Here is a 144,179-nt window from a genome sequence, read left to right as displayed (position 1 = left end):
AGTCATAACGGCACAGAAGGAGGCCATTCAGCCCATCGAGTCCCTGCCGGCTCTCTGTATACAATCCAGTCAGTCCCATTCCCCCGCTCTATCCCCGTAGCCCTGCAAGTTTATTTCCCTCAAGTGCCTATCCAGTCTCCCCTTGAAAACATTGAGTGTCTCCGCTTCCACCATTTCCGTCGGCAGCGAGTTCCAGGTCCTCACCACTCGCTGCGTAAAAAAGTTTTTCCTCACATCCAACCTGTATCTCTTGCCCAAAACCTTAAATCTGTGTCCCCTAGTCCTTGTACCATCAACTAGTGGGAACAGCCTTTCCCCGTCTAGCCTATCCACACCCGTCATAATCTTGTACACCTCTATCAAATCAGCCCTCAACCTCCTTTGCTCTAATAAAAACAAATCCAGCTTCTCCAACCTGTCCTTGTAGCTAAGATCCCCCATCCCCAGAACCATTCTGGTAAATCTCCTCTGCACCCTCTCAAGGGCCTTCACATCCTTCCTAAAGTGTGGTGACCAGAACTGGACGCAATACTCCAGTTGTGGCCGAACCAGCGCTTTATAAAGGTTCAGCATAACTTCTCTACTTTTGTACTCAATACCTCTATTTATGAAGCCCAAGATCCCATATGCTTTGTTAACCACTCTCTCAATATGTCCCGCCACCTTCAGGGACCTACGCACATTAACTCCCAGGAACTCCCTGGAGCACTGTGTACAGTTCTGGGCACCGCACCTCAGAAAGGATATACTGACCTTGGAAGGAGTGCAGCACAGATTCACCAGAATGTTACCTGGGCTCCAAGGGTTAGATTATGAGGAGAGATTACATAAACTAGGCTTGTGTTCCCTGGAATCTAGAAGGTTAAGGAGTGATTGAGGATTTTAGGATTTTGAAAGGAATTGGTAGAGTAGATAGAGAGAAACTTTTTCCGCCGGTGGGGCAGTCGAGGACAAGGGGACATCACCTTAAAATCAGAGCCAGGCCATTCAGGAGAGAAGTTGGGAAACACTTCTTCACACAAAGGGTGGTAGAAGTGTGGAACCCTCTCCCACAGAAAGCAGTCGATGCCAGCTCAATTAATCATTTTAAATCCCAGAGCGATAGATTTTTGCTAGACAAGGGAGCAAAGGGATATGGAGCCAAGGCAGGTGGGTGGAGTTAAGACACAGATCGGCCATGATCTCATTGAATGGTGGAACAGGCTGGAGGGGCTGAATGGCCTCCTCCTGTTCCCATGCTCCTATTTACTCTATCAAAACCCTTCCTGTTTTGAACACCTCTATTAAATCTCCGCTGCACCTTCTCTGCTCCAAGGAGAACAATCCCAGCTTCTCCAGTCTCTCCACGTAACTGAAATCCTCTGTGTATTTGTCATGGTGCAGCAGGCTATAACAAACAGCTTTATTAAGAACATAAGAAATAGGAGCAGCAGCAGGCCATTCGGCCCTTCGAGCCTGCTCCGCCATTCAATAACATCATGGCTGTTCTTCTACCTCATCCCCACCTTCCCACCCGATCCCCATATCCCTTGATTCCCCATGAGTCCAAAAATCTATCGATCTCAGCCTTGATTATACTCAATGACTGAGCCTCCACAGCCCTCTGGGGCAGAGAATTCCAAAGATTCACCACCCTCTGAGTGAAGAAATTTCTCCTCATCTCAGTCCTAAATGGCCGACCCCTTATTCTGAGACTGTGACCCCTGGTTCTAGACTCCCCAGCCAGGGGAAACAGTCTCCCAGCATCTACCCTGTCGAGCCCTGTAAGAATTGTAGATGTTTCAGTGAGATCACCTCTCATTCTTCAAAATTCATGGGAATATAGGCCCAGTCTACTCAATCTCTCCTCATAGGACAATCCCCCCATCCCAGGAATCAGTCTGGTGAACCTTTGTTGCACTTCCTCTAAGGCAAGTATATCCTTCCTTAGGTAAGGAGACCAAAACTGTACACAATACTCCAGGTGTGGTCTCACCAAGGCCCTATATAGTTGCGGTAAGACTTTACTCTTATACTCCAATTCATTTGTAATAAAGACTAACGTACCATTTGCTTTCCTAATTGCTTGCTGCACCTGCATGTTAAGATGAGAAATGATAAAGGCAAGAAGTCACTTGTGGGAGTGGTGTACAGGCCCCCTGACAGTAACCACACGGTAGGATGGAGTATAAAGGAAGAAATAATGGGAGCTTGTCAGAAAGGTATGGCTATAATCATGGGGGATTTTAATCTACATATAGACTGGAAAAATCAGATGGGCAAAGGTAACCTAGATGAGGAGTTCATAGAATGTTTTCGGGATAGTTTCTTAGAACAGCACGTTCTGGAACCAACCAGAGAGCAGGCTATACTAGACCTGGTATTGTGCAATGAGATAGGATTAATTAATGACTTCATAGTGAAGGCGCCCCTAGGTAGCAGCGATCATAATATGATTGAATTTTACCTTCAGTTTGAGGGAGAGAAGAATGGGTCCAAGACTAGTATTTTAAACTTAAATAAGGGCAATTAAGAGGGCATGAAAGCAGAGCTAGCTAAAGTGAACAGGCAAATTAGGTTAAGGGATAGGTCAATGGAGTCGCAGTGGCAGACATTTAAGGGGATATTTCAGAATACACAGAATAGATACATTCCAACGAGAAAGAAAATTTCCAAGGGGAGGACCCACCATCCGTGGTTAACTAAAAAAGTTAAAGATAGTATCAAACTTAGCATATAATTGTGCAAAGATGGCTGGCAGGTCAGAAGATTGGACAGAATATAAAAAACAGCAAAGAATGACTAAAAGATTAATAAGGAGAGAAAAATGAGAGTACCAGAGAAAGCTAGCTAGAAATATAAACACAGATAGTAAGAGTTTCTATAGATATTTAAAAAAGAAAAGAGTTAACAAAGTGAGCACTGGTCCTATAGAAAGTGAGACTGGGGAATTAATAATGGAAAATAATAATAATAATTCAACTTTATTGTCATTGTACAATGCACAAGTACATGAACAACGAAATGTGATCTTGCAAGCTCCCATGAGTCCAGTACAAATAACATTAACATTAAACGTAAATAGCACCGTCCTGGGAGAAGCAAAGCCGCTGCGTCTGTGCGCGCCGCCATTCCATTTCCACCATTCCTCCTGTCCGACAATCTTCAGCCCAACGCCCGGGCCTGCTCACCAGCCGCCCCTCCCGGGGCTCCTTCCGTGACCTTCTCACCAACCGCCCCTCCTCAGGGCTCCTTCCGTGACCTTCTGCACCTGGTCTTCCCTGATGGTCACCCCTCCAGGTACTAACCAGGCCTGGCTCTGCTTAGCTTCCAAGCCTTGCCAGTGACCCTGTCCCAAGGCCCAGGAATAAGGAGATGGCAGTTGAATTGAACAGGTATTTTGCATCGGTCTTCACTATAGAGGATTCAAGTAACATCCCAGAAATAGCTGTAAATCAGGAAATGGAAGGGAGGGAGGAACTCAAGAAAATTACAATCACCAGGGAAGTGGTACTGAGCAAATTGTTGGAGCTGTGGGCTGACAAGTCCCCGGGTCCTGATGGACTTCATCCTAGGGTCTTAAAAGAAGTGGCTAGTGAGATAGTTGATGCATTGGTTTTAATTTTCCAAAATTCCCTAGATTTGGGGAAGGTTCCATTAGATTGGAAAATAGCGAATGTAACTCCTTTATTCAAAAAGGGAGGGAGACAGAAAGCAGGAAACTACAGGCCAGTTAGCTTAACATCTGTCATAGGGAAGATGTTAGCAGCTATTATTAAAGACGTTATAGCAGGGCACTTGGAAAAGTTCAAGGTAATCAGGCAGAGTCAACATGGTTTTGTGAAAAGGAGATCATGTTTAACCAATTTATTGGCGTTCTTTGAGGAAGTAACATGTGCTGTGGATAAAGGGGAACCGGTGGATGTACTGTACTTAGATTTCCAGAAGGCATTTGATGAAGTGCCACATCAAAGGTTATTGCGGAAAATAAAAGCTCATGGTTTAGAGAGTAACATATTGGCATGGCTAGAAGGTTGGCTAGCTAATAGGAAACAGTGAGTAGGCATAAATCGGTCATTTTCTGGTTGGCAAGATGTAACGAGTGGTGTGCCACAGGGATCAGTGCTGGGACCTCAACTTTTTACAATTTATATAAATGACTTGGATGAAGGGACCGAAGGCATGGTTGCTAAATTTGCTGATGACACAAAGATAGGTAGGAAAGTAAATTGTGAAGAGGACATAAGGAGGCTACAAAGGGAGATAGGTTAAGTGAGTGGGCAAAGATCTGGCAAATGGAGTATAATGTGTGAAAATGTGAAGTTGTCCATTTTGGCAGGAAGAATAAAAAAGAAGCATATTATCTAAATGGTGAAAGATTGCAGAGCTCTGAGATGCAGAGGGATCTGGGTGTCCTAATGCATGAATCGCAAAAGGTTAGTATTCAGGTACAACAAGTAATCAGGAAAGCTAATAGAATGTTATTGTTTATTGCGAGGGAAACTGAATACAAAAGTAGGGAGGTTATGCTTCAGTTATACAGGGCATTGGTGCGACCACATCTGGAGCACTGTGTACAGTATTGGTCTCCTTATTTAAGGAAGGATGTAAATGCGTTGGAAGCAGTTCAGAGAAGGTTTACTAGACTAATACCTGGAATGGGCGGGTTGTCTTATGAGGAAAGGTTGGACAGGCTAGGCTTGTATCTGCTGGAGTTTAGAAGAGTAAGAGGTGACTTGATTGAAACATATAAGATCCTGAGGGGTCTGGACAGGGTGGATGTGGAGAGGATGTTTCCTCTTGTGGGAGAATCTAGAACTAGGGGTCACTGTTTAAAAATAAGGGGTCGCCCATTTAAGACAGAGATGAGGAGAATTTTTTTCTCAGAGGGTCGTGAGACTTTGGAACTCTCTTCCTCAGAGGGCGGTGGAAGCAGAGTCTTTGAATATTTTTAAGGCAGAGGTAGATAGATTCTTGATAAGCAAGGGGGTGAAAGGTTATCGGGGGTAGGTGGGAATGTGGAGTAATCAGATCAGCCATGATCTTATTGAATGGCGGAGCAGGCTCGAGGGGCCGAGTGGCCTACTCCTGCTCCTAATTCGTATGTTCATATGTAACCTGTGCAGCAGCTGGGGCCTGAAAATCAGCTTCACTGCCCCTGGGCTGGGAAAGAGGGACATGAGGCAACATTCTCCCTCTTACCCCTTTCTACACTCCTTTTACAGGGTTTTAGAAGTGGAGCATTTACAGCCAGGAAGCTCAGACCGAACATCACGTCAAGAACAGACAGAGTCGCTCGATTCATCAGGACCTGATTCAATTGCTCCTCCAATCTGCTGACACACCAGCGAGTTCACACTGATGAGAGACCTTTTAAATGTTCTGAGTGTGGGAAGAACTTCAAAATCTACAAGTACCTGAAGCAACAGCAGTGGCTACACACTGAGGAGAGCCCGTTCACCGGCCCCGTGTTCCAGAAGGGATTCACTCAGTCATCCGCTCCGATGATACACCAGCAATATCACATGAGGGAGAGACCTTTAACCCGCTCCGTGTGTGGGAAGGGATTAATTGCACCCTCCGTGCTGCTGAGACATCAGCTTGTCCACACCAATGAGAGACCGTTGACCTGCTCTGTGTTTTTGAAGCGATTCTCTCATTCTGCCACCCTCCTGAGACACCAGCTTGTTCACATTAAATGTTCTGACTGTGGGAAGAGATTTAAAAGGTCCCAGGATCTGAAGAGACACCAGCTGGAGAGAGCAGGAGAGATTCTGTTCACCTGCTCCATGTGTGGGAAGAGATTCACTCGGTCATCCCACCTACTGACACACCAGCGAGTTCACACTGATGAGAGACTATTTAAATGTTCTGCCTGTGGGAAGAGCTTTAAAACCTCTGGGGATCTGAAGCGACACCAGCGAGTTCACACTGGGAAGAGGCCATTCACCTGCTCCGTGTGTGGGAAGGGATTCACTCAGTCATCCAACCTGTTGAAACACCAGCAAGTTCACACTGATGAGAGACCGTTCACCTGCTCCGTGTGTGGGAAGGGATTCACTCAGTCATCAAACCTGTTGAGACACCAGCAATATCACACTGATGAGAGACTATTTAAATGTTCTGACTGTGGGAAGAGCTTTAAAACCTCTGGGGATCTGAAGCAACACCAGTTGGTTCACACCGATGCGAGACCATTTAAATGCTCTGACTGTGGGAAGAGCTTTAAAAGCTCTGGGGATCTGAAGAAACACCAGCACGTTCACACTGGTGAGAGGGAGTTCACCTGCTCCATGTGTGGGAAGGGATTCACTGATTCATCTACCTTGCTGAGACACCAGCTTGTTCACACTGATGAGAGACCATTTAAATGCTCTGATTGTGCTAAGAGCTTTAAAAGCTCCGGGGAGCTGAAGAGACACCAGTGTGTTCACACTGATGAGAGACCATTTAAATGCTCTGACTGTGCTAAGAGCTTTAAAAGCTCCGGGGAGCTGAAGAGACACCAGCTTGTTCACACTGATGAGAGACCATTTAAATGCTCTGATTGTGCTAAGAGCTTTAAAAGCTCCAGGAATCTGAATGGACACCAGCGTGTTCACACTGATGAGAGACCATTTAAATGCTCTGACTGTGCTAAGAGCTTTAAAAGCTCCGGGGAGCTGAAGAGACACCAGCGAGTTCACACTGATCTGTAGCACAGGGCCCTGGAGACAGCTGGGGTGACATGAACATGGAATGGATGAATGTTTTATAAATTCTTGGACTGCTGTTTAATCTTTCAATCTGTTGTGCTGATGATTCCCTTCGATTGATTGTTGATGGTGTTACATAGAATGTACAGCACAGAAACAGGCCATTCAGCCCAACTGGTCCATGCCGGTGTTTATGCCCCACACCCACCCTACTTCAATTAACCCGATCAACATCTCCTCCCATTCCTTTCTCCCTTGTGTGGCTTCCCCACAACTACTCCCTGTGGTAGCGAGTTCCCCATTCTCACCATTCTCTGGGTAAAGACATTTCTCCTGAATTCATTACTGGATTTATTAGTGACTATTTTAAGTTTGTGGCCTCATAAATATGATGAGATTCTGTTAAGCTGACCAGTATGTTGTTGTACTTCGTCTTTTTCTGATGAATTAAACATTACTGAGCCCTTGTACGCGTGTTATGGGATGAAGTTTTTTAAAATTCGTTCATGGGATGTGGGCGTTGCTGGCAAGGCCAGCATTTATTGCCCATCCCTAATTGCCCTTGAGAAGGTGGTGGGGAGCCGCCTTCTTGAACCGCTGCTGTCCGTGTGGTGAAGGTACTCCCACAGTGCTGTTAGGGAGGGAGTTCCAGGACTTTGACCCAGCGCCGATGAAGGAATGGCAATATACTTCCAAGTCAGAATGGTGTTTGACTTGGAGTTGGTGGTCATAGAGTCATAGAGTTATACAGCACAGAAAGAGGCCCTTTGGCCCATCGTGTCTACACCGGCCATCAATCCCTGTCTATTCTAATCCCATTTTCCAGCACTGGGTCCGTAGCCTTGTATGCTATGGCGGTTCAAGTGCTCATCTAAATGCTTCTTGAATGTTGTGAGAGTTCCTGCCTCTACCACCCTTTCAGGCAGTGAGTTCCAGATTCCAACCACCCTCTGGGAAAAAAGTTTTTCCTCAAATCCCCTCTAAACCTCCTGCCCCTTACCTTGAAACTAATGGTTATTGACCCCTCTACTAAGGGGAAAAGTTCCTTTCTATCTACCCTATCTATGCCCCTCAAAATTTTGTGCACCTCAATCAGGTTCCCCCTCAGCCTTCTCTGCTCTAAGGAAAACAACCCCAGTCTGTCCAGTCTCTCTTCATAGCTGAAGCGCTCCAGCCCAGGTAACATCCTGGTGAATCTCCTCTGCACCCTCTCCAATGCAATCACATCCTTCCTATAGTGTGGCGAGCAGAACTGCACACAGTATTCCAGCTGTGGCCTAACTAACGTTTTGTACAGCTCCATCATAACCTCCCTGCTCTTATATTCTATGCCTCGGCTGATGAAGGCAAGTATCCCATAAGCCTTTTTAACCACCTTTTCTGCCTGTCCTGCTGCCTTCAGGGATCTGTGTATTCTATCAGGTGTTCCCATGCACCTGCTGTCCTTGTTCTTCCAGGTAGACGAGGTTGTCGGTTTGGGAGGTGCTGCCGAAGAAGCCTTGGCGAGTTGCTGCTGTACATCTTGTAGATGGTACACACTGCAGCCACGGTACACCAGTGGTGGAGGGAGTGAATGTTTAAGGTGGTGGATGGGATGCCAATCAAGCAGGCTGCTTTGTCTTGGGTGGTGTTGAGCTTCTTGAGTGTTGTTGGAGCTGCACTCATCCAGACAAGTGGAGAGTATTCCATCGCACTCCTGACGTGTGCCTTGTAGATGGTGGAAAGGCTTTGGGGAGTCAGGAGGTGAGACACTCGCCACAGAATACCTAGCCTGTGACCTGCTCTTGTAACCACAGTATTTATGTGGCTGGTCCAGTTAAGTTTCTGGTCAATGGTGACCCCCAGGATGTTGATGGTGGGGAATCTGGTGATGGTAATGTCATTGAATGTCAAGGGGAGGTGGTTAGATGCTCGCTTGTTGGAGATAGTCATTGCCTGGCACTTGTGTAGTGCGAATGTTACCTGCCACTTATCAGCCCACGCCTGAATGTCGTCCAGGTCTTGTTGCATGCGGGCATGGACTGCTTCATTATCTGAGGAGTTGTGAATGGCACTGAACACTGTGCAGTCATCAGTGAACATTCCTACTTCTGACCTTATGTTGGAGGGAAGGTCATTGATGAAGCAGTTGAAGATGGTTGGGCCGAGGACACTGCCCTGAGGAACTCCTGCAGCGATGTCCTGGGGCGGTGATGATTGACCTCCAACCACCAAGATCATCTTCCTTTATGCTCGGTCTGACTCCAGCCAGTGGAGAGTTTCCCCCTGATTCATTAGCATTGAGGTAATAGTGAGAGTAATAGAAATATAGAAACATAGAAGATAGGAGCAGGAGTAGGTCATTCGGCCCCTCGAGCCTGCTCTGACATTTAATGAGATCATGGCTGATCATCCAAATTCAGTACCCCGTCCCTGCCTTCTCCCCATATCCCTTGATCACTTTAGCCTTAAGAAATATATCTAACTCCTTCTTGAATATATTTAATGAATTGGCCTCCACTGCCTTCTGTAGTAGAGAATTCCACAGGTTCACCACTCTCTGGGTGAAGAAATTCCTCCTCATCTCTGTCCTAAATGGCTTACCCCTAATCCTTAGACTGTGACCCCTGGTTCTGGACTCCCCGGCCATCGGGAACATCCTTCCTGCATCTAGTCTGTCTAGTCCTATTAGAATTTTATAAGTTTCAATGAGATCCCCTCTCATTCTTCTAAACTCCAGCGAGTACAAGTCCAATCGACCCAATCTCTCCCCATACTTCATTCCTGCCATCCCAGGTATCAGTCTGGTGAATCTTCGCTGCACTCCCTCCATGGCAAGAACATCCTTCCTCAGATAAGGTGACCAAAACTGCACACAATACTCAAGATGTGGTCTCACCAAGGCCTGTACAACTGCAGCAAGACATCCTTGTTCCTGTACTCGAACCCTCTCGCTACGAAGGCCAACATACCATTTGCCTTCTTAATCGCCTGCTGCACCTGCATGCTTACTTTCAGCGACTGGTGCACAAGGACGCCCATGTCTCATTGCACTTCCCCTTCTCCCAATCTATTGCCATTCAGATAATCTGCCTTCCTGTTTTTGCCACCAAAGTGGATAACCTCGCATTTATCCACATTATACTGCATCTGCCATGCATCTGCCCAATCACCCAACCTGTCCAAATCATGCTGGAGTTTCTCGGCATCCTCCTCACAGCACACACACCCACCCAGCTTTGTGTTGTCTGCAAACTTGGAGATATTACATCTAGTTCCCTCATCTAGATCATTAATATATATTGTGAATAGCTGGGGTTCAAGGACCGATCCCTGCGGTACCCCACTAGTCACTGCCTGCCACTCGGAAAAAGATCCATTTATTCCAACTCTCCCCATATCCCTTGATCCCTTTAATCCCATGGTAGTTTTCGAAGGGCCAATGAATTTTGTCCCGGATTATTGTCTCTAAAAATTTCCCCACCACCGACGTTAGGCTGACTGGCCTGTAGTTGCCGGGTTTATCCCTCTCCCCTATTTTAAACAGGGGTGTAACATTTGCAATCCTCCTGTCCTCTGGCACCACCCCCATGTCCAAGGAGGATTGGAAGATTGTGGCCGGAGCCTCCGCAATTTTCACCCCTACTTCCCTCAGTAACCGAGGACAAATCCCATCTGGACCGGGCGACTTTTCTACTTTGAGGTTTGCCAACCTTTGAAGTCCCTCCTCTTTATCTATTTGTATCCTATCCAGTATCGCTCCGGCCTCCTCCTTTACTGCTACATTGGCAGCATCCTCTTCTCCAGTGAAGACAGATGCAACGTTCTCATTTAGTCCCTCAGCCCAGCCCTCTGCCTCCACAAGACAATCTCCCTTTAGGTCCCCAATCAGCCCCTCCCTTCCTTTGACTGCTCTTTTACTATTTAAGTGTTTATAAAAGACTTTTGGGTTCCCTTTTATGTTAGCTGCTAATCTGTTCTCATACTCTCTCTTTGCCCCTCTTATTCCATTGTTTAGATCTCCTCTGTACTTTCTATATTCAGCATGATTCCCCACTGTATTATCAACCTTACATTTGTCATAAACCTTCTCTTTCTCTCTCACTTTAACCTCTATCTTTAGTCATCCAGGGAGCTCTAGCTTTGGATGCCCTTCCTTTCCCCCTCATAGGAATGTGTCTGCTCTGTACCCGAACCAGCTCCTCTTTGAAGGCCTCCCATTGGTCATTTACTGTTTTGCCTCCCAATTTTTGACTCCAATCCACCTGGGCCAGATCCCTTTTCCTCTCACTGCAGTTAGCCCTCCTCCAGTTAAGTATTTTCACGCTTGATTGTTCTTTGTCCTTTTCCCCAACTATTCTAAACCTGATGATATTATGATCACTGATCCCCTAAATACTCTCCCACTGAAACACGCTCCACGCACCCCACTTCATTCCCCAGAACTAGATCCAGCTCTGCTTCCTTCCTCATTGGGCTGGAAACACACTGATCCAGAAAGTTCTCTTGTACACATTTCAAGGATTCCTCCCCAATTTGCCCTTTACACTGTTACTATCTATATTCCCATAATTGAAGTCCCCCATTATCACTACTCTGTAATTCTTGCATCTTTCTGTAATTTGCCTGCACATTTGCTCCTCTATCTCCTCACCACTATTTGGTGGCCTGTAGTAAACACCCAGCAGTGTAATCGCTCCTCTATTGTTCCTGAATTCAAACCTGCCTTTGCTCCCCCGACTACATCACCCTCTCCAGTGCTGTAACATAGAAACATAGAAGATAGGAGCAGGAGTAGGCCATTCGGCCCCTCGAGCCTGCTCCGCCATTCAATGAGCTCATGGCTGATCATCCAAACTCAGTACCCTGTCCCTGCCTTCTCCCCATATCCCTTGATCCCTTTAGCCTCAAGAAATATATCCAACTCTTTCTTGAATATATTTAATGAACTGGCCTCCACCGCCCTCTGTGGCAGAGAATTCCACAGGTTCACCACTCTCTGGGTGAAGAAATTCCTCCTAATTTCAGTCCTAAATGGCCTACCCCTTATCCTTAGACTATGACCCCTGGTTCTGGACTCCCCCGCCATCAGAAACATCCTTCCTGCATCTAGTCTGTCCAGGCCTGACAGAATTTTATAGGTTTCGATGAGAGCCCCTCTCAATCTTCTAAACTCCAGTGAGTATAAGCCCAATTGACACAATCTCTCCTCGTACGTCATTCCTGCCATCCCAGGTATCAGCCTGGTGAATCTTCGCTGCACTCCCTCCATGGCAAGAACGTCCTTCCTCAGGTAAGGTGACCAAAACTGCACACAATACTCAAGGTGCAGTCTCACCAAGGCCCTGTACAACTGCAGCAAGACATCCTTGTTCCTGTACTCAAACCCTCTCGCTACGAAGGCCAACATACCATTTGCCTTCTTAACCGCCTGCTGCACCTGCATGCTTACCTTCAGCGACTGGTGTACAATAACACCCAGGTCTCTTTGCACTTCCCCTTCTCCCAATCTATTGCCATTCAAATAATAATCTGCCTTCCTGTTTTTGCCACCAAAGTGGATAACCTCACATTTATCCACATTATAGTGCATTTGCCATGTTTCTGCCCAATCACCCAACCTGTCCAAATCGTACTGGAGTTTCACAACATCCTCCTCACAGCATACCCTCCCACCCAGCTTTGTGTCGTCTGCAAATTTGGAGATATTACATCCAATTCCCTCGTCCAGCTAATTAATATATATTGTGAACAGCTGGGGTCCTAGGACCGATCCTTGCGGTACCCCACTAGTCACTGCCTGCCACTCGGAAAACGACCTGTTTATTCCAACTCTTTGCTTTCTGTCCGCCAACCAGTTCTCTATCCAAGTTAATACCTTGCCCCCAATCCCATGTGCCTTAATTTTGCACGCTAACCTCTTATGCGGGACCTTATCGAAAGCCTTCTGAAAGTCCAAATACACCACATCCACCGGTTCTCCCTTATCTATTTTACCAGTTACATCCTCAAAAAATTCCAGTAGATTAGTCAAGCATGATTTACCTTTTGTAAATCCATGGTGACTTTGTCCGATCCTGTCACTGCTTTCCAAGTGCTCTGCTATTACATCTTTTATAATGGACTCTAGCATTTTCCCCACTACCGATGTCAGGAATACCGGTCTATAATTCCCCGCTTTTTCTCTGCACCTTTTTTGAATAGTGGGGTAACATTAGCTACCCTCCAATCGATGGGTACTGTTCCAGAGTCTATTGAGTTCTGGAAGATGACCAGCAATGCATCTACTATTTCCAGGGCCACTTCCTTAAGTACCCTGGGATGTAGATTATCAGGCCCTGGGGATTTATCGGCCTTCAGTCCCATCAATTTTCCTAACGCCATTTCCCTACAAATACTGATTTCTTTCAGTTCCACCCTTTCATCAGACCCTGTGCTCCGCGGTATCTCTGGGAAGTTATTTGTGTCCTCCTTTGTGAAGACAGAACCAAAATATGTATTTAGTTGGTCTGCCATTTCTTTGTTCCCCATTATAAATTCCCCCGATTCTGACTGCAAGGGACCTACGCTTCACCAATCTTTTTCTCTTCACATATCTATAAAAGCTTTTACAGTCAGTTTTTATGTTCCCTGAAAGCTTACTCTCATATTCTATTTTCCCTTTCTTAATTAATCCCTTTGTCCTCCTTTGTTGAATCCTAAACTGCTCCCAATCCTCAGGATTATTGCTTTTTCTGGCCAATTTGTATGTGCTCTCCTTGGATCTTATGCTATCCCTAATTTCCCTTGTTAGCCACGGTTGAGTCACCTTTTTTGTTTCATTTTTATGCCAAACTGGGATGAACAACTTCTGTAGTTCATCCATTCAGTCTTTGAATGTTTGCCATTGCCTCTCCACCGTCAACCCTTTGAGTGCAATTCCCCAATCAATCCTACCCAACTCGCTCCTCAGACCATCGTAGTTTCCTTTATTTAAATTGAGGACCCTAGTTTCTGAATCAACTACTTCATTCTCCATCTTAATGAAGAATTCAATCATATTATGATCGCTCCGACCCAAGGGGCCTCATACAACAAGATTGCTAATTAATCCTTTCTCGTTACATAATACCCAGTCTAAGATGGCCTGATCTCTGGTTGGTTACTCGACATATTGGTCCAGGAAACCATCCCGTAAACACTCCAGGAATTCCTCCTCCACAGTATTGTTACTAATTTGGTTAGCCCAATCTATATGTAGATTAAAGTCACCCATGATGACTGCTGTGCCCTTATTGCACGCTTCTTTAATTTCCCTTTTAATGCCATCCCCAACCTCCGCCTTACTGTTTGGAGGTCTATATACCACTCCCACTAATGTTTTTTTCCCCTTAGTATTTCTCAATTCTACCCATACAGATTCCACCTCATCAGAGCTAATATCCTTCATTACAATTGTGTTAATCCCTTCTTTAACCAGTAATGCTACCCCACCTCCCTTTCCTTTTTGCCTATCTTTCCTGAATATCGAATACCCCTGGATGTTGAGTTCCCAGTCTTGGCCGTCCTTGAGCCACGTTTCTGTTTATTTGATCAATACTGCCACCCCTTCTCTTTTTCGTTCTCTATCTTTCCTGAATACCTTGTAGCCAGGAATATTAAGATCTCAATCCTCCCCTTCTTTGAGTCAGGTCTCTGTTATTGCCCCTATATCATAGTCCCATGTGGCAACTTGTGCCTGCAATAAACCCAGGGGTCGGTTCTAGGACCACTACTTTTCTTGATATATATTAAAGACTTGGATGTGGGTGTACAAGGCACAATTTCAAAATTTGCAGATGACAAAGAACTTGGAAGTATAGTGAACAATGAGGAAGATAGTGATAGACTTCAAGAGGACATAGACAGGCTGGTGGAATGGGCGGATACGTGACAGATTAAATTTAATGCAGAAAAATGTGAAGTGATACATTTTGGTAGAAAGAATGAGGAGAGGAAATCTAAAGGGTACAATCCTAAAGGGGGTGCATGAACAGAGAGACCTGGGGGTATATGTGCACAAATCATTGAAGGTGGCAGGGCAGGTTGAGAAAGCAGTTAAAAAAGCTGATGGAAACCTGGGCTTCATGAATAGAGGTATAGAGTACAAAAATGTTGAAATTATGATGAAACTGTATAAAACACTGGTTCGGCCTCAACTGGAGTATTGTGTCCAATTCTGGGCACTGCACTTTAGGAAGGATGTGAAGGCCTTAGAGAGGGTGCAGAAAAGATTTACGAGAATGATTCCAGGGATGAGGGACTTCAGTTACATGGATAGACTGCAGCAGCTGGTGTTGTTCTCCTTGGAGCAGAGAGGATTGAGAGGAGATTTGATAGAGGTGTTCAAAATCAAGAGGGGTCTGGACAGAGTAGATAGAGAGAAACTCTTCCAATTGGCAGAGGGGTCGAGAACCAGAGGACACAGATTTAAGGTGATTGACAAAAGAACCAAAGGCGACATGAGGAAAAACTTTTTGACGCAGCGAGTGGTTAGGATCTGGAATGCACTGCCTGAAAGGGTGGTGGAGGCAGATTCAATCACCGCTTTCCAAAGGGAATTGGATAAGTACCTGAAAGAGAAATATTGCAGGACTTCAGATTCCTGGGGCAGGAGGGACCAGTTCTGGGGCAGGAGGGACCTGTCCAAGGTGGACGGGTTGCACCTCAACAGAGCTGGGACCAATGTCCTCATGGGATGGTTAACTAGTGCTGTGGGGGAGGGTGTAAATTAATTTGACAGGGGGATGGGCACCAGGATGAAACATTAGAGAGGAGAAACAAGGTGAAGAGAGGACTGGGAGAGACAAGTAGCACTAGATGGACAGAATTGCTGGTCATCTTCCAAAATTCGATAGACTCTGGAATAGTTCCCATGGGTTGGAGGGTAGCTAATGTTACCCCACTATTCAAAAAAGGTGGTAGGGCGAAAATGGGAAATTATAGACCGGTAGTGCCTGACATCGGTAGTGGGGAAAATGCTAGAGTCCATTATAAAAGATGTAATAGCAGAGCACTTGGAAAACAGTGACAGGATCGGACAAAGTCAACATGGATTTACAAAAGGTAAATCATGCTTGACTAATCTACTGGAATTTTTTGAGGATGTAACTGGCAGAATAGATAAGGGAGAACCAGTGGATGTGGTGTATTTGGACTTTCAGAGGGCTTTCGATAAGGTCCCACATAAGAGATTAGCGTGTAAAGTTAAGGCACATGGGATTGGGGGCAAGGTACTGACTTGGATAAAGAACTGGTTGGCAGACAGGAAGCAAAGAGTTGGAATAAATAGCTCTTTTTCTGAGTGGCAGGCAGTGACTAGTGGGGTACCGCAGGGATCGGTCCTAGGACCCCAGCTATTCACAATATATATAAATAATCTAGACGAGGGAACTAGATGTAATCTCTCCAAGTTTGCAGATGACACAAAGCTGGGTGGGCGTGTGTGCTGTGAGGAGGATGCCAAGAAACTCCAGTATGATTTGGACAGGTTGGGTGATTGGGCAGAAGCATGGCAGATGCAGTATAATGTGGATAAATGCGAGGTTATCCACTTTGGTGGCGAAAACAGGAAGGCCGATTATTATCTGAACGGCTATAGATTGGGAGAAGGGGAAGTGCAACGAGACCTGGGTGTCCTTGTGCACCAGTCGCTGAAGGTAAGCATGCAGGTGCAGGAGGCGGTTAAGAAGGCAAATGGTATGTTGGCCTTCATAGTGAGAGGGTTCGAGTACAAGAACAAGGATGTCTTGCTGCAGTTGTACAGGGCCTTGGTGAGACCACACCTTGAGTATTGTGTGCAGTTTTGGTCGCCTTATCTGAGGAAGGATGTTCTTGCCATGGAGTGCAGCGAATATTCACCAGGCTGATACCTGGGATGGCAGGAATGACGTATGAGGAGAGGTTGGGTCGATTGGGTTTATACTCGCTGGAGTTTAGAAGAATGAGAGGGCATCTCAAGAAGCTCGACACCACCCAAGACAAAGAAGCCCGCTTAATTGGCACCCCATCCACCACCTTAAACATTCACTCCCTCCACCACCGGTGCACCGTGGCTGTAGTGTGTACCATCTACAAGATGCACTGCAACAACTCGCCAAGGCTTCTTCGGCAGCACCTCCCAAACCCACGACCTCTTCCACCTAGAAGGACAAGGGCAGCAGGTGCCTGGGAACACCTGATAGAATACATAGATCCCTGAAGGCAGCAGGGCAGGTAGATAAGGTGGTTAAAAAGGTATATGGGATACTTGCCTTCATTAGCTGAGGCATAGAATATAAGAACAGGGAGGTTATGATGGAACTGCACAAAACGCTAGTTCGGCCACAGCTGGAATACTGTGTGCAGTTCTGGTCGTCACACTATAGGAGGGATGTGATTGCATTGGAGAGGGTGCAGAGGAGATTCACCAGGATGTTACCTGGGCTGGAGCGCTTCAGCTATGAAGAGAGACTGGACAGGCTGGGGTTGTTTTCCTTAGAGCAGAGAAGGCTGAGCGGGGACCTGATTGAGGTGTACAAAATTATGAGGGGCATAGATAGGGTAGATAGAAAGGAACTTTTCCCCTTAGTAGAGGGGTCAATAACCATGGGGCAAAGTTTCAAGGTAAGGGGCAGGAGGTTTAGAGGGGATTTGAGGAAAAAAAATTTCACCCAGAGGGTGGTTGGAATCTGGAACTCACTGCCTGAAAGGGTGGTAGAGGCAGGAACCCTCACAACATTCAAGAAGCATTTAGATGAGCACTTGAAACGCCATAGCATACAAGGCTACGGACCAAGTGCTGGAAAATGGGATTAGAATAGACAGGGCTTGATGGCCGGTGTAGACACGATGGGCCGAAGGGCCTCTTTCTGTGCTGTATAACTCTATGACTCTATGACCACCAACTCCAAGTCAAACACCATTCTAACTTGGAAGTATATTGCCATTCCTTCATCGGCGCTGGGTCAAAGTCCTGGAACTCCCTCCCTGACAGCACTGTGGGAGTACCTTCACCACACGGACTGCAGCGGTTCAAGAAGGTGGCTCACCACCACCTTCTCAAGGGCAATTAGGGATGGGCAATAAATGCTGGCCTTGCCAGTGACGCCCACATCCCATGAATGAATAAAAAAAAACTTCATCCCATAACACGCGTACAAGGGCTCAGTAATGTTTAATTCATCAGAAAAAGACAAAGTACAACAACATACTGGTCAGCTTAACAGAATCTCATCATATTTATGAGGCCACAAACTTAAAATAGTCACTAATAAATCCAGTAATGAATTCAGGAGAAATGTCTTTACCCAGAGAATGGTGAGAATGGGGAACTCGCTACCACAGGGAGTGGTTGAGGTGAACAGCACAGATACATTTATGGGGAAGCCACACAAGGGAGAAAGGAATGGGAGGAAATGTTGATCGGGTTAATTGAAGTAGGGTGGGTGTGGGGCATAAACACCGGCATGGACCAGTTGGGCCAAATGGCCTGTTTCTGTGCTGTACATTCTATGTAACACCATCAACAATCAATCGAAGGGAATCATCAGCACAACAGATTGAAAGATTAAACAGCAGTCCAAGAATTTATAAAACATTCATCCATTCCATGTTCATGTCACCCCAGCTGTCTCCAGGGCCCTGTGCTGCAGAACAATGTGAACTCGCTGGTGTCTCTTCAGCTCCCCGGAGCTTTTAAAGCTCTTACCACAGTCAGAGCATTTAAATGGTCTCTCATCAGTGTGAACTCGCTGATGTGCCAGCAGGCTGGGATGACCGAGTGAATCCCTTCCCACACACGGAGCAGGTGAACGGCCTCTCCCCGGTGTGAGTACGCTGGTGTCCCTTCAGATTCCTGGAGCTTTTAAAGCTCATTCCACAGACAGAACATGTAAATGGTCTCTCATCGGTGTGAACCAACTGGTGTTCCTTCAGATCCCCAGAGGTTTTAAAGCTCTTCCCACAGTCAGAACATTTAAATGGTCTCTCATCAGTGTGATATTTCTGGTGTCTCAACAGGTTTGATGGCTGAGTGAATCCCTTCCCACACACGGAACAGGTGAACGGTCTCTTTCCTGTTGTCTCCAGCTGGTGTCTCTTTAGCTCCTGGGACATTTGAAAGCTTTTCCCACAGTCGGAATGTTTCACCGGCCTCTCCCCAGTGTGAACTTGCTGGTGTGCCAGCAGATTTGAGGACCGAGTGAATCTCTTCCCACACACGGAGCAGGTGAACAGAATCTCTCCTGCTCTCTCCAGCTGGTGTCTCTTCAGATCCTGGGACCTTTTAAATCTCTTCCCACAGTCAGAACATTTAATCGGTCTCTCATCACTGTGAACAAACTGGTGTCTCAGGAGGGTGGCAGAATGAGAGAATCGCTTCAAAAGCACAGAGCAGGTCAACGGTCTCTCATCGGTGTGGACAAGCTGGTGTCTCAGCAGCACGGAGGGTGCAATTAATCCCTTCCCACACACGGAGTGGGTTAAAAGGTCTCTCCCTAGTGTGATCTTGCTGGTGTATCATTGGAGTGGATAACTGAGTTAATCACTTCTGGAACACGGGGCCGGTGAACGGGCTCTCCCCAGTGTGTAGCCACTGGTGTTGCTTCACGTACTTGTAGATTTTGAAGCTCTTCCCACACTCAGAACATTTAAAATGTCTCTCATTAGTGTGAACTCGCTGGTGTGCCAGCAGATTGGAGGACCGACTGAATCAGGTCCTGATGAATCGAGCGACTCTGTCTGTTCTTGACGTGATGTTCGGTCTGAGCTTCCTGTCTGTAAATGCTCCACTTCTAAAACCCTGTAAAAGGAGTGTAGAAAGGGGTAAGAGGGAGAATGTTGCCTCATGTCCCCCTTTCCGAGCCCAGGGGCAGTGAAGCTGATTTTCAGGCCCCAGCTGCTGCACAGGTTACATACGAACATACGAATTAGGAGCAGGAGTAGGCCACTCGGCCCCTCGAGCCTGCTCCACCATTCAATAAGATCATGGCTGATCTGATTACTCCACATTCCCACCTACCCCCGATAACCTTTCACCCCCTTGCTTATCAAGAATCTATCTACCTCTGCCTTAAAAATATTCAAAGACTCTGCTTCCACCGCCCTCTGAGGAAGAGAGTTCCAAAGACTCACGACCCTCTGAGAAAAAAATTCTCCTCATCTCTGTCTTAAATGGGCGACCCCTTATTTTTAAACAGTGACCCCTAGTTCTAGATTCTCCCACAAGAGGAAACATCCTCTCCACATCCACCCTGTCCAGACCCCTCAGGATCTTATATGTTTCAATCAAGTCACCTCTTACTCTTCTAAACTCCAGCGGATACAAGCCTAGCCTGTCCAACCTTTCCTCATAAGACAACCCGCCCATTCCAGGTATTAGTCTAGTAAACCTTCTCTGAACTGCTTCCAATGCATTTACATCCTTCCTTAAATAAGGAGACCAATACTGTACACAGTGCTCCAGATGTGGTCTCACCAATGCCCTGTATAACTGAAGCATAACCTCCCTACTTTTGTATTCAGTTTCCCTCGCAATAAACAATAACATTCTATTAGCTTTCCTGATTACTTGTTGTACCTGAATACTAACCTTTTGTGATTCATGCATTAGGACACCCAGATCCCTCTGCATCTCAGAGCTCTGCAATCTCTCACCATTTAGATAATATGCTTCTTTTTTATTCTTCCTGCCAAAATGGACAACTTCACATTTTCACACATTATACTCCATTTGCCAGATCTTTGCCCACTCACTTAACCTATCTCCCTTTGTAGCCTCCTTATGTCCTCTTCACAATTTACTTTCCTACCTATCTTTGTGTCATCAGCAAATTTAGCAACCATGCCTTCGGTCCCTTCATCCAAGTCATTTATATAAATTGTAAAAAGTTGAGGTCCCAGCACTGATCCCTGTGGCACACCACTCGTTACATCTTGCCAACCAGAAAATGACCGATTTATGCCTACTCTCTGTTTCCTATTAGCTAGCCAACCTTCTAGCCATGCCAATATGTTACTCTCTAAACCATGAGCTTTTATTTTCCGCAATAACCTTTGATGTGGCACTTCATCAAATGCCTTCTGGAAATCTAAGTACAGTACATCCACCGGTTCCCCTTTATCCACAGCACATGTTACTTCCTCAAAGAACGCCAATAAATTGGTTAAACATGATCTCCCTTTCACAAAACCATGTTGACTCTGCCTGATTACCTTGAACTTTTCCAAGTGCCCTGCTATAACGTCTTTAATAATAGCTTCTAACATCTTCCCTATGACAGATGTTAAGCTAACTGGCCTGTAGTTTCCTGCTTTCTGTCTCCCTCCCTTTTTGAATAAAGGAGTTACATTCGCTATTTTCCAATCTAATGGAACCTTCCCCAAATCTAGGGAATTTTGGAAAATTAAAACCAATGCATCAACTATCTCACTAGCCACTTCTTTTAAGACCCTAGGATGAAGTCCATCAGGACCCGGGGACTTGTCAGCCCACAGCTCCAACAATTTGCTCAGTACCACTTCCCTGGTGATTGTAATTTTCTTGAGTTCCTCCCTCCCTTCCATTTCCTGATTTACAGCTATTTCTGGGATGTTACTTGAATCCTCTATAGTGAAGACCGATGCAAAATACCTGTTCAATTCAACTGCCATCTCCTTATTCCTGGGCCTTGGGACAGGGTCACTGGCAAGGCTTGGAAGCTAAGCAGAGCCAGGCCTGGTTAGTACCTGGAGGGGTGACCATCAGGGAAGACCAGGTGCAGAAGGTCACGGAAGGAGCCCTGAGGAGGGGCGGTTGGTGAGAAGGTCACGGAAGGAGCCCCGGGAGGGGCGGCTGGTGAGCAGGCCCGGGCGTTGGGCTGAAGATTGTCGGACAGGAGGAATGGTGGAAATGGAATGGTGGCGCGCACAGACGCAGCGGCTTTGCTTCTCCCAGGACGGTGCTATTTACGTTTAATGTTAATGTTATTTGTACTGGACTCATGGGAGCTTGCAAGATCACATTTCGTTGTTCATGTACTTGTGCATTGTACAATGACAAAGTTGAATTATTATTATTATTTTCCATTATTAATTCCCCAGTCTCACTTTCTATAGGACCAGTGCTCACTTTGTTAACTCTTTTCTTTTTTAAATATCTATAGAAACTCTTACTATCTGTGTTTATATTTCTAGCTAGCTTTCTCTGGTACTCTCATTTTTCTCTCCTTATTAATCTTTTAGTCATTCTTTGCTGTTTTTTATATTCTGTCCAATCTTCTGACCTGCCAGCCATCTTTGCACAATTATATGCTTTTTCTTTAAGTTTGATACTATCTTTAACTTTTTTAGTTAACCACGGATGGTGGGTCCTCCCCTTGGAAATTTTCTTTCTCGTTGGAATGTATCTATTCTGTGTATTCTGAAATATCCCCTTAAATGTCTGCCACTGCGACTCTATTGACCTATCCCTTAACCTAATTTGCCTGTTCACTTTAGCTAGCTCTGCTTTCATGCCCTCTTAATTGCCCTTATTTAAGTTTAAAATACTAGTCTTGGACCCATTCTTCTCTCCCTCAAACTGAAGGTAAAATTCAATCATATTATGATCGCTGCTACCTAGGGGTGCCTTCACTATGAAGTCATTAATTAATCCTATCTCATTGCACAATACCAGGTCTAGTATAGCCTGCTCTCTGGTTGGTTCCAGAACGTGCTGTTCTAAGAAACTATCCCGAAAACATTCCATGAACTCCTCATCTAGGTTACCTTTGCCCATCTGATTTTTCCAGTCTATATGCAGATTAAAATCCCCCATGATTATAGCCATACCTTTCTGACAAGCTCCCATTATTTCTTCCTTTATACTCCATCCTACCGTGTGGTTACTGTCAGGGGGCCTGTACACCACTCCCACAAGTGACTTCTTGCCTTTATCATTTCTCATCTTAACACGCAGGTGCAGCAAGCAATTAGGAAAGCAAATGGTACGTTAGTCTTTATTACAAATGAATTGGAGTATAAGAGTAAAGTCTTACCGCAATTATATAGGGCCTTTGTGAGACCACACCTAGAGTATTGTGTACAGTTTTGGTCTCCTTACCTAAGGAAGGATAAGAACATAAGAACATAAGAAATAGGAGCAGGAGTAGGCCAATCGGCCCCTCGAGCCTGCTCCACCATTCAATAAGATCATGGCTGATCTGATCCTAACCTCAAATCTTCTATCACTCTGCATCCACCCGAACCCATGTGATCTCCCGGGAGAGGCGAAAAACCAGATAAAGACCCAATGGCCAATTTGGGAGAAAAAAATCTGGGAAATTCCTCTCCGACCCATCTAGGCGATCGAAATTCTTCCAGGAGATCACTCTGTCCCTATATTTTCTACAGTACTTACCTTCTGTAAAGGCGATCTCCACCCCAGTCAGGAACAGGAATAAAACCATCTCCTGAAATCTAACAGAATTAGAACACAGTAGGAGCAGAACAAGGCTACACGGCCCCTGGGCCCGCTCTGCTACCCAGAGGGCCATGACCGATCCGAACCTAGACTCATGTCCAAATTCCTCCCCGCTCCCCGTAACCCTTAATTCCCTTTACTTCTAGGAAACTGTCTATTTCTGTTTTAAATTTATGTAATGATGTAGCTTCCACAGCTTTTTGGGGCAGCATATTCCATGGACCTACCACCCTCTGAGTGAAGTAGTTCCTCCTCATCTCAGTTTTGAAAGAGCAGCCCCTTATTCTAAGACTATGCCCCCTAGTTCTAGTTTCACCCATCATCGGGAACATCTTCCCCGCATCCACCCGATCCAACCCCTTCACAATCTTATATGTTTCAATAAGATCGCCTCTCATTCTTCTGAACTCCAATGAGTAGAGTCCCAATCTACTCAACCTCTCCTCATATGTCCATCCCCTCATCCCCGGGATTAACCGAGTGAACCTTCTTTGTACTGACTCGAGAGCAAGTATGTCCTTTCTTAAGTATGGACACCAAAACTGTACGCAGTATTCCAGTTGCGGTCTCACCAATACCTTGTACAATTGAAGCAATACCTCCCTATTTTTATATTCTATCCCCCTAGCAATGAAAGCCAACATTCCATAGGCCTTCTTAATCATTTGCTGCACCTGCATACTAACCTTTTGAGTTTCGTGCACCAGGACCCCCAGATCCCTTTGTACTTCAGTACTTTCCAGTTTCTTGCCATTAAGATAATAACTTGCTCTACGATTTTTCCTGCCAAAGTGCATAACCTCACACTTTCCAGTACTGTATTCCATCTGCCAAATCTCTGCCCACTTACTTAGCCTGTCTATGTCCCCTTGCAGGTTTTTGATGTCCTCCTCACTCACTACTTTCCCTCCCATCTTAGTATCATCTGCAAACTTTGATATGTTACACTCGGTCCCCTCCTCCAAATCGTTAATATAGATTGTAAAGAGTTGGGGACCCAGCACTGACCCCTGCGGAACACTACTAGTTACTGATTGCCAGTCTGAGAATGAACCATTTATCCCAACTCTCTGCCTTCTGTTAGATAGCCAATCCTCTATCCATGCCAGAATATTACCCCCAATCCCGTGATTTTTTATCTTAAGCAATAATCTTTTGTGTGGCACCTTGTCAAATGCCTTTTGGAAGTCTAAATACACTACGTCCACTGGTTCCCCTTTATCCACCCTATATGTTACTTCCTCAAAGAACTCCAGCAAATTTGTCAAACATGACTTCCCCTTCATAAAACCATGCTGACTTTGTCCTATTAAATTATGATTATCCAAATGTCCTGTTACTGTCTCCTTAATAATGGACTCCAAAATTTTACCTACCACAGCTGTTAGGCTAACCGGTCTATAGTTTCCAGCCTTCTGTCTACTGCCCTTTTTAAATAAGGGTGTTACATTAGCAGTTTTCCAGTCTGCCGGGACCTTTGCCGAGTCCAGGGAGTTTTGGAAAATTATTACCAATGCATCCACAATCCCTACCGCCACTTCTCTCAAGACCCTAGGGTGTAAGCCATCAGGTTCAGGTGATTTATCCGCCTTGAGTCCCATTATTTTACCGAGTACCACTTCCTTAGTGATTTTGATCGTGTTTACCTCCTCCGCCCCCCCCTTTAGCCCCCTGTTTGTCCAGTGTTGGGATATTCTTAGTGTCTTCTACTGTAAAGACTGATATATAATATTCATTCAGTGTTTTTGCCATCTCCATATTTCCCACCATTAATTTCCCGGTCTCATCCTCTAAGGGACCAACTTTTACTTAAGCCACCCTTTTTCTTTTTATATATCTATAAAAACTCTTACTATCTGTTTTTATATTTTTTGCTAATTTAGTTTCATAATCTATCTTCCCTTTCTTAATCAATCTTTTTGTTATTTTTTGCTGTCTTTTAAAGTTTTCCCAATCCTCTATCCTCCTACTAGATTTGGCTACCTTATATGCCCTTGTTTTTAGTCGAATACTATCCTTAATTTCTTTACTTAGCCACGGATGGCTGTCTTTTCTTTTACACCCTTTTCTTCTCAGTGGAATATATATTTTTTGGAAGTTGTAAAATAACTCCTTAAATGTACACCACTGATCATGTATCGTCTTACCCTTTAATCTATTTTCCCAATCCACTCTACTCAATTCCGCTCTCATACCTTCATAGTCTCCTTTATTCAAGCTTAGCACGCTTGTTTGAGATGCAACCTTCTCACCCTCTAATTGAATATGGAATTCAACCATGTTATGGTCACTCATTCCAAGGGGATCCTTTACTGGGACATTTTTAATTAATCCTGTCTCGTTACACAGGACCAGATCTAAGGTTGCTTGCCCCCTGGTCGGTTCAGTTACATCCTGCTCAAGAAACCCATCCCTAATACACTCAATGAACTCATCCTCAAGGCAGCCCTGCCCAATTTGATTTGTCCAATTAATATGATAGTTGAAATCCCCCATAATTATAGATGTTCCCTTATTACAAGCCTCAACTATTTCCTGATTGATACTCCGTCCAACAGAGTTGCCACTGTTCGGAGGCCTATAGACTACGCCCACTAGTGTTTTTTTCCCCTTATTATTCCTTACTTCCACCCAACCTGTTTCATTATCCTGATCTTTTGACCCAATATCATTTCTCTGTATTACAGTGATTCCTTCCTTTATTAACATAGCCACCCCACCTCCCCTTCCTTCCTGCCTGTCCTTCCTGATCATTAAATAACCTGGTATGTTTAATTCCCAGGCATTGTCACCCTACAGCCATGTTTCTGTAATGGCCACAAGATCATACCCATATGTAGTTATTTGTGCCATTAACTCGTCTATTTTGTTACGAATGCTACGTGCATTCAGATAGAGAACTTTCAAATATGTTTTGTGACACTCAGTTCCTGCTTTTGCCCTTTTTATTACTTTACCTTTTACTCCATACCTTCTGCCCCTTCCTGACACGCTCTGGTTTTTCATTTCCCCACTGCTACCTAAGTCTATGACCTTCTCTATTGTCATTTTTATTATTTGCTCTCTAGGAACCTCCCCCCCCACTAGTTAGTTTAAAGCCCTCTCTACAGCCCTAGTTATATGATCCGCCAGGACTCTAGACCCAGCACTGGCCAAGTGAAGCCCGTCCCAACGGAACAGCTCCCTCCTGCCGCAGTACTGGTGCCAGTGTCCCAGGAAGCAAAATCCATTTCTCCCACACCAGTCTTTGAGCCACGCATTTAACTCTCTAATTTTATTTGTCCTAGCCAAATTCGCTCGTGGCTCAGGTAATAATCCAGAGATTATTGCCCTTGAGGTTCTGTTTTTTAATTTGACCCCTAGCTGCTCATACTCCTTTAACAGAACCGGCTTCCTAGTCCTATCTACGTTGTTTGTACCAACATGGACCACGACAACTGGATCCACCCCCTCCCACTGCAAGTTTCTTTCCAGCCCAGAGGAGATGTCCTTAACCCTGGCACCGGGTAGGCAACACAGCCTTCAGGACTCTCGCTCTCGGCTGCAGAGAACTCTATCTATCCCCCTAATAATACTATCCCCTACCACTACAACATTTCTATTTACTCCCCCCTCTTGAATGGCCCCCTGTTCCACGGTGCTGTGGCCAGGTTGCTCATTCTCCCTGCAGTCCCTGCTCCTGTCCCCACAGGGAGTAAGAACCTTGAACCTGTTGGACAAGAGCAAGGGCTGCGGCTCCTCCAACACTACCTCCTGGATCCCCGTACCTGCCTCACTCGTAGTCACACCGTCCTGTCTCTGACCATGGGCTACATCTGAATTAATTAACTTCATAGGTGTGACCACCTCCTGAAACACAGAGTCCAGGTACTTCTCCCCCTCCCTGATGTGTCACAGTGTCTGAAGCTCAGACTCCAGCTCACCAACACGGAGCTGGAGTTCCTGTAGCAGCAGACACTTGTCACAGACGTAATCACCATGAGCCTCAATGGGGTCCACCAGCTCCCACATCTCGCAACAGTAACACATCACCTGCTCCATTCTATGTAATTAATTACATTTTTTATTGTTAGTTATGGACACCCTCTGCCCGATTTTAGATGCTAGTATCCCCTTTAATTAATTGGATTTAAATTAAATCAATCCCTCTAATTACACCAGTTAATTGGTTTACCAACAGTCACTCTGCACCAGAAAGGCCTTATTAACTACAACCCACAGAGTTAAAGTTTGAAAAGAGCACCTAACACCCCACTTACCCTAACTCACACCCAAACTCGCAGCACTCTCTGCTGACTCACACTCAGTGCTTGCACTGGTCTTTTTATACCGTTTGTTTACAGCCAAGTGAGTCACCCCTGCTGATTGGTTAGAAAACTGGTTTCCACTGCCTGCTGTGCCAATTTACTCCTACTGCAGTGTAACCTTGTTTTACTCTTCTTAAACCAACAGAATCCCAGTGGGACCGGCACTGCCCTGTTTGTTCTTTGAGGCAAAATAAGCCAAAAAAGTTCCTGCTCCCCCCTTACCCTTTCTACACTCCTCTGACAGGGTTATAGAAGTGGAGCATTTACAGACAGGAAGCTCAAACCAAACATCACCTCAAGATCTGAGAGTTACGTGATTCCTCAGGACCTGATTCAGTCGCTCCTCCAATCTGCTGGCACACCCGTGAGTTCACACTGGGGAGAAAACTCTTAAATGTTCTGAAAGAGCTTCAAAATCTACAAATACCTGAAGCAACATCAGTGGCGACACACTGGGGGGAACCCGGGACCTGTGTGTGGGAAAGGATTCACTCAGCCATCCGCTCCGATGATACACTAGCAAGTTCACACTAGAGAGAGATCTTTAACCCGCTCCGTGTGTGGGCAGGGATTAATTGCACCCTCCGTGCTGCTGAGACACCAGCTTGTCCACACCGATGAGAGACCGTTGACCTGCTCCGTGTTTTTGAAGTGATTCTCTCATTCTGCCACCCTCCTGAGACACCAGCTTGTTCATAGTGATGAGAGACCGATTAAATGTTCTGACTGTGGGAAGAGATTTAAAAGGTCCCAGGATCTGAAGAGACACCAGCTGGAGAGAGCAGGAGAGATTCTGTTCACCTGCTCCGTGTGTGGGAAGAGATTCACTCGGTCCTCGAATCTGCTGGCGCACCAGCGAGTTCACACTGGGGAGAGGCCGGTGAAACATTCCGACTGTGGGAAAAGCTTTCAAATGTCCCAGGAGCTGAAGGGAAACCAGCTGGAGAGAGCAGGAAAGAGGCCATTCATCTGCTCTGTGTGTGGGAAGGGATTCACTCGGCCATCCCACCTACTGACACACCAGCGAGTTCACACTGGGGAGAGACCGTTCACCTGCTCTGTGTGTGGGAAGAGATTCACTCAGTCATCCCACCTACTGACACACCAGCGAGTTCACACTGAGGAGAGACCGTTCACCTGCTCCGTGTGTGGGAAGGAATTCACTCAGTTATCCCACCTGTTGCGACACCACAGATATCACACTGATGAGAGACCATTTAACTGTTCTGCCTGTGGGAAGAGCTTTAAAACCTCTGGGGAACTGAAGGTACACCAGCAAGTTCACACCGATCGGAGACCATTTACATGTTCTGTCTGTGGGATGAGCTTTAAAAGCTCCAGGAATCTGAACGGACACCAGCAAGTTCACACTGGGGAGCGGCCATTCACTTGCTCCGTGTGTGGGAAGGGATTCACTCGGTCATCCCACCTGTTGACACACCAGCGAGTTCACACTGATGAGAGACCATTTAAATGTTCTGACTGTGGGAAGAGCTTTAAAACCTCTGGGGATCTGAAGCAACACCAGCAAGTTCACACCGATGAGAGACCGTTTGCATGTTCTGTCTGTGGGAAGAGCTTTAAAAGCGCTGGGATTTTGAATGGACACCAGCGAGTTCACACTGGGGAGAGGCCGTTCACCTGCTCCGTGTGTGGGAAGGGATTCACTCAGTCATCCCACCTGCTGACACACCAGCAAGTTCACACCGATGAGAAACCATTTAAAAATTCTGACTGGTAAGACATTTATATGTTCAAAGGGCCTGAAGAGACACCAGCTGGAGAGAGAAGGAAAGAGACTGTTCACCTGCTCTGTGTGTGGCAAAGGATCCACTCGGTCATCGCACCTACTGAGACACCAGCGAGTTCACATTGTTCTGTAGCGCAGAGCCCCGCAGACTCTAGCTGGGGTGACATGAACATGGAATGGATGAATGTTTTATAAATTCTTGTACTGCTGTTTAATCTTTCAATCTGTTGTGCTGATGATTCCCTTCTTTTGACTGTTGATGGTATTACACAGAATGTACAGCACAGAAACAGGCCATTCGGCCCAACTGGTCCATGCCAGTGTTTATGCCCCACACCCACCCTACTTCAATTAACTCGATCAACATCTCCTCCCATTCCTTTCTCCCTTGTGTGGCTTCCTCATAAATCCATCTGTGCTGTTCACCTCAACTACTCCCCGTGGTAGCGAGTTCCCCATTCTCACCATTCTCTGGGTAAAAAAGTTCCTCCTGAATTCTCTCCTGGATTTATTAGTGACTTTTATATTTATAGCCACATAAATATGATTAGATTCTGTTAAGCTGACCAGTATGTTGTTGTACTTTGTCTTTTTCTGATGAATGAAACATTACTGAGCTCCTGTACCCATGTTATGGGATGAAGTGCCAGACAACTAAAGGCACAACGTCTGGGTGTGAATCTGATAACCTCACGGACCGTATAGGTGTGATAACCAGACGGGCTTGTGGTTATCGTCTGGTCACAGATGGACTAAATTCCCTGAATTAGCAGGAGTTCAGGAGGCGGTCAACAGATGGGTCCAAACAATCCCATTTCCTGAGCGGTAACCAAGCTTGTGTATAAGAACAGGCCACTTAAGCCATTGTCAGTTGTAACAGGCTCAAGAAGATCGCGTGCGAATCCACTGTACTTCTATTCTCCAGATTCCGATCTGCGTTATACAGCGCTCTTAATAAAGCCTGAAGAGACAATCTGTGTTCTTGTGAGCTTGATTATCTGGTATCCGAAACCCTGGGACTCCCGATCATTAGAGTCAACCTCAGTGTGTGGAAAGGGATTCCCTGGTGTATCCCACTCGCTGACACACCAGAGTGTCCACAGTGTGACTGCGGTGGGTCGATTCCACTGCTTCCAATGCCTTTAATCACATCCAGGACTGAACCATGTTAATTCAGGCAACTGGGGCTTGTTAATGTTAAGAGCCCCCAATAACTGGGCTGGATTTAAAGATTATTCCCTGTTTTCTCAGTACTAGTGAGCAGAGAGAAGCTGATGTTATAGAATCATAGAACACAATAGGATGCCTTTCGGCCCATCGTGCTGGTGCCGGCTCTCTGAAAGAGCGATGCAATTAGTCCCACTGCCCTGCTCTTTCCCCACAGCCCTGCAAATTTCTGCTTTTAGTATATATCCAATTCCCTTTTGAAAGTTACTATTGAATCTGCTTCCACCTCCCATTCAGGCAGTGCATTCCAGATCATCACAATTCGCTGTGTAAAAAAAGTCTCCTCATTTCCTCTCTCGATTCTTTTGCCAATGATCTGAAATCTGTGTCCTCTCGTTACCGACCCTCCTGCCAGTGACAACAGCTTCTCCTTGTTTGCGCGATCAAAACCTCTCATAATTTTGAGCACCTCGATCACATCTCCACTTAACCGTCTCTGCTCCAAGTTATATTGCCAGTGTTTTGTGAATTGTTGCTGTGATCGAGGTGCTGGATGTCCGTGCCTGGGGAATGGGACATTCTATCCTCATGAGCACCGAGTGTCAGCATCCAGCAATCTCTGGTCAGGGACTGTCTTTTTAAACTGCCTCACCTGAGCTTTTTGACTCCCTGATTTCATTATTAAACATTTCAGAGTTTTTGCAGACTGACCAAGGCTGAACAGATAAATGTGAGGTATTACATTTTGGTAGGAAGAATGGGGAGGTCACTTATCACTTGGAGGGTTCGAGTCGAGGTGGGGTAGAGGAGCAAAGGGATCTCGGAGTACAAATACACAAATCACTAAAAGTTGCGACACAGGTTAGCAAGGCCATAAAAAAAGCAAACCAAGCACTAGGGTTTATTTCTCGAGGGATAGAATTGAAAAGTAGTGAAGTTATGCTAAACCTGTATCGAACCTTGGTTAGACCACACTTAGAGTACTGCGTACAGTTCTGGTCGCCATATTATAAAAAGGATATAGAGGCACTGGAGAGGGTGCAGAGAAGATTTACAAGGATGATACTAGAAATGCGAGGGTATACATATCAGGAAAGGATGAAGAGGCTGGGTCTCTTTTCTCTTGAAAACAGAAGGCTGAGGGGTGACCTAATAGAGGTCTTTAGAATTATGGAAAATGTTGATAGAGTGGATACAGAGAGAATGTTTCCACTTGTGGGGAAGAGCATAACTAGAGGCCATCAATATAAGATAGTCACCAAGAAATCCAATAGGGAATTCAGAAGAAACTTCTTTACCCAGAGAGTGGTGAGAATGTGGAACTCGCTGCCACAGGGAGTGGTTGAAGCGAATAGTATCGATGCATTTAAGGGGAGGCTAGACAAGCATATGAGGGAGAAGGGAATCGAGGGTTATGCTGATAGATTTAGATGAGGAAAGACGGGAGGAGGCTCGAGTGGAGCATAAACACCGGCATGGACTGGTTGGGCCGAATGGCCTGTTTCTGTGCCGTATATCCGATGTAATCCTATGTCAAGTATCCCAGCTGGCTTAGCTCCAGGCACTTTAGCTCAGTGGGCAGCACTCTCACCTCTGAGTCAGAAGGTCGTGGGTTCAAGTCCCAGTCCAGAGACTTGAGCATAAAAATCTCGGTTGACACTCCAGTACTGAGGGAGTGCTGCGCTGTCAGAGGTGCCGTCTTTCGGATGAGATGTTAAACCGAGGCCCCCGTCTGCTCTTTCAGGTGGATGTAAAAGATCCCATGGCACTACATTGAAGAAGAGCAGGGGAGTTCTCCCCGGTGTCCTGGGGCCAGTATTTATCCCTCAATCAACATCACTGAAATAGATTATCTGGTCATTGTCACGTTGCTGTTTGTGGGAGCTTGCTGTGCGCCAATTAGCTGCTGCGTTTCCTACATTACAGCAGTGACTGCACTTCAGAAGTACTTCATTGACTGTAAAGCACTCTGGGACATCCTGAGGTTGAGGCGCTATATAAATGCAAGTCTTTCTTTCTCAGCAAGAGGGCGAGTGTCAGTGGTTGGAGGGAGGAGCTCAGTGTTGTCACTGGATGGACACAGACAGATTGAAGCTAAAAGACAGAGAATGCTGAAGTGTGGAATGATAACCCCCAAAGTCAGGAGATGAGCCCTTTGCCTAGATAAGGGAGGTGGTTGCTAAGAGACCCACAGACCTAATAACACAGCAAACTGCTCAGGCAGCAGACTTGTTGCAACTTGTGAGGTCACGAGTGAGTTGGTGCCCAGACAACAGAGCCTTAAGCATTCCTGAGAGAGACAAACTGGTTCTGTAACCGGGAGAACAGGTTGAGGGAGTCACTCTACGTGGGACGGCTCGTCTGAGGTGTTAACACAGAGGCAGCTTGGGAATGGGATGATCAATGAATCATAGAATCATAGAAATTTACAGCACAGAAGGAGGCCATTCGCCCATCTTGTCCGTGCCGGCCGACAAAGAGCTATCCTCCCTAATCCCACTTTCCAGCACTTGGTCCGTAGCCTTGTAAGTTACGGCACTTCAAGTACATATCCAAGTACTTTTTAAATGTGATGAGGGTCTCTGCCTCTACCACCCTGTCAGGCAGTGAGTTCCAGACCCCCACCACCCTCTGGGTGAAAACATTTCTCCTCAAATCCCCTCTAAACTTCCGACCAATTACTTTAAATCTGTGCCCCCTGGTTATTGACCCTTCTGCTAAGGGAAATAGGTCCTTCCTATCCACTCTATCTAGGCCCCTCATAATTTTATACACCTCAGTTAAGTCTCCCCTCAGCCTCCTCTGTTCCAAAGAAAACAACCCCAGCCTCTCCAATCTTTCCTCATAGCTAAAATTCCCCAGCCCAGGCAACATCCTCGTAAATCTCCTCTGCACCCCCTCTAGTGCAATCACATCCTTCCTGTAATGTGGTGACCAGAACTGCACGCAGTGTTCCAGCTGTGGCCTAACTAGTGTTTTATACAGTTCAAGCATAACCTCCCTGCTCTTATATTCTATGCCTCGGCTAATAAAGGCAAGTATCCCGTGTGCTGTCTTAATCTCCTTATCTACCTGTCCTGCTACCTTCAGGGATCTGTGGACATGCACTCCAAGGTCCCTCTGATCCTCTGCACTTCTCAATGTCCTACCATTTACAGTGTATTCCCTTGCCTTGTTAGCCCTCCCCAAATGCATTACCTCACACTTCTCCAGATTGAATTCCATTTGCCACTGTTCTGCCCACCGGACCAGTCCATTGATATCTTCCTGCAGTCTGCAGCTTTCTTCTTCATTACTAACCACAATCAATGACTTGTGGATAAGAACAGAGAGGCCTCGGTACAGCCCCAGGCAGCTGAATAGTGTCAAGTGGAGCCTGTTCCCTGCAATAGTTGGAATTCTCGGGACGGCCGGAAGTCCACAGCCGAGCAGGCAGCCTCGAGAGTGGGAACTGCTGGCTTTGGGGTCGACAAACCAGGTTGTGCTACTTGTGTGTCATTCAGTGTAATCTGAAGACAGTTGTATTGTGAGACTGTAGTGAGTCAATATCTAGTGAAGTATTACACGGTATTTACAGCACAGAAACAGGCCATTGAGCCCAGCAGATCCCTGCCGGTGTTCATGCTCCACACGAGCCTCCTCCCAGCCTTCTTCATCTCACCCCATCAACATATCCCTCAGGTGCTTATCCAGCTTCCCCTTGAATGCATCGAAACTATTCGTCTCAACCACTCCCTGTGGCAGCGAGTTCCACATTCTCACCACTCCCTGGGGAAAGAAGTTTCTCCTGAATTCCCTGTTGGATTTATTAGTGAGTATCTTATATTTATGGCCCCTAGTTCTGGTCTGGCCACAAGTGGAAACATCTTCTCTGTATCTACTCTATCACAGCCTTTGATAAAGTTAAAGGCCTTCATCGGGTCACCCCTCGGTCTTCTCCTTTCTAGAGAAAAGATCCCCAGCCAGTTCAATCTTTTCAATCGGTATAATCTCTCAGTTCTGGGATCATCTTTCTGCACCTTCTCCAGTGCCTCTATATCCTTTGGATAATATGGACACCAGAACTGTGTCCAGTGCTCCAACTGTGGTCTAACCAAGGTTCAATACAAGGTGCACCGAACCTCTCTGCTTTTCAATTCTGTCCCTCTAGTGCTACTTGTCTCTCCCAGTCCTCTCCTCACCTTGTTTCTCCGCTCTAATTTTTCATCCTGGTGCCCATCCCCCCATCTAATTAATTTAAACCCTCCCCCACAGCACATCTGGGGAACGGTAGCGTAGTAACATAGAAATATAGAAGATAGGAGCAGGAGTCGGCCATTCGGCCCCTCAAGCCTGCTCCGCCATTCAATGCGATCATGGCTGATCATCCAAATTCAGTACCCTGTCCCTGCTTTCTCCCCATACCCCTTGATCCCTTTAGCCTTAAGAAATATATCCAACTCCTTCTTGAATATATTTAATGAATTGGCCTCCACTGCCTTCTGTGGTGGAGAATTCCACAGGTTCACCACTCTCTGGGTGGAGAAATTCCTCCTCATCTCTGTCCTAAATGGCTTACCCCTTATCCTTAGACTGTGACCCCTGGTTCTGGACTCCCCGACCATCGGGAACATCCTTCCTGCATCTAGTCTGTCTAGTCCTGTTAGAATTTTATAAGTTTCAATGAGATCCCCTCTCATTCTTCTAAACTCCAGCGAGTACAAGCCCAATCGATCCAATCTCTCCTCATACATCATTCCTGCCATCCCAGGTATCAGTCTGGTGAATCTTCGCTGCACTCCCTCCATGGCAAGAACATCCTTCCTCAGATAAGGCGACCAAAACTGCACACAATACTCAAGATGTGGTCTCACCAAGGCCCTGCACAACTGCAGCAAGACATCCTTGTTCCTGTACTCAAACCCTCTCACTACGAAGGCCAACATACCATTTGCCTTTTTAACCGCCTGCTGCACCTGCATGCTTACCTTCAGTGACTGATGCACAAGGCCAGGTCTCGTTGCACTTCCCCTTCTCCCAATCTATTGCCGTTCAGATAATCTGCCTTCCTAATTGAGTGAGTTCAGGCTTGCTGTCAGTCCTGGCCCTGGTCCCGCCCCTTCTTGCACCTCATTGGCTGACGCCGCTGTCAATCGACACCACGAGGGGGAAGGGAGGGTGATTGACAGGTGACGATTGATAGAAGCGCCTGCCCGCGCTGCGATTGGTGCAGGGGAAGGCAAGTGGGCGTGTCCGGCCCCCGGGCCCACGTGGGGGAGTCAAAGGCTGGTTGGAGCGCATGCGCAGCCCGCCTCGCACCGTTGGGAAACTTTTCAAAAATTTTTTATTTCCGAAACAAATTGAAAACACTCATTAATTCTCCCAACCTCCTCCTCTCTAAAGTGCGATTATTATAATTCTTGTTTTTCCTCATTTGTGTGGGGTGTCTATTTTTTACCTTGCGGTGGCGTGCGCCGATCGAACCGACCGCTGGGCGTTGCGTGCTGGCGTCAGCGCGTAAGCGGAGGGGGGTGATTGACGCGAGGCACCCGCCAATCAGGAGCGCAGAAAACGCTGGGAGGACTGGGCGGGCTGACGGTCCTCCAACCAATGGCGGCGCGGGAGGGAGGGGGCGGGACCTCGGTTGGCTGCGTGCGCCGATCCAAACGACCCCCCTGGGCGTTGCGTGCCTGCGTCAGCGCGTAAGAGGAGGGGGGTTGATTGACGCGACGCACCCGCCAATCAGGAGCGCGGAAAACGCTGGGAGGACCGGGCGGGCTGACGGTCCTCCAACCAATGGCGGCGCGGGAGGGAGGGGGGCGGGACCTCGGTGGGCTGCAGGCCGCTTTCCTGCTTTCATTGTCTGCAGGAGCTGTTAAATGGAAGGGGAGGAGGGGATGGAAAAAAACCCCAGCTTGTGAGTGTTTATTCCTTTGCATTACCTTTATTGCAAGGCTGTTCATCAACTGCATTCATTTAAAAATAAGTGAACCTTTTCTCTTTTCGACTTTTATCCAGAACAAAGAGCCCTGGTGCTGTGCACATTTTGGTGTGCAGCCACTTTTAAAGGGACAAAGACCAGCATTCTTCCTCCTCTCTCTCTTGTGAGTATTTGTGGGGAGGGAGGGGGGGGGTGAGTCAAAGGGGACTGCGGCCCCTTTTCAACAAAAGAAATGGCTTGGCCATTTAAAGGGGAATGGGTGCCCCCCAGGTATTTAAAGGGGCAGTGCCTCTTTCTGTATCATGTAAGAGCAGGGAGGTTCTGCTTGAACTGTACAAAACACCAGTTAGGCCACCGGCTAGAGTGCTGCGTGCAGTTCTGCTCGCCCCATTGCAGGAAAGATGTGACTGCTCGAGACAGACGATTTACGAGGTTGTTGCCAGGGCTAGAGAATTTCAGCTACAAGGAAAGATTGAATACATAGAAACAAAGAAGATAATCTACATCCTAGGGTACTTAAGGAAGTGGCCCTAGAAATAGTAGATGCATTGCTGGTCATCTTCCAAAATTCGATAGACTCTGGAACAGTACCCATGGATTGGCGGGTAGCTAATGTTACCCCACTGTTCAAAAAAGCTGGTAGAGAGAAAACGGGGAATTACAGACCGGTAAGCCTGACATCGGTAGTGAGGAAAATGCTAGAGTCCATTGTAAAGGATGTAATAGCAGAGCACTTGGAAAACAGTGACAGGATCGGACAAAGTCAAAATGGATTTACAAAAGGTAAATCGTGCTTGACTAATCTACTGGATTGTTTTGAGGATGTAACTGGTAAAATAGATAAGGGAGAACCAGTGGATGTGGCGTATTTGGACTTTCAAAAGGCTTTCGATAAGGTCCCGCATAAGAGATAGAAACATAGAAGATAGGAGCAGGAGTAGGCCATTCGGCCCCTCGAGCCTGCTCCGCCATTCAATGCGATCATGGCTGATCATCCAAGTTCAGTACCCGGTCCCTGCTTTCTCCCCATACCCCTTGATCCCTTTAGCCTTAAGAAATATATCCAACTCCTTCTTGAATATATTTAATGAATTGGCCTCCACTGCCATCTGTGGTAGAGAATTCCACAGGTTCACCACTCTCTGGGTGAAGAAATTCCTCCTCATTTCTGTCCTAAAAGGCCTACCCCTTATCCTTACCCTGGTTCTGGACTCCCCGACCATTGGGAACATCCTCCCTGCATCTAGTGTGTCCAGTCCTGCCAGAATTTTATAAGTTTCAATGAGATCCCCTCTCATTCTTCTAAACTCCAGCGAGTACAAGACCAATCGACCCAATCTCTCCTCATAAATCATTCCTGCCATCTCAGGTATCAGCCTGGTGAATCTTGGCTGGACTCCTTCCATGGCAAAAATATCCTTCCTCAGATAAGACGACCAAAACTGCACACAATACTCAAGATGTGGTCTCACCAAACCCTCTCGCTACGAAGGCCAACACACCATTTGCCTTCTTAACCGCCTGCTGTACCTGCATGCTTACCTTCAGCGACTGGTGCACAAGTACACCCAGGTCTCGTTGCACTTCCCCTTCTCCCAATCGATTGCCATTCAGATAATAATCTGCCTTCCTGCTTTTGACACCAAAGTGGATAACCTCACATTTATCCACATTATATTGCATCTGCTATGCTTCTGCCCAATCACCCAACCTGTCCAAATCATCCTGTAGTTTCTCAGCATCTTCCTCACAGCACACACGCCCACCCAGCTTTGTGTCATCTGCAAATTTGGAGATATTACATCTAGTTCCCTTGTCTAGATCATTAATATATATTGTGAATAGTTGGGGTCCTAGCACCGATCCCTGCAGTACCCCACTAGTCACTGCCTGCCACTCGGAAAAAGACCCGTTTATTCCAACTCTTTGCTTTCTATCTGCCAACCAGTTCTCTATCCGAGTCAGTACCTTGCCCCCAATCCCATGTGCCTTAACTTTACACGCTAATCTCTTATGTGGGACCTTATCGAAAGCCTTCTGAAAGTCCAAATACACCACATCCACTGGTTCTCCCTTATCTATTTTACTAGTTACATCCTCAAAAAATTCCAGTAGATTAGTCAAGCACGATTTACCTTTTGTAAATCCATGTTGACTTTGTCCGATCCTGTCACTGTTTTCCAAGTGCTCTGCTATTACATCTTTTACAATGGACTCTAGTATTTTCCCCACTACCGATGTCAGGCTTACCGGTCTATAATTCCCCGTTTTCTGTCTACCACCTTTTTTGAATAGTGGGGTAACATTAGCTACCCTCCAATCCATGGGTACTGTTGCAGATTCCATCGAAAACCCAGCAGCTTCTCCTCCATCTTCACTCGAGCTCAAACTGCTGCAACAAAAAGACCTACACAGGCGGCCAGGGACCGACTTCCGTCAGCCTGCAATAAAACTCTTCCCGACAGCCGCTGACTAATGGCGGCCGCAGCACCCACAATTCCCCGCGCCCCAGAAACCGCTCTATCCAACCCACTGATTTCCCCACTGAGAGTGCACATGCTCCCCGGGGCCGGTGGCCATTCTGGGAGCCTGGCTCCTGTCCTTTGTCCCGAGTCGGACTCGGTGGAACAGGCTGAAGAAGCCGGGAAGCGGCGGCTTGGATGGGGGAGGCGCTGCACCCTGGGTTTCCTGGTGCCGGGGCTCTGGCCACAGGTCCGCCGGGCCCGGCCGCTCGGATTCTGATTGAGGTTTTTGATGAGGTAACAGAGAGGGTTGATGAGGGCAATGCGGTTAACGTGGAGTACGTGGATTTCCAAATGGTGTTCGACAGCATGTAAAGTTAAGGCACATGGGATTGGCGGCAAGGTATTGACTTGGATAGAGAACTGGTTGGCAGACAGAAAACCAAGAGTTGGAAGAAACGGGTCTTTTTCCAAGTGGCAGGCAGTGACTAGTGGGGCACCGCAGGGATCGGTCCTTGGACCACAGCTATTCACAATATATATATTGAATTGGACGAGGGAACTAGATGTAATATCTCCCAGTTTGCAGACGACACAAAGCTGGGTGAGCATGTGTGCTGTGAGGAGGATGCCGAGAAACTCCAGTATGATTTGGACAGGTTGGGTGATTGGGCAGAAGCATGGCAGATGCAATATAATGTGGATAAATGTGAGGTTATCCACTTTGGTGTCAAAAACAGGAAGGCAGATTATTATCTGAATGGCAATAGATTGGGAGAAGGGGAAGTGCAACGAGACCTGGGTGTCCTTGTGCACACGTCGCTGAAGGTAAGTATGCAGGTGCAGCAGGTGGTTCAGAAGGCAAATGGTATGTTGACCTTCGTAGTGAGAGGGTTTGAGTGCAGGAACAAGGATGTCTTGCTGCAGTTGTACAGGGCCTTGGTGAGACCACATCTTGAGTATTGTGTGCAGTTTTGGTCGCCTTATCTGAGGAAGGATGTTCTTGCCATGGAAGGAGTGCAGCGAAGATTCACCAGGCTGATACCTGGGATGGCAGGAATGACGTATGAGGAGAGATTGGGACGATTGGGCTTGTACTTGCTGGAGTTTAGAAGAATGAGTGGGGATCTCATTGAAACTTATAAAATTCTAACAGGACTACACAGACTAGATGCAGGAAGGATGTTCCCGATGGCCGGGGAGTCCAGAACCAGGTGTCACAGTCTAAGGATAAGGGGTAAGCCATTTAGGACAGAGATGAGGAGGAATTTCTTCACCCAGAGAGTGGTGAACCTGTGGAATTCTCTGCCACTGAAGGCAGTAGAGGCCAATTCATTAAATATATTCAAGAAGGAGTTAGATATATTTCTTAAGGCTCAAGGGATATGGGGAGAAGGCAGGGACAGGGTACTGAATTTGGATGATCAGCCATGATCTCACTGAATGGCAGAGCAGGCTCGAGGGGCCGAATGGCCTACTCCTGCTCCTATCTTCTATGTTTCTATGTTTAATGGAATGGGCGGACACATGTGGTAGATGAAATTTAACTCAGAAAAGTGCAAAGTGATACATTTTGGTATGAAGAATGAGGAGAGGCAATATAAACTAAAGGGTCCAATCCTAAAGTGGGTGCATGAACAGAGAGACCTGGGGGTATGTGTGCACAAATCGGTGAAGGTGGCAGGGCAGGTTGAGAAAGTGGTTAAAAAAGCATACGGGATCCTGGGCTTCATAAATAGAGGCAGAGTCCAAAAGCAAGGAGGTTATGATGAGCCTTTATAAAACACTGGTTCGGCCTCAACTGGAGTATTGTGTCCAATTCTGGGCACCGCACTTTAGGAAGGATGTGAAGGCTTTAGAGAGGGTGCAGAAAAGATTGACCAGAATGGTTCCAGGGATGAGGGACTTCAGTTACGTGGAGAGACTGGAGAAGCTGGGGTGGTTCTCCTTAGAGCAGAGAAGGTTGAGAGGAGATTTGATAGAGGTGTTCAAAATCATGAGGGGTCTGGACAGAGTAGATAGAGAGAAACTGTTCCCATTGGTGGAAGGGTCGAGAACCAGAGGACACAGATTTAAGGGGATTGGCAGAAGAACCAAAGGCGACGTAAGAACATACGAAATAGGAGCAGGAGTAGGCCAATCGGCCCCTCGAGCCTGCTCTGCCATTCAATAAGATCATGGCTGATCTGATCCTAACCGCCAATCTACAATCACAGAACCATCTCCTGAATCTAACAGAATTAGACACACGAAATAGGAGCAGGATCAGGCTACACGGCCCCTGGGCCCGCTCCGCTACCCACAGGGCCATGTCCGATCCGAACCTAGACTCGTGTCCAAATTCCTGCCCGCTCCCCGTAACCCTTAATTCCCTTTACTTCTCGGAAACTGTCTATTTCTGTTTTAAATTTATGTAATGATGTAGCTTCTACAGCTTTTTGGGGCAGCATATTCCATGGACCTACCACCCTCTGAGTGAAGTAGTTCCTCCTCATCTCAGTTTTGAAAGAGCAGCCCCTTATTCTAAGACTATGCCCCCTAGTTCTAGTTTCACCCATCATCGGGAACATCTTCCCCGCATCCACCCGATCCGACCCCTTCACAATCTTATATGTTTCAATAAGATCGCCTCTCATTCTTCTGAACTCCAATGAGTAGAGTCCCAATCTACTCAACCTCTCCTCACATGTCCATCCCCTCATCCCCGGGATTAACCGAGTGAACCTTCTTTGTACTGACTCGAGAGCAAGTATGTCTTTTCTTAAGTATGGACACCAAAACTGTATGCAGTATTCCAGGTGCGGTCTCACCAATACCTTGTACAACTGAAGCAATACCTCCCTATTGTTATATTCTATCCGCCTAGCAATGAAAGCCAACATTCCATTGGCCTTCTTAATCACTTGCTGCACCTGCATACTAACCTTTTGAGTTTCGTGCACCAGGACCCCCAGATCCCTTTGTACTTCAGTACTTTCCAGTTTCTTGCCATTAAGATAATAACTTGCTCTACGATGTTTCCTGCCAAAGTGCATAACCTCACTCTTTCCAGTATTGTATTCCATCTGTCAAATCTCTGCCCACTTACTTAGCCTGTCGATGTCCCCTTGCAGGTTTTTATGTCCTCCTCACTCACTACTTTCCCTCCCATCGTAGTATCATCTGCAAACTTTGATATGTTACACTCGGTCCCCTCCTCCAAATTGTTAATATAGATTGTAAAGAGTTGGGGACCCAGCACTGACCCCTGCGGAACACCACTAGTTACTGATTGCCAGTGTGAGAATGAACCATTTATCCCAACTCTCTGCCTTCTGTTAGATAGCCAATCCTCTATCCATGCCAGAATATTACCCCCAATCCCGTGATTTTTTATCTTAAGCAATAATCTTTTGTGTGGCACCTTGTCAAATGCCTTTTGGAAGTCTAAATACACTACGTCCACTGGTTCCCCTTTATCCACCCTATATGTTACTTCCTCAAAGAACTCCAGCAAATTTGTCAAACATGACTTCCCCTTCATAAAACCATGCTGACTTTGTCCTATTAAATTATGATTATCCAAATGTCCTGTTACTGTCTCCTTAATAATGGACTCCAAAATTTTACCTACCACAGATGTTAGGCTAACCAGTCTATAGTTTCCAGCCTTCTGTCTACTGCCCTTTTTAAATAAGGGTGTTACATTAGCAGTTTTCCAGTCTGCCGGGACCTTTGCTGAGTCCAGGGAGTTTTGGAAAATTATTACTAATGCATCCACAATCGCTACCGCCACTTCCCTCAAGACCCTAGTGATGCGCTATCAATTACTCATAAAAGACTGAGAGTTAAGAGAGTAACTAAAGGCTTTTATTAGCAAAGAACAGAGCATGCCTCTCGTGGTTGACTGGGTTCCAAGAAGGCAGGGGGCTGCAGGTCAATCACCTTTATACCTGGGCCTGTGTGGGTGGAGCCAGCCGAGACATGTTGAGGCATGCATAGGTACAACAGTGTGTAATAACAACAACAACAACAACAAGTGGTTTACCACACCTAGGATGTAAGCCATCAGGTCCAGGTGATTTATCCGCCTTGAGTCCCATTATTTTACCGAGTACCACTTCCTTAGTGATTTTGATCGTGTTTAGCTCCTCCCCCCCCCTATCGCCCCCTGTTTGTCCAGTGTTGGGATATTCTTAGTGTCCTCTACTGTAAAGACTGATACAAAATATTCATTCAGTGTTTTTGCCATCTGCATATTTCCCACCATTAATTTCCCGATCTCATCCTCTAAGGGACCAACATTTACTTTAGCCACCCTTTTTCTTTTTATATAACTATAAAAACTCTTACTATCTGTTTTTATATTTTTTGCTAATTTACTTTCATAATCTATCTTCCCTTTCTTAATCAATCTTTTTGTTATTTTTTGCTTTCTATTAAAGTTTTCCCCATCCTCTATCCTCCCACTAGATTTGCCTACCTTACATGCCCTTGTTTTTAGTCGAATACTATCCTTAATTTCTTTATTTAGCCACGGATGGCTGTCTTTTCTTTTACACCCTTTTCTTCTCAGTGGAATATATATTTTTTGGAAGTTGTAAAATAACTCCTTAAATGTACACCTCTGATCATGTATCGTCTTACCCTTTAATCTATTTTCCCAATCCACTTTACTCAATTCCACTCTCATACCTTCATAGTCTCCTTTATTCAAGCTTAGCACGCTTGTTTGAGATCCAACCTTCTCACCCTCTAATTGAATATGGAATTCAACCATGCCAAGGGGATCCGTTACTAGGACATTTTTAATTAATTCTGTCTCGTTACACAGGACCAGATCTAATTGCTTGCCCCCTGGTCGGTTCAGTTACATACTGCTCAAGAAACCCATCCCTAATACACAATGAACTCATCCTCAAGGCAGCCCTGCCCAATTTGATTTGTCCAATTAATATGATAGTTAAAATCCCCCATAATTATAGATGTTCCCTTATTACAAGTCCCAACTATTTTCTGATTGATACTCCGTCCAACAGAGTTGCAACTGTTCGGAGGCCTATAGACTACGCCCACTAGTGTTTTTTTCCCCTTATTATTCCTTACCTCCACCCAAACTGATCTTTTGACCCAATATCATTTCTCTGTATTACAGTGATTCCTTCCTTTATTAACATAGCCACCCCACCTCCCCTTCCTTCCTTCCTGTCCTTCCTGATCATTAAATAACCTGGTATGTTTAATTCCCAGGCATTGTCACCCTGCAGCCATGTTTCTGTAATGGCCACAAGATCATACCCATATGTAGTTATTTGTGCCATTAACTCGTCTATTTTGTTACGAATGCTACGTGCATTTAGATAGAGAACTTTCAAATATGTTTTGTGACACTTAGTTCCTGCTTTTGCCCTTTTTATTACTTTACCTTTTACTCCATACCTTCTGCCCCTTCCTGACACTCTCTGGTTTTTAATTTCCCCACTGCTACCTAAGTCTATGACCTTCTCTGTTGTCATTTTTATTATTTGCTCTCTAGGAACCTCCCCCCCGCTAGTTAGTTTAAAGCCCTCTCTACAGCCCTCGTTATATGATCCGCCAGGTCTCTAGTCCCAGCACTGGCCAAGTGAAGCCCGTCCCAACGGAACAGCTCCCTCCTGCCCCAGTACTGGTGCCAGTGTCCCAGGAAGCAAAACCCATTTCTCCCACACCAGTCTTTGAGCCACGCATTTAACTCTCTAATTTTATTTGTTCTAGCCAAATTCGCTCGTGGCTCAGAGATTATTACCCTTGAGGTTCTGTTTTTTAATTTGACCCCTAGCTGCTCATACTCCTTTAACAGAACCGGCTTCCTAGTCCTATCTACGTCGTTTGTACCAACATGGACAACGACAACTGGATCCACCCCCTCCCACTGCAAGTTTCTTTCCAGCCCAGAGGAGATGTCCTTAACCCTGGCACCGGGTAGGCAACACAGCCTTCAGGACTCTCGCTCTCGGCTGCAGAGAACTCTATCTATCCCCCTAATAATACTATCCCCTACCACTACAACATTTCTATTTACTTCCCCCTCTTGAATGGCCCCCCGTTCTACGGTGCTGTGGCCAGGTTGCTCATCCTCCCTGCAGTCCCTCCTCCTGTCCCCACAGGGAGTAAGAACCTTGAACCTGTTGGACAAGAACAAGGGCTGCGGCTCCTCCAGCTCTACCTCCTGGATCCCCGTACCTGCCTCACTCGTAGTCACACCGTCCTGTCCCTGACCATGGGCTACATCTGAATTAATTAACTTCATAGGTGTGACCACCTCCTGATACACAGAGTCCAGGTACTTCTCCCCCTCCCTGATGTGTCGCAGTGTCTGAAGCTCAGACTCCAGCTCATCAACATGGAGCTGGAGTTCCTGTAGCAGCAGACACTTGTCACAGACATAATCACCGTGAGCCTCAATGGGGTCCACCGGCTCCCACATCTCGCAACAGTAACACATCACCTGCTCCATTCTATGTAATTCATTAAAATTTTTATTGTTAGTTATGGACACCCTCTGCCCGATTTTAGATGCTAGTATCCCCTTTAATTAATTGGATTTAAATTAAATCAATCCCTCTAGTTACACCAGTTAAATGGTTTACCAACAGTCACTCTGCACCAGAAAGGCCTTATTAACTACAACCCACAGAGTTAAAGTTTGAAAAGAGCACCTAACACCCGACTTACCCAAACTCAGAGCACTCTTTGATGACTCGCACTCAGTGCTTGCTCACACTAGGACTGGTCTTTTTATACTGTTTGTTTGTTTACAGCCAAATGAGTCACCCCTGCTGATTGGTTAGAAAACTGGTTTCCACTGCCTGCTGTGCCAATTTACTCCTACTGCAGTGTAACCTTGTTTTACTCTTCTTAAACCAACAGAATCCCAAATATTTAACTTTTCCCCTTTACCTAAACTGCTTAAGTAATCTTATCAAGAAAAACTTTTTTACGCAGCGAGTGGTTAGGATCTGGAATGCACTGCCTGAAAGGGTGGTGGAGGCAGATTCAATCACCGCTTTCAAAAGGGAATTGGATAAGTACCCGAAAGAAAAAAATTTGCAGGACTACGGGGAAAGGGCGGGGGAGCGGGACTAGCTGAGAATCGGCACGGGCTTGACAGGCCAAATGGCCTCCTTCTGTGCTGTAACCACTCTGATTCTATAGGAGCAGGAGTCGGCCATTCAGCCCCTCGAGCCTGCACCGCCATTCAATAAGATCATGGCTGATGTGCGACTTCATCTCCACTTTCCCGCCCGATCCCCATATCCCTCGATTCCCCGAGAGCCCAAACACCTTTCGATCTCAGCCTTGATTATACTCAATGACTGAGCCTCCACAGCCCTCTGGGGCAGAGAATTCCAAAGATTCACCGCCCTCTGAGTGAAGAAATTCCTCCTCACCTCAGTCTTAAATGGCCGACCCCTTATCCTGAGACTGTGCCCCCTGGTTCTGGACACTCCAGAACTTCAGCCAGGCAAAGCCGCCATCGGTCACTGCAAGAACGGTTAAATCTTTAAAAATGAAACAACAACAACTTGTATTTCTATAGCGCCTTTAATGTAGTAAAACGTCCCAAGGTGCTGCACAGGAATATTATAAGACAAAAAAAATTTGACACCGAGCCACATAAGGAGAAATTAGGGCAGGTGACCAAAAGCTTGGTCAAAGAGGCAGGTTTTAAGGAACGTCTTAAAAGAGGAAAGAGAGGTAGCGAGGCGGAGAGGATTAGGGAGGGAATTCCAGAGCTTAGGGCCCAGGCGGCTGAAGGCACGGCCGCCAATGGTTGAGCGATTATAATCAGGGATGTTCAGGAGGGCAGAATTAGAGGAGCGCAGATATCTCGGGGGGGTTGTGGGGCTGGAGGAGATTACAGAGATAGGAAGGGGTGAGACCATGGAGGGATTTAAAAACAAGGATGAGAATTTTGAAATCGAGGCATTGCTTAACCAGGAGCCAATGTAGGTCAGCGAGCACAGGGTAGATGGGCGAACGGGACTTGGTGCGAGTTTTGGATGACCTCAAGTTTACGTAGGCTGGAATGTGGGAGGCCAGCCAGGAGTGCGTTGGAATAGTTCAGTCTCGAGGTAACAAAGGCCCAGGTGAGGGTTCCAGCAGCGGATGAGCTGAGGCAGGGGTGGAGACGGGCGATGTTACGGAGGTGGAAGTAGGCAGTCTTTGTTGTGCTGCGGATATGCGGTCGGAAGCTCATTTCAGGGTCAAATATGACACCAAGGCTGCGAACAGTGTGGTTCAGCCTCAGACAGATGTTAGGGAGAGGGATGGAGTCAGTGGCTCGGGAACAGAGTTTGTGGGGTGTCTGTCCCTTTAACTACAATTCATAGAATCATAGATATTTACAGCACAGAAGGAGGCCATTCGGCCCATCATGTCTGTGTCGGCCGACAAAGAGCTATCCACATTAATCCCACTTTCCAGCACTTGGTCCGCAGCGTTGTAGGTTACGGCACTTCAAGTGCATATCCAAGTACTTTTTAAATGTGATGAGGGTCTCTGCCTCTACCACCCTTTCAGGCAGTGAGTTCCAGACCCCCACCACCCTCTGGGTGAAGAAAGATCCCCTCTAAACCTCCGACCAATTACTTTAAATCTATGCCCCCTGGTTATTGATCTGTCTGCTAAGGGAAATAGGTCCTTCCTATCCACTCTCTCTCTCTGCCCTTCATAATGTTATACACCTCAATTAAGTCTCCCCTCAGCCTCCTCTGTTCCAAAGAAAACAACCCCAGCCTATTCGATAAGGTCCCGCATAAGAGATTAGCGTGTAAAGTTAAGGCACATGGGATTGGGGGCAAGGTACTGACTTGGATAGAGAACTGGTTGGCAGACAGGAAGCAAAGAGTTGGAATAAACGGGTCTTTATCCGAGTGGCAGGCAGTGACTAGTGGGGTACCGCAGGAATCGGTCTTTGGACCCCAGCTATTCACAATATATATTAATGATCTAGATGAGGGAACTAGATGTAATATCTCCAAATTTGCAGACGACACAAAGCTGGGTGGGCGTGTGTGCTGTGAGGAGGATGCCGAGAAACTCCAGTATGATTTGGACAGGTTGCGTGATTGGGCAGGTGCAGTATAATGTGGATAAATGCGAGGTTATCCACTTTGATGGCAAAAACAGGAAGGCAGATTATTATCTGAACAGCAATAGATTGGGAGAAGGGTAAGTGCAACGAGACCTGGGTGTCCTTGTGCACCAGTCGCTGAAGATAAGCATGCAGGTGCAGCAGGTGGTTCAGAAGGCAAATGGTATGTTGGCCTTCATGGCAAGAGGGTTTAAGTACAGGAACAAGGATGTCTTGCTGCAGTTGTACAGGGCCTTGGTGAGACCACATCTTGAGTATTGTGTGCAGTTTTGGTCATCTTATCTGAGGAAGGAGGTTCTTGCCATGGAAGGAGTGCGGCGAAGATTCACCAGGCTGATACCTGGGATGGCAGGAATGACGTATGAGGAGAGATTGGGTCGATTAGGCTTATATTCGCTAGAGTTTAGAAGAATGAGAGGGAATCTCATTGAAACTTATAAAATTCTAACAGGACTAGACAGTGGAGGCCTATTCATTAAATTCATAGAAGGAGTTAGATATATTTCTGAAGGCTAAAGGGATCAAGGGATTATGGGGAGAAGGCAGGGACAGGGTACTGAGTTTGGATGATCAGCCATGATCTCATTGAATGGCGGAGCAGGCTCGAGGGGCCGAATGTCCTACTCCTGCTCCTATCTTCTATGTTTCTATGTATTGAATCTTTCCTTGCAGCTGAAATTCTCTAGTCCTGGCAACATCCTCGTAAATCTCCCGTCTCGAGCAGTCACATCTTTCCTGCAATGGGGACGACCAGAGCTGCATGCGGTGGCCTAACTGGTGTTTTTGTACAGATCAAGCAGAACCTGCCTGCTCTTACATGATACAGAAAGAGAGAGGCACTGCCCCTTTATATACCTGGGGACACATAGAAACATAGAAGATAGGAGCAGGAGTGGGCCATTCGGCCCCTCGAGCCTGCTCCGCCATTCAATGTGATCATGGCTGATCATCCAAACTCAGTACCCTGTCCCTGCCTTCTCCCCATATCCCTTGATCCCTTTAGCCTTAAGAAATATATCTAACTCCTTCTTGAATATATTTAATGAATTGGCCTCTACTGCCTTCTGTGGCAGAGAATTCCACAGGTTCACCACTCTCTGGGTGAAGAAATTCCTCCTCATCTCTGTCCTAAATGGCTTACCCCTTATTCTTAGACTGTGACCCCTGGTTCTGGACTCCCCGACCATCGGGAACATCCTTCCTGCATCTAGTCTGTGTAGTCCTGTTAGAATTTTATAAGTTTCAATGAGATCCCCTCTCATTCTTCTAAACTCCAGCAAGTACAAGCCCAATCGACCCAATCTCTCCTCGTACGTCAATCCTGCCATCCCACGTATCAGCCTGGTGAATCTTCGCTGCACTCCTTCCATGGCAAGAACATCCTTCCTGAGATAAGGCGACCAAAACTGCACACAATACTCAAGATATTGTGAATAGCTGGGGTCCTAGGACCGATCCCTGCGGTACCCCACTAGTCACTGTCTGCCACTCGGAAAAAGACCCATTTATTTCAACTCTTGGCTTTCTGTCTGCCAACCAGTTCTCTATCCAAGTCAATACCTTGCCCCCAATCCCATGTGCCTTAACTTTACCCGCTGTCGAACGCCTTTTGGAAATCCATGTACACCACGTTAACCGCATTGCCCTCATCAACCCTCTGTTACCTCATCAAAAACCTCAATCAGAATCAGAGCGGCCGGGCCCGGCAGACGTGCGGCCAGGGCCCCGGCACCAGGAAACCCAGGGTGCAGCGCCTCCCCCATCCGAGCCGCCGCTTCCCGGTTTCTTCAGCCAGTTCCACCGAATCTGACTCGGGCCAAAGGACAGGAGCCAGGCTCCCAGAATGGCCCGCGGCCCCGGGGAGCATGCGCACTCTCAGCGGGGAAGTCAGCGCGTTGGATAGAGCAGTTTCTGGGGCGCGGGGAACTGTGGGTGCTGCGGCCGCCATTAGTCAGCGGCTGTCGGGAAGAGTTTTATTGCAGGTGACGGAAGTCGGTCCCTGGCTGCCTGTGTAGGTCTTTTTGTTGCAGCAGTTTGAGCTGGAGTGGAGATGGAGGAGAAGCTGCTGGGTTTTCGATGGAATCTGGAACAATACCCATGGATTGGAGGGTAGCTAATGTTACCCCACAATTCAAAAAAGGTGGTAGAGAGAAAACGGGGAATTACAGACCGGTAAGCCTGACATCGGCAGTGGGGAAAATGCTAGAGTCCATTATAAAAAATTAGAGAGTTAAATGCATGGCTCAAAGACTGGTGTGGGAGAAATGGGTTTTGCTTCCTGGGACACTGGCACCAGTACTGGGGCAGGAGGGAGCTGTTCCGTTGGGACGGGCTTCACTTGGCCAGTGCTGGGACTAGAGTCCTGGCGGATCATATAACTAGGGCTGTAGAGAGGGCTTTAAACTAACTAGTGGGGGGGGGGGGAGGTTCCTAGGGAGCAAACAATAAAAATGACAACAGAGAAGGTCATAAACTTAGGTAGCAGTGGGGAAATTAAAAACCAGAGCATGTCAGGAAGGGGCAGAAGGTATGGAGTAAAAGGTAAAGTAATAAAAAGGGCAAAAGCAGGAACTAAGTGTCACAAAACATATTTGAAAGTTCTCTATCTGAATGCACGTAGCATTTGTAACAAAATAGACGAGTTAATGGCACAAATAACTACATATGGGTATGATCTTGTGGCCATTACAGAAACATGGCTGCAGGGTGACCATGACTGGGAATTAAACATACCAGGTTATTTAACGATCAGGAAGGACAGGCAGGAAGGAAGGGGAGGTGGGGTGGCTATGTTAATAAAGGAAGGAATCACTGTAATACAGAGAAATGATATTGGGTCAAAAGATCAGGATAATGAAACAGTTTGGGTGGAGGTAAGGAATAATAAGGGGAAAAAAACACTAGTGGGCGTAGTCTATCGGCCTCCGAACAGTTGCAACTATGTTGGACGGAGTATCAATCAGGAAATAGTTGAGGCTTGTAATAAGGGAACATCTATAATTATGGGGGATTTTAACTATCATATTAACTGGACAAATCAAATTGGGCAGGGCTGCCTTGAGGATGAGTTCATTGAGTGTATTAGGGATGGGTTTCTTGAGCAGTATGTAACTGAACCGACCGGGGGCAAGCAACCTTAGATCTGGTCCTGTGTAACGAGACAGGATTAATTAAAAATGTCCTTGTAAAGGATCCCCTTGGAATGAGTGACCATAACATGGTTGAATTCCATATTCAATTAGAGGGTGAGAAGGTTGGATCTCAAACAAGCGTGCTAAGCTTGAATAAAGGAGACGATGAAGGTATGAGAGCGGAATTGAGTCGAGTGGATTGGGAAAATAGATTAAAGGGTAAGACGATACGTGATCAGTGGTGTACATTTCAGGAGTTATTTTACAACTTCCAAAAAATATATATTCCACTGAGAAGAAAAGGGTGTAAAAGAAAAGACAGCCATCCTTGGCTAAGTAAAGAAATTAAGGATAGTATTCCACTAAAAACAAGGGCATATAAGGTAGCCAAATCTCGTGGGAGGATAGAGGATTGGGAAAACTTTAAAAGACAGCAAAAAATAACAAAAAGATTGATTAAGAAAGGGAAGATAGATTATGAAAGTAAATTAGCAAAAAATATAAAAACAGATACAGGTAGACTATCCTTTATCCGAAAACCTCGGGACCAGCCGTGTTTCGGTTTTCGGAAAATTTTGGATTTCAGAAGGTATTTTATAAGACTGGGATGGGGGTCGGGGTCGTGCGCACGACTTACGCTGAACGAAACCTTTCAGTTTTCAGAGGATTTCGGTTTTCGGAAGTGTGGATAAAGGATACACTATCCCTTATCTGAAAGGGTGGGGGGTCGGCAGTGGGGGTCGGCAGGGGTCGGGGTCGTGCGCACGACTTACGCTGAACGAAAAAACCTTCAGTTTTTAGAGGGTTTCGGTTTTCGGAAGTTCGGATAAAGGGTAGTCTACCTGTAGTAAGAGTTTTTATAGTTATATAAAAAGAAAAAGGGTGGCTAAAGTAAATGTTGGTCCCTTAGAGGATGAGACCGGGAAATTAATGGTGGGAAATATGGAGATGGCAAAAACACTGAATGAATATTTTGTATCAGTCTTTACAGTAGAGGACACTAAGAATATCCCAACACTGGACAAACAGGGGGCTATAGGGGGGGAGGAGCTAAACACGATCAAAATCATTAAGGAAGTGGTACTCAGTAAAATAAATGGGACTCAAGGCGGATAAATCACCTGGACCTGATGGCTTACATCCTAGGGTCTTGAGGGAAGTGGCGGTAGGGATTGTGGTTGCATTGGTAATAATTTTCCAAAACTCCCTGGACTCGGCAAAGGTCCCGGCAGACTGGAAAACTGCTAATGTAACACGCTTAGCCTAACATCTGTGGTAGGTAAAATTTTGAAGTCCATTATTAAGGAGACAGTAACAGGACATTTGGATAATCATAATTTAATAGGACAAAGTCAGCATGGTTTTATGAAGGGGAAGTCATGTTTGACAAATTTGCTGGAGTTCTTTGAGGAAGTAACATATAGGGTGGATAAAGGGGAACCAGTGGACGTAGTGTATTTAGACTTCCAAAAGGCATTTGACAAGGTGCCACACAAAAGATTATTGCTTAAGATAAAAAATCACGGGATTGGGGGTAATATTCTGGCATGGATAGAGGATTGGCTATCTAACAGAAGGCAGAGAGTTGGGATAAATGGATCATTCTCAGACTGGCAATCAGTAACTAGTGGTGTTCCGCAGGGGTCAGTGCTGGGTCCCCAACTCTTCACAATCTATATTAACGATTTGGAGGAGGGGACCGAGTGTAACATATCAAAGTTTGCAGATGATACTACGATGGGAGGGAAAGTAGTGAGTGAGGAGGACATAAAAAAACCTGCAAGGGGACATAGACAGGCTAAGTAAGTTGGCAGAGATTTGGCAGATGTAATACAATACTGGAAAGTGTGAGGTTATGCACTTTGGCAGGAAAAATCATAGAGCAAGTTATTATCTTAATGGCAAGAAACTGGAAAGTACTGAAGTACAAAGGGATCTGGGGGTCCTGGTGCATGAAACTCAAAAGGTTAGTATGCAGGTGCAGCAAGTGATTAAGAAGGCCATTGGAATGTTGGCTTTCATTTCTAGGGGGACAGAATATAAAAATAGGGAGGTATTGCTTCAGTTGTACAAGGTATTGGTGAGACCGCACCTGGAATACTGCGTACAGTTTTGGTGTCCATACTTAAGAAAAGACATACTTGCTCTCGAGTCAGTACAAAGAAGGTTCACTCGGTTAATCCCGGGGATAAGGGGATGGACATATGAGGAGAGGTTGAGTAGATTGGGACTCTACTCATTGGAGTTCAGAAGAATGAGAGGCGATCTTATTGAAACATATAAGATTGTGAAGGGGTTGGATTGGGTGGATGCGGGGAGGATGTTCCCGATGATGGGTGAAACTAGAACTAGGGGGCATAGTCTTAGAATAAGGGGCTGCTCTTTCAAAACTGAGATGAGGAGGAACTACTTCACTCAGGGTGGTAGGTCCATGGAATATGCTGCCCCAAAAAGCTGTAGAAGCTACATCATTACATAAATTTAAAACAGAAAGACAGTTTCCTAGAATTAAAGGGAATTAAGGGTTACGGGGAGTGGGCAGGAATTTGGACATGAGTCTAGGTTCGGATCGGTCATGGCCCTGTGGGTAGCGGAGCGGGCCCAGGGGCCGTGTAGTCTGATCCTGCTCCTATTTCGTGTGTCTAATTCTGTTAGATTCAGGAGATGGTTCTGTGATAGTGGATTGGCGGTTAGGATCAGATCAGCCATGATCTTATTGAATGGCGGAGCAGGCTCGAGAGGCCGATTGGCCTACTCCTGCTCCTATTTCTTATGTGCTTATGTTCTTATGTAATAGCAGAGCACTTGGAAAACAGTGACAGGATCGGACAAAGTCAACATGGATTTACAAAAGGTAAATCGTACTTGACTAATCTACCGGAATTTTTTGAGGATGTAACTGGTAAAATAGATAAGGGCGAACCAGTGGATGTGGTGTATTTGGACTTTCAGAAGGCTTTCGATAAGGTCCCACATAAGAGATTAGCGTGTAAAGTTAAGGCACATGGGATTGGGGGGCAAGGTATTGACTTGGATAGAGAACTGGTTGGCAGATAGAAAGCAAAGAGTTGGAATAAATGGGTCTTTTTCCGAGTGGCAGGCAGTGACTAGTGGGGTACCGCAGGGATCGGTCCTTGGACCCCAGCTATTCACAATATATATTAATGATCTGGACGAGGGAACTAGATGTAATATCTCCAAATTTGCAGACGACACAAAGCTGGATGGGCGTGTGTGCTGTGAGGAGGATGCCGAGAAACTACAGGATGATTTGGACAGGTTGGGTGATTGGGCAGAAGCATGGCAGATGCAATATATTGTGGATAAATGCGAGGTTATTCACTTTGGTGTCAAAAACAGGAAGGCAGATTATTATCTGAATGGCAATAGATTGGGAGAAGGGGAAGTGCAACGAGACCTGGGTGTCCTTGTGCACCAGTCGCTGAAGGTAAGCATGCAGGTGCAGCAGGCGGTTAAGAAGGCAAATGGTATGTTGGTCTTCGTAGTGAGAGGGTTTGAGTACAGGAACAAGGATGTCTTGCTGCAGTTGTACAGGGCCTTGGTGAGACCGCACCTTGAGTATTGTGTGCAGTTTTGGTCGCCTTATCTGAGGAAGGATATTCTTGCCATGGAAGGAGTCCAGCCAAGATTCACCAGACTGATACCTGGGATGACAGGAATGATGTATGAGGAGAGATTGGGTCGCTGGAGTTTAGAAGAATGAGAGGGGATCTCATTGAAACTTATAAAATTCTGGCAGGACTGGACACACTAGATGCAGGGAGGATGTTCCCAATGGTCGGGGAATCCAGAACCAGGGATCACAGTCTAAGGATAAGTGGTAGGCCTTTTAGGACAGAGATGAGGAGAAATTTCTTCACCCAGAGAGTGGTGAACCTGTGGAATTCTCTACCACAGAAGGCAGTAGAGGCCAATTCATTAAATATATTCAAGAAGGAGTTAGATATATTTCTTAAGGCTAAAGGGATCAAGGGATATGGGGAGAAAGCAGGGACCGGGTACTGAATTTGGATGATCAGCCATGATCACATTGAATGGCGGAGCAGGCTCGAGGGGCCGAATGGCCTACTCCTGCTCCTATCTTCTATGTTTCTATCTCTTGCGGGACCTTATCGAAAGCCTTTTGAAAGTCCAAATACACCACATCCACTGGTTCTCCCTTATCTATTTTACCATTTACATCCTCAAAAAATTCCAGTAGATTAGTCAAGTACGATTTACCTTTTGTAAATCCATGTTGACTTTGTCCGATCCGGTCACTGTTTTCCAAGTGCTCTGCTATTAAGTCTTTTATAATGGACTCTAGCATTTCCCCCACTACCGATGTCAGGCTTACCAGTCTGTAATTCCCCGTTTTCTCTCTACCACCTTTTTTGAACAGTGGGGTAACATTAGCTACCCTCCAATCCATGGGTACTGTTCCAGAGTCTATCGAATTTTGGAAGATGACCAGCAAAGCATCTACTATTTCTAGGGCCACTTCCTTAAGTACCCTAGGATGTAGATTATCTTCTATGTTTCTATGTATTCAATCTTTCCTTGTAGCTGAAATTCTCTAGTCCTGGCAACATCCTCGTAAATCTCCCGTCTCGAGCAGTCACATCTTTCCTGCAATGGGGCGAGCAGAACTGCACGCAGCACTCTAGCCGGTGGCCTAACTGGTGTTTTGTGCAGTTCAAGCAGAACCTCCCTGCTCTTACATGATACAGAGAGAGGCACTGCCCCTTTAAGTACCTGGGGGACACCAATTCCCCTTTAAATGGCCAAGCAAATTTTTTTTGTTGAAAAGGGGCCGCAGTCCACCACCCCCCCTCCCCCCTCTCTCACCCACCACAAATACTCACGAGAGAGAGAGGAGGAAGAATGCTGGTCTTTGTCCCTTTAAAAGTGGCTGCCCACCAAAATGTTCACAGCACCAGGGCTCTTTGTTCTGGATCAAAGTCAAAAAGAGAAAAGGTTCACTTATTTTTAAATGAATGCAGTTGATGAACAGCCTTGCAATAAAGGTAATGTAAAGGAATAAACACTCACAAGCTGGGGTTTTTTCCACCCCCTCCTCCTCTTCCCTTTAACAGCTCCTGCAGCCCACCGAGGTCCCTCCCGCGCCGCCATTGGTTGGAGGACCGTCAGCCCGCCCGGTCCTCCCAGCGTTTTCCGCGCTCCTGATTGGCGGGCGCCTCGCGTCAATCACACCCCCCTCCGATTACGCGCTGACGCCAGCACGCAACGCCCAGGGGTCGGTTGGATCGGCGCATGCCACCGCAAGGTAAAAAAAAGACACCCCACACAAATGAGGAAAAACAAGAATAATAATAATCGCACTTTAGAGGGGAGGAGGTTGGGGGAATTAATGAGTGTTTTCAATTTGTTTCGCAAAAAACATATTTGAAAAGCTTCCCAACGGTGCGAGGCGAGCTGCGCATGCGCTCCAGCCAGCCTTTGACTCCCCCACGTGGGCCTGGGGCCTGCGCCTGCGCAGGGTCTCCGGGAAACAAACGGAAGGCCGGGCCCGGGGAAGAGGCGGAATCAGCGGCCGGGTTAAAGTCAACTGTTGGGGAATCGATTTAAATCGGGGGGAGCGGAGAGCGAGATTATAAAGTAAAATACGAGGAAAACCAAACCTGAGAGTCGGTCGGGCGGGACCTCCGCGGACGCCGAACTGAGCGGGTTAAGTCGCGCGGGGTGGCGGAGTGAGCCGGAGCAATGTGATTCTGACTGACGGGAGCGCTGACCAATAGGAAGAGGGCTGAGCTGGGAGGACTGAACTGGGCGGCCTGGTCCTCCAACCAATGGCGGCGCGGCAAGGGGGTGGGACCTTCCTCCCCGGCGCTGAGGCTGGGGCCCGATTGTGACGTCATCAGAGGAAGTGGCCATTCAGGGATGGAGGCCGGCCCAGTCTGTGACTGACGGCAGCTCTGACCAATAGGACGACGGCGGGCCGGTTCCGCCAACCAATGGCGGCGCGGCAAGGGGGCGGGGCCCTGGGTCTCCAGCTCAGGTGCGCTGGGGCCGATTGTGACGCGCTGTGCCCAGGTGAGAGCAGCTCAGTCAGCACAGAGCTGGGGCTGGAATCTGGGAGAGGGGCCGCAGGCAGCGGGCCTGGCAAAGGGGCACAAGCTTCACTATACAAACTTCTTTCAAATGCACAATTGTTTCCTACACACAGCCTTGGTCACTCTGCAAAAAAAACTGTTTAACAATTCATCATAACTGCTCTGCTTTAGGAGAGGCGTAGAGTGCAAAAAGCAAGGAAGTTATGATGAAACTGTGTAAAAGACTGGAGTCAGCTGTGGCTCAGTGGATAGCAGAGTCAGAAGGTTGAGATTTCAAATCCCGCTCCAGGGACTTGAGCATATAAAGCGAGGCTGACACTCCAGTGCGATGCTGAGGGAGTGCCGCACTGTCGGAGGGGCAGTACTGAGGGAGCACCGCACTGTCGGAGGGGCAGTACTGAGGGAGCGCTGCACTGTCGGAGGGGCAGTACTGAGGGAGCGCTGCACTGTCGGAGGGGCAGTACTGAGGGAGCTCCGCACTGTCGGAGGGGCAGTACTGAGGGAGTGCCGCACTGTCGGAGGGGCAGTACTGAGGGAGCTCTGCACTGTTGGAGGGGCAGTACTGAGGGAGCGCCGCACTGTTGGAGGGCCAGTACTGAGGGAGCGCCGCACTGTCGGAGGGGCAGTGGATGTGGTGTATTTGGATTTTCAAAAGGCTTTCGATTAGGTCCCGCATAAGAGATTAGCGTGTAAAGTTAAGGCAAATGGGATTGGGAGCAAGTTATTGGCTTGGATAGAGAACTGGTTGGCAGACAGGAAGCAAAGAGTTGGAATAAACGGCTCTTTTTCCGAGTGGCAGGCAGTGACGAGTGGGGTACCGCAGAGATCGGTCCTTGGACCCCAGCTATCACAATATATATTAATGATCTGGATGAGGGAACTAGATGTAATATCTCCAAGTTTGCAGACGACACAAAGATGGGTGGGCGTGTGTGTTGTGAGGAGGATGTTGAGAAACTCCAGTATGATTTGGACAGGTTGGGTGATTGGGCAGAAGCATGGCAGATGCAATATAACGTGGATAAATGCGAGGTTATCCACTTTGGTGGCAAAAACAGGAAGGCAGATTATTATCTGAATGGCAATAGATTGGGAGAAGGGGAAGTGCAACGTGACCTGGGTGTCCTTGTGCACCAGTCACTGAAGGTAAGCATGCAGGTGCAGCAGGCGGTTAAGAAGGCAAATGGTATGTTGGCCTTCATAGCGAGAGGATTCGAGTACAGGAACAAAGATGTCTTGTTGCAGTTGTACAGGGCCTTGGTGAGACCACATCTTGAGTATTGTGTACAGTTTTGGTTGCCTTATCTGAGGAAGGATGTTCTTGCCATGGAAGGAGTTCAGCGAAGATTCACCAGGCTGATACCTGGGATGGCAGGAATGATGTATGAGGAGAGATTGGATCGATTGGGCTTATACTCGCTGGAGTTTAGAAGAATGAGAGGGGATCTCATTGAAACTTATAACATTCTGACAGGACTGGACAGACTAGATGTGGGAAGGATGTTCCCGATGGTCTGAGAGTCCAGAACCAGGGGTCACAGTCTAAGGATAAGGGGTAAGCCATTTAGGACAGAGATGAGGAGGAATTTCTTCACCCAGAGAGTGGTGAACCTGTGGAATTCTCTACCACAGAAGACAGTTGAGGCCAATTCATTAAATATATTCAAGAAGGAGTTGGATATATTTCTTAAGGCTAAAGGGATCAAGGGATATGGGGAGAAGGCAGGGACGGGGTACTGAATTTGGATGATCAGCCATGATCGCATTGAATGGAGGAGCAGGCTCGAGGGGCTGAATGGCCTACTCCTGCTCCTATCTTCTATGTTTCAAGAGGGCAGAATTGGAGGAGCGTAGATATCTCAGGGAGGGGGGTTGTTTTCTTTGGAACCGGGGAGGCTGAGGGGAGACCTGATTGAGGTGTATAAAATTCTGAGGGGCCGAGATAGGAAGGACCTATTTCCCTTGGCAGAGGGGTCCACAACCAGGGGGCGTAGATTTAAAGTAATTGGTCGGAGGTTTCGAGGGGAGTTGAGGAGAAATGTTTTCACCCAGTGGGTGGTGGGGGTCTGGAACTCTCTGCCTGACAGGGTGGTACAGGCAGAAACTCTCATCACATTTAAAAAAGTACTTGGATATGCACTTGAAGTGCCGTAACCTACAAGGCTACGGACCAAGTGCTGGAAAGTGGGATTAGTGTGGATAGCACTTAATCGGCCGGCACAGACAAGATGGGCTGAATGGCCTCCTTCTGTGCCGTAATTTTTCTGTGATTCTATCGCGGGGGGCGGGTGGTTGTGAGGCTGAAGGGAATAACTAAGATAGGGAGGGGCGAGGCCATGGAGGGATTTGAAAAGAAGGATGAGAATTTTGAAATCGAATCATTGCTTAAACGGGAGCCAATGTAGGTCAGCGAGCACAGGGGTGATGGGTGAACGGGACTTGGCGTTGAGTTACGACACGGGTAGTTTTGGATCACCTCAAGTTTACATAGGGTAGAATGTGGGAGGCCAGCCAGGAGTGCGTTGGAATAGTCGAGTCTAGAAGTAACAAAGGCCCGGGTGAGGGTTTCAGCAGCGGATGAGCTGAGGCAGGGGTGGAGACGGGCGATGTTACCGAGGTGGAAGTAGGCGGTCTTTGTTATACTGTGGATATGTGTTCGGAAGCTCATTTCAGGGTCAAATATGACACCAAGGTTGTGAACAGTGTGGTTCAGCCTCAGAGAGATGTTAGGGAGAGGGATGGAGCCGGTGGCTAGGGAACGGAGTTTGTGGCAGGGACTGAAAACAATTGCTTTAGTCTTCCCAATATTTAATTGGAGAAAATTTCTGCTCACCCAGAACTGGATTGGAGATCGTGGAGGGGTCGAGAGAAGTGGTGGTGAGGTAGAGCTGGGTGTCGTCAGCGTACATGTGGAAACTGACGCTGTGTTTTCAGATGTCGCCAAGGGGCAGCATTTAGATGAGAAATAGGAGGGGCCCAAGGATAGATCCTTGGGGGACACCAGAGGTAACGATGCGGGAGTGGGAAGAGAAGCCATTGCAGGTGATTCTGTGGCTACGATTAGATAGATAAGAATGGAACCAGGCGAGTGCAGTCCCGCCCAGCTGGACGACGGTGGAGAGGCGTTGGAGAAGGATGGAGTGGTCAACTGTGTCAAAGGCTGCAGACAAGTCAGGAAGGACGAGGAGAGATAGTTTACCTTTGTCACAGTCACAAGGGATGTCATTTGATGAGACTTTGATGAGACTTGATTTGACTTCAGGGCCAAGTCAGTGAGGTGGATTGGGCTGTTTCTGGCCCGCTGGTTATTGTGGGCACGGCTGGACACCAGTGGGACCGGCTCTGTCCTGTTTGTTCCTTGAGGCAAAATTAGCCCAAAAAACCCCTGCTTCCCCCCTTACCCTTTCTACACTCCTTTTACAGGGTTTTAGAAGTGGAGCATTTACAGACAGGAAGCTCAAACCAAACATCACCTCAAATTCTGACAGAGTTACGTGATTCCTCAGGACCTGATTCAGCCGCTCCTTGAATCTGCTGGCACCCCTGTGAGTTCACACTGATGAGAGACCTTCTAAATGTTCTGACAGAGCTTCAAAATCTACAAGTACCTGAAGCGACACCAGTGGCCACACACTGGGGAGAAACCCGGGCCCCGTGTGTGGAAGGGATTCACTCAGCCATCCGCTCCAATGATACAACAGCAAATTCACATGAGGGAGAGACCTTTAACCCGCGCCGTGTGTGGGACGGGATTAATTGCACCCTCCGTGCTGCTGAGACACCAGCTTGTCCACGCCGATGAGAGACCTTTGACCTGCTCCGTGTTTTTGAAGCGATTCTCTCATTCTGCCACCCTCCTGAGACACCAGCTTGTTCACATTAAATGTTCTGACTGTGGAAAGAGATTTAAAAGGTCCCAGGATCTGAAGAGACACCAGCTGGAGAGAGCAGGAGAGATTCTGTTCACCTGCTCCGTGTGTGGGAAGAGATTCACTCGGTCCTCGAATCTGCTGGAACACCAGCGAGTACACACTGGGGAGAGGCCGGTGAAACGTTCCGACTGTGGGAAAAGCTTTCAAATGTCCCAGGAGCTGAAGGGACACCAGCTGCAGAGAGCAGGAAAGAGGCCATTCATCTGCTCCGTGTGTGGGAAGGGATTCACTCAGTCATCCCACCTACTGACACACCAGCGATATCACACTGATGAGAGACCATTCAAATGTTCTGTTTGTGGGAAGAGCTTTAAAATCTCTGGGGATCTGAAGAGACACCAGCGAGTTCACTCCAATCAGAGACCATTTAAATGTTCTGACTGTGGGATGAGCTTTAAAACCTCTGGGGATCTGAAGCAACACCAGCGAGTTCACTCCGATCAGAGTCCATTTACATGTTCTGTCTGTGAGATAAGCTTTAAAAGCTCCAGGAATCTGAACGGACACCAGCAAGTTCACACTGGGGAGAGACCGTTCACCTGCTCTGTGTGTGGGAAGGGATTCACTCAGTCATCTAACCTGTTGAGACACCAGCGAGTTCACACTGGGGAGAGACCGTTCACCTGCTCTGTGTGTGGGAAGGGATTCACTCAGTCATCAAGCCTGGTGAGACACCAGCGAGTTCACACTGTTCTATAGTGCAGGACCCTGTAGACAGTTGGAGTGACATGAATGTGGAACGGATGAATGTTTTATAAATTCTTGTACTGCTGATTAATCTTTCAATCTGTTGTGCTGATGATTCCCTTCGATTGACTGTTGATGGTGTTACATAGAATGTACAGCACAGAAACAGGCCATTCGGCCCAACTGGTCCATGCTAGTGTTTATGCCCCACACCCACCCTACTTCAATTAACCCGATCAACATCTCCTCCCATTCCTTTCTCCCTTGTGTGGCTTCCCCATAAATGCATCTGTGCTGTTCGCCTCAACTACTCCCTGTGGTAGCGAGTTCCCCATTCTCACCATTCTCTGGGTAAAGACACTTCTCCTGAATTCATTACTGGATTTATTAGTGACTATTTTAAGTTTGTGGCCTCATAAATATGATGAGATTCTGTTAAGCTGACCAGTATGTTGTTGTACTTTGTCTTTTTCTGATGAATTAAACATTATTGAGCCCTTGTACGCGTGTTATGGGATGAAGTTTTTTTTAATGCGTTCATGGGATGTGGGCGTCACTGGCAAGGCCAGCATTTATTGCCCATCCCTAATTGCCCTTGAGAAGGTGGTGGTGAGCCGCCGCCTTGAACCGCTGCTGTCCGTGTGGTGAAGGTACTCTCACAGCGCTGTTAGGGAGGGAGTTCCAGGACTTTGACCCAGTGACGATGAAGGAATGGCAATATACTTCCAAGTCAGAATGGTGTTTGACTTGGAGTTGGTGGTCATAGAGTCATAGAGTTATACAGCACAGAAAGAGGCCCTTCGGCCCATCGTGTCCGCGCCGGCCATCAAGCCCTGTCTATTCTAATCCCATTTTACAGCACTTGGTCCATAGCCTTGTATGCTATGGCGGTTCAAGTACTCATCTAAATGCTTCTTGAATGTTGTGAGGGTTCCTGCCTCTACCACCCTTTCAGGCAGTGAGTTCCAGATTCCAACCACCCTCTGGGTGAAAAAGTTTTTCCTCAAATCTCCTCTAAACCTCCTGCCCCTACCTTGGAACTATGCCCCCTGGTTATTGACCCCTCTACTAAGGGGAAAAGTTCCTTTCTACCTACCCTATCTATGCCCCTCATAATTTTGTACACCCCAATCAGGTCCCCCCTCAGCCTTCTCTGCTCTAAGGAAAACAACCCCAGCCTGTCCAGTCTCTCTTCATAGCTGAAGTGCTCCAGCCCAGGTAACATCCTGGTGAATCTCCTCTGCACCCTCTCCAATGCAATCACATCCCTCCTATAGTGTGGCGACCAGAACCGCACACAGTATTTCAGCTGTGGCCTAACTAGCGTTTTGTACAGCTCCATCATAACCTCCCTGCTCTTATATTCTATGCCTCGGCTAATGAAGGCAAGTATCCCATATGCCTTTTTAACCACCTTATCTACCTGTCCTGCTGCCTTCAGGGATCTATGTATTCTATCAGGTGTTCCCATGAGCCTGCTGTCCTTGTCCTTCTAGGTAGAAGAGGTCGCGGGAAGGGAGGTGCTGCCGAAGAAGCCTTGGCGAGTTGCTGCAGTGCATCTTGTTGAAGGTACACACTGCAGCCACGGTGCGCTGGTGCTGGAGGGAGTGAATGTTTAAGTTGGCGGATGGGGTGCCAATCAAGCAGGCTGCTTTGTCCTGGATGGTGTCGAGCTTCTTGAGTGTTGTTGGAGCTGCACTCATCCAGACCAGTGAAGAGTATTCCATCACACTCCTGACTTGTGCCTTGTAGATGGTGGAAAGTCTTTGGGGAGTCAGGAGGTGAGACATTCGCCGCAGAATTCCCGGCCTCTGACCTGCTCTTGTTGCCACAGTATTTATGTGGCTGGTCCAGTTAAGTTTCTGGTCAATGGTGACCCCCCAGGATGTTGATGGTGGGGGATTCGGTAATGGTGATGCCGTTGAATGTCAAGGGGAGGTGGTTAGATGCTCGCTTGTCGGAGATAGTCATTGCCTGGCACTTGTGTGGTGCAAATGTTACCTGCCACTTATCAGCCCAAGCCTGAATGTCATCCAGGTCTTGTTACATGCGGGCATGGACGGTTTCATTATCTGAGGAGTTGCAAATGGAACTGAACACTGTGCAGTCATCAGCGAACATCCCCACTTCTGACCTTATGATGGAGGGAAGGTCACTGATGAAGCAGTTGAAGATGGTTGGGCCGAGGACACTGCCCTGAGGAACACCTGCAGCGATATCCTGGGGCTGTGATGATTGACCTCCAACCACCACAACCATCTTCCTTTGTGCTCGGTCTGACTCCAGCCAGTGGAGAGTTTCCCCCGATTGATCAGCATTGAGGTAGTAGTGAGAGTAATAAGGGAAGCGAAACAGGACGTTAGAAGTAAATGAGAGACAAGGAAAGAAAAACTAAAGATCAAAGTAAGAAAGAGACAAATGAAGGAGATGAGAAGAAAAGAATTTGAGGAGAAAGTGAGTGATGATCAGAAACATTGACATTTCAAAAATGAGACCGGAGAGGAGAAGATAAGTACGAAGAAAGAAAGATCTTGAATATGTACAGCACCTTTCACAATTTCAGGACATCTCCAAGCGCTGTGCAGCAATTGCAGGACTTCTGACGTGTGGTCATGTAGGAATGTAATGTAGCAGCCAATTAGAGAGAGATGTGGAGAGGAAAGGCAAGAAGAGAAAGAGCAGGAAAGGAAAATAAACGGACAAAATCAGGGAGGTCGTTTATTTCAATTTGTTCATGGGATCTGGGCGTCGCTGGTAATGCCAGCATTTATTGCCCATCCCTAATTGCCCTTGAGAAAGTGGTGGTGAGCCACCTTCTTGAACCGCTGCAGTCCGTGTGGTGAAGGTACTCCCACAGTGCTGTTCGGGAGGGAGTTCCAGGATTTTGACCCAGCGACGATGAAGGATCGGCCGATATACTTCCAAGTCAGGATGGTGTGTGACTTGGAGGGGAACTTGGAGGTGGTGGTGTTCCCATGCACCTGCTGCCCTTGTCCTTCTAGTTGGTAGAGAGTCATAGAGTCATAATGGCACAGAAGGAGGCCATTCGGCCCATCAAGTTTGTGCTGACTCTGTAGAGCAATCCAGTCAGTCCCACTCCCCCGCTGTATCCCCGTAGCCCTGCAAGTTTATTTCCCTCAAGTGCCTATCAAGTCTCCCCTTGAAAACATTGAGTGTCTCCGCTTCCACCACTTCCGTTGGCAGCGAGTTCCAGGTCCTCATCACTCGCTGCGTAAAAAAGTTGTTCCTCACGTCGCTCCTGTATCTGTTGCCCAAAACCTTAAAACTGTGTCCCCTAGTCCTTGTACCATCAAATAGTGGGAACAGCCTTTCCCCATCTAGCCTATCCAAACCCGTCATAATCTTGTACACCTCTATCAAATCACCCCTCTGTGGAGGAGCCACAAGAGACTCAGAGTAACTTAGAATAATCCCCTTAATTGCATTGTTGTGCAGCCGGGGACTGCACCTTTAAACTGATTGTTACCTTTACTGTATGTACTTGCCTGTATCCTGCGTGGTGACGTCATGACGCCGATCACGTGACCGCCAGTGGCGCGAAGAGCGTGATGACATCATGACGTCAGCCGAGAGAACTTTCCAGCAGTCTTCGACTACCTGGCATCCTGAGCAGACGTATATTGAGATCCTCCTTGTATCTTCCAGTTAACTTTGTTATTATTAAATTCCAGTCTTTTGATTCATCGAGTTGAACTCAGTTATTTAGTTAGGAACCTCCGTTCCTGCACCTCAACCTCTTTTGCTCTAATGAAAACAAATCCAGCTTCTCCAACCTGTCCTTGTAGCTAAGATCCCCCATCCCCGGAACCATTCTGGTAAATCTCCTCTGCACCCTCTCAAGGGCCTTCACATCCTTCCTAAAGTGTGGTGACCAGAACTGGATGCAATACTCCAGTTGTGGCCTAACCAGCGCTTTATAAAGGTTCAGCATAACTTCTCTACTTTTGTACTCAATACCTCTATTTATGAAGCCCAAGATCCCAAATGCTTTGTTAACCACTCTCTCAATATGTCCCGCCACCTTCAGGGACCTACGCACATTAACTCCCAGGTCCCTCTGTCCCTGCACACTCTTTAAAACTGTGCCATTAAGTGTATATTGCCTGTCCCTGTTCCTTCTATCAAAATGCATCACCTCACACTTCTCTGTACTAAATTCCATCTGCCACTTGTCTGCCCATTCTGCTAGCCTTTCTATGTCCTGTTGCAGTCGATTGGTATCATCCTCACTGTTTGCCACACCCCCAAGTTTGGTGTCATCGGCATATTTAGAAATTCTACTCTGTATTCCAATATCCAGGTCATTTATATATATCAAAAAAAGCAGTGGCCCCAGCACTGACCCTTGGGGAACACCACTGTCTACAATCCTCCAGTCTGAAAAACAGCCATTTACCACAACTCACTGTTTCTGTCCTTAAGCCAATTCCTTATCCAAGCTGCCGCTGACCCACCTATTCCATGAGCCTCAATTTTGATATCCAGCCTTCTATGTGGTACCATAGGAACTTTCAAAGTCAATTGGACATGTCATTGAAGAGGACTAGTTTGGAGGTTATGGGGATAAAGCCGGGGAGTGGGACTAAATTCAACAGCTCTTTCAAAGAGCCGGCACATCACAATGGGCCCAAGAACCTTCTGTGCTGTAAGATTCTAGGAACAGTGTGAACTCGCTGGTGTCTCTTCAGGCTCTTCGAGCTTTTAAAGCTCTTCCCACAGTCAGAACATTTAAATGGTTTCTCATCACTGTGAACAAGCTGGTGTCTCAGCAGTTGGGATGGATAAACAATTCCCTTCGCACACACGGAGCAGGTGAACGGACTGTCCCTCGTGTGACTGCGCCGATGAACTTCTGATGGACGGGGAAATGAATCCCTTCCCACCAACCCCGCCTTTACTCGGTGTGATGGCGCACGTGTCTCACCAGGTCAGGCGATCGGCTGAAACCGAGTCCACACAAGGAACACAATTGCGGTTTGTCCGCGCTGTGATCACTGCTCTCTCCTTCCATGTACAAAGGCCGATGATATTCAGGTCCCGATGAATCGAGCGATCTGTCAGATCTTAACGTCAATTCTGCACCTGCCCTGGGAGTGTTTGATGGGACAGTGTAGAGGGAGCTTTACTCTGTATCTAACCCATGCTGTACCTGCCCTGGGAGTATTTGATGGGACAGTTTAGAGGGAGCTTTACTCTGTATCTAACCCGTGCTGTACCTGCCCTGGGAGTGTTTGATGGGACAGTGTAGAGGGAGCTTTACTCTGTATCTAACCCGTGCTGTATCTACCCTGGGAGTGTTTGATGGGACAGTGTAGAGGGAGATTTACTCTGTATCTAACCTGTGCTGTACCTGTCCTGAGATTGTTTGATGGGACAGTGTAGAGGGGGCTTTACTCTGTATCTAACCCGTGCTGTACCTGCCCTGGAAGTGTTTAATGGGACAGTGTAGAGGGAGCTTTACTCGGTGTCTAACCTGTGCTGTACCTGCCCTGGGAGTGTGTAATGGGACAGTGTAGAGGGAGCTTTACTCTATCTAACCCGTGCTGTACCTGCCCTGGGAGTGTTTAATGGGACAGTGTAGAGGGAGCTTTACTCTGTATCTAACACGTGCTGTACCTGCCCTGGGAGTGTTTAATCGGACAGTGTAGAGGGAGCTTTACTCTGTATCTAACCCGTGCTGTACCTGCCCTGGGAGAGTTTAATGGGACAGTGTAGAGGGAGCTTTACTCTGTATCTAACCCGTGCTGTACCTGCCCTCAGAGTGTTTGATGTTGACACCAGGTGCTGAGAATGTTAAAATGTTCCTTTCCCCATAAGGACATCCAGAACCTCGATGAGCACAAAAATTCACCCCACAAAAGTAGCAGAAGCCCCTCAGCTTCTCTCCTGGACACAGTTATTGAGGACAGGGAATGTCTGTAACAAGTCATCAATTGGCTCTCGACTTATCTTAGAAACAAGGACTCAATCGACTGTGTTTCTAACGAAACTGATTTATTGATACAGAATATAAAAATCCAGTCCAGTTATTGGGGTTTTAACATTAAGAAGCCCCAGTTGCCTAAATTAACATGGTTCACTCCTGGATGTGATTAAAGGCATCGGAAACAGTGGAATCGACCCACCGCAGTCACACTGTGGACACTCTGGTGTGTCAGCGGGTGGGATACACCAGGGAATCCCTTTCCACACACTGAGGTTGACTCTAATGATCGGGAGTCCCAGGGTTTCGGATACCAGATAATCAAGCTCACAAGAACACAAATTGTCTCTCCAGGCTTTATTAAGAGCGCTGCATAACACAGACCGGGTGATAATTCCCTCAATCTGGAGAATAGAAGTACAGTGGATTCACGTGCGACCTTCTCGAGTCTGTTCCAACTGACAACGGCTTAAGTGGCCTGTTCTTATACACAAGCTTGGTTACCGCTCAGGAAATGGGATTGTTTGGACCCGTCTGTTGACCGCCTCCTGAACTCCTGCTAATTCAGGGAATTTAGTCCATCTGTGACCAGACTATAACCACAAGCCTGTCTGGTTATCACACCTACACGGTCCGTGAGGTTATTATTAGATTCACACCCAGAGGTTGTGCCTTCACTTGTCTGGCACTTCATCCCATAACACGGGTACAGGGGCTCAGTAATGTTTCATTCATCAGAAAAAGACAAAGTACAACAACATTCTGGTCAGCTTAACAGGATCTCATCATAGTTATGGGGCCATAAATATAAAACTGTTACTATTTAATCCAGTAGTGAATTCAGGAGAAACTTCTTTACCCAGAGAGTGGTAGAATGGGGAACTCACTACCACAGGGAGTAGTTGAGGTGAACAGCACAGATGCATTTAAGGGGAAGCCATATGAGGGATAAGGGAATGGGAGGATGTGTTGATCAGGTTAATTGAAGTAGGGTGGGTGTGGGGCATAAACACTGGCATGGACCAGTTGGGCCGAATGGCCTTTTTCTGTGCTGTACATTCTATGTAACACCATGAACAGTCAATCGAAGAGAATCATCAGCACAACAGTCTTAAAGATTAAACAGCAGTACAAGATTTATAAAACATTCATCCATTCCATGTTCATGTCACCCCAGCTTTCTACAGGGCCCTGAGCTACAGAACAGTGTGAACTCGCTGGTGTCTCAGCAGATTCGAGGACAGAGTGAATCCCTTCCCACACACAGAGCAGGTGAATGACCTCTCCCCAGTGTGAACTCGCTGGTGTCCCTTCAGATTCCCGGAGCTTTTAAAGCTCTTCCCACAGTCAGAACATGTAAATGGTCTCTGATCGGAGTGAACTCGCTGGTGTCCCTTCAGATCTGCAGAGGTTTTAAAGCTCTTCCCACAGTCAGAACAGTTAAATGGTCTCTGATCGGAGTGAACTCGCTGGTGTCCCTTCAGATCCCCAGAGGTTTTAAAGCTCTTCCCACAGACAGAACAGTTAAATGGTCTCTCATCAGTGTGAACTTGCTGGTGTTTCACCAGGTGGGCTGACTGAGTGAATCCCTTCCCACACACGGAGCAGGTGAACGGTCTCTCATCAGTGTGAACTTGCTGGTGTTTCAACAGGTTGGATGACTGAGTGAATCCCTTCCCACACACTGAGCAGGTGAATGGCCTCTTCCCAGTGTGAACTCGCTGGTGTCCGTTCAGATTCCTGGAGCTTTTAAAGCTCTTCCCACAGACAGAACATGTAAATGGTCTCTGATCGGAGTGAACTCGCTGGTGTTGCTTCAGATCCCCAGAGGTTTTAAAGCTCTTCCCACAGTCCGAACATTTAAATGGTCTCTCATCAGTGTGAACTCGCTGGTGTAACTTCAGTTCCGCGGAGCTTTTAAAGCTCTTCCCACAGACAGGACATGTAAATGGTCTCTCATCAGTGTGAACTTGCTGGTGTGTCAGTAGGTTGGATGACTGAGTGAATCCCTTCCCACACACGGAGCAGGTTAATGGCTTCTTTCCTGCTCTCTCCAGCTGGTGTCCCTTCAGCTCCTGGGACCTTTTAAAGCTTTTCCCACAGTCGGAATGTTTCACTGGTTTCTCCCCAGTGTGAACTCGCTGGTGTGCCAGCAGATTCGAGGACCAAGTGAATGTCTTCCCACACACGGAGCAGGTGAACAGAATCTCTCCTGCTCTCTCCAGCTGGTGTCTCTTCAGATCCTGGGACCTTTTAAATCTCTTCCCACAGTCAGAACATTTAATCGGTCTCTCATCACTGTGAACAAGCTGGTGTCTCAGGAGGGTGGCAGAATGAGAGAATCGCTTCAAAAACACGGAGCAGGTCAAAGGTCTCACATCGGTGTGGACAAGCTGGTGTCTCAGCAGCACGGAGGGTGCAATTAATCCCTTCCCACACACGGAGTGGGTTAAAGGTCTCTCCCTCATGTGATCTTGCTGGTGTATCATCGGAGCCGATGACTGAGTGAATCCCTTCTGGAACACGGGGCCGGTGAACGGGCTCTCCTCAATGTGTAGCCACTGGTGTCGCTTCAGGTGCTTGTAGATCTTGAAGCTCTTCCCACACTCAGAACATTTCAAAGGTCTCTCATCAGTGTGAACTCTCTGGTTCACTGGTGTGCCAGCAGATTGGAGGACCGATTGCATCAGGTCCTGAGGAATCCTGTAACTCTGTCAGATCTTGAGTTGGTGTTCGGTCTGAGCTTCCTGTCCGTAAAGGCTCCACTTCTAAAACCCTGTGAAAGGAGTGTAGAAAGGGGTAAGAGGGAGAATGTGGTCTCAATTTTTTTTATATAATCATTCATAGAAACATAAAAGATAGGAGCAGGAGTCGGCCATTCTGCCCCTCGAGCCTGCTCCGCCATTCAATTGATCCCATTAGCCTTCACGGAATGTGGGCATCGCTGGCAACACCAGCATTTATTGCCCATCTCTAGTTGCCCTTGAGAAGGTGGTGGCGAGCCGCCGCCTTGAACCGCTGCAGTCCGTGTGGTGAAGGTGCTCCCACAGTGCGGTTACACTTCTTTGCAGTGGTTTGGTACAACTGAGGGGCTTGCTGGGCCACTTCAGAGGGCAGTGAAGAGACAACCACATTGCTGTGAGTCTGAAGTCACATCTAAGCCAGTCAGATTAGTGAACCAGATGGGTTTTTAACGACGGTTTCATGGTCACCATTACGAGCCTTTTAATTCCAGATTTATTTAATTAACTGAATTTAAGTTCTGCAGCTGCCGTGCTGGGATTACATAGAAACATAGAAGATAGGAGCTGGAGTAGGCCATTCGGCCCCTCGAGCCTGCTCCACCATTCAATGAGATCATGGCTGATCATCCAAATTCAGTACCCTGTCCCTGCTTTCTCCCCATATCCCTTGATCCCTTTAGCCTTAAAAAATATATCTAAGTCCTTGAATATATTTAATGAATTGTTAAATATATTCAAGAAGGAGTTAGATATAGTTCTCACTTGAACTCACTTCTCCAGATCACTAGTCCAGGCCTCTGAGATAACATAACCACTATGGTACGGTACCTGTACTCATGTCCCCCTTTTCCCAGCCCAGTGGCAGTGAAGCTGATTTTCAGGCCCCAGCTGCTGCACAGGTTGGTTGAAAGGATCAACAGTAATGGCAGCTGCAATCCCCACAAGCCCCCGCGCTCCAGAAAGCGCTCCGGCCGCCGCACTGAGTTGTGGCTGACCCCACGCATGCGCCCCATGGCCCCGCCCTCTCCTGCTCCACAGGCGCCCGGCCCGCACCGCGCATACTCAGCACACACCCTGGGCCCCTGTCAATCATCCTCCCCATGCCTGCGTGCTGGGCCCCTGAGCTCCAGGCTGCCGCGCGGGGCTTTCTTTGTAAAGTCGGTGTTGGTGAAGAGCCGCAATCAGTGAGGGAAAGTGAGTTTTCCCCCAGATCCGATTGAGATCAGAGGAGGGGAGAGAATAAAGGGGAATCCAAACCTGAGAGTCCGCGGATCCGGGCCCCGAGCGGAGCTTCTTCAATTTGGCGGAGGGCACTCGTAAGACAAAGGTCCTCTACCAACCTGCCCCCGCCGCGCAGTGCTGCCCCCCGATTATCAAAATCCACAACAAGGCCTTGGACAACGTGGACCACTTTCCATACCTCGGGAGCCTACTGTCAACAAGGGCAGACATAGACGACAAAGTCCAACACCGCCTTCAGTGTGCCAGTGCAGCCTTCGGTCGCCTGAGGAAGAGAGTGTTTGAAGACCAGGACCTCAAACCCGGCACCAAGCTCATGGTCTACAGAGCAGTAGTGATACCCGCCCTCCTGTATGCCTCAGAGACATGGAACATGTACAGCAGGCACCTCAAAGCAAAAAATAAACCCTTTTCAATTTAATTTAAAGTAAGACAATACTTTAGAAAATATGATTAAATATAAAATAAATATTCACAACCTCCGCCTTTTTACTTCAGACACACCCCTCCTCCAGCATTCATCTGTGTGAAAGGCTCAGAGGGTGCAGAATTCTTAAAGTGCATCCAGGAGAGCTTTTTGAGCCAGCATGTAGAAAGTCCTACAAGAGAGGGGGCGGTACTGGACCTAATCCTGGGGAATGTAGCTGGGCAAGTGGTAGAAGTGTCAGTAGGAGAGCATTTTGGTGACAGTGACCATAATTCGGTGAGATTTAAGGTAGTCATGGAAAAGGACAAAGATGGACCAGAAATAAAGGTTCTAAATGGGGGAAGGCCGATTTTAATATGATAAGGCAGGATCTGGCCAAAGTGGACTGGGATCAGCTACTTGTAGGAAAATCCACATCGGAGCAATGGGAATCTTTCAGAAAGAAAATAGAGAGAGTACAATGGCAAAATGTTCCCGTAAAGGTCAAGGGTGGGACCAACAAGCCCAGGGAACCCTGGATGTCAAGGGACATACAAGAATGGATTAGGAAAAAAAGGGAGGCTTTTGGCAGATACAAAGGACTAAAAACAGTGGAAGCCCTAGAGGAGTATAGAAAGTGCAGGGGGGTACTTAAAAAAGCAATTAGGAGAGCGAAGAGGGGGCATGAAAAATCACTGGCGGGCAAAATAAAGTATAAGTATATTAAGGGCAAGAGGATAACCAGGGAAAGAGTCGGGCCCATTAGGGACCAAAGTGGCAATCTGTGTGTAGAGCCAGAAGATGTGGGTGAGGTTTTAAATGAATATTTTGCATCTGTGTTCACTATGGAGAAGGATGATGTAGGCATAGAAATCAGGCAGGGGGATTGTGATATACTTAAACAAATTAGTATTGCGAGGGAGGAGGTACTAGTGGTTTTAGTGGCCTTAAAAGTGGATAAATCCCCAGGCCCAGACAAGATGTATCCCAGGCTGCTGTGTGAGGCAAGGGAGGAGATTGCAGAGGCTCTGACACAAATTTTCAGAACCTCTCTGGCCACAGGGGAGGTGCCGGAGGACTGGAGGAGAGCTAGCGTAGTACCATTATTCAACAAGGGTAGTAGGGATAAACCAGGAAATTACAGGCCAGTGAGCCTAACATCAGTGGTAGGGAAATTATTGGAAAAATTTCTGAGGGACAGAATTAGTCTCCACTTGGAGAGGCAAGGATTAATCAAGGATAGTCAGCATGGCTTTGTCAGGGGGAGATCATGTCTAACCAATTTGATTGAATTTTTCAAGGGGGTGACTAGGTGTGTGGATGAGGGTAGTGCAGTTGATGTGGTCTACATGGACTTCAGTAAGGCTTTTGACAAAGTCCCACATGGGAGATTGGTCAAGAAGGTAAGAACCCATGGGATCCAGGGCAATTTGGTACATTGGATCCAAAATTGGCTTAGTGGCAGGAGGCAGAGGGTGATGGTCAAAGGTTGTTTTTGTGACTGGAAGCCTGTGTCCAGTGGTGTACCGTAGTGATCAGTGCTGGGTCCTTTGCTGTTTGTAGTGTACATTAATGATTTAGATATGAATGTAGGAGGTATGATCAGTAAGTTCGCAGATGACATGAAAACTGGTGGAGTGAAGCCTCAGGCTACAGGACGATATAGACGGATTGGTCAGATGGGCAGAAAATTGGCAAATGGAATTTAACCCTGAAAAGTGTGAGGTGATGCATTTTGGGAAGACTAACAAGGCAAGGGAATACACAATGAATGGTAGGACCCCAGGAAGGACAGAGGATCAGAGGGACCTTGGTGTGCATGTACATAGATCCCTGAAGGCAGCAGGACAGGTAGATAAGGTGGTTAAAAAGACATATGGGATACTTGGTTTCAATAGCCGAGGCATAGAATATAAGAGCAGGGAGGTTATGATAGGGCTGTACAAAATGCTAGTTAGGCCACAGCTGGAATACTGTGTGCAGTTCTGGTAGCCACAATATAGGAAGGATGTGATTGCATTGGAGAGGGTGCAGAGGAGATTCACCAGGATGTTACCTGGGCTGGAGTACTTCAGCTATGAAGAGAGACTGGACAGGCTGGGGTTGTTTTCCTTGGAGCAGAGAAGGCTGAGGGGGGACCTGATTCAGGTGTACAAAATTATGAGGGGCATAGATAGGGTAGATAGAAAGGAACTTTTCCCCTTAGTAGAGGGGTCAATAACCAGGGGGCATAGATTCAAGGTAAGGGGCAGGAGGCTTAGAGGGGATTTGAGGAAAATCTTTTTCACCCAGAGGGTGGTTGGAATCTGGAACTCACTGCCTGAAAGGGTGGTAGAGGCAGGAACCCTCTCAACATTCAAGAAGCATTTAGATGAGCATTTGAAATGCCATAGCATACAAGGCTACGGACCAAGTGCTGGAAAATGGGATTAGAATAGACAGGGCTTGATGGCCGGCGCGGACACGATGGGCCGAAGGGCCTCTTTCTGTGCTGTATAACTCTATGACTCTAACTCTGAGCCGAAGTTCCTCGAGCCGCAGACACTTCTGGTCGCCACACTTTAGGAAGGATGTGAAGGCCCTTGAGAGGGTGCAGAGGAGATTTACCAGAATGGTTCCGGGGATGGGGGATCTTAGCTCCAAGGACAGGTTGGAGAAGCTGGATTTGTTTTCATTAGGGCAAAGGAGGTTGAGGGGTGATTTGACAGAGGTGTACAAGATTATGACGGGTTTGGATAGGCTTGGCGGGGAAAGGCTGTTCCCACTAGTTGATGGTACAAGGACCGGGGGACACAGATTTAAGGTTTTGGGCAAGAGATACAGGGGGGATGTGAGGGAAAACTTTTTTACGCAGCCACTGGTGAGGACCTGGAACTCGCTGCCGACGGAAGTGGTGGAAGTGGAGACACTCAATGTTTTCAAGGGGAGACTGGATAGGCACTTGGGGGAAATAAACTTGCAGGGCTACGGGGATAGAGCGGGGGAATGGGACTGACTGGATTGCTCTACAGAGAGCCGGCTCAGACTCGATGGGCCGAATGGCCTCCTTCTGTGCCTCTATGACGTTGCTGTGGATCACACTGGGGTCCACCAGCTCCCACATGCTACAGCTGCAACACATCACCTGCCCGGCCATCTCTATTGTATTTTATTTAACTAATTAGGTTTTCAAGTTTTGAAATACCCAATTGTCTATTAATAGTTTTTAATCTAGGTAATAACCTTGTTTAATTTATTACATTTAGCTATATGCTTTAGGTCTTTACTGTAACTTAGCCCACAGTCCTAATTAAACCCTAGTTGTTTATATTTTTTCACATATCAAGCAGCCCCTCTTACCCCCACCTCATCGAATTCCCTCACTCACCCAATTCCCGAGTTAAGCACTCTGTAGAAGCCGTACTCCGTAGAACTGGACTCCGTGCTACTTACCTCCCAAACATTTCTCCTTCCACACTCAAAAGGCCGATGAATTTCAGGTCCTGATGAATGGAGTGACTCTCTGAGATCTTGATGTGAAGTTTGGTTTGAGTTTCCCCGTCTGTCAATCCTGCCCTTCTCACAGCCGGTGAAAGGAGTTTCCAAAAGCCATCACCGAGAGTCCAGGACAGAAATTGACAACATTCTCCCCCAGCAACAATTCTCCTGTCCTCACCCAATCACGTTCCCTTAGCAACAAGGTATTGAAACTTCTTTTATACATTCTCGCAAAATATTACACACAGGTGTCTTCAACCAATCTCGCTCCCCCAGCAACAACTCCCCGGTCCTCACAGGATACTAGTTTGGCAACATAAAATGATATGGAACCTTCCAGAACTTTGGGCACTTTTTAACGGTTAATTACAAAATGGGCAGTTTTGCAGCTACCAATTACTGTAACTCATCAATACCCACAATTCTGATTCATCGACTTTGCATCATAGAATAGTAGAATTACATTAATACATCCAAAGGGCTTCCAGCAAATAGTTTGCAGAAGGCTGCACCACTGAATAAATGTGAAATATTTAGTGTTTCCCACATTCAATAACTGTTATTTTTATTTTGCCTCATTTGAACACATTAATCTGACTGGCTGAAGGGCACTGATGTAATTTGATTGGAGGCCTTCTATCAATTATCTTGCCTACCCTCAATCTGGCAAGAAACTACTTAAAAATGTCGACTATTCCTCAATTCAATTAATGTCAAGCACAATGGTTTTAATGGGAGCAGACACAAACAGTTAATTCCTGCCCCTTGCCCACCACAACAGCACTTAGACACACTATGGGGAATCCTCATGGGACAAAGATGGAAGCTTTGTGAATTTAACACAAAATGAGGGCAGCTAATGTTGTAAAGCCGAAGGGGGAATTACAGGTTGTGTCCCGAGCTGAGCCGCCCCGTCTTAAGCTGAGTTTGTTTTGTCTTGTTTCTTATTTACAAGTTCACTTCTTACAAAACATTCTTTAATTCTTTATGTTGCTGCTTTAAGCTATATAATTTTCACCCTAACAGATATGTACTTGAAGTGCCGTAACCTACAAGGCTACGGACCAAGTGCTGGAAAGTGGGATTAGGGAGGATAGCTTTTTGTTGGCCGGCACGGACAAGATGGGCCGAATGGCCTCCTTCTGTGCTGTAAATTTCTATCATTCTATGATTCATTGATCATCCCATTCCCAAGCTGACTCTGTGTTAACACCTCAGACGAGCCGTCCCACGTAGGGTGACTCCCTCAACCTGTTCTCCCGGTTACAGAACCAGTTTGTCTCTCTCAGGAATGCCCAAGGCTCTGTTGTCTGGGCACCAACTCACTCGTGACCTCACATGTTGCAACAAGTCTGCTGCCTGAGCAGTTTGCAGTGTTATTAGGTCTGTGGGTCTCTTAGCAACCACCTCCCTTATCTAGGCAAAGGGCTCATCTCCTGACTTTGGGTGTTATCATTCCAAACTTCAGCATTCTCTGTCTTTTAGCTTCAATCTGTCTGTGTCCACCCAGTGACAACACTGAGCTCCTCCCTCCAACCACTGACACTCGCCCTCTTGCTGAGAAAGAAAGACTTGCATTTATATAGCACCTTTCACAACCTCAGGATGTCCCAGAGCGCTTTACAGCCAATGAAGTACTTCTGAAGTGTAGTCACTGTTGTAATGTAGGAAACGCGGCAGCCAATTGGTGCACAGCAAGCTCCCACAAACAGCAATGTGACAATGACCAGATAATCTATTTCAGTGATGTTGATTGAGGGATAAATATTGGCCCCAGGACACCGGGGAGAACTCCCCTGCTCTTCTTCAATGTAGTGCCATGGGATCTTTTACATCCACCTGAAAGAGCAGACGGGGGCCTCGGTTTAACATCTCATCCGAAAGACGGCACCTCTGACAGCGCAGCACTCTCTCAGTACTGGAGTGTCAGCCTAGATTTTTATGCTCAAGTCTCTGGACTGGGACTTGAACCCACGACCTTCTGACTCAGAGGTGAGAGTGCTGCCCACTGAGCTAAAGTGCCTGGAGCTAAGCCAGCTGGGATACTTGACATAGGATTACATCGGATATACGGCACAGAAACAGGCCATTCGGCCCAACCAGTCCATGCCGGTGTTTATGCTCCACTCGAGCCACCTCCCGTCTTTCCTCATCTAAATCTATCAGCATAACCCTCGATTCCCTTCTCCCTCATATGCTTGTCTAGCCTCCCCTTAAATGCATCGATACTATTCGCTTCAACCACTCCCTGTGGCAGCGAGTTCCACATTCTCACCACTCTCTGGGTAAAGAAGTTTCTTCTGAATTCCCTATTGGATTTCTTGGTGACTATCTTATATTGAGGCCTCTGGTTATGCTCTTCCCCACAAGTGGAAACATTCTCTCTGTATCCACTCTATCAACATTTTTCATAATTTTAAAGACCTCTATTAGGTCACCCCTCAGCCTTCTGTTTTCAAGAGAAAAGAGACCCAGCCTGTTCATCCTTTCCTGATATGTATACCCTCGCATTTCTGGTATCATCCTTGTAAATCTTCTCTGCACCCTCTCCAGTGCCTCTATATCCTTTTTATAATATGGTGACCAGAACTGTACGCAGTACTCTAAGTGTGGTCTAACTAAGGTTCGATACAGGTTTAGCATAACTTCACTACTTTTCAATTCTATCCCTCTAGAAATAAACCCTAGTGCTTGGTTTGCTTTTTTTTATGGCCTTGCTAACCTGTGTCACAACTTTTAGTAATTTGTGTATTTGTACTCCGAGATCCCTTTGTTCCTCTACCCCACCTAGACTCGCACCCTCCAAGTGATAAGTGACCTCCCCATTCTTCCTACCAAAATGTAATACCTCACATTTATCTGTCAGCCTTGGTCACTCTGCAAAAACTCTGAAATGTTTAATAATGAAATCAGGGAGTCAAAAAGCTCAGGTGAGGCAGTTTAAAAAGACAGTCCCTGACCAGAGATTGCTGGATGCTGACACTTGGTGCTCACGAGGATAGAATGTCCCATTCCCCAGGCACGGACATCCAGCACCTCGATCACAGCAACAATTCACAAAACAATGGCAATATAACTTGGAGCAGAGACGGTTAAGTGGAGCTGTGATCGAGGTGCTCAAAATTATGAGGGGTTTTGATTGAACAAACAAGGAGAAGCTGTTGTCACTGGCAGGAGGGTCGGTAACGAGAGGACACAGATTTCAGATCATTGGCAAAAGAATCTAGAGAGGAAATGAGGAGACTTTTTTTACACAGCGAATTGTGATGATCTGGAATGCACTGCCTGAATGGGAGGTGGAGGCAGATTCAATAGTAACTTTCAAAAGTGAATTGGATATATACTAAAGGCAGAAATTTGCAGGGCTGTGGGGAAAGAGCAGGGCAGTGGGACTAATTGCATTGCTCTTTCAGAGAGCCCGCAGCAGCACGATGGGCTGAAAGGCATCCTACTGTGCTCTATGATTCTATAACATCAGCTTCACTCTGCTCACTAGTACGGAGAGAACAGGGAATAATCTTTAAATCCAGCCCAGTTATTGGGGGCTCTGAACATTAACAAGCCCCAGTTGCTTGAATTAACATGGTTCAGTCCTGGATGTGATTAAAGGCATCGGAAACAGTGGAATCGACCCACCGCAGTCACACTGTGGACACTCTGGTGTGTCAGCGGGTGGGATACACCAGGGAATCCCTTTCCACACACTGAGGTTGTCTCTAATGATCGGGGGTCCCAGGGTTTTGGACACCAGATAATCAAGCTCACAAGAACACAAACTGTCTCTCCAGGCTTTATTAAGAGCGCAGCATAACACAGATCGGGTGATAATTCCCTCAATCTGGAGAATAGAAGTACAGTGGATTCGCGCGCGATCTTCTCGAGTCTGTTCCAACTGACAACGGCTTAAGTGGCCTGTCCTTATACACAAGCTTGGTTACCGCTCAGGAAATGGGATTGTTTGGACCCGTCTGTTGACCGCCTCCTGAACTCCTGCTAATTCAGGGAATTTAGTCCATCTGTGACCAGACTATAACCACAAGCCCGTCTGGTTATCACACCTATGCGGTCCGTGAGGTTATTATCAGATTCACACCCAGACGTTGTGCCTTCACTTGTCTGGCACTTCATCCCATAACACGGGTACAGGGGCTCAGTCATGTTTCATTCATCAGAAAAAGACAAAGTACAACAACATACTGGTCAGATTAACAGAATCTCATCATATTTATGGGGCCATAAATATAAAAGTCAGCAATAAATCCAGGAGGGAATTCAGGAGAAACTTTTTTACCCAGAGAATGGTGAGAATGTGGAACTCACTCCCACAAGGAGTAGTTGAGGCCAATGGTATAGATGTATTTAAGGAGAAGCCAGATAAACATAGGAGGATATGTCGGAGGAGGCTCGCGTGGAGCATAAACCCCGGCATGGACCAGTTGGGCCGAATGGCCTGTTTCTGTGCTGTACATTCGATGTAATAACATGAACAGTCCACCGGCGCGCTCGAGGCCTTCCGTGACCGGTGGGTACCGGAGGGACTGGCGTGCATCATCACCACCGAAAATAGAATTTTAATTTCATTTAAGTTTCCTTTAAACTTTTTTTGTTATGTTACAGGTTTTATTGGTTGAGATGGTTGAGTTTTAATAGGCAACTGCCTGTGATAAGGAGAAAAACAAAAATAACATTAACAGTTAAATCAAGGGGATCATCAGCACAACAGATTGGAAGATTAAACAGCAGTACAAGAATTTATAAAACATTCATCCATTCCACATTCATGTCACCCCAGCATGTCAGGGCCCTGCGCTACAGAACAGTGTGAACTCGCTGGTGTCTCAGCAGGTGATTGGAGCTTTTAAAGCTCTTCCCACAGTCAGAACATATAAACGCTCTCTCATCAGTGTGAACAAGCTGGTGTGCCAGCAGGTTGGTGGACTGCAAGAATCCCTTCCCACACACAGAGCAGGTGAACTGCCTCTCCCCAGTGTGAACTTGCTGGTGTCTGGTCAGAGCCCCGGACCTTTTAAAACTCTTCCCACAGTCAGAACATGTAAATGGTCTCTCATCAGTGTGAACAAGCTGGTGTTGCTTCAGGACCCTGGAGCTTTTAAAGCTCTTTTGACACACAGAACATTTAAAGGCTCTCCCATCAGTGTGAACTTGCTGGTGTCTGGTCAGAGCACCGAAGCATGTAAAGCTCTTCCCACAGTCAGAACATGTAAACGGTCTCTCATCAGTATGAACAAGCTGGTGCTGCTTCAGGTCCCCGGAGCTTTTAAAGCTCTTTTGACACACAGAACATTTAAAGGCTCTCTCATCAGTGTGAACAAGCTGGTGTCTCAGCAAGGTAAATGAATCAGTGAATCCTTTCCCACACACAGAGCAGGGAAATGGCCTCGCCCCGGTGTGAACTCGCTGGTGTCTGGTCAGATCCCTAGAGCTTTTAAAACTCTTCCCACAGTCGGAACATGTAAACGGTCTCTCATCGGTGTGAACAAGCTGGTGTTCCTTCAGATCCCTGGAGTATTTGAAGCTCTTCCCGCAGTCAGAACATTTAAATGGTTTCTCATCAGTGTGAACAAGCTGGTGACTCAGCAGGTGGGATGTGCGAGTGAATCCCTTCCCACACACGGAGCAGGTGAACGGATTGTGCTTGGGGTGACTGCGCCGATGAACTTCTGGCGTAGACGGGGAACTGAATCCCTTCCAACCATCCCCACCTTTACCCGGTTTCTCCCCGGTGTGACGGTGTATGTGTCTCGCCAAGTCAGGCGATCGGCTGAATCCGAGTCCACACGCGGAACACGTGAGCGGTTTGTCCGCGCTGCGATCACTGCTCTCTCCTTCCATATGCAAAGACCGATGATATTCAGGTCCGGATGAATCGAGCGACTCTGTCAGATCTTGACGTGATGTTTGGTCTGAGCTTCCTGTCTGTAAATGCTCCACTTCTAAAACTCTGTAAAAGGAGTGTAGAAAGTAGTAAGAGGGAGAATGTTGTCTCATGTCCCCCTTTCCCAGCCCAGGGGCAGTGAAGCTGATTTTCAGGCCCCAGCTGCTGCACAGGTTGGTTGAAAGGATCAACAGTAATGGCGGCTGCAATCCCCACAAGACCCCGCGCTCCAGAAAGCGCTCCGGCCGCCGCACTGAGTTGTGGCTGACCCCGCGCATGTGCCCCTTGGCCCCACCCTCTCCTGCTCCACAGGCGCCCGGCCTGCACCGCGCATGCTCAGCACACACCCTGGGCCCCTGTCAATCATCCTCCCCGCACCTGCGCGCTGGGCCCCTGAGCTCCAGGCTGCCACGCGGGGCTTTCTTTGTAAAGTCGGTGTTGGTTAAGAGCCACGATCAGTGAGGGAAACATAGAAACATAGAAGATAGGAGCAGGAGTAGGTCATTCGGCCCCTTGAGCCTGCTCCGCCATTCAATGAGATCATGGCTGATCATCCAAATTCAGTAACCTGTCCCTGCCTTCTCCCCATATCCCTTGATCCCTTTAGCCTTAAGAAATATATCGAACACCTTCTTGAATATATTTAATGATTTGGCCTCTACTGCCTTCTGTGGTAGAGAATTCCACAGTTTCACCACTCTCTGGGTGAAGAAATTCCTCCTCATCTCTGTCCTAAATGGCCTACCCCTTATCCTTAGACTGTGACCCCTAGTTCTGGACACCCCGACCATCGGTAACATCCTTCCTGCATCTAGTCTGTCTAGTCCTGTTAGAATTTTATAAGTTTCAATGAGATCCCCTCTCATTCTTCTAAATTCCAGCGAGTATAAGCCCAATCGACCCAATCTCTCCTCATACGTCATTCCTGCCATCCCAGGTATCAACCATTTGCCTTCTTAACCGCCTGCTACACCTGTATGCTTACCTTCAGCGACTGGTGCACAAGGACACCCAGGTCTCGTTGCACTTCCCCTTCTCCCAATCTATTGCCGGTCAGATAAAAATCTGCCTTCCTGTTTTTGCCACCAAAGTGGATAACCTCGCATTTATCCAAATTATTCTGCATCTGCCATGCTTCTGCCCAATCACCCAACCTGTCCAAATCATACTGGAGTTTCTCGGCATCCTCCTCACAGCACACTCGCCCACCCAGCTTTGTGTCGTCTGCAAACTTGGAGATATTACATCTAGTTCTCTCGTCTAGATCATTTATATATATTGTGAATAGCTGGGGTCCTACGACCGATCCCTGCGGTACCCCAGTAGTCACTGCCTGCCACTCGGAAAAAGAGCCGTTTATTCCAACTCTTTGCTGCCTGTCTGCCAACCTGTTCTGTATCCAAGTCAATACCTTGCCCCTAATCCCATGTGCCTTAACTTTACACGCTAATCTCTTCAGCGGGACCTTATCGAAAGCCTTCTGAAAGTCCAAATACACCACATCCACTGGTTCTCCCTTATCTATTTTCCCAGTTACATCCTCAAAAAATTCCAGTAGATTAGTCAAGCACGATTTACCTTTTGTAAATCCAAGTTGACTTTGTCCGATCCTGTCACTGTTTTCCAAGTGCTCTGCTATTACATCTTTTCTAATGGACTCTAGCATTTTCCCCACTACCGATGTCAGGCTTACCGGTCTATAATTCCCCGTTTTCTCTCTACCACCTTTTTTGAATAAGTGGGGTAACATTAGCTACCCTCCAATCCATGGGAACTGTTCCAGAGTCTATCGAATTTTGGAAGATGATCAGCAATGCATCTACTATTTCTAGGGCCACTTCCTTAAGTACCCTAGGATGTAGATTATCAGGCCCTGGGGATTTATCGGCCTTCAATCCCGTCAATTTGCCTAACACCATTTCCCTACAAATACTGATTTCTTTCAGTTCCTCCCTCTCATTAGCAGTAACATAGAAGATAGGAGCAGGAGTAGGCCATTCGGCCCCTCAAGCCTGCTCCACCATTCAATGAGATCATGGCTGATCATCCAAACTCAGTACCCTGTCCCTGCCTTCTCCCCATATTCCTTGATCCCTTTAGCCTTAAGAAATATATCTAACTCCTTCTTGATGCACTGTCCCCAGGTGAGAGCAGCTCAGTCAGCACAGAGCTGGGGCTGGAATCTGGGAGAGGGGCCGCAGGCAGCGGGCCTGGCAAAGGGGCAATCACTGATTGAATAATAAACAGGGGGAAGGGGACACTAACCTCACATCAGATATATCTATAGCTTAAGTAGACAGATTTTAAGCCAAACGATGGGACCGAAGGCTGCAATTCCTGTGCCATGCAGGAACTCCGGGATGCTTCACGTGTCCTGGTGAACCGCGTGTGCAGGAAGCACCTCCCATGGCTGGAACTCGAGCTCAGGGTCTCTGAGCTTGGGGAGTGGCTGGAGTCACTGCCGGGCAGACGGGAGGCTGAGAGTTTCCTGGAGTGCACGTTCCAGGAGGTGGTCACCCTGCAGCCACAGAGAGTTTGTGGGAATTGTAACTGGGTGGCCGCCCAGCAGGGTTTGAGGAGGCAAGGCAGTGCAGGAATCCCCCGGGAGTGCAGCGCTCTCAAACCGGTTTTCAGTGCTGAATCCCAGTGAGAGTGACGACACCTCGGGGGGGAGAGTGCAGTCTAGAGCACATCCACTGCACTGTGGGGCAAGGCCAATTTCAGTGGAGTGAGAATGGATCTGGCCCGGGTAAATTAGAATCAAAGATTGGCAGGAAAAACTGTAGAGGAACAATGGGCTGCCTTTAAAGAGGAAATAATTCGGGTACAGTCGAGGTACATTCCCACTAGGGGGAAATGTAGGGCAACTAAAGTCAGAGCTCCATGGATGACGAAAGAGATAGAGAGCAAGATGAAGCAGAAAAAGAGCGTGTATGACAGATGTCAGGTCGAGAATACATCTGAGAATCAGGCTAAATATAGAAAGTTCAGAGGAGAAGTGAAAAAGAAAATACGAGGGGCAAAGAGAGGGTATGAGAATAGAATGGCAGCTAACATAAAAGGTAATCCAAAAGTCTTCTATAGGCATATAAATAGTAAACGGGTAGTAAGAGGAGGGGTGGGGCCGATTAGGGACCAAAAAGGAGACCTACGCACGGAGGCAGAGGGTAAGGCTGAGGTACTAAATCAGTACTTTGCATCTGTCTTCACCAAGGAAGAAGATGCTGCCATAGACATAGTGAAGGAGGAGGTAGAGGAGATACTGGATGGGATAAAATTGATAAAGACAAGGTACTAGAAAGGCCAGGGGGATTGCAAATGTTACAGCCCTGTTTAAAATAGGGGAGAGGGATAAACCCGGCAACTACAGGCCAGTCAGACTAACGTCGGTGGTGGGGAAACTTTTAGAGACAATAATCCGGGACTAAATTAATTGGCCCTTGGAAAACTACCATGGGATTAAAGGGATCCAGGGATATGGGGAGAGTTGGATACCGCAGGGATCGGTCCTTGGACCCCAGCTATTAACAATATATATTAATGATCTAGATGAGGGAACTAGATGTAATATCTCCAAGTTTGCAGACGACACAAAGCTGGGTGGGCGTGTGTGCTGTGAGGAGGATGCTGAGAAACTCCAGCATGATTTGACAGGTTGGGTGATTGGGCAGATGCATGGCAGATGCAGTATAATGTGGATAAATGCGAGGTTATCCACTTTGGTGGCAAAAACAGGAAGGCAGATTATTATCTGAATGGCAATAGATTGGGAGAAGGGGAAGTGCAACGAGACCTGGGTGTCCTTGTGCACCAGTCGCTGAAGGTAAGCATGCAGGTACAGCAGGCGGTTAAGAAGGCAAATGGTATGTTGGCCTTCGTAGTGAGAGGGTTCGAGTACAGGAACAAGGATGTCTTGCTGCAGTTGTACAGGGCCTTGGTGAGACCACACCTTGAGCATTGTGTGCAGTTTTGGTCGCCTTATCTGAGGAAGGATGTTCTTGCCATGGAGGAAGTGCAGCGAAGATTCACCAGACTGATACCTGGGATGGCAGGAATGACGTATGGGGAGAGATTGGGTCGATTGGGCTTATACTTGCAGGAGTTTAGAAGAATGAGAGGGGATCCCATTGAAACTTATAAAATTCTAACAGGACTAGACAGACCAGATGCAGGAAGGATGTTCCCGATGGCTGGGAGTCCAGAACCAGGGATCACAGTCTAAGGATTAGGGGTAAGCCATTTAGGACAGAGATGAGGAGGAATTTCTTCACCCAGAGAGTGGTGAACCTGTGGAATTCTCTACTACAGAAGGCAGTGGAGGCCAATTCATTAAATATATTCAAGAAGGAGTTAGATATATTTCTTAAGGCTAAAGTGATCAAGGGATATGGGGAGAAGGCAGGGACGGGGTACTGAATTTGGATGATCAGCCATGATCTCATTAAATGGCGGAGCAGGCTCGAGGGGCCGAATGACCTACTCCTGCTCCTATCTTCTATATTTCTATTACTCTCACTATTACCTCAATGGTAATGAATCGGGGGGAAACTCTCCACTGGCTGGAGTCAGACCGAGCACAAAGGAAGATGGTTGTGGTGGTTGGAGGTCAATCATCACCGCCCCAGGATATCGCTGCAGGAGTTCCTCAGGGCAGTGTCCTCGGCCCAACCCTCTTCAACTGCTTCATCAATGACCTTCCCTCCAACATAAGGTCAGAAGTAGGAATGTTCGCTGATGACTGCACAGTGTTCAGTTCCATTTGCAACTCCTCAGATAATGAAACCGTCCATGCCCGCATGTAACAAGACCTGGACAACATTCAGGCTTGGGCTGATAAGTGGCAGGTAACATTCGCACCACACAAGGGCCAGGCAATGACTATCTCTGACAAGCGAGCGTCTAATCACCGCCCCTTGACATTCAACGACATTACCATCACCAGCTTCCCCACCATCAACATCCTGGGGGTCACCATTGACCAGAAACTTAACTGGACCAGCCACATAAATACTGTGGTTACAAGAGCAGGTCAGAGGCTGGGTATTCTGCGGCGAGTGTCTCACCTCCTGACTCCCCAAAGACTTTCCACCATCTACAAGGCACAAGTCAGGAGTGTGATGGCATCCCATCCACCACCTTAAACATTCACTCCCTCCACCACCGGTGCACCATGCTGCAGTGTGTACCATCTACAAGATGTACAGCAGCAACTCGCCAAGGCTTCTTCGGCAGCACCTCCCAAACCGACGACCTCTTCTACCTGGAAGGACAAGGACAGCAGGCGCATGGGAACACCTGATAGAATACATAGATCCCTGAAGGCAGCAGGACAGGCAGAAAAGGTGGTTAAAAAGGCTTATGGGATACTTATATTCTATGCCTCAGCTAATGAAGGCAAGAGCAGGGAGGTGATGATGGAGCTGTACAAAACGCTAGTTAGGCCACAGCTGGAATACTGTGTGCAGTTCTGCTCGCCTCACTATAGGAAGGATGTGATTGCATTGGAGAGGGTGCAGAGGAGATTCACCAGGATGTTACCTGGGCTGGAGCGCTTCAGCTATGAGGAGAGACTGGACAGGCTGGGGTTGTTTTCCTTAGAGCAGGGAAGGCTGAGGGGCGACCTGATTGAGGTGTACAAAATTATGAGGGGCATAGATAGGGTAGATAGAAAGGAACTTTTCCCCTTAGTAGAGGGGTCAATAACCAGGGGGCATAGTTTCAAGGTAAGGGGCAGGAGGTTTAGAGGGGATTTGAGGAAAAACTTTTTTCCCCAGAGGGTGGTTGGAATCTGGAACTCACTGCCTGAAAGGGTGGTAGAGGCAGGAACCCTCACAACATTCAAGAAGCATTTAGATGAGCACTTGAAACGCCATAGCGTACAAGGCTACAGACAAAGTGCTGGAAAATGGGATTAGAATAGACAGGGCTTGATGGCCGGCGTGGACACGATGGGCCGAAGGGCCTCTTTCTGTGCTGTATAACTCTATGACTCTATGACCACCAACTCCAAGTCAAACACCATTCTAACTTGGAAGTATATTGTCATTCCTTCATCGTCACTGGGTCAAAGTCCTGGAACTCCCTCCCTGACAGCACTGTGAGAGTACCTTCACCACACGGACTGCAGCGGTTCAAGAAGGCGGCTCACCACCACCTTCTCAAGGGCAATTAGGGTGGGCAATAAATGCTGGCCTTGCCAGCGAAGCTCACATCCCATGAACAAATAAAAAAAGTCATCCCATAACACGCGTACAAGGGCTCAGTAATGTTTAATTCATCAGAAAAAGACAAAGTACAACAAAATACTGGTCAGCTTAACAGAATCTCATCATATTTATATTGCTGCAGTTGTACAGAGCCTTGGTGAGACCACACCTTGAGTATTGTGTGCAGTTTCGGTCACCTTATCTGAGGAAGGATGTTCTTGCCATGGAGGGAGTGCAGCGAAGATTCACCAGACTGATACCTGGGATGGCAGGAATGACGATTGGGCTTGTACTCGCTGGAGTTTAGAAGAATGAGAGGGGATCTCATTGAAATTTATAAAATTCTAACAGGACTGGACAGACTGGATGCAGGAAGGATGTTCCCGATGGTCGGGGAGTCCAGATCCAGGGGTCACAGTCTAAGGATAAGGGGTAATCCATTTAGGACAGAGATGAGGAGGAATTTCTTCACCCAGAGAGTGGTGAACCTGTGGAATTCTCCACCACAGAAGGCAGTGGAGGCCAATTCATTAAATATATTCAAGAAGGAGTTAGATATATTTCTTAAGGCTAAAGGGATATGGGGAGAAGGCAGGGACAGGGTACTGAATTTGGATGATCAGCCATGATCTCATTGAATGGCGGAGCAGGCCCGAGGGGCAGAATGGCCTACTCCTGCTCCTATCTTCTATGTTTCTATGTTTATGAGGCCACAAACTTAAAATAGTCACTAATAAATACAGGAGTGAATTCAGGAGAAACTTTTTTACCAAAAGAATGGTGAGAATGGGGAACTCGCTACCACAGGGAGTGGTTGAGGTGAACAGCATAGATGGATTTATGGGGAAGCCACATGAGGGAGAAAGGAATGGGAGGAGATGTTGATCGGGTTAATTGAAGTAGGGTGGGTGTGGGGCATAAACACTGGCATGGACCAGTTGGGCTGAATGGCCCGTTTCTGTGCTGTACATTCTATGGAACACCATAAACAGTCAAATCAAGGAAATCATCAGCACAACAGTCTTAAAGATTAAACAGCAGTACAAGAATTTATAAAACATTCATCCATTCCACGTTCATGTCACCCCAGCTGTCTCCAGGGCCCTGCACTACAGAACAGTGTGAACTCGCTGGTGTCTCAGTAGGTCCGATGACCGAGTGAATCCTTTCCCACACACGGAGCAGGTGAACAGTTTCTCATCAGTGTGAACTTGTTGATGGCTCAGTAGGTCCGATGACCGAGTGAATCCCTTCCCACACACGGAGCAGGTGAACGGTTTCTCATCAGTGTGAACTTGTTGATGGCTCAGCAGGTGGGATGACCGAGTGAATCCCTTCCCACACACGGAGCAGGTGAACGGTCTCTCCCCAGTGTGAACTCGCTGGTGTCCGTTCAGATTCCTGGAGCTTTTAAAGCTCATCCCACAGACAGAACATGTAAACGGTCTCTCATCGGAGTGAACTCGCTGGTGTCCGTTCAGATCCCCAGAGGTTTTAAAGCTCTTCCCACAGTCAGAACATTTAAATGGTCTCTCATCAGTGTGAACTTGCTGGTGTCTCAACAGGTCGGATGACTGAGTGAATCCCTTCCCACACACGGAGCAGGTGAATGGTCTCTCCCCAGTGTGAACTTGCTGGTGTCTCACCAGGTGGGATGGTCGAGTGAATCCCTTCCCACACACGGAGCAGGTGAACGGCGTCTTTCCTGCTCTCTCCAGCTGGTGTCCCTTCAGCTCCTGGGACAGTTGAAAGCTTTTCCCACAGTCGGAATGTTTCACCGGCCTCTCCCCAGTGTGAACTCGCTGGTGTGCCAGCAGATTCGAGGACCGAGTGAATCTCTTCCCACACAGGAAGCAGGTGAACAGAATCCCTCCTGCTCTCTCCAGCTGGTGTCTCTTCAGATCCTGGGACCTTTTAAATCTCTTCCCACAGTCAGAACATTTAATCGGTCTCTCATCACTGTGAACAAGCTGGTGTCTCAGGAGGGTGGCAGAATGAGAGAATTGCTTCAAAAACACGGAGCAGGTCAACGGTCCCTCTTCGGTGTGGACAAGCTGGTGTCTCAGCAGCATGGAGGGTAAAGGTCCCTCCCTCGTGTGAACTTGCTGGTGTATCATCGGAGCGGATGGCTGAGTGAATCCCTTCCCACACACGGGGCCCGGGTTTCCCCCAGTGTGTGGCCACTGGTGATGCTTCAGGTATTTGTAGATTTTGAAGCTCTTTCAGTACATTTAGAAGTTCTCTCCCCAGTGTGAACTCACGGGTGTGCCAGCAGATTGGAGGAGCGACTGAATCAGGTCCTGAGGAATCGTCTAACCCTCAGACCTTGAGGTGATGTTTGGTTTGAGCTTCCTGTCTGTAAATGCTCCACTTCTAAAACCCTGTAAAAGGAGTGTAGAAAGGGTAAGGGGGGAAGCAGGAATTTTTTTTGGCTTATTTTGCCTCAAAGAACAAACAGGGTAGAGCCGGTCCCACTGGTGTCTAGCCGTGCCGACAATAACCAGTGGGCCAGAAACAGCCCAATCCACCTCACTGACTTGGCCCTGAAGTCAAATCAAGTCTCAGCAAAGTCTCATCAAATGACATCCTTTGTGACTGTGACAAAGGTAAACTATCCCTCCTCGTCCTTCCTGACTTGTCTGCAGCCTTTGACACGGTTGACCACTCCATCCTTCTCCAACGCCTCTCGACCGTCGTCCAGCTGGGTGGGACTGCACTCGCCTGGTTCCATTCTTATCTATCTAATCGTAGCCACAGAATCGCCTGCAATGGTTTCTCTTCCCGCTCCCGCATCGTTACCTCTGGTGTCCCCCAAGGATCTATCCTTGGGCCCCTCCTATTTCTCATCTAAATGCTGCCCCTTGGTGACATCATCTGAAAACACAGCGTCAGTTTCCACATGTACGCTGACGACACCCAGCTCTACCTCACCACCACTTCTCACGACCCCGCCACGATCTCTAATCCAGTTCTGGGTGAGCAGAAACTTTCTCCAATTAAATATTGGGAAGACGAAAGCAATTGTTTTCAGTCCCTGCCACAAACTCTGTTCCCTAGCCACTGACTCAATCCCTCTTGCTAACATCTCTCTGAGGCTGAACCACACTGTTCACAACCTTGGTGTCATCTCTGACCCTGAAATGAGCTTCCGACCGCATATCCACAGCATAACAAAGACCGCCTACTTCCACCTCGGTTACATCGCCCGTCTCCACCCCTGCCTCAGCTCATCCGATGCTGAAACCCTCACCCGGGCTTTGTTACCTCTTGACTCGACTATTCCAACGCACTCCTGGCTGGCCTCCCACATTCTACCCTATGTAAACTTGAGGTGATCCAAAACTACCCGTGTCGTAACTCAACACCAAGTCCCGTTCACCCATCACCCCTGTGCTCGCTGACCTACATTGGCTCCCGGTTAAGCAATGCTTCGATTTCAAAATTCTCATCCTTGTTTTCAAATCCCTCCACGGCCTCGCCCCTCCCTATCTTAGTTATTCCCTTCAGCCTCACAACCACCCGCCCCCCGCGATAGAATCACAGAAAAATAATGACACGGAAGGAGGCCATTTGGCCCATCTTGTCTGTGCCGGCCGATTAAGTGCTATCCACACTAATCCCACTTTCCAGCACTTGGTCCGTGGCCTTGTAGGTTACAGCACTTGAAGTGCACATCCAAGTACTTTTTAAAATGTGATGAGAGTTTCTGCCTCTACCACCCTGTCAGGCAGGGAGTTCCAGACCCCCACCACCCACTGGGTGAAAACATTTCTCCTCAACAAACCTCCGACCAATTACTTTAAATCTTTGCCCCCTCATTGCGGACCTCTCTGCCAAGGGAAATAGGTCCTTCCTATCTAGGCCCCTCAGAATTTTATACACCTCAATCAGGTCTCCCCTCAGCCTCCTCGGTTCCAAAGAAAACAACGCCCCCCCCCCGCCCGCCACCCTGAGACATCTGCGTTCCTCCCATTCTGCCCTCTTGAGCATTCCTGATTATAATCGCTGCATCATCAGTGGCCGTGTCTTCTGTTGCCTTGGCCTAAGCTCTGGAAATCCCTCCCTGAACCTCTCCGCCTTGCTATCCTCCCTTAAGACATAGAAACATAGAAGATAGGAGCAGGAGTAGGCCGTTCAGCCCCTCGAGCCTGCTCCACCATTCAATGAGATCATGGCTGATCATCCAAACTCAGTACCCTGTCCCTGCCTTCTCCCCATATCCCTAGATCCCTTTAGCCTTAAGAAATATATCTAACTCCTTCTTGAATATATTTAATGAATTGGCCTCCACTGCCTTCTGTGGTAGAGAATGCCACAGGTTCACCACTCTCTGGGTGAAGAAATTCCTCCTCATTTCTGTCCTAAATGGCTTACCCCTTATCCTTAGACTGTGACCCCTGGTTCTGGACTCCCCTGCCATCGGGAACATCCTTCCTGCATCTAGTCTGTCTAGTCCTGTTAGAATTTTATAAGTTTCAATGAGATCCCCTCTCATTCTTCTGAATTCAAGAGAATACAGGCCTAGTTTACTCCATCTCTTCTCATACGACAGTCCCGCCATCCCAGGAATCAATCTCGTGAACCTTCATTGCACTCCCTCTATGGCAAGTATATCCTTCCTTAGGTAAGGAGACCAAAATTGTACACAGTACTCCAGGTGTGGTCTCACCAAGGCCCTATATAATTGGAGTAAGACTTCTTTACTCCTGTACTTATATAGTTCTTAAGGCTAAAGGGATATGGGGAGGAGGCAGGGACAGGGTACTGAATTTGGATGATCAGCCATGATCCCATTGAATGGGGGAACAGGCTCGAGGGGCCGAATGGCCTGCTCCCGCTCCTATCTTCGATGTATTCAATCTTTCCTTGTAGCTGAAATTCTCTAGTCCTGGCAACATCCTCGAAAATCTCCCGTCTCGAGCAGTCACATCTTTCCTGCAATGGGGACGGCCAGAACTGCACGCGGTGCCCTAACTGGTGTTTTTGTAAAGTTCAAGCAGAACCTGCCTGCTCTTACATGATACAGAAAGAGAGAGGCACTGCCCCTTTAAATACCTGGGGGGCACCCATTCCCCTTTAAATGGCCAAGCAATTGTTTTTGTTGAAAAGGGGCCACAGTCCCCTTTGACTCACCCCCCAACCCTCTCACCCACCACAAATACTCACAAGAGAGAGAGAGGAGGAAGAATGCTGGTCTTTGTCCCTTTAAAAGTGGCTGCCCACCAAAATGTTCACAGCACCAGGGCTCTTTGTTCAGGATAAAAGTCAAAAAGAGAAAAGGTTCACTTATTTTTTAATGAATGCAGCTGATGAATAGCCTTGCAATAAAGGTAATGCAAAGGAATAAACACTCACAAGCTGGGGTTTTTTCCACCCCCCTCCTCCCCTTCCCTTTAACAGCTCCTGCAGACAATGAAAGCAGGAAAGCGGCCTGCAGCCCACCGAGGTCCCGCCCCCCTCCCTCCCGCGCCGCCATTGGTTGGAGGACCGTCAGCCCACCCGGTCCTCCCAGCGTTTTCCCCGCTCCTGATTGGCGGGCGCCTCGCGTCAATCAACCCCCCCTCCGATTACGCGCTGACGCCAGCACGCAACGCCCAGGGGTCGGTTGGATCGGCGCACGCCACCGCAAGGTAAAAAAAAGACACCCCACACAAGTGAGGAAAAACAAAAATAATAATAATCGCACTTTAGAGGGGAGGAGGTTGCGGGAATTAATGAGTGTTTTCAATTTGTTTCGCAAAAAAAAATATTTGAAAAGCTTCCCAACGGTGCGAGGCGGGCTGCGCATGCGCTTCAGCCAGCCTTTGACCCCCCCACGTGGGCCCGGGGGCCGGACACGCCCACTTGCCTTCCCCTGCACCAATCACAGCGCGGGCAGGCGCTTCTATCGATCGTCACCTGTCAATCACCCTCCCTTCCCCAGCCAGTGCGCCTGCGCGGGGCCTCCGGGGCGCAAACGGAAGGCCGGGCCCGGTGAAGCGGCGGAATCAGCGGCCGGGGTAAAGTAGTGTTGGGGAATCGATTTAAATCGAGGTGAGGTGGGAGCGGAGAACGAGATTATAAAGTAAAATACGAGAAAAAACAAACCTGAGAGTCGGGCGGGCGGGACCTCCGCGGACGCCGAACGGAGCGGATTGAACCGCGCGCGGTGGCGGAGTAAGCCGGAACAAAGTGATTGTGACTGACGGGAGCGCTGACCAATAGGAAGAGGGCTGAGCTGGGAGGACTGAACTGGGCGGCCTGGTCCTCCAACCAATTGCGGCGCGGCAAGGGGGCGGGACCTTCTTCCCTGGCACTGGTGGGCTGGGGCCTGATTGTGACGTCACCAGAGGAAGAGGCCCAATCAGGTGGATGGAGGCCGGCCCGAGTTCTGACCAATAGGAAGAAGGCTGAGCTGGGAGGACTGAACTGGGCGGCCTGGTCCTCCAACCAATGGTGGCGCGGCAAGGGGGCGGGGCCTCCTCTCCAGCTCAGGTGCGCTGGGGCCGATTGTGACGCGCTGTCCCCAGGTGAGAGCAGCTCAGTCAGCACAGAGCTGGGGCTGGAATCTGGGAGAGGGGCCGCAGGCAGCGGGCCTGGCAAAGGGGCACAAGCTTCACGATACAAGCTCCTTTCAAATGCAAAATTGTTTCCTACAGACAGCCTTGGTCACTCTGCAAAAAAGGGGCCGCTCCAGGGACGTGAGCACATAAAGCGAGGCACTGTGGGAGGCGTAGTACTGAGGGAGCGCCGCACTGACGGAGGGGCAGTACTGAGGGAGCGCCGCACTGTCGGAGGGGCAGTACTGAGGGAGCGCCGCACTGACGGAGGGGCAGTACTGAGGGAGCGCCGCACTGTCGGAGGGGCAGTACTGAGGGAGCGCTGCACTGGCGGAGGGGCAGTACTGAGGGAGCGCTGCACTGGCGGAGGGGCAGTACTGAGGGAGCGCCGCACTGACGGAGGGGCAGTACTGAGGGAGCGCCGCACTGTCGGAGGAGCAGTACTGAGGGAGCGCCGCACTGTCGGAGGGGCAGTACTAAGGGAGCGCCGCACTGTCGGAGGGACAGTACGGAGGGAGCGCCGCACTGTCGGAGGGGCAGTACTGAGGGAGCGCCGCACTGTCGGAGGGGCAGTACTGAGGGAGCGCCGCACTGTCGGAGGGGCAGTACTGAGGGAGCGCCGCACTGTCGGAGGGGCAGTACTGAGGGAGCGCCGCACTGTCGAGGTAGCAGTACTGAGGGAGCGCCGCACTGTCGGAGTGTCAGTACTGAGGGAGCGCCGCACTGTCGGAGGGGCAGTACTGAGGGAGCGCCGCACTGTAGGCGGGGCAGTACTGAGGGAGCGCCGCACTGTCGGGCGGGCAGTACTGAGGGAGCGCCGCACTGTCGGAGTGGCAGTACTGAGGGAGCGCCGCACTGTGGGAGGGGCAGTACTGAGGGAGCGCCGCACTGTCGGGGGGGCAGTACTGAGGGAGCGCTGCAGTGTCGGAGTTGCTGTCCTACGGATGAGACGTTAAACCGAGGCCCCCGCCTGCCCCCTCAGGTGGGCGGAAAAGATCCCGTGGTGCTATTTCGAAGAAGTTATCCCCGGTGTTTTGAGCCCAATATTTATCCCTCAATCAACATGATGAAAAAACAGATTATCTGGTCATTATCACATTGCTGTTTGTGGGAGCTTGCTGTGCGCAAATTAGCTGCCACGTTTCCCACATTACAACAGTGACTACACTTCTAAAGTACTTCATTGGCTGTAAAGCGCTTTGGGACGTCCAGTGGTCATGAAAGGCAGTTAAGAAGGCAAATGGTATGCTGGCCTTCATTACAAGAGGATTTGAGTACAGGAGTAAAGAAGTATTACTCCAATTATATCTTCTTCTTTCTCAGGCGGAACCGAGGGTGACTTGTTTCCACATTAAAAATGAGTTCTCGGGTGTAAGGGTAAACCGGGAGAGCTTCTTCTCCCCGAGACAGACCCTCTGATATAAAGGGTCGACTGGATCCATGTTTATCTGTAATTTAAACAGAGGTCTGGTTGTCTTCCGAGCTCTTTCCCCTAGAGGAGAGGGTAGAATGGGGGTCTTTAGTGTTAAATGGTTTCACCTGGGTCCATTGCTTCCATCGCATACCCATCGGTTCCTGTAGACAAACACACGTATCACTTGTCATTAATACAGTACATGGCCCCATCCAACGGGCCCCATTCCCTTTCTTCCGATAACTTGCGTCATTACTTGTTGACCGATTCTGGGCAACTCGTCTGGTTTAAGTCCAGCATTCTGCCTTTCTAGATCTTTCATCTGTTGTTAGTTCCTCACTTCTTTATTTAGTGCTTGTACCTCCTGATTTAGTTGTACTAAGTATCGCCTTAATCTATCTTGCACTGGTCCTGGTCTTAAATACATATTTTGGTTCTGTCTTCACAAAGGAGGACACAAATAACATCCCAGAGATGTCGGGTGAACATCGGGTCTAATGAAAGGGAGGAACTGAATGAAATCAGTATTTGTAGGGAAATGGTGTTAGGGAAATTGATGGGATTGAAGGCTGATAAATCCCCAGGGCCTGATAATCTACATCCTAGGGTACTTAAGGAAGTGGCCCTAGAAATAGTAGATGCATTGCTGGTCCTCTTCCAAAATTCGATAGACTCTGGAACAGTACCCATGGATTGGCAGGTAGCTAATGTTACCCCACTATTCAAAAAGGGTGGTAGAGAGAAAACGGGGAATTACAGACCGGTAAGCCTGACATCGGTAGTGGGGAAAATGCTAGAGTCCATTTTAAAGGATGTAATAGCAGAGCACTTGGAAAACAGTGACAGGATCGGACAAAGTCAACATGGAGGGTCCCTAAACTTACATAGAAACATAGAAGATAGGAGCAGGAGTAGGCCATTTGGCCCCTCGAGCCTGCTCCGCCATTCAATGTTCAAGTTTCTGGAGTGGGACTTGAACCCACAACTTTGTGCCTCAGAGGCGAGAGTGCTACCCACTGAGTCACTGGCTCACACTAAAGAACAAGCAGTTCTGACAAAAGGTCATTGACCTGAAACATTAACTCTGTTTCTCTCTCCACAGATGCTGCCTGACCTGCTGAGTATTTCCAGCATTTTCTGTTTTTATTAAAGAAACGAGGGAGTGACTGCTGACAGGAGGAATGTTGGGTCGTCCTGCACATGCGCACCTCCTTGGCGGCTGAGGCGAAACACCGACTCGCCCCCACCTGAGCCGCGCACTCGTACCAGATGTTGCGGCTCCGCATGCGCGCCCGATGTTCCAACCGCGGGGTTTTTTGTGCTGATCATGCGCGTTGTGGACCGATTGGGACGGGCGATTGTGGAGCAGGAGGGAGAGCGCGGGGGCCATGAGCACATGTGCGGGACTCAGCGTCAACAGAGCGCTTTCTGGAGCGTGGGGGCTTGTGGGTATTGCAGCTGCCATTACTGCTGATATTTTCAACCAACCTGTGCAGCAGCTGGAGCCTGAAAATCAGCTTCACTGCCCCTAGGTTCGGAAAGGGGATAATTAAACAACAGTTTGCCTCTGATCCTTTTCTGATCTCAATTTACAGGGTTATAGAAGTGCAGCAGTTACAGGCGGGAAGCTCAGACCAAACATTACGTCAACATCTGACAGAGTCGCTGGATTCATCAGGACCTGAATATCATCGGCCTTTGCACATGGAAGGAGAAAGCAGCGATCGCAGCGATGACAAACCGCACACGTGTTCGGTGTGTGGACGCGGATTCAGCCGATCGCCTGACCTGGCGAGACACATACACCATCACACCGGGGAGAAACCGGGTAAAGGTGGGGACGGTGGGAAGGGATTCAGTTCCCCGTCTATGTTGGAAGTTCAACGGCGCAGTAGCACCAGGGACAGTCCATTCACCTGCTCCGTGTGTGGAAAGGGATTTGTTTGTTCATCCCACCTGCAAACACACCAGCGAGTTCACACTGGGGAGAGACCATTTCAGTGTTCTGACTGTGGGAAGAGCTTTAAAAGCCCCGGGCATCTGAAGAAACACCAGCTTGTTCACACTGATGAGAGACCATCTCAATGTTCTGACTGTGGGAAGAGCTTTAAAAGCCCCGGGGAACTGAAGGAACACCAGTTTGTTCACAAAGATGAGAGACCATTTCAGTGTCCTAACTGTGGGAAGAGCTTTAAAAGCCCCCAGTATCTGAAGCAACACCAGCGAGCTCACACTGATGAGAGGCCGTTTAAATGTTCTGACTGTGGGAAGAGCTTTAAAAGCTCCGGGGATCTGAAGCAACACCAGCGAGCTCACACTGATGAGAGACCCTTTAAATGTTCTGACTGTGGGAAGATCTTTAAAAGCTCCAGGGAGCTGAAGAGACACCAACACCTACACACTGGAGAGGGACCATTCACCTGCTCCGTGTGTGGGAAGGGATTCACTCAGTCATCCAACCTGCTGGCACACCAGCTTGTTCACACTGACGAGAGACCCTTTAAATGTTCTGACTGTGGGAAGAGCTTTAAAAGCTCTACGAGCCTTAAGAGACACCAGCGAGTTCACACTGATCATCGAATCTAACAGCACAGAAGGAGGTGATTCGGCCCATCCTGTCTGTGCCGGCTCTTTGAAAGAGCTGTCCAATTTAGTCCCAAACCCTAGCTTTATCCCCAGAACTCTGCAAACTAGTCCTCTTCAAGGACATGTCCAATCACTGTTTGAAAGTTCCTGTGCAACCTGATTCCAGCATCCTTTCAGATGGTGCGTTCCAGATCTTAACAACCCTCTGTGTGAAAACAATTCTCCTCATTTCCCTCTAGTTCTTTCAGCAACTATTTTAAATCTGAGACCTCTGGTTACCGACCCACTTGCCAGAGTGAACAGTTTGTTCCTATGATGCTCGATCAAAACCCCTCGTAATTTTGAACACCTCTATTAGGTCTCCTCTTAACCTTCTGCTCCAAGGAGAACAACCCCAGCTCCTCCAATCTCTCCACATAACTGAAGTCCCTCATCCCTGGTACCATCTTGGTCAACCTCCTCTGTACCCTCTCCAAGGCCTTGACATCCTTCCTAAAGTGTGGTGCCCAGAACTGTACACAACACTCCAGCCGAGGCCTAACTAGTGATTTGTAAAGGTTTAGTGTAACTTCCTTGTGTTTGTATTCAATGGCCCTATTTACAAAGCCAAGTATCCCATACACTTTCTGAACCACCTCACCAACTTGCCGCGGCACTTTCTAAGATTTGTGAATATGGTCCCCCAGGTCCCTCTGCTCTTGCACCCCCTCAAAATAGTCCCATTTAGATTATACGGCCTCTCCCTGTTGTTTCTCCCAAAGTGCATCACTTCACACTTATCCTCATTTAATTTCATCTGCCTTGTGTCTGCTCATTTCACAGTCTGTCTCTGTCCTTCTGAAGTCTGCTACTACTATGCTCACTATTTACTACGTTGCCAAGTTTTGTATCATCTGTAAATTTCAAACTTGTACACCTATACCCAAGTCCAGGTCAGTTATATATAACAAGAAAAGCAGTGGTCCTAATCCCGACCCCTGGGGGACCCCACTGCATACTTCCCTCCAGTCAGAAAAACATCCCTCAGCACTGCTCACTGTCTCCTATCTCTCAGCCAATTATATACCCAAATTGCCATCAGCCCTTTAATTCCCTGTGCTTCTATTCTCCAAGTAGGTCTCTTGTGTGGTACTTTATCAAATGCCTTTTGAAAGTCCATAAGAACATAAGAAATAAGAGCAGGAGTGGGCCATACGGCCCCTCGAGCCTGCTCCACCATTCAATAAGATCATGGCTGATCATCGACCTCAACTCCACTTTCCCGCCCGATCTCCATATCCCTTGATTCCCCTAGAGTCCAACAATCTATCGATCTCAGCCTTGAATATACTCAAAGACTCAGCATTCACAGCCCTCTGGGGCAGAGAATTCCAGAGATTCACAACCCTCTGAGTGAAGAAATTCCTCCTCATCTCAGTCTTAAATGGCTGACCCCTTATCCTGAGACTATGCCCCCTAGTTCTAGACACTCCAGCCAGGGGAAACAACCTCTCAGCATCTACCCTGTCAATCCCCTTCAGAATCTTGTATGTTTCAATGAGATCACCTCTCATTCTTCTAAACTCCAGAGAGTATCGGCCCAATCTACACAATCTCTCATCATAGGACAGCCCTCTCATCCCAGGAATCAATCTAGTGAACCTTCGTTGCACCGCCTCCAAGGCAAGTATATCCTTCCTTAGATAAGGAGACCAAAACTGTGCAGAGTACTCCAGGTGTGGTCTCACCAAGGCCCTGTACAATTGGAGCAAGACTTCCTCACTCTTATACTCCAACCCCCTTGTAATAAAGGCCAACATGCCATTTGCCTTCCTTATTACTTGCTGTACCTGCAGGCTAGCTTTCTGTGTTTCTTGCACGAGGACACCCAAATCTCTCTGAACACCAACATTTGAAAGTTTCTCACCATTTAAAATATATTCTGTTTTTCTATTCTTCCTACCAAAGTGAATAACCTCACATTTCCCCACATTATACTCCATTTGCCACCTTACTGCCCACTCACTCAGTCTATCTATATCCCTTTACAGAGTCTCTGTGTTCTCCTCACAGCTTACTGTCCCACCTAGCTTTGTATCATCAGCAAACTTGGATACATTACACTCGGTCCCTTCATCTGGGTCATTAATATAGATTGTAAATAGCTGAGGCCCCAACTCTGATCCACGCGGCACCCCACTAGTTACAGCCTGCCAACCTGAAAAAGGTCCGTTTATCCCGACTCTCTGTTTTCTGCCTGTTAACCAATCCTCTATCCATGTTACTATATTACCCCCAACCCCGTGAGCCCTAACCTTGTGTAATAATCTTTTATGTGGCACCTTGTCGAATGCCCTTTGGAAATCCAAATATACTACATCCACTGGTTCCCCTTTATCTACCCTGCTAGTTACATCCTCAGATAACTCCAATAAATGTGTCAAACACGATTTCCCTTCCATAAAACCATGTTGACTCTGCCTACCCATGTTATGATTTTCTAAGTGCCCTGATACAACTTCCGTAACAATGGATTCCAGCATTTTCCCAACGACTGATGTCAGGCTAACTGGCCCGTCGTTCCCTGTTTTTTCTCTCCCTCCTTTCTTGAATAGCGTTGTTACATTTGCGACCTTCCAATCCGCTGGGACCGTTCTAGAACCTCGGGAATTTTGGAAGATCAAAACCAATGCATCCACTATCTCTTCAGCCACCTCTTTTAGAACCCTAGGATGTAGGCCGTCAGGTCCAGGGGATTTGTCAGCTTTTAGTCCCATTAGTTTCTCTAGTACTTTACATTAAGTTCCTCACCCTCATTAAACCCTCGGTTCCCCACCATCTTTGGTTTGCTTTTGTGTCTTCTACTGTGAAGAGATACAAAATATTTGTTTTAACGTTTCTGCCATTTCCTTATTCCCCATAATAATTTCTCCTGTCTCTACCTCTAAGGGACCAACGTTGTCAGCTGTGGCTCAGTGGGCAGCTCACTCGCCTCTGGGTCAAAGGGTGGTGGGTTCAAGTCCCACTCCAGAGACTCGAGCACATAAAGCTAGGCTGACACTCCAGTGCAGTGCTGAGGGAGTGCGGCACTGTCGGAGGGGCCGTCTTTCGGATGAGACGTTAAACCGAGGCCCCGTCTGCTCTCTCGGGTGGATGTAAAAGATCCCCTGGCACTTCTTCGAAGAAGAGTAGGGAAATTATCCCAGAGTCCCGGCCAATATTTATCCCACAACCAACATAACAAAATCAGATTATCTGGTCATTATCACATTGCTGTTTGTGGGAGCTTGCTGTGCGCTGCATCATTTCCCACATTACAACAGTGACTCCACTTCAAAAGTACTTCATTGACTGTAAAGCGCTTTGAGACGTCCGCTGGTCGTGAATGGCGCTATATAAATGCAAGTTTTTCTTTACTTACGCTACTGTCTTCCTCTTTGATGCAGCTTTGCAAAAAAATTTTTTTAAAATAATTTAAAAAAAGCTTATTTAAAGACAAATTTCCTGCAGTTTCAGAGACAGCCTTTGTCACTGCAATAATTTCTTAAATATTTAAAAATTAAATCAAAACATAGAAACATAGAAGATAGGAGCAGGAGTCGGCCATTCGGCCCCTCGAGCCTGCTCTGCCATTCAATGAGATCATGGCTGATCATCCAAATTCAGTCCCCTGTCCCTGCTTTCTCCCCATATCCCTTGATCCCTTTAGCCTTAAGAAATATATCCAACTCTTTCTTGAATATATTTAATGAACTGATGTTCCCGATGGTCGGGGGATCCAGAACCAGGGGTCACAGTCTAAGGATAAGGGGTAAGCCATTTAGGACTGAGATGAGGAGGAATTTCTTCACCCAGAGAGTGGTGAACCTGTGGAATTCTCTACCACAGAAGGCAGTAGAGGCCAATTCATTAAATATATTCAAGAAAGAGTTGGATATATTTCTTGAGGCTAAAGGGATCAAGGGATATGGGGAGAAGGCAGGGACAGGGTACTGAATCTGGATGATCAGCCATGATCTCATTGAACGGCAGAGCAGGTTCGAAGGGCCGAATGGCCGACTCCTGCTCCTATCTTCGATGTTTCTATGTTTTGATTTAATTTTTAAACATTTAAGAAATTATTGCAGTGACAAAGGCTGTCTCTGAAACTGCAGGAAATTTGTCTTTAAATGAGCTTATTTTAAAATTAATATTAAAAATTTTTTTTTTTGCAAAACTGCTGTGGCTCTGCCCCTTTGCCAGGCCCGCTGCCTGCGGCCCCTCTCCCAGATTCCAGCCCCAGCTCTGTGCTGACTGAGCTGCTCTCACCTGGGGACAGCGCGTCACAATCGGCCCCAGCACACCTGAGCTGGAGGACCCGCCCCCTTGCCGCGCCGCCATTGGTTGGCGGACCCCGGCCCGCCCTCTTCCTACTGGTCAGAACTCCCGTCAGTCACAGGCCGGGTCGGGCCTCCATCCACCTGATTGGGCCGCTTCCTCTGATGACGTCACAATCGGGCCTCAGCCTCAGCGCCGGGGAGGAAGGCCCCGTCCCCTTGCCGCGCCGCCATTGGTTGGAGGACCAGGCCGCCCAGTTGAGTCCTCCCACCTGATCCCTCTTCCTATTGGTCCGCGCTCCCGTCAGTCAGAATCACATTGCTCCGGCTCACTCCGCTACACCGCGTGGCTCAATCCGCTCCGTTCGGCTTCCGTGGAAGTCCCGCCCGCCCGACTCTCAGGTTTGGTTTTTCTCGTATTTTACTTTATAATCTCGCTCTCCGCTCCCCCCTCACCTCGATTTAAATCGATTCCCCAACACTTTACTTTACCCCGGCCGCTGATTCCGCCTCTTCCCCGGGCCCGGCCTTCCGTCTTCTGCTGGCAGGCCCTGGTCCCGCCCCTTCCTGCACCTCATTGGCTGACACCGCTGTCAATCGACACCACGAGGGGGAAGGGAGTGTGATTGACAGGTGACGATTGATAGCGCATGCCCGCGCTGTGATTGGTGCAGGGGAAGGCAAGTGGGCGTGTCCGAGCCCACGTGGGGGAGTCAAAGGCTGGCTGGAGCGCATGCGCAGCCCGCCTCGCACCGTTGGGAAGCTTTTTAAAAAGGTTTTTCCCGAAACAAATTGAAATCACTCATTAATTCCCCCAACCTCCTCCCCTCTAAAGTGCGATTATTATTATTCTTGGTTTTTCCTCATTTGTGTGGGGTGTCTTTTTTTTACCTTGCGGTGGCGTGCGCCGATCCAACCGACCCCTGGGCGTTGCGTGCTGGCGTCAGCGCGTAATCGGAGGGGGGGTTGATTGACGGGCGCCTCGCGTCAATCAGAAGCGCGGATAACGCTGGGAGGACCGGACGGGCTGACGGTCCTCCCAACCAATGGCGGCGCGGGAGGGAGGGAGTGGGGCGGAACCTCGGTGGGCTGCAGGCCGTTTTCCTGCTTTCATTGTCTGCAGGAGCTGTTAAAGGGAAGGGGAGGAGGGGGTGGAAATAAAACCCAGCTTGTGAGTGTTTATTCCTTTACATTACCTTTGTTGCAAGACTATTCATCAACTGCATTCATTTAAAAATAAGTGAACCTTTTCTCTTTTTGACTTTTATCCAGAACAAAGAGCCCTGGTGCTGTGAACATTTTGGTGGGCAGCCACTTTTAAAGGGACAAAGACCAGCGTTCTTCCTCCTCTCTCTCTCTCGCGTGAGTATTTGTGGTGGGTGAGAGGGTGGGGGGGTGAGTCAAAGGGGACTGCGGCCCCTTTTCAACAAAAACAATTGCTTGGCCATGGAATGGGTGCCCCCCAGGTATTTAAAGGGGCAGTGCCTCTCTCTGTATCATGTAAGAGCAGGGAGGTTCTGCTTGAACTGTACAAAACGCCAGTTAGGCCACCGGCTAGAGTGCTGCGTGCAGTTCTGCTCGCCCCATTGCAGGAAAGATGTGACTGCTCGAGACAGGAGATTTACGAGGGTGTTGCCAGGACTAGAGAATTTCAGCTACAAGGAAAGATTGAATACATAGAAACATAGACGATAATCTACATCCTAGGGTACTTAAGGAAGTGGCCCTAGAATTAGTAGATGCATTGCTGGTCATCTTCCAAAATTCGATAGACTCTGGAACAGTACCCATGGATTGGCAGGTAGCTAATGTTACCCCACTGTTCAAAAAAGGTGGTAGAGAGAAAACGGGGAATTACAGACCGGTAAGCCTGACATCGGTAGTGGGGAAAATGCTAAAGTCCATTATAAAAGATGTAATAGCAGAGCACTTGGAAAACAGTGACCGGATCGGACAAAGTCAACATGGATTTACAAAAGGTAAATCGTGCTTGACTAATCTACTGGAATTTTTTGAGGATGTAACTGGTAAAATAGATAAGGGAGAACCAGTGGATGTGGTGTATTTGGACTTTCAAAAGGCTTTCGATAAGGTCCTGCATAAGAGATAGAAACATAGAAGATAGGAGCAGGAGTAGGCCATTTGGCCCCTCGAGACTGCTCTGCCATTCAGTGCAATCATGGCTGATCATCCAAGTTCAGTACTCGGTCCCTGCTTTCTCCCCATACCCCTTGATCTCTTTAGCCTTAAGAAATATATCCAGCTCCTTCTTGAATATATTTAATGAATTGGCCTCTACTGCCTTCTGTGGTACAGAATTCCACAGGTTCACCACTCTCTGGGTGAAGAAATTACTCCTCATCTCTGTCCTAAAAGGCCTACCCCTTATCCTTAGACTGTGACCCTTGGTTCTGGACTCACCGACCATCGGGAACATCCTTCCTGCGTCTAGTCTGTCTAGTCCTGCCAGAATTTTATAAGTTTCAATGAGATCCCCTCTCATTCTTCTAAACTCCAGCGAGTACAAGCCCAATCGACCCAATATGTCCTCGTACATCATTCCTGCCATCCCAGGTATCAGCCTGGTGAATCTTGGCTGGACTCCTTCCATGGCAAGAATATCCTTCCTCAGATATGGTGACTAAAACTGCACACAATACTTAAGATGTGGTCTCACCAAGGCCCTGCACAACTGCAGCAAGACATCCTTGCTCCTGTACTCAAACCCTCTCGCTATGAAGGCCAACATACCATTTGCCTTCTTAACCGCCTGCTGCACCTTCATGCTTACCTTCAGCGACTGGTGCACAACACCACCCAGGTCTCATTGCACTTCCCCTTCTCCCAATCTATTGCCGTTCAGATAATAATCTGCCTTCCTGTTTTTGCCACCAAAGTGGATAATTTCGCATTTATCCACAATATACTGCATCTGCCACTCATCTGTCCAATCACCCAACCTGTCAAAATCATACTGGAGTTTCTCGGCATCCTCCTCACAGCACACACGCCCACCCAGCTTTGTGTCGTCTGCAAATTTGGAGATATTACATCTAGTTCCCTTGTCTAGATCATTAATATATATTGTGAATAGCTGGGGCCCAAGGACCGATCCCTGCGGTACCCCACTAGTCACTGCCTGCCACTCGGAAAAAGACCCGTTTATTCCAACTCTTTGCTTTCTATCTGCCAACCAGTTCTCTATCCAATTCAATACCTTGCCCCCCAATCCCATGTGCCTTAACTTTACACGCTAATCTCTTATGTGGGACCTTATCGAAAGCCTTCTGAAAGTCCAAATACACCACATCCACTGGTTCGCCCTTACCTATTTTACTAGTTACATCCTCAAAAAATTCCAGTAGATTAGTCAAGCACGATTTACCTTTTGTAAATCCATGTTGACTTTGTCCGATCTTGTCACTTTTTTCCAAGTGCTCTGTTATTACATCTTTTATAATGGACTCTAGCATTTTCCCCACTACCGATGTCAGGCTTACCGGTCTGTAATTCCCCGTTTTCTCTCTACCACCTTTTTTGAATAATGGGGTTACATTAGCTACCCTCCAATCCATGGGTACTGTTCCAGATTCCATCGAAAACCCAGCAGCTTCTGCTCCATCTCCACTCCAGCTCAAACTGCTGCAACAAAAAGACCTACACAGGTGGCCAGGGACCGACTTCCGTCACCTGCAATAAAACTCTTCCCGACAGCAGCTGACTAATGGGGGCTGCAGCACCCACAATTCCCTGCGCCCCAGAAACCGCTCTATCCAACGCGCTGATTTCCCCGCTGAGAGTGCGCATGCTCCCCGGGGCCGCAGGCCATTCTGGGAGCCTGGCTCCTGTCCTTTCTCCCGAGTCGGACTCGGTGGAGCCAGCTGAAGAAACCGGGAAGCGGTGGCTCGGATGGGGTAGGCGCTGCACCCTGGGTTTCCTGGTGCCGGGGCTCTGGCCGCACGTCCACTGGGCCCGGTCGCTCTGATTCTGATTGAGGTTTTTGATGAGGTAACAGAGAGGGTTGATGAGGGCAATGCAGTTAACGTGGTGTACATGGAATTCCAAAAGGCATTCGACAGCGTGTAAAGTTAAGGCACATGGGATTGGGGGCATTGACTTGGATGGAGAACTGGTTGGCAGACAGAAAGCAAAGAGTTGGAGGAAACGGGTCTTTTTCTGAGTGGCAGGCAGTAACTAGTGGCGTACCGCAGGGATCGGTCCTTGGAACCTATATATATTATATATATTCACAATATATATTAATGATCTGGACTAGGAAACTAGATGTAATATCTCCAAGCTTGCAGACGACACAAAGCTGGGTGGGCGTGTGTACTGTGAGGAGGATGCCGAGAAACTCCAGGATGATTTGTACAGGTTGGGTGATTGGGCAGAAGCATGGCAGATGCAATATAACGTGGATAAATGCGAGGTTATCCACTTTGGTGTCAAAAACAGGAAGGCAGATTATTTTCTGAATGGCAATAGATTGGGAGAAGGGGAAGTGCAACGAGACCTGGGTGTCCTTGTGCACCAGTCGCTGAAGGTATGCATGCAGGTGCAGTAGGCGGTTCAGAAGTCAAGTAGTATGTTGGCCTTCGTAGCGAGAGGGTTTGAGTACAGGAACAAGGATGTCTTGCTGCAGTTGTACAGGGCCTTGGTGAGACCACATCTTGAGTATTGTGTGCAGTTTTGGTTGCCTTATCTGAGGAAGGATGTTCTTGCCATGGAAGGAGTGCAGTGAAGATTCACCAGGCTGATACCTGGGATGGCAGGAATGATGTATGAGGAGAGATTGGGTCGATTGCGCTTATACTCGCTGGAGTTTAGAAGAATGAGAGGGGATCTCATTGAAACTTATAAAATTCTAACAGGACTAGACAGACTAGATGCAGGAAGGATGTTCCCGATGGCGGGGGAGTCCAGAACCAGGGGTCACAGTCTAATGATAAGGGGTAGGCCATTTAGGACAGAGATGGAGCATGTAGAAAGTCCTACAAGAGAGGGGGCGGTACTGGACCTAATTCTAGGGAATGTGGCCGGCCAAGTGGAAAAAGTGCTAGTAGGTGAGCACTTTGGTGATAGTGACCATAATATGGTAAGATTTAAGGTGGTCATGGAAAAGGACAGGGATGGGCCGGAAATAAAGGTTCTAAATTGGAGGAAGGCCGATTTTAATAGGATAATGCAGGATCTGGCCAAAATGGACTCGGATCAGCTACTTGTAGGAAAATCCGCATCGGAGCAATGGGAGGCTTTCAGAAGGGAGATTGAGATCATACAATGGCAACATGTTCCCGTAAAGGTCAAGGGTGGTTCCAAAAACCACAGGGAACCTTGGATGTCAGGGGATATACGAGAATGGATTAGGAAAAAAAGGAGGGCTTTTGGTAGATACAAAAGGCTAAAGACAGAGGAAGCCCTAGAGGAGTACAAGAAGTGCAGGGGGATACTTAAAAAAGAAATTAGGAGATCAAGGAGGGGCCATGAAATAACACTGGCGAGCAAAATAAAGGAAAATCCTAAGATGTTTTATAAGTATATTAAGGGTAAGAGGATAACTAGGGAAAAAATAGGGCCCATTAGGGACAAAAGTGGCAATCTGTGTGTGGAGCCGGAAGATGTAGGAGGGGTTCTAAATGAATTTTTTGCATCTGTTTTCACTATGGAGAAGGACGATGTAGACATAGAAATAGGGCGGGGGGACTGTGATATGCTCGAACATATTAACATCGAGAGGGAGGAGGTATTGGCGGTTTTAGCTGGCCTAAAAATGGATAAATCCCCAGGCCTGGATGAAATGTATCCCAGGCTGCTATGTGAGGCAAAGGAAGAGATTGCGGGGGCTCTAACACATATATTCAGGACCTCTCTGGCCACAGGGGATGTGCCAGAGGACTGGAGAACCGCTAATGTAGTACCATTATTCAAGAAGGGTAGTAGGGAAAAACCAGGGAACTACAGGCCAGTGAGCCTAACATCAGTGGTAGGAAAATTATTGGGAAAAAATTCTGAGGGACAAAATTTGTCTCCACTTGGAGAGGCAAGGATTAGTCAGGGATAGTCAACATGGCTTTGTCAAGGGAAGATCATGTCTGACTAATTTGATTGAATTTTTTGAGGGGGTGACTAGGTGTGTGGATGAGGGTAACGCAGTGGATGTGGTATACATGGATTTCAGTAAGGCCTTCGATAAAGTCCCGCACAGGAGACTGGTCAAGAAGGTAAGAGCCCATGGAATCCAGGGTGCCTTGGCACATTGGATACAAAACTGGCTTAGTGGCAGAGGGTGATGGTCGAAGGTTGTTTTTGTGACTGGAAGCCTGTGGCCAGTGGGGTACCACAGGGATCGGTGCTGGGTCCCTTGCTGTTTGTGGTCTACATTAATGACTTGGATATGAATGTAAAAGGTATGATCAGTAAGTTCGCGGATGATACAAAAATTGGTAGGGTGGTAAATAGCGAGGAGGGTAGCCTCAGTCTGCAGGACGATATAGATGGGTTGGTCAGATGGGTGGAACAGTGGCAAATGGAATTTAACCCGGAAAAGTGCGAGGTGATGCACTTTGAGGGGACTAACAAGGCAAGGGAATACACAATGAATGGTAAGGCCCTAGGCAAGATGGAGGGTCAGAGGGATCTGGGTGTGCAAGTACACAGATCGCTGAAGGCAGCGGAACAGGTGGATAAGGTGGTAAAAAAGGCATATGGGATACTTGCCTTCATTAGCCGAGGCATTGAATATAAGAGCAAGGAGGTTATGATGGAGCTGTATAAAACACTGGTTAGGCCACAGCTGGAATACTGTGTGCAGTTCTGGTCGCCACACTACAGGAAGGATGTGATCGCGTTAGAGAGGGTGCAGAGGAGGTTCACCAGGATGTTACCAGTGCTGGAGCGCTTCAGCTATGAAGAGAGACTGGACAGGCTGGGGTTGTTTTCCTTGGAGCAGAGGAGGCTGAGGGGGGACATGATTGAGGTGTACAAAATTATGAGGGGCATAGATAGGGTAGATAGAAAGGAACTTTTCCCTTAGTAGAGGGGTCAATAACTAGGGGGCATAGATTCAAGGTAAAGGGCGGGAGGTTTAGAGGGGATTTGAGAAAGAACTTTTTCACCCAGAGGGTGGTTGGAGTCTGGAACTCACTGCCTGAAAGGGTTGTGGAGGCAGGAACCCTCACAACATTCAAGAAGCATTTAGATGAGCACTTGAAATGCCATAACATACAAGGCTACGGGCCAAATGCTGGAATATGGGATTAGATTAGACAGGGCTTGATGGCCGGCGCGGACACGATGGGCCGAAGGGCCTCTTTCTGTGCTGTATAACTCTATGACTCTATGAGGAGGAATTTCTTCACCCAGAGAGTGGTGAACCTGTGGAATTCTCTACCACAGAAGGCAGTAGAAGCCAATTCATTAAATATATTCAAGAAGGAGTTGGATATATTTCTTAACGCTAAAGGGATCAAGGGATATGGGGAGAAGGCAGGGACAGGGTACTGAATTTGGATGATCAGCCATGATCTCGTTGAATGGCGGAGCAGGCTCGAGGGGCCGAATGGCCTACTCCTGCTCCTATCTTCTATGTTTCTGTGTGTCCCCAGGTATTTAAAGGGGCAGTGTCTCTCTCTTTCTGTATCATGTAAGAGCAGGGAGGTTCTGCTTGAACTGTACAAAAACACCAGTTAGGCCACCGCGTGCAGTTCTGATCGTCCCAATTGCAGGAAAGATGTGACTGCTCGAGACGGGAGATTTACGAGGACGTTGCCAGGACTAGAGAATTTCAGCTGCAAGGAAAGATTGAATGCATAGATTATTTATATATATTGTCAATAGCTGGGGTCATAATCATAATCAACTTTTATTGTCATTGTTAGTGCACAAGTGCAGTACAACGAAATGTAGGCTTGCGGCTCCCGAGAGTGTACATTTACATTAAGACATTTAAACATTCACCATACATTTGGCTTGTAATACATTAACATAAACATAACCATAATAAAGTGCATTGGCAGATGTGCAGGCTTTAGCGTTTATTTGTGGAGTTCAATAGGGTGACAGCCCTGGGAAAGAAGCTGTTCCTAAATCTGGTCGTTCGGGTGCGAATGCATCTGTAGCGTCTCCCAGATGGCAGGAGGGCGAACAGACTGTGGCTGGGGTGGGTAGGGTCTTTGATGATGGACCGTGACCTCCGTAAACAGCGTTTCTGGTATATGTGCTCTATGGTCGGTAGCCGGGTGCCGGTAATGCGTTGGGCAGTTTTGACTACCCGCTGCAGGGCTTTCCGGTCATAGTAGCTACAGCTGCCATACCATACAGTTCGTCAGGATGCTCTCTATTGTGCAGCGGTAAAAGTTAGAGAGGATCAGGGGTGACAGGTTACATCCCTTCAGCCTCCTTAGGAAATATAGGCGCTGCTGGGCCTTCTTCACCAGAGAGGAGGTATTGAGGGACCAGGAGAGGTCTTCCGTGATGTGGACTCCTCGGAACTTAAAGCTGTCCACCCTTTCCACCACAGCCCCATTGATGTGGATGAGGGTGTGACTTCCGCCTTTGGACTTCCTGAAGTCCACAATGATTTCTTTGGTTTTCTTGATGTTAAGGGCCAGGTTGTTATCGGCGCACCACTTCACGAGATGCTGGACCTCCTCCCTGTAGGCTGACTCAACGTTGTTGGTGATCTGGCCTACTACCGTGGTGTCATCCGCAAACTTGATGATGGTGTTGGAACCATGAACAGCCACACAGTCGTGGGTGAAGAGGGAGTAGAGGAGCGGGCTCAGCACACATCCTTGTGGGGCCCCCGTGTTCAGGGTCAGGGGGGTGGAGGTGTGGTTACCTAATTTGACAGACTTGGGTCTGTTTGTTAGGAAGTCCAGGGTCCAGTTGCAGAGGGAAGTGTTCAGGCCAAGAGTGTGGAGTTTGGTGGCCAGCTTGTTGGGGACGATAGTGTTGAATGCTGAGCTGTAGTCTATGAACAGCATTCTGATGTAGGTCTCTTTACCATCTACCGATCTCTTTACCGATCCCTGCGGTACCCCACTAGTCACTGTTTGCCACTCGGAAAAAGAGCCGTTTATTCCAACTCTTTGCTTTCTGTCCGCCAACCAGATCTCTATCCAAGTCAATACCTTGCCCCCAATCCCATGTGCCTTAACTTTACACGCTAATCTCTAATGCGGGACCTTATCGAAAGCCTTCTGAAAGTCCAAATTCACCACATCCACTGGTTCTCCCTTATCTATTCTACCAGTTACATCCTCACAAAATTCCAGTAGATTAGTCAAGCACGATTTACCTTTTGTAAATCCATGTTGACTTTGTCCGATCCTGTCACTGTTTTCCAAGTGCTCTGCTATTACATCTTTTATAATGGACTCTAGCATTTTCCCCACTACCGATGTCAGGCTTACCGGCCTATAATTTCCCGTTTTCTCTCTACCACCTTTTTTGAATAGTGGAGTAACATTAGCTACCCTCCAATCCATGGGAACTGTTCCAGAGTCTATCGAATTTTGGAAGATGACCAGCAATTCTGTCCCTCTAGTGCTACTTGTCTCTCCCAGTCCTCTCTTCACCTTGTTTCTCCTCTCTAATGTTTCATCCTGGTGCCCATCCCCCTGTCAAATTAATTTAAACCCTCCCCCACAGCACTAGTTAACCGTCCCATGAGGACATTGGTCCCAGCTCTGTTGAGGTGCAACCCGTCCACCTTGGACAGGTCCCTCCTGCCCCAGAACTGGTCCCTCCTGCCCCAGGAATCTGAAGTCCTGCAATATTTCTCTTTCAGGTACTTATCCAATTCCCTTTTGAAAGCGGTGATTGAATCTGCCTCCACCACCCTCTCAGGCAGTGCATTCCAGATCCTAACCACTCGCTGCATAAAGAAGTTTTTCCTCATGTCGCCTTTGGTCCTTTTGTCAATCACCTTAAATCTGTGTCCTCTGGTTCTTGACCCCTCTGCCAATTGGAAGAGTTTCTCTCTATCTACTCTGTCCAGACCCCTCTTGATTTTGAACACCTCGATCAAATCTCCTCTCAATCTTCTCTGCTCCAAGGAGAACAACCCCAGCTTCTCCAGTCTATCAATGTAACTGAAGTCCCTCATCCCTGGAATCATTCCCGTAAATCTTTTCTGCACCCTCTCTAAGGCCTTCACATCCTTCCTAAAGTGCGGTGCCCAGGATTGGACACAATACTCCAGTTGAGGCCGAACCAGTGTTTTATACAGTTTCATCATAATTTCACACTTTTGTACTCTATACCTCTATTCATGAAGCCCAGGTTCCCGTAAGCTTTTTTAACTGCTTTCTCAACCTGCCCTGCCACCTTCAATGATTTGTGCACATATACCCCCAGGTCTCTCTGTTCACGCACCCACTTTAGGATTGTACCCTTTAGTTTAGATTTCCTCTCCTCATTCTTTCTACCAAAATGTATCACTTCGCACTTTTCTGCATTAAATTTAATCTGTCACGTGTCCGCCCATTCCACCAGCCTGTCTATGTCCATTTGAAGTCTATCACTATCTTCCTCACTGTTCACTATACTTCCAAGTTCTGTGTCATCTGCAAATTTTGAAATTGTGCCTTGTACACCCACATCCAAGTCATTAATATATATCAAGAAAAGCAGTGGTCCTAGAACCGACCCCTGGGGAACACCACTGTAACTTCCTCCAGTCCGAAAAACAACCGTTCACCACTACTCACTGTTTCCTGTCACTTAGCCAATTCCCTATCCATGCAGCCACTGTCCCTTTTACTCCATGGGCTTCAACTTTGCTGGTAAGCCTATTATGTGGCACTTTGTCGAATGCCTTGGCAATCTATGCACACCACGTCAACCGCATTGCCCTCATCAACCCTCTTTGTTACTTCATCAAAAAACTCCATCAAGTTGGTTAAACACAATTTGCCTTTAACAAATCCATGCTGGCTTTCCTTAATTAATCCGCACTTGTCCAAGTCACTGTTAATTTTGTCCCTGATTATTGTTTCTAAAAGTTTCCCCACTACCGAGGTTAAACTGACTGGCCTGTAGTTGCTGGGTTTGAACAAGGGTGTAACATTTGCAATTCTCCAGTCCTCTGGCACCACCCCCGTATCGAAGGAGGATTTTAATGCAAGGAATCTTGCGAATAAGGTGGATGAACTGAAGGTGTTGATGAACACATGGGAGTATGATATTGTTGCTATTACGGAGACATGGTTGAGGGAGGGGCAAGACTGGCAGCTCAATATTCCGGGGTATAGAATCTTCAGGCGAGACAGAGGCCGGGGGCTAAAAGGAGGGGGTGCTGCAATATTAATTAAGGAGTCAATTACTGCTGTAAGGAGGGATGATATATTAACAGGTTCCTCTAATGAGGCCATATGGGTAGAACTTAAAAACAAAAAGGGGGCAAGCACTTTGCTGGGAGTGTACTATAGGCCCCCAAACAGTCAGGGGGAGATAGAGGAACAGATATGTAGGCAAATCTCAGAGAAGTGTGCAAATAATAGGGTAATAATAGTGGGGGATTTCAACTTCCCCAATATTAACTGGGATAGTCAGAGTGTGAAAGGCTTAGAGGGTGCAGAATTCTTAAAGTGCATCCAGGAGAGCTTTTTGAGCCAGCATGTAGAAAGTCCTACAAGAGGGGGTGGTACTGGACCTAATTCTAGGGAATGTAGCCGGGCAAGTGGTAGAAGTGTTAGTAGGTGAGCACTTTGGTGACAGTGACCATAATTCGGTGAGATTTAAGGTAGTCATGGAAAAGGACAGGGATTGACCGGAAATAAAGGTTCTAAATTGGGGGAAGGCCGATTTTAATATGATAAGGCAGGATCTGGCCAAAGTGGACTGGGATCAGCTACTTGTAGGAAAATCCACATCGGGGCAATGGGAGCCTTTCAGAAAGGAAATTGAGAGAGTACAATGGCAACATGTTCCCGTAAAGGTCAAGGCTGGGACCAACAAGCCCAGGGAACCTTGGATGTCAAGGGATATACGAGAATGGATTAGGGAAAAAAAAGGGGGGCTTTTGGCAGATACAAAGGACTAAAGACAGAGGAAGCCCTAGAGGAGTGTAAAAAGTGCAGGGGGATACTTAAAAAAAGAAATTAGGAGAGCGAGGAGAGACCATGAAATAACACTGGCGAGCAAAATAAAGGAAAATCCTAAGGTGTTTTATAAGTATATTAAGGGCAAGAGGATAACTAGGGAAAGAGTAGGGCCCATTAGGGACCAAAGTGGCAATCTGTGTGTGGAGCCAGAAGATGTAGGTGGGGTTTTAAATGAATTTTTTGCATCTGTGTTCACTATGGAGAAGGACGAAGTAGACATAGAAATCGGGCAGGGGGACTGTGATATACTTGAACATATTAGCATCGAGAGGGAGGAGGTACTAGCGGTTTTAGCAGGCTTAAAAGTGGATAAATCCCCAGGCCCGGACGAGATATATCCCAGGCTGCTGTGTGAGGCAAAGGAGGAGATTGCAGGGGCTCTGACACAAATTTTCAGAACCTCTCTGGCCACAGGGGATGTGCTAGAGGACTGGAGAACAGCTAACGTGGTACCATCATTCAAGAAGGGTAGTAGGGATAAACCAGGGAATTACAGGCCAGTGAGCCTAACATCAGTGGTAGGGAAATTATTGGAAAAAATTCTGAGGGACAGAATTAGTCTCCACTTGGAGAGGCAAGGATTAATTAGGGATAGGCAGCATGGCTTTGTCAAGGGAAGATCATGTCTGACCAATTTGATTGAATTTTTCGAGGGGGTGACTAGGTGTGTGGATGAGGGTAGTGCAGTGGATGTGCTATACATGGATTTCAGTAAGGCTTTCGATAAAGTCCTGCATAGGAGACTGGTCAAGAAGGTAAGAGCCCATGGGATCCAGGGTGCCTTGGCACATTGGATCCAAAACTGGCTTAGTGGCAGAAGGCAGAGGGTGATGGTCGATGGTTTTTGTGACTGGAAGCCTGTGTCCAGTGGGGTACCGCAGGGATCGGTGCTGGGTCCCTTGCTGTTTGTGGTCTACATTAATGATTTGGATGTGAATGTAAAGGGTATGATCAGTAAGGTCGCAGATGACACGAAAATTGGTGGGGTGGTACATAGCGAGGAGGTAGCCTCAGTCTGCAGGACGATATAGATGGCTTGGTCAGATGGGCGGAACAGTGGCAAATGGAATTTAACCCTGAAAAGTGTGAGGTGATGCATTTTGGAGGGACTAACAAGGCAAGGGAATACACAATGAATGGTAAGACCCTAGGAAAGACAGAGGATCAGAGGGACCTTGGTGTGCATGTACATAGATCCCTGAAGGCAGCAGAACAGGTGGATAAGGTGGTTAAAAAGGCATATGGGATACTTGCCTTCATTAGCCGAGGCATAGAATATAAGAGCAGAGTGGTTATGATGGAGTTGTACAAAACACTAGTTAGGCCACAGCTGGAATACTGTGTGCAGTTCTGGTCGCCACACTATAGGAAGGATGTGATTGCATTGGAGAGGGTGCAGAGGAGATTCACCAGGATGTTACCTGGGCTGGAGCGCTTCAGCTATGAAGAGAGACTGGACAGGCTGGGGTTGTTTTCTTTAGAGTAGAGAAGGCTGAGGGGGGACCTGATTGAGGTGTACAAAATTATGAGGGGCATAGATAGGGTAGATAGAAAGGAACTTTTCCCCTTAGTAGAGGGGTCAATAACCAGGGGGCATAGTTTCAAGGTAAGGGGCAGGAGGTTTAGAGGGGATTTGAGGAAAAGCTTTTTCACCCAGAGGGTGGTTGGAATCTGGAACTCACTGCCTGAAAGGGTGGTAGAGGCAGGAACCCTCACAACATTCAAGAAGCATTTAGATGAGCACTTGAAACGCCATAGCATACAAGGCTACGGACCAAGTGCTGGAAAATGGGATTAGAATAGACAGGGCTTGATGGCCGGCGCGGACACGATGGGCCGAAGGGCCCCTTTCTGTGCTGTATAAATCTATGACTCTATGGTAGCCCTCTTGCCTCTGAGGCATAAGGTTGTGGGTTCAAGTCCCACTCCAGAGAATTGAGCGCAAAAATCCAGGCTGACACTCCAGTGCAGTACTGAGGCACTGTCAGAGGTGGCGTCTTTCGGATGAGACATTAAACTGAGCCCCTGGCTGCTCTCTCAGGTGGATGTAAAAGATCCCATGGCACTATTTTGAGAAAGAAAGACTTGCATTTATATAGTGCTTTCATGACCAGCAGACGTCTTGAAGTGCTTTACAGCCAATGAAGTACTTTTGAGGTGTAGTCACTGTTGTAATGTGGGAAAGAGCAGGGGAAATATCCCCAGTGTCCTAGCCAATGTTTATCCCTCAATCAATGTAACAAAAGGATAATAGCAAAATACTGCGGATGCTGGAAATCTGAAATAACAACAGGAAATGCTGGAAACACTCAGCAGGCCAGGCAACATCCGTAGAGAGAGAAACAGAGTTAACAAAAAGATAGATTATCTGGTCAATATCACATTGCTGTTTGTGGGAGCTTGCTGTGTGCTAATTGACTTCTGTGTTTCCTACATTACAACAGTGACTACACTTCAAACAGTACTTCATTGGCTGTAAAATGCTTTGGGACGTCCGGTGGTGGTGAAGGCGCTATAGAAATGCAAGTGTTTCTTTCTTCACTGGTCTCACCAGCGACCTCTTCTGGCTGATGGTTGATTGACAGCCGAGAGTCCGCGCATGCGCACAGGGAGCGGCGGTTTGGACCTAGTCCGGCGCAGCGACCCCTCCCGGTCACCAAGGGCAACAACTGCGCATGCCCAGAGGAGACCAACCCCCCTCCCCCACACGGAGCTGCGCCTGCGCGGTCGGATCCTGCCAGAGGGAGTCGGTGCGGGCCATTCCGGGGAAAGGCCTTGGTGTCGGTTCCAGAGTCGCGATCGGTGACGCAAAGTGAGTTTTCTCCACTCCGATTGGGTGGAGAATCACGCGGGGTGGGGGGGAGGGGTAGATCAGGAGAGAACAGAGAAATAGAAAAACCCGAGAGTCCACGAGGCCCCGGACCGAGCGGCGTCAGTTGGACGGAGCACGTGATCTCCTCGGGGACACGTGACCGAGCCCAGGGCCTGATGGGAGCTTCTGACCAATAGGGAGCTAGCGGGGCGGGGCTGGAGGAGCTAGCTGGCGGCGGGTCCTCCAGCCAATCGGGGAGCCTGAGGGGCGGGACTAGCGCCGGCTGATTGTCTGATCCGCAGGGCAGCGAGTTTCTCCAGTCCCTTGTTCAGGGCCCGGGGCCAGGGGAGGCTGTGGGCCTTTATTCCCCTCATTGGACACAAGGCTCTTCGGCTCACAACACACTGGCTCAGGTTTTAATAGAGACTTTTTAAATTCATCAATAAAAGCAGATAAACCCCGTGCTTCTGTAGATCAAACTTTCTAATATTTTATAGAATCATAGAATGGTTACAGCACAGAAGGAGGCCATTCAGCCCGTCGAGCCCGTGCCGGCTCTCTGCAAGACCACTTCAGCGAGTCCCACTCCCCGCCCTTTCCCCGTAACCCTGCACATTTCTTTACTTCAGGCACTTATCCAATTCCCTTTTGAAAGCGGTGATTGAATCTGCCTCCACCACCCTTTCAGGCAGTGCATTCCAGATCCTAACCACTCGCTGAGTAAAAAAGTTTTTCCTCATGTCGCCTTTGGTTCTTCTGCCAATCACCTTAAATCTGTGTCCTCTGGTTCGCGACCCTTCCACCAATGTGAACAGTTTCTCTCTATCTACTCTGTCCAGAACCCTCATCATTTTGAACACCTCCATCAAATCTCATCTCAACCTTCTCTACACTAAGGAGAACAACCCCAGCTTCTCGAGTCTCTCCACATAACTGAAGTCCCTCATCCCTGGAACCATTCTTGTAAATCTTTTCTGCACCCTCTCTAAAGCCTTCACATCCTTCCTAAAGGGCGGTGCCCAGAATTGGACACAATACTCCAGTTGGGGCCGAACCAGTGTTTTATAAAGGTTCATCATAACCTCCTTGTTTTTGGACTCTATACCTCTATTTATAAAGCCCAGGTTCCCGTAAGCTTTTTTAACCGCTTTCTCAACCTGCCCTGCCACCTTCAACGATTTGTGCACACATACCCCCCGGTCTCTCTGTTCATGCACCCACTTTAGGATTGTACCCTTTAGTTTATATTGCCTCTCCTCATTCTTCCTACCAAAATATATCAGTTCGCACTTTTCTGCATTAAATTTCATCTCCCACGTGTCCGCCCATTCCACCAGCCTGTCTATGTCCCCTTGAAGTCTATCACTAACCTCCTCACTGTTCACTTTACTTCCAAGTTTTGTGTCATCTGCATATTTTGAAACTGTGCCCTGTACACCCAAGTCAAAGTCATTAATATATATCAAGAAAAGCAGTGATCCTAGTACCGACCCCTGGGGAACACCACTGTGTACCTTCCTCCAGTCTGAAAAACAACTGTTCACCACTACTCTCTGTTTCCTGTCACTTTGCCAATTTTGTATCCATGCTGCCACTGTCCCTATTATTCCATGGGTATCAACTTTGCTGGTAAGCCGAGTATGTGGCTCTTTGTCGAACGCCTTTTGGAAATCCATGTACACCAAGTTAACCGCATTGCCCTCATCAACCCTCTCTGTTACCTCATCAAAAAACTCAATCAGAATCAGAGCGGCCGGGCCCAGCGGACGTGCGGCCAGGGCCCAGGCACCAGGAAACCCAGGGTGCAGCGCCTCCCCCATCCGAGCCGCCGCTTCCCGGTTTCTTCAGCCGGTTCCACCAAGTCCGACTCGGTGCAAAGGACAGGAGCCAGGCTCCCAGAATGGCCCGTGGCCCCGGAGAGCATATGCACTCTCAGCGTGGAAATCAGCGCGTTGGATAGAGCGGTTTCTGGGGCGCGGTGATTGTGGGTGCTGCGGCCACCATTAGTCAACAGCTGTGGGGAAGAGTTTTATTGCAGGTGATGGAAGGTAGGTCCCTGGCCCCCTGTGTAGGTCTTTTTGTTGCTTCAGTTTGAGCTGGAGTGGAGATGGAGGAGAAGCTGCTGGGTTTAATCCCCAGTACTTCTGAGCCCAGGGGGACCCAACAGTTTCCAATGTGTGACAGTCAAGGGTGGTGGATTCTGGGGGAGATTAGGTTGTTACACAGACACTGTCCCTACAATGTAAAAGAGTATTGTTTTAGGAATAAGTATTTCTGTAGAGGCTTTTAATCCATTTTACATATACAGGTTTGTTTTAATTCATTCTTGGGATGTGGGCGTCGCTCGCAAGACCAGAATATGTTGCCAATCCCCATTTTCCCGTTGAGAAGGTGATGGTGGGCCGCCTTCTTGAACCGCTGCAGTCCGTGTGGTGAAGGTACTCCCACAATGCTGTTGTGTAAGGAGTTCCAGGATTTTCACCCAGTGATGATGTAGCAACGGCGATATATGTCCAAGTCAGGATGGTGTGTGACTGGGAGAACTTGGAGGTGATGGTGTTCCCATGCACCTTCTGCCCTTGTCCTTCTAGGTGCTGGAGGTTGTGGGTTTTGGAGGTTCTGTCAAAGTTCTGGTCGAGTTGCAGATGTATAAAGTCCGTCTCCTTCACCCCCTCCCACTCCCACCTCTCTCTCTCTCTCTCTCTCCTCCCATAGAGGCCAGAGGCCCAGACCAGGTGGCAGATTCCCTTCACCAAGGGACATTAGTGAACCAGTGGGATTTTATGACAATCCGGCAGCTTTCATGGTCACTTTTTTCTAGTGCCGGCCCCACAAATGACCAGATTCATGGAGCTCAATTTCACAACCTGCCTCTTTAGTGGGTTCTCTCTCACGCTCCCTGTTTTAAATTCATTTTACAGGGTATTAGAAGGGGAGGATTTGCAGACAGGAAACTCAAACCAAACATCACGTCAAGATCTGACACTCACTCGATTCATCAGGAACTGAATATCATCGGCCTTTGAATATGGAAGCAAAAAGCACCGTTCACATCGGGGAGAGGCCGTTCACCTGCTCCGAGTGTGGGAAGGGATTCACTAATTCATCCCGCCTGCTGAGACACCAGCGAGTTCACACTGATGAGAGACCTTTTAACTGCTCGGACTGTGGGAATTGCTTTAAAAGTTCCGGGGCACTGATACACCATCAACGTGTTCACACTGGGGAGAGACCGTTCAGGTGCTCGCACTGCGGGACTGGGTTTGGGCAGTCATCTGACCTCACTGTACACCAGCGAGTTCACACTGGGGAGAGGCCGTTCACCTGCTCCGTGTGTGGGAAGGGATTCACTCGCTCATCCCACCTGCTGACACACCAGCGAGTTCACACTGGGGAGAGGCCATTCACCTGCTCCGTGTGTGGGAAGGGATTCGCTCGTTCATCCAACCTGCTGATACACCAGCGAGTTCACACTGATGAGAGACCTTTTAAATGCTCGGACTGTGGGAAGTGCTATAAAGTGTCCGGGGAACTGATACGCCATCAACGTGTTCACACTGATGAGAGACCGTTCAGGTGCTCTCACTGCGGGACTGGGTTCAGGCGATCATCTGACCTCACTGTACACCTGTGCACTCACACTGGGGAGAGGCCGTTCACCTGCTCTCACTGCGGGACTGGGTTTAGGCAGTCATCTGAGCTCACTATACACCAGCGCACTCACACTGGGGAGCGGCCGTTCACCTGCTCCGTGTGTGGGAAGGGATTCACTCGCTCATCCCACCTGCTGACACACCAGCGCACTCACACTGGGGAGCGGCCGTTCACCTGCTCTGACTGTGGGAAGGGATTCACTGAGTCATACCACCTGCTGACACACCAGCGAGTTCACACTGGGGAGAGACCGTTCACCTGCCCTGAGTGTGGGAAGGGATTCACTCAGTCATCCCACCTGCTGAGACACCAGCGAGTTCACACTGGGGAGAGGCCGTTCACCTGCCCTGAGTGTGGGAAGGGATTCACTCAGTCATCCAACCTACTGACACACCAGCGAGTTCACAAGTGACTGCAGGGATTGGATTCTGTTGTTGCTGCTGTTAATCACATCCAGGACTGAACCATGTTCATTCTGACAGGTGGGGATTGTTTCTGCTGATGTTAATAAGTCCGGGAACTGGGCTGGAGTTTAATATTCTGGATAGATGTCAAATAAATCAGCTTTGTGTTAAACACATTGTTGCAGATTTTCTTCTTTCCCACCTGAGTGTTTAGCATCACCTGGCTGGAGCTCAGAAAGGACAATCTGGGGGAGGATCATACGGTGGGAACAGAACTCCAGCCTGGACACAGTCCTTCAGGGCCACACTGAGAGGGGCAAATGGCACTTTGGTCTTTCTCGTCTCTCTTCACTGACAGCAAAGTTGCCGTGCGGGTTAATCTCGAGGCGTGTGAGAAATGTGTCCCAGCTGCTCTCTGCCATGGTTTAGAGCTCCTAGACACGGAACTGGAGGCTCCTTTACGAATGTAGCCCAGTGCTTTTTATTTAATGGCCTTATTAACCTGTGTTGCTACTTTTAGTGATTTGTGTATCTGTATCCCTGGATCCCTCTGCTCCTCCAGCCCATTTAGACTATTAGGGGGAAATTCAGTGGCGTCCCCTTTGGGTCGCTAACGTCACCGGGGCTAATTTTAGCGCCCTGAAAAAGTTAGTGCCCCTGCGCATTAAATTCAGTGGTAGCGCCCCAGGCAGGAGGCGGGGTGGTACTGGAAGCGCGCCCTTCCCTCTTGAGGTGCTACCAGTGAATTTCACGGTGCTTTGTGTAACGTCGCCATACCCGTCGGCACATAGCACCGTGTCATAGCAGACCTCCCTCCCTGATTAAAGGGGAGGGGCCTAGCACTGCGCACACCGGGGCCCTGCTGGGCCACTGGGGAACAGGGTGTTGGATCAAGAGGAGCGCCGGGCTGAGAGATCGTGGCCGGCACCCTGAAGAATAAAGGGGAAACATAGAAGATAGGAGCAGGAGTAGGCCATTCGGCCCTTCGCGCCTGCTCCGCCATTCAATGAGATCATGGCTGATCATCCAAATTCAGTACCCTGTTCCTGCCTTCTCCCCATATCCCTTGATCCCTTTAGCCTTAGGAAATATATCCAACTCTTTTTGAATATATTTAATGAACTGGCCTCCACCGCCCTCTGTGGCAGAGAATTCCACAGGTTCACCACTCTCTGGGTGAAGAAATTCCTCCGGATTTCAGTCCTAAATGGCTTACCCCTTATCCTTAGACTATGACCCCTGGTTCTGGACTCCCCGGCCATCATAAAAATCCTTCCTGCATCTAGTCTGTCCAGACCTGACAGAATTTTATAAGTTTCGATGAGATCCCCTCTCAATCTTCTAAACTACAGTGAGTATAATCCCAATCGACACAATCTCTCCTCATACGTCATTCCTGCCATCCCAGGTATCAGCCTGGTGAATCTTCGCTGCACTCCTTCCATGGCAAGAACGTCCTTCCTCAGGTAAGGCGACCAAAACTGCACACAATACTCAAGGTGCGGTCTCACCAAGGCCCTGTACAACTGTAGCAAGACATCCTTATTCCTGTACTCGAACCCTCTTGCTACGAAGGCCAACATACCATTTGCCTTCTTAACTGCCTGCTGCACCTGCATGCTTACCTTCAGCGACTGGTGCACAAGAACACCCAGGTCTCTTTGCACTTCCCCTTCTCCCAATCTATTGCCATTCAAATAATAATCTGCCTTCCTGTTTTTGCCACCAAAGTGGATAACCTCACATTTATCCACATTATAGTGCATTTGCCATGTTTCTGCCCAATCACCCAATCTGTCCAAATCGTACTGGAGTTTCACGACATCCTCCTCACAGCTTACCCTCCCACCCAGCTTTGTGTCGTCTGCAAATTTGGAGATATTACATCCAATTCCCCCATCCAGATCATTAATATATATTGTGAACAGCTGGAGTCCTAGGACCGATCCTTGCGGTACCCCACTAGTCACTGCCTGCCACTCGGAAAACGACCCGTTTATTCCAACTCTTTGCTTTCTGTCCACCAACCAGTTCTCTATCCAGGTCAATACCTTGCCCCCAATCCCATGTGCCTCAATTTTGCACGCTAATCTCTTATGTGGGACCTTATCGAAAGCCTTCTGAAAGTCCAAATACACCACATCCACTGGTTCTCCCTTATCTATTTTACCAGTTACATCCTCAAAAAATTCCAGTAGATTAGTCAAGCACAATTTACCTTTTGTAAATCCATGTTGACTTTGTCCGATCCTGTCACTGCTTTCCAAGTGCTCTGCTATTACATCTTTTATAATAGACTCTAGCATTTTCCCCACGACCGATGTCAGGCTTACCGGACTATAATTTCCCGCTTTTTCTCTACCACCTTTTTTGAATAGTGGGGTAACATTAGCTACCCTCCAATCCATGGGTACTGTTCCAGAGTCTATCGAGTTCTGGAAGATGACCAGCAATGCATCTACTATTTCTAGGTCCACTTCCTTAAGTACCCTGGGATGTAGATTATCAGGCTCTGGGGATTTATCGGCTTTCAGTCCCATCAATTTTCCTAACTCCATTTCCCTACAAATACTGATTTCTTTCAGTTCCACCCTTTCATCAGGCCCTATGTCCCCCGGCATCTCTGGGAGGTTATTTGTGTCCTCCTTTGTGAAGACAGAACCAAAGTATGAATTTAGTTGGTCTGCCATTTCTTTGTTTCCCATTATAAATTCCCCTGATTCTGACTGCAAGGGACCTACGCTTGACTTCACCAATCTTTTTCTCTTCACATATCTATAAAAGCTTTTACAGTCAGTTTTTATGTTCCCTGATAGCTTACTCTCATATTCTATTTTCCCTTTCTTAATTAATCCCTTTGTCCTCCTTTGTTGAATCCTAAACTGCTCCCAATCCTCAGGATTATTGCTTTTTCTGGCCAATTTATATGTCATCTCCTTGGATCTTATGCTATCCCTAATTTCCCTTGTTAGCCACGGTTGAGTCACCTTTTTTGTTTTATTTTTATGCCAAACTGGGATGAACAAATTCTGTAGCTCATCCATTCGGTCTTTGAATGTTTGCCATTGCCTATCCACCGTCAACCCTTTGAGTGCCATTCCCCAATCAATCCTACCCAACTCGCTCCTCAGACCATCGTAGTTTCCTTTATTTAAATTGAGGACCCTAGTCTCTGAGTCAACTACTTCATTCTCTATCTTAATGAAGAATTCGATCATATTATGATCGCTCAGACACAAGGGGCCTCGTACAAAATAAAAAGTTGCCGCCCGACACCTGCCCTTTAAGTGGCGTCGCCATGGTTGCAGGAACGACCCCTGACCCTGTCAGACATATCGTCCAGCGATAGGTCAGGGGTCGCAACCCAAGGTTGCAGCCGGGGTGCTGCGCATGGCGATGACGTCATTGCCGGCGGTGCAGTGCCGCGGGGCGCTACCGGCTACCGCCACCGCTAACCTCCCGCTGATTATCACAGGAGGCACAAAGCAACCCAATTTCACCCCCTTGTCCAAGTAGTGAGTGGCCTCCATATTCTTCCCACCAAAACACACCACCTCACACTGACCTATAGTGAAATTCATTAACACACCACCTCATACTGATCTACAGTGAAATTCATTTGCCAATTACATGCTCATTCTGAAATTTATTAATGTCTTCTTGCATTTTGTCTTCCTCAGTATTAACTCTACCTCCCAATTTGGTGTCATCGACAAACTTTGAAATTGTTCTTCTGATTCCCGAGTCCTAATCGTTTATGAACAACAGTGATCCCAGCACCGATCCCTGTGGAACTCCACTTCCCACCTTTTGCCAGTCTGAGTAGCTGCTCCCAACCCCATCTCTCTGTTTTCTGTTTTGTGACCAGCTTGCTATATCAATAAACAGTATGTAAGATCGACAAGATGACCAAGGTCAGGCCGTGTGGAGTGAAGGGCCCGGCAGCAGAATGAATGGAAAGCTGGCTACAAAACAGAAATCAGAGGGTTGGAGTTAAGGGAAGTTTGTTGCGATCTTTCCATCCATTCTGCTGCCTGGCCCTTGACTCCACATGGCCTGACTGTGGTCATCTTGTGGACCGTACATACTGCAGACACAGTGCACCAGTGGTGGAGGAGGTGGATATTGAGTCCTGTGGCAGGGGCGTCCCTGACAGGGTTACAGATCCTTCAGCCACTGGAGCAACATGGAGGCTCTTGTTCGGGGCCTGAGGCCCACCCTGGGTGTTTGTAAAGCGGATAATGTTGAGTGTTTTAATAATGGGGCTCGGGGCCTACCTGCAGTTTATTAATCTCCCGACCCCGCTCCCGCCGACCAGCAGCTCCGCCCGGCGACCGCGCGGGGCTTTCTTTGTAAAGTCAGTGAGGGAAACATGACCCGGGCCCACGGCCTGATTGACGGGAGCTTCTGACCAATAGGGAGTGAGCGGGGTGGGGCTGGAGGAGCGAGCTTGCGGTGGGTCCTCCAACCAATTGGGGAGCCCGCGGGGCGGGACTTGTGCCGGCTGATTGTCTGATCCGCAGGGCAGCGAGTTTCTCCAGTCCCTTGTTCAGGGCCCGGGGCCAGGGGAGGCTGCGGGCCTTTATTCCCCTCATTGGACACAAGGCTCTTTGGCTCACAACACACTGGCTCAGATTGCAATACAGACTTTTTTAATTCATGAATAAAAGCAGATAAACCCCGTGCTTCTGTGGCACAAACTTCTTAATATTTGGGAGTAAAAGTACAAGTTTTTGTCCCTCTGGGGAATTTGTTATTAGTTTCAGGAAACAACAACCACTTGTATTTATAAAGCGCCTTTAATGTAGTGAAACATCCCAAGGTTCTTCACAGGAGCGTTAGAAAACAAAATCTGACACCGAGCCACATAAAGCGATATTCGGGCAGATGATCAAAAGCTTGGTCAAAGAAGTAGGTTTAAAGAAGGAGAGAGATGGAGAGGTTTAGGGAAGGAATTCCAGAGCTTAGGGCCCAGGCAGCTGAAGGCACGGCCACCAATGTGGAGCGATTAAAATCGGGGATGCTCAAGAGGCCGGAATTAGAGGAGCACAAATATCTCGGAAGGTTGTAGGGGTTGGAAGAGATTCCAGAGATAGGGAGGGGCGAGGCCACGGAGGGATTTGAAAACCAGGATGAGAATTTTAAGGATGAGACACTTGAGGAAAAGCAGGGAGTGGGGGAGGGTCAAGCCCTTATGGGACAGGGTCGCTAATTCTGTTCTGGGACAGTTACTGGGACAGACTGTATCTCCCCTCTCCTCCACACAGGGATTTGTGGGAGTTAAAGGGACAGTAATTCTCCTTGTTTTGCGAGATTGTAATTAAAAGGACACTGCTCTGAGATGGCTGCGAACTTTTAGTTCCGCCAGCCTTTCTAAAACATCTTCCTTTTTTGAGGATCTGTGTGAACAGGCTGGTGACTCAGCAGGTGGGATGAGCTCTGAAACATCTTTGCACAGTCAGATCATTTAAAGGGTCTCTCATCGGTTCTGGGGCAGGAGGGATCTGGTTAACAGTGATCACAATATCATTAGGTTTAAAGTAGTTATGGAAAGGGACAAAATAAAATCAACGGTGAAAATACCCAGCTGGAAGAGAGTCAATTTCAGTGATTTGAGAAGGGATCGAGCACAGGTGGACTGGAAACAAAGATTGTCCAGGAAAACAGTGAATGACCAATGGCAGGCCTTCAAGGCTGAGATAGTTCTGGTACAAACCAAGCATAAGGAGGAAAGATGGGCCATCCAAAGCTGGAGCTCCCGATGACAAAGGATATAGAGGTTAGAATAAAACAGAAAAAGGAGGTTTACGACAAATGTCAGGTACAGAATACAGTCAAAAACCAGGCAGAATACAGAGAGTGCGGGGGAAATTGAAACAGGATATAAGAAGGGCAAAGAGAGAATATGAGAAAAGATTAGGGGGCAACATAAAAGGGAAAAAATCTTCTATAAACGTGAAAAGTAAAAGGATAGTTAAAGGAATGGTGGGGCCGATTAGTGACCAAATAGGAGCTCATCATAAGAACATAAGAAATAAGAGCAGGAGTCGGCCATTTGGCCCCTCGAGCCTGCTCCACCATTCAATGAGATCATGGCTGATCTGATCTTGGGCTCAGCTCCATTTCCCTGCCCGCTCCCCATAACCCTTCACTCCCTTATCGTTCAAAAATCTGTCGATCTCCACCTTAAATGTATTTAATGACCCAGCCTCCACAGCTCTCTGGGGCAGCGAATCCCACAGGTTTACGACCCTCGGAGAGAAGAAATTCCTCCTCATCTCAGTTCTAAAAGGGCGACCCTTTATTCTGAAACTGTGCCCCCGAGTTCTAGATTTCCCCACGAGGGGAAACATCCTCTCAGCATCTACCCTGTCGAGCCCCCTCAGTATCTTATATGTTTCAATAAGATCACCTCTCATTCTTCTAAATTCCAATGAGTATCGGCCCAACCTGCTCAACCTTTCCTCATAAGACAACCCCTTCATCCCAGGAATCAATCTCGTGAACCTTCTCTGAACTGCCTCCAATGCAAGTATATCCCTCCTTAAATAAGGAGACCAAAACTGCATGCTAACTTTTTGTGTTTCATAAAAAAGGACCCCTAGGTCACTCTGTACTGCAGCATTTTGTAATCTCTCTCCATTTAAATAATGATTTGCTTCAGTACCCTGTCCCTGCCTTCTCCCCATATCCCTTGATCCCTTTAGCCTTAAGAAATATATCCAACTCCTTCTTGAATATATTTAATTAATTGGCCTCTACTGCCTTCTGTGGTAGAGAATTCCACAGGTTCACCACTCTCTGGGTGAAGAAATTCCTCCTCATCTCTGTCCTAAATGGCTTACCCCTTATCCTTAGACTGTGACCCCTGGTTCTGGACTCCCCCACCATCGGGAACATCCTTCCTGCATTTGACCCATTTATCCTGACTCTCTGTTTTCTGTTAGTTAGCCAATCCTCTATCCATGCTAATATATTACCCTCAACCCCGTGAGCTCTTATCGTGTGCAGTAACCTTTTATGTGGCACCTTATCGAATGCCCTCTGGAAATCCAAATGCACATCCGCTGGTTCCCCTTTATCCACCCTACTCATTACATCATCAAAGAACTCCAGCAAATTTGTCAACATGATTTCCGTTTCATAAAACCATGCTGACTCTGCTTGACTGTATTATGATCATACGGAGGCAGAGGGCGTGGCTGAGGTACTGAATGAGTACTTTGCATCTGTCTCCACAAAAGAAGAGGATGAAGTTAATGTCGCAGTAGAGGAGGGGGGAGTAGAGAAATTGGATAAAAATGGATAGAAAGGAGGTGCTAAATAGGTTGTCATCACTCAAAGTTAACAAGTCACCCGGTCCAGATGCGATGCATCCTAGGTTGCTGAGGGAAGCTAGGGTGGAGATAGCAGAAGCTCCGACCACAATCTTTCAATCTCCCTCAGATATATGGGATTGGTGCCAGAAGACTGGAGCATAGCAAATGTTACACCCCTGTTTAAAAAAGGGGAGAGGGATAAACCTGGTAACTACAGGCCAATCAGTCTAATGTCAGTGGTGGGTGAACGACTGGAGACCACTGTCAAGGACAAAACAGGCCAACATCCCCAGCATCGAAGCTTTGACCATGCTTGTTCAGCTCCGATGGGCGGGTCACATTGTCCGCATGCCCAGTACGAGACTCCCAAAACAAGCGCTCCACTCAGAGCTCCGACACGGCAAGAGAGCCCCAGGTGGGCAGAGGAAACGCTTCAAGGACACCCTCAAAGCCTCCTTGAAAACGTGCAACATCCCCACCGACACCTGTGAATCCCTGGCCCAAGACCGCACAAAGTGGAGAAGCATCCGGGAAGGTGCCGAACACCTCGAGTCTCTCCGCCGGGAGCAAGGGGAAGCCAAACGCAAGGAGCGCACATCAACCCAAGCACCCCACCCACCCGCCCCTTCAACCACTGTCTGCCCCACCTGTGACAGAGACTGTAGGTCCCGCATTGGACTCACCAGTCACCTGAGAACTCATTTTTAATGTGGAAGCAAGTCATCCTCGGTTCCGAGGGACTGCTTAAGAAGAAGATATAATTGGAGTAAGACTTCTTTACTCCTGTACTCAAATCCTCTTGTAATGAAGGCCAGCATAGCATTTGCCTTCTTAACCGCCTTTCATGACCACCGGACGTCCCAAAGCGCTTTACAGCCAATGAAGTACTTTTGAAGTGTAGTCACTGTTGTAATGTGGGAAACGTGGCAGTCAATTTGCGCACAGCAAGCTCCCACAAACAGCAATGTGATAATGACCAGATAATCTGTTTCTTCATCATGTTGATTGAGGGATAAATATTGGGCTCAAAACACCGGGGATAACTTCTTCGAAATAGCACCACGGGATCTTTTACGTCCACCTGAGGGGGCAGACGGGGACCTTGGTTTAACGTCTCATCCGTAAGACCGCACCTCCGATACTGCAGCGCTCCTTCATTAGTGCCCCTCTGACAATGCGGCGCTCCACAGTACAGCCCCTCCGACAATGCGGCACTCCCTCAGTACCACCCCTCCAACAGTGCGGCGCTCCCACAGTACAGCCCCTCCGATAGAGCAGCACTCCCTCAGTATTGCCCCTCCGACAGTGCAGAGCTCCCTCAGTACTGCCCCTCCGACAGTGCAGCACTCCCTCAGTACTGCCCCTCCGACTGTGCGGCGCTCCCTCAGTACTGACCCTCCAACAGTGCGGCACTCTCCCAGTACTGCCCCTCCGACAGTGCGGCGCTCCCTCAGTATTGCCCCTCCGACAGTGCAGCGCTCCCTTAGTACTGCCCCTCCGACATTGCGGCGCTCCCTCAGTACTGACCTTCCGACAGTGCGGCTCTCCCTCAGTACTGCCCCTCCGACAGTGCAGCGCTCCCTCAGTACTGCCCCTCCGACATTGCGGCGCTCCCTCACTACTGACCCTCCAACAGTGCAGCGCTCCCTCAGTACTGCCCCTCCGACAGTGCAGCGCTCCCTCAGTACTGGCCCTCCGACAGTGCAACGCTCCCTCAGTACTGCCCCTCCAACAGTGCGGCGCTCCCTCAGTACTGCCCCTCCGACAGTGCAACGCTCCCTCAGTACTGCACTGGAGTGTCAGCCTCGCTTTATGTGCTCAAGTCCCTGGAGCGGGATTTGAACCCACAACCTTCTGACTCTGCTATCCACTGAGCCACAGCTGACTCCAGTCTTTTACACAGTTTCATCATAACTTCCTTGCTTTTGCACTCTACGCCTCTCCTAAAGCAGGGGAGTTATGATGAATTGTTAAACAGTTTTTTTTGCAGAGTGACCCAGGCTGTGTGTAGGAAACAATTTTGCATTTGAAAGAAGCTTGTATTGTGAAGCTTGTGCCCCTTTGCCAGGCCCGCTGCCTGCGGCCCCTCTCCCAGATTCCAGCCCCAGCTCTGTGCTGACTGAGCTGCTCTCACCTGGGGACAGCGCGTCACAATCGGCCCCAGCGCACCTGAGCTGGAAACCAAGGTCCCGCCCCCTTGCCACGCCACCATTGGTTGGAGGACCAGACCGCCCAGTTCAGTCCTCCCAGCTCAGCCCGCTTCCTATTGGTCAGCGCTCCCGTCAGTGAGAGGCCCGGGCCGGCCTCCATCCACCTGAATGGGCCTCTTCCTCTGATGGCGTCACAATCGGGCCCCAGCCCACCAGTACGATAGCAAAATACTGCAGATGCTGGAAATCCGAAATAACAACAAAAAATGCTGGAAAAACTCAGTAGGTCAGGCAACATCCGTGGAGAGAAATTTGAGTTGACGTTTCAGGTTGAGACCCTTCTTCAAAACTGAAAATAAAATAAAACAGATCGAAGGCAGTGCTGCGATCGAACAGAAGAACTAAAAGAGACAATAAAAGGTATTCGAACCCAGACGAGATGGTAATAGGCCAGTGGGAGACAAAAGGCAGCTGAGATTAGGTGTGAAGTGTACTGACAGGTAAGAGACAGCTGCCAGGTGGGAGAGAGAAACAAAAGGAAAGGGGGGGGGGGGGGCGGGGAAAGAGACCCAAAACAAAGGGGTGGAAAAAATTATAAGTAAAAAGGTAATAGGGGCCGAGGTTATGATCTGAAATTGTCTTCCGGTCGTCTGTCATTTTAATTCACCGCTCCATTCCAACTCAGACCTCACCGTCCTTCGCCTCTTCCATCGTTCCACGGAAGCTCAACGTGAACTCGAGGAACAGCACCTCATCTTCCGATTAGGCACTTTGCAGCCTTCCGGACTCAATATCAAGTTCAACAATTTCAGATCATAACCTCGGCCCCTATTACCTTTTTACTTATAATTTTTTCCACACCTTTGTTTTGGGTCTTCCCCCCCCACCGCCCCCCCCCCCTTTCTGTTTGTTTCTCTCTCCCACCTGGCAGCTGTCTCTTACCTGCCAGTACACTTCACACCTAATCTCAGCTGCCTTTTGTCTCCACTGGCCTATTACCATCTCATCTGGGTTCGAATACCTTTTATTGTCTCTTAGTTCTTTTGTTCGATCGCAGCACTGCCTTCGATCTATTTTCCTTTATTTTCAGTTTTGAAGGGTCTCAACCCGAAACGTCAACTCAAATTTCTCTCCACGGATGTTGCCTGACCTGCTGAGTTTTTCCAGCATTTTCTGTTGTTATTCCCAGCCCACCAGCGCCGGGGAGGAAGGTCCCATCCCCTAGCCGCACCACCATTGGTTGGAGGACCAAGCCACCCAGTTCAGTCCTCTTCCTGTTGATCAACACTCCCGTCAGTCAGAATCACATTGCTCCGGCTCACTCCGCTCCCCCCCCACGCGGTGCAATCCACTCCGTTCGGCGTCCGCAGAGGTCCCGCCCGCCTCTCAGGTTTGGTTTTTCTCGTAGTTTACTTCATAATCTCGCTCTCCGCTCCCCCCGTCACCTCAATTTAAATTGCTTCCCCAAACACTTTACTCTACCCCGGCCGCTGATTCCGCCTCTTCCCCGGGCCCGGCCATCCGTCTGCTACCCGGAGGCCCCGCGCAGGCGCACTGGCAGCCTCGTGTTGTGGTGAGGGGGCCGAATGAGCATGCGCGGCCCCGCCTCTCCACATTTAAAGGGACATCCACCCCTCCACATTTAAAGGGACATCCACCCTCTCCCCTCCACATTTAAAGGGACAACCACCCCCTCCACAATGAAAGGGACACCCACCCCCTCTACATTTAAAGGGATGCCCACCTTCTCCACATTTAAAGGGACTCCCGCCCCCCTTTCATTGTTTCTTCAGATTAAACAAAGAAGAAACATAGAAGATAGGAACAGGGGTCGGCCATTTGGCCCCTCGAGCCTGCTCCGCCATTCAATGAGATCATGACTGATCATCCACATCAGTACCCTGTCCCTGCCTTCTCCCCATATCCCTTGATCCCTTTAGCCTTAAGAAATATATCCAACTCCTTCTTGAATATATTTAATGAATTGGCCTCTACTGCCTTCTGTAGTAGAGAATTCCACAGGTTCACCACTCTCTGGGTGAAGAAATTCCTCTTCATCTCTAAGTCTAAGGATAAGGGGTAAGCCATTTAGGACAGAGATGAGGAGGAATTTCTTCACCCAGAGAGTGGTGAACCTGTGGAATTCTCTACCACACAAGGCAATTGAGGCCAATTCATTAAATGTATTCAAGGAGTTAGATATATTTCTTAAGGCTAAAGGGATCAAGAGATATGGGGAGAAGACAGGGACAGGGTATTGAATTTGGATGATCAGCCATGATCTCATTGAATGGCGGAGCAGGCTCGAGGGGCCGAATGGCCTACTCCTGCTCCTATCTTCTATGTTTCTATTTATCTGTTCAGCCTTGGTCAGCCTGCAAAAACTCTGAAATGTTTAATAATGAAATCAGGGAGTCAAAAAGCTGAGGTGAGGCAGTTTAAAAAGACAGTCCCTGACTAGAGATTGCTGGATGTTGACACTCGGTGCTCACGAGGATAGAATGTCCCATTCCCCAGGCACGGACATCCAGCACCTCGATCAAAGCAACAATTCACAAAACACTGGCAATATAACTTGGAGCAGAGACGGTTAAGTGGAGCTGTGATCGAGGTGCTCAAAATTATGAGGGGTTTTGATCGAGCAAACAAGGAGAAGCTGTTGTCACTGGCAGGAGGGTCGGTAACGAGAGGCACAGATTTCAGATCATTGGCAAAAGAATCTAGAGAGGAAATGAGGAGACTTTTTTTACACAGCGAATTGTGATGATCTGGAATGCACTGCCTGAATGGGAGGTGGAAGCAGATTCAATAGTAACTTTCAAAAGGGAATTGGATATATACTAAAGGCAGAAATTTGCAGGGCTGTGGGGAAAGAGCAGGGCAGTGGGACTAAATGCATCGCTCTTTCAGAGAGTCAGCACCAGCACGATGGGCCGAAAGGCATCCTACTGTGCTCTATGATTCTATAACATCAGCTTCTCTCTGCTCACTAGTACTGAGAGAACAGGGAATAATCTTTAAATCCAGCCCAGTTATTGGGGGCTCTTAACATTAACAAGCCCCAGTTGCTTGAATTAACATGGTTCAGTCCTGGATGTGATTAAAGGCATCGGAAACAGTGGAATCGACCCACCGCAGTCACACTGTGGACACTCTGGTGTGTCAGCGGGTGGGATACACCAGGGAATCCCTTTCCACGCACTGAGGTTGACTCTAATGATCGGGAGTCCCAGGGTTTCGGATACCAGATAATCAAGCTCACAAGAACACAAATTGTCTCTCCAGACTTTATTAAGAGCGCTGCATAACACAGATCGGGTGATAATTCCCTCAATCTGGAGAATAGAAGTACAGTGGATTCGCGCGCGATCTTCTCGAGTCTGTTCCAACTGACAACGGCTTAAGTGGCCTGTTCTTATACACAAGCTTGGTTACCGCTCAGGAAATGGGATTGTTTGGACCCGTCTGTTGACCGCCTCCTGAACTCCTGCTAACTCAGGGAATTTAGTCCATCTGTGACCAGACTATAACCACAAGCCCGTCTGGTTATCACACCTATACGGTCCGTGAGGTTATTATTAGATTCACACCCAGACGTTGTGCCTTCACTTGTCTGGCACTTCATCCCATAACACGGGTACAGGGGCTCAGTAATGTTTCATTCATCAGAAAAAGACAAAGTACAACAACATACTGGTCAGCTTAACAGAATCTCATCATATTTATGGGGCTATAAATAAAAAAGTCACTAATAAATCCAGGAGGGAATTCAGGAGAAACTTCTTTACCCAGAGAGTGACGAGAATGTGGAACTCGCTACCACAAGGAGTAGTTGTGGACAGCTTTAAGTTCCTCGGAGTCCACATCACGGAAGACCTCTCCTGGTCCTTCAATACCTCCTCTCTGGTGAAGAAGGCCCAGCAGCGCCTATATTTCCTAAGGAGGCTGAAGAGATGTAACCTGTCACCCCTGATCCTCTCTAACTTTTACCGCTGCACAATAGAGAGCATCCTGACGAACTGTATCACAGTATGGTATGGCAGCTGTAGCTACTATGACCGGAAAGCCCTGCAGCGGGTAGTCAAAACTGCCCAACGCATTACCGGCACCCGGCTACCGACCATAGAGCACATATACCAGAAACGCTGTTTACGGAGGTCGCGGTCCATCACCAAAGACCCTACCCACCCCAGCCACAGTATGTTCGCCCTCCTGCCATCTGGGAGACGCTACAGATGCATTCGCACCCGTACGACCAGATTTAGGAACAGCTTCTTTCCCAGGGCTGTCATCCTACTGAACTCCACAAATAAACTCTAAAGCCTGCACATCTGCCAATGCACTTTATTATGGTTATGTTTATGTTAATGTATTACAAGCCAAATGTATGTTGAATGTTTAAATGTCTTAATCTAAATGTACATTCTCGGGAGCCGCAAGCCTACATTTCGTTGTACTGCACTTGTGCACTAACAATGACAATAAAGTTGATTATTATTATTATTGAGGCCAATGGTATAGATGTATTTAAGGAGAAGCCAGATAAACATAGGAGGATATGTCGGAGGAGGCTCGCGTGGAGCATAAACCCCGGCATGGACCAGTTGGGCCGAATGGCCTGTTTCTGTGCTGTACATTCTATGTAATAACATGAACAGTCCACCGGCGTGCTCGAGGCCTTCCGTGACCGGTGGGTACCGGAGGGACTGGCGTGCATCATCACCACCGAAAATAGAATTTTAATTTAATTTATGTTTCCTTTAAACTTTTTTTGGTTATGTTACAGGTTTTATTGGTTGTGATGGTTGACTTTTAATAGGCAATTGCCTGTGATAAGGAGAAAAACAAAAATAACATTAACAGTCAAATCAAGGAAATCATCAGCACAACAGATTGAAAGATTAAACAATAGTACAAGAATTTATAAAACATTCATCCATTCCACGTTCATGTCACCCCAGCTGTCTACAGGGCCCTGCGCTACAGAACAGTGTGAACTCGCTGGTGTCTCAGCAGGTGATTGGAGCGTTTAAAGCTCTTCCCACAGTCAGAACATTTAAACGCTCTCTCATCAGTGCGAACTCGCTGGTGTTGCTTCAGGTCCCCAGATGCTTTAAAGCTCTTCCCACAGTCAGAACATTTAAATGATTTCTCATCAGTGTGAACAAGATGGTGTCGCTTCAGGGCCCCGGAGTATTTAAAGCTCTTCTGACAGACAGAACATTTAAATGGTTTCTCATCAGTGTGAACAAGCTGGTGTGTGGTCAGAGCCCCAGAGCATTTAAAGCTCTTCCCACAGTCAGAACATTTAAACGGTCTCTCATCAGTGTGAACAAGCTGGTGTTCCTTCACATCCCCAGGGCGTTTAAAGCTCTTCTGACAGACCGAACATTTAAATGGTTTCTCATCAGTGTGAACAAGCTGGTGTGTGGTCAGAGCCCCAGAGCATTTAAAGCTCTTCCCACAGTCAGAACATGTAAAGGCTCTCTCATCAGTGTGAACAAGCTGGTGTTCCTTCAGATCCCTGGTGCATTTAAAGCTCTTCTGACAGACCGAACATTTAAATGGTTTCTCATCAGTGTGAACAAGCTGGTGTCTCAGCAGGGTAGATGAATCAGAGAATCCCTTCCCACACACAGAGCAGGGAAATGGCCTCTCCCCAGTGTGAACTCGCTGGTGTCTGGTCAGAACCCTGGAGGTTTTAAAACTCTTCCCACAGTCAGAACATGTAAACGGACTCTCATCGGTGTGAACAAGCTGGTGTCTGGTCACAGCCCCGGAGTATTTGAAGCTCTTCCCACAGTCAGAACATTTAAACGCTCTCTCATCGGAGTGAGCTTGCTGGTGTCTCAGCAGGTGGGATGGATAAACAAATCCCTTCCCACACACGGAGCAGGTGAACGGACTGTCCCCAGGGTGACTGCACCGATGAACATCTGACGCAGATGGGGAACTGAATCTCTTCCCGCTGTCCCCACCTTTACCCGGTTTCTCCCCGGTGTGACGGTGCACGTGTCTCGCCAAGGCAGGCAATCGGCTGAAGGCGAGTCCACACATGGAACACGTGTGTGGTTTGTCTGCGCTGCGATCATTGCTCTCTCCTTCCATGTGCAAAGGCCGATGATATTCAGGCCCTGATGAATCGAGCGACTCTGTCTGATCCTGAGGTGATGTTTGGTCTGAGCTTCCTGTCTGTAAATGCTCCATTTCTGAAACCCTGTAAAAGGAGTGTAGAAAGTAGTAAGAGGGAGAATGTTGTCTCATGTCGCTCTTTCCCAGCCCAGGGGCAGTGAAGCTGATTTTCAGGTTCCAGTTGTCCCCAGGTGAGAGCAGCTCAGTCAGCACAGAGCTGGAGCTGGAATCTGGGAGAGGGGCCGCAGGCAGCACAGAGCTGGGGCTGGAATCTGGGAGAGGGGCCGCAGGCAGCACAGAGCTGGAGCTGGAATCTGGGAGAGGGGCCGCAGGCAGCACAGAGCTGGGGCTGGAATCTGGGAGAGGGGCCGCAGGCAGCACAGAGCTGGGGCTGGAATCTGGGAGAGGGGCCGCAGGCAGCACAGAGCTGGTGCTGGAATCTGGGAGAGGGGCCGCAGGCAGCACAGAGCTGGGGCTGGAATCTTGGAGAGGGGCCGCAGGCAGCACAGAGCTGGGGCTGGAATCTGGGAGAGGGGCCGCAGGCAGCACAGAGCTGGAGCTGGAATCTGGGAGAGGGGCCGCAGGCAGCACAGAGCTGGGGCTGGAATCTGGGAGAGGGGCAGCAGGCAGCACAGAGCTGGAGCTGGATTCTGGGAGAGGGGCCGCAGTCAGCACAGAGCTGGGGCTGGAATCTGGGAGAGGGGCCGCAGGCAGCAGGCCTGGCAAAGGGACAATCACTGATTGAATAATAAACAGGGGTAAGGGCACACTAACCTCACATCAGATATATCTATAGCTTAAGTAGACAGATTTTAAGCCAAACGATGGGACTGATGGCTGCAATTCCTGTGCCATGCGGGAACCCCAGGACGCTTCACATGTCCTGGTGAACCGCGTGTGCAGGAAGCGCCTCCAGTGGCTGGAACTCGAGCTCAGGGTCTCTGAGCTTGGGGAACGGCTGCAGTCACTGCCGGGCAGACGGGAGGCTGAGAGTTTCCTGGAGCGCACGTTCCAGGAGGTGGTCACCCCACAGCCACAGACAGTTCGTGGGAATTGTAACTGGGTGGCCGCCCAGCAGGGTTTGAGGAGGCAAGGCAGTGCAGGAATCCCCCGGGAGTGCGGCGCTCTCAAACCGGTTTTCAGTGCTGAATCCCGGTAAGGGTGACGACACCTCGGTGGGGGGTGGGGGGGGCGGGGGGGGGGGGGGGAGTGCAGTCTAGAGCACATCCACTGCACTGTGGGGCAAGGCCAATTTCAGTGGGATGAGAATGGATCTGGCCCGGGTAAATTGGAATCAAAGATTGGCAGGAAAAACTGTAGAGGAACAATGGGCTGCCTTTAAAGAGGAAATAATTCAGGTACAGTCGAGGTACATTCCCACTAAGGGGAAATGTCAGGCAACTAAAGTCAGAGCTCCCTGGATGACGAAAGAGATAGAGAGTAAGATGAAGCAGAAAAAGAGCGTGTATGACAGATGTCAGGTCGAGAATACATCTGAGAATCAGGCTAAATATAGAAAGTTCAGAGGAGAAGTGAAAAAGAAAATACGAGGGGCAAAGAGAGGGTATGAGAATAGAATGGCAGCTAACATAAAAGGTAATCCAAAAGTCTTCTATAGGCATATAAATAGTAAACGGGTAGTAAGAGGAGGGGTGGGACCGATTAGGGACCAAAAAGGAGACCTACGCACGGAGGCAGAGGGTAAGGCTGAGGTACTAAATCAGTACTTTGCATCTGTCTTCACCAAGGAAGAAGATGCTGCCATAGACATAGTGAAGGAGGAGGTAGAGGAGATACTGGATGGGATAAAATTGATAAAGACAAGGTACTAGAAAGGCTGGCTGTACTTAAAGTAAATAAGTCACCAGGACCGGATGGGAATCATCCTAGTATGCTGAGGGAAGTGAAGGAAGAAATTGCGGAGGTACTGGCCATAACCTTCCAAATCCTCATTAGAAACTGGGGTGGTGCCAGAGGACTGGAGAATTGCAAATGTCACACCCTTGTTCAAAAAAGGGTGTAAGGACAAACCCAGCAACCACGGGCCAGTCAGTTTGACCTCGGGAGTGGGGAAGCTTTTAGAAACAAAAATCAGGGACAAAATTAACAGTGTGGATTAATTAAGGAAAGCCAGCACGGATTTGTTAAAGGCAAATCGTGTTTAACCAACTTGATGGAGTTTTTTGATGAGGTAACAGAGAGGGTTGATGAGGGCAATGCGGTTGATGTGGTGTGCATGGATTTCCAAAAGGCGTTCGACAAAGTGCCACATAATAGGCTTACCAGCAAAGTTGAAGCCCATGGAATAAAAGGGACAGTGGCTGCATGGATAGGGAATTGGCTAAGTGACAGGAAACAGTGAGTAGTGGTGAACGGTTGTTTTTCAGACTGGAGGAAGGTACACAGTGGTGTCCCCCAGGGGTCGGTTCTAGGACCACTGCTTTTCTTGATATATATCAATGACTTGGATGTGGGTGTACGAGGCATAATTTCAAAATTTGCAGATGACACAGAACTTGGAAGTATAGTGAACAGTGAGGAAGATAGTGATAGACTTCAAGTGGACATAGACAGGCTGGTGGAATGGGCGGACATGTGGCAGATTAAATTTAATGCAGAAATGTGTGAAGTGATACATTTTGGTAGAAAGAATGAGGAGAGGAAATCTAAACTAAAGGGTACAATCCTAAAGTGGGTGCATGAACAGAGAGACCTGGGGGTATATGTGCACAAATCATTGAAGGTGACAGGGCAGGTTGAGAAAGCAGTTAAAAAAGCTTACGGGAACCTGGGCTTCATGAATAGAGGTATAGAGTACAAAAGTGTTGAAATTATGATCAACCTTTATAAAACACTAGTTCGGCCTCAACTGGAGTATTGTGTCCAATCCTGAGCACCGCACTTTAGGAAGGATGTGAAGGCCTTAGAGAGGGTGCAGAAAAGATTTACGAGAATGATTCCGGGGATGAGGGACTTCAGTTACATTGATAGACTGGAGAAGCTGGGGTTGTTCTCCTTGGAGCAGAGAAGATTGAGAGGAGATTTGATCGAGGTGTTCAAAATCAAGAGGGGTCTGGACAGAGTAGATAGAGAGAAACTCTTCCAATTGGCAGAGGGGTCGAGAACCAGAGGACACAGATTTAAGGTGATTGACAAAAGAACCAAAGGCGACATGAGGAAAAACTTTTTGACGCAGCGAGTGGTTAGGATCTGGAATGCACTGCCTGAAAGGGTGGTGGAGGCAGATTCAATCACCGCTTTCAAAAGGGAATTGGATAAGTACCTGAAAGAGAAATATTGCAGGACTTCAGATTCCTGGGGCAGGAGGGACCAGTTCTGGGGCAGGAGGGACCTGTCCAAGGTGGACGGGTTGCACCTCAACAGAGCTGGGACCAATGTCCTCATGGGACGGTTAACTAGTGCTGTGGGGGAGGGTTTAAATTAATTAGACAGGGGGATGGGCACCAGGATGAAACATTAGAGAGGAGAAACAAGGTGAAGAGAGGACTGGGAGAGACAAGTAGCACTAGAGGGACAGAATTGCTGGTCATCTTCCAAAATTCGATAGACTCTGGAACAGTTCCCATGGATTGGAGGGTAGCTAATGTTACCCCACTGTTCAAAAAACGTGGTAGAGAGAAAACGGGAAATTATAGACCGGTAAGCCTGACATCGGTAGTGGGGAAAATGCTAGAGTCCATTATAAAAGAGGTAATAGCAGAGCACTTGGAAAACAGTGACAGGATCGGACAAAGTCAACATGGATTTACAAAAGGTAAATCGTGCTTGACTAATCTACTGGAATTTTTTGAGGATGTAACTGGTAGAATAGATAAGGGAGAACCAGTGGATGTGGTGTATTTGGAATTTCAGAAGGCTTTCAATAAGGTCACGCAGAAGAGATTAGCATGTAAAGTTAAGGCACATGGGATTGGGGGCAAAGTACTGACTTGGATAGAGAACTGGTTGGCAGACAGGAAGCAAAGAGTTGGAATAAACGGCTCTTTTTCCGAGCGGCAGGCAGTGACTAGTGGGGTACCGCAGGGATCGGTCCTAGGACCCCAGCTATTCACAATATATATTAATGATCTAGACGAGGGAACTAGATGTAATATCTCCAAGTTTGCAGACGACACAAAGCTGGGTGGGCGTGTGTGCTGTGAGGAGGATGCCGAGAAACTCCAGTATGATTTGGACAGGTTGGGTGATTGGGCAGAAGCATGGCAGATGCAGTATAATGTGGATAAATGCGAGGTTATCCACTTTGGTGGCAAAAACAAGAAGGCAGATTATTACCTGAACGGCAATAGATTGGGAGAAGGGGAAGTGCAACGAGACCTGGGTGTCCTTGTGCACCAGTCGCTGAAGGTAAGCATGCAGGTGCAGCAGGCGGTTGAGAAGGCAAATGGTATGTTGGCCTTCATAGCGAGAGGGTTCGAGTACAGGAACAAGGGTGTCTTGCTGCAGTTGTACAGGGCCTTGGTGAGACCACACCTTGAGTATTGAATATTGAAACTTATAAAATTCTGACAGGACTGGATAGACTAGATGCAGGAAGGATGTTCCCGATGGTCGGGGAATCCAGAACCAGGGGTCACAGTCTAAGGATAAGGGGTAGGCCATTTAGGAGAGAAATGAGGAGGACTTTCTTCACCCAGAGAGTGGTGAACCTGTGGCATTCTCTACAACAGAAGGCAGTAGAGGCCAATACATTAAATATATTCAAGAAGGAGTTGGATATATTTCTTAAGGCTAAAGGTATCAAGGGATATGGGGAGAAGGCAGGGACCGGGTCCTGAATTTGGATGATGAGCCATGATCGCATTGAATGGCGGAGCAGGCTCGAGGGGCCGAATGGCCTACTCCTGCTCCTATCTTCTATGTTTCTATGAATCCCAGGAGCAGGCCCCTATGCGGAATAGGTATGCAGATCTAGGCGCAAAACTAGCTGCGGAAGAAATGCAACCAGAGGACGCGTTCAAAAATGAAATAAATATGGTCATGATAGTCAGTGGGGTACAGGAAGTGAATATAATGGAGCGACAAGAAAATACTAGTAAAGAGCAAAAGGAGAAATGGAGACAAGCTGGCGCGCAATTACAAGATGGAATTTGGAAATGGGGCCCACGTAACCAGGTGGTGGCACCGGAATGTTGTAGACAACAACTGATGGTGCTATGCCATGGTGTAACACATGGTCCACCCCAGGACGAACGACCGGACTGACCCCCTATGAACTAATGACAGGACGAGCTATGAGACTACCAGAGGATTTGGCTGGAGGGGTGGGAGAACCAGGACCAGTGCAAGATAGATTAAGGAGATACTTAGTACAACTAAATCAGGAGGTACAAGCACTAAATAAAGAAGTAAGGAACCAACAACAGATTAAAGATCTAGAAAGGCAGAATGCTGGACTTAAACCAGACGAGTTGCCCAGAATAGGTCAACAAGTAATGACGCAAGTTATCGGAAGAAAGGGAATGGGGCCCGTTGGATGGGGCCATGTACTGTATTAATGACAAGTGATACGTGTGTTTGTCTACAGGAACCGATGGGTATGCGATGGAAGCAATGGACCCAGGTGAAACCATTTAACACTAAAGACCCCCATTCTACCCTCTCCTCTAGGGGAAAGAGCTCGGAAGACGACCAGACCTCTGTTTAAATTACAGATAAACATGGATCCAGTCGACCCTTTATATCAGAGGGTCCGTCTCGGGGAGAAGAAGCTCTCCTGGTTTACCCTTACACCTGAGAACTCATTTTTAATGTGGAAGCAAGTCATCCTCGGTTCCGAGGGACTGCCTAAGAAGAAGAAGAAGATATAATTGGAGTAAGACTTCTTTACTCCTGTATTCAAATCCTCTTGTAATGAAGGCCAGCATACCATTTGCCTTCTTAACTACCTTTCATGACCACCGGACGTCCCAAAGCGCTTTACAGCCAATGAAGTATTTTTGAAGTGTAGTCACTGTTGTAATGTGGGAAACGCGGCAGCCAATTTGTGCACAGCAAGCTCCCACAACCAGCAATGTGATAATGACCAGATAATCTGTTTTTTCGTCATGTTGATTGAGGGATAAATATTGGGCTCAAAACACCGGGGATAACTTCTTCGAAATAGCACCACGGGATCTTTTACGTCCACCTGAGGGGGCAGACGGGGGCCTCGGTTTAACGTCTCATCCGTAGGACGGCACCTCCGACACTGCAGCGCTCCTTCATTACTGCCCCTCCAACAATGCGGCTCTCCCACAACATTGCTTCCCCTGACAGTGCGGCGCTCCCGCAGTACTGCCCCTCCGACGGAACAGCGCTCCCTCAGTACTGCCCCTCCGACAGTGCGGCGCTCCCTCAGCACTGCCACTCCGACAGAACAGCGCTCCCTCAGTACTGCCCCTCCAACAATGTGGCGCTCCCTCAGTACTGTCCCTCCGACAATGCGGCGCTCCCTCAGTACTGCCCCTCCGACAGTGCGGCGCTCCCTCAGTACTGTCCCTCCGACAGTGCGGCGCTCCCTCAGTACTGTCCCTCCGACAGTGCGGCGCTCCCTCAGCACTGCCCCTCCGACAGTGCGGCGCTCCCTCAGTACTGCCCCTCCGACAGTGTGGCGCTCCCTCAGTACTGCCCCTCCGACAGTGCAGCGCTCCCTCAGTACTGCCCCTCCGACAGTGCGGCGCTCCCTCAGCACCACACTGGAGTGTCAGCCTCGCTTTATGTGCTCAATTCCCTGGAGCGGGATTTGAACCCACAACCTTCTGACTCTGCTATCCACTGAGCCACAGCTGACTCCAGTCTTTTACACAGTTTCATCATAACTTCCTTGCTTTTGCACTCTACGCCTCTCCTAAAGCAGGGGAGTTATGATGAATTGTTAAACAGTTTTTTTTGCAGAGTGACCAAGGCTGTCTGTATTGCGCATTTGAAAGCAGCTTGTATTGTGAAGCTTGTGCCCCTTTGCCAAGCCCGCTGCCTGCGGCCCCTCTCCCAGATTCCAGCCCCAGCTCTGTGCTGACTGAGCTGCTCTCACCTGGGGACAGCGCGTCACAATCGGACCCAGCGCACCTGAGCTGGAGAGGAGGCCCCGCCCCCTTGCCGCGCCGCCATTGCTTGGAGGACCAGGCCGCCCAGTTCAGTCCTCCCACCTCAGCCCTCTTCCTATTGGTCAGAGGTCCCGTCAGTCACAAGCCCGGGTCGGGCCTCAATCGACCTG

At 48.0% G+C, this 144,179-nt stretch overlaps 1 protein-coding gene across 1 annotated transcript; it reads left to right on the top strand.

Annotated features, from left to right (window-relative positions):
- Positions 1-66,563: 66,563 nt before the first annotated feature.
- On the top strand, positions 66,564-121,534 carry LOC147083155 (uncharacterized). The gene is made up of 3 exons (XM_085980217.1): positions 66,564-66,584; positions 97,473-98,059; positions 120,347-121,534. The coding sequence occupies exons 1-3, from the start codon at positions 66,564-66,566 to the stop codon at positions 121,368-121,370; spliced, it is 1,632 nt and encodes a 543-aa protein (XP_085836343.1). The 3' UTR covers positions 121,371-121,534.
- The last annotated feature ends 22,645 nt before the right edge of the window (positions 121,535-144,179 follow it).

Source organism: Somniosus microcephalus, unplaced genomic scaffold (genome assembly GCF_052327205.1).
Source record: "Somniosus microcephalus isolate GS21.2 unplaced genomic scaffold, FLI_Smic_1.0 scaffold64, whole genome shotgun sequence".
Classification (NCBI taxonomy): domain Eukaryota; kingdom Metazoa; phylum Chordata; class Chondrichthyes; order Squaliformes; family Somniosidae; genus Somniosus; species Somniosus microcephalus.
This window is presented reverse-complemented; position numbering and strand designations above follow the sequence as displayed.

Bases quoted from the DNA above. Each gene is read 5' to 3' on its own strand.
- LOC147083155 (XM_085980217.1), top strand. From the start codon at position 66,564: ATGGCGCACGTGTCTCACCAG. The intron at 66,585-97,472 runs GTCAGGCGATCG...CAAACACACCAG, and splicing joins TGGCGCACGTGTCTCACCAG to CGAGTTCACACTGGGGAGAG. The intron at 98,060-120,346 runs GCGAGTTCACAC...GGAAGCAAAAAG, and splicing joins ACGAGCCTTAAGAGACACCA to CACCGTTCACATCGGGGAGA.